This window comes from Mixophyes fleayi, chromosome 2 (assembly GCF_038048845.1).
Source record: "Mixophyes fleayi isolate aMixFle1 chromosome 2, aMixFle1.hap1, whole genome shotgun sequence".
Taxonomy (NCBI): Eukaryota; Metazoa; Chordata; class Amphibia; order Anura; family Limnodynastidae; genus Mixophyes; species Mixophyes fleayi.
Genome location: NC_134403.1, coordinates 69,217,920 through 69,362,098, shown reverse-complemented (window position 1 = coordinate 69,362,098; position 144,179 = coordinate 69,217,920). Strand labels below are relative to the sequence as shown.

Sequence of the window (144,179 nt, the reverse complement as noted above, 5' to 3'; positions counted from 1 at the left end):
ACACCTTCACAATTCCGCGCTCCTCCCATTCTCTCGTAGTAAGCCGCAAGCTGTCGCAAGTGTTAATTGCGTCCAAGATGCAGGCGGATTTGGGGCTTTCTGCACATGCGTGGTAGTGTTTTTTGCTTAGATGCGCATAAAACGGACTTTGCGTCCGACTCTAAATGAGGTCCAAAAACTCTGCACAGATAAGGGCCCTAGTCAGAAACAAACCCATGAACCCAGCTCTGTGAGGTAGCAATGCTAACCGCTGTGCCGTCAAACTGCCCGTCACGAAATGATCGCATGCATCTGTTCTCTTTTGCATTGCATATGCAATGTAGGACAGTTGTGGGATCGCTAAGATGGTTTTACATGTTAACATACAATTTTAAGATTGAGTCATTTGTAATTTAATTGCAATAAAATCAAAATTTGTGGGTGACAATTGAGTAAATATGATCGGGTGCATGGATCGATCGGGAATGGTTGAAATTTTTAGTGTGAATAGTGTGTTTTCTAATCATGCAACAAAAGTCTAACAATGTTAGAAAGCATTGACATGAAGTGAAGTTATCGTTCATTGATAAGTAGTCTTTAAAAAAAATATCTGCGATCAGAACATTTGTGCCATAATAGAAGATCTGAAAAATTAATGATATCTAAAGCCAAGTGTTCCTTGTAAAATGTAAAACTGTTGTGTTTATGTCCAATTACACACACCTCAAGAAGCTTTGACCTGATCCTTTTGGATGAAAAGTTTCCACTTAATCTGATTGGATTACTGACTGATTTGGGTGTCTACATGTCATTGTATTGAATCTATTGTCATATGTCAGTTCTTTAAAAATTCAATAAAGAATTATTAGATTGAATGATTGGATTGTAATTTGTGTGGCCATTTAAGGCTCTTTGGAAACTCCACAATCACATATTCTGAGCTAATATCACAACTGTACGCATTGTTTGTATTCTGCTACTTAAATATCTACAAATTGCTTGCACTCTGCTGTCAAATATATTAAATTATATCAGGGTGTGGGAACATTTTCCCAAATATTTCCATAATGTCATAACACATTCATTCATGTTTATATTATGTCTATCTGTGAACAGCAAGCAATAGCTGCTGCTCACTTCACATTTAACAAACTTACACTTGCATAAATAATTATAAACTATACCAGAGAATTTAGAACTGAAGGAGTAGCCCAGTGTCTTCATGTGACTAATGTGACTGTAGGGTTCTTTGTTCCTTCACTCATATAAGCCTATTGTCTTCTGATTGTAAGCTCTTTCGGGTAAAGGAAGTTGGTTTAATTAGAGACGAATGCAAATCACTGCTGTGCATTCTGTCAAACAGGAAAGAAAACTATTTCATTTAAGTGTGTGAGAAACTAGTTTGCTTTGGAGGCTATACTGCATTCCAAAAATATCAGCCAGACCTAGTTAAATTTACGTCTCTTAGTTCCTCCTGTCAGTATATTGATATGTTCACTGCATACCTGCCGAGGTTCTTAAGTCAGCATCCGGGAGCTGCATTGGGAAGGTGGGCGTTTCGGGGCCAGGGCTATGTAAATCACGCCATTTGAACTAGGAAGTGGGCAGATGCGGGAGGCTGCCATACTCTCCCAGAGACCTACCCGATATCCGGGAGTCTCCCGGACATTCCCTGAGAGTATGGCAAGTATGGTTCACTGGCAATGTTGCATGTCAAACCCTTACTGTTACCAGTGCTGGTGACCATTATGTCTGACTTCATTATAAAAGTATTGTCTATGCAGTCAAATGATTTTCAAAATTCATGTATATTCCAGTTGTAACACAAATTTGAACTCCTACGGCACTTCTCCTATACAGAAATATGTCCTCGGCCGTGTCCAGGAACCTATAAGGTGCCACCAAACCTCCAATAACACAATATACACAGAAAGGTTCTGACAATGGTACTGACTTAGTATAACAAGCGGTCGAAGTGCAACTTTAGAAATGGCGGTATGTAAATTTAGTAGTAGCGGTATGGAAAATGTGATGGGAATGTAAGTGAATGGAATGTGCTAGTTTTACAGCTGAAGCAGTAGGAGAAGTGGCGGTATGGCACACCACCGTCTACCAGCCCACTTGCACCACTGAGTATAACCAGAAAATGTCCCAGAAAAAGAAATTCTATTCATTTTAGGTGTAAGTGCAAATTGCATCCTGTATTTTCCGTAGGGATTCCGAGTTGCACCGGAATAGTGTGTAAATTGCATGCACTTAGTAAGACACACCTTTCTGTCTGCCTTATGAGGCTATTGTGCCTGATACACTTTTAGTGTATCAGTCACAGTGGCACGGTAAGGCAGATAGAGAAATAAATAATATTAAATTAAATAGCATAGCCCCCCTTTCCCCAACCTCCCAACAAACAGTTAAACCAACCCTAGGCCGATGCTATCAAAATGGGGGGAGGACAAAAAGTGTATGGTTCCCCCGAATTTGCTATTACCAGCACTAGGCTTTGCGGCCCCTTGGATCTTCTCTCAGAGGTGACACAACATAAGGAAGATATCACCGACTGTAATAGACCTTCTGTTGATGCCTTTGTTCTGATGTGTGTGCTCAACGTGACAGGAAGAGAGAACAGACAACAACCAGAAAGGTTCAGTCCACTACTTTTTATTTATCCAAATTAAAATATCTAGGAATACCACTTACAATATCAAAATTGCTCTGAACACATCTAAAAACATCATGTCACCTCCGTAAGATACAAATGAGCATTCGTACTAGATCCTTGGTTATTAGGTATCACACATCTACATAGGAAAGCTGTGTGTCCTTTGTTGTAAAAAGTGCCCAATTCTTCCAGTAGGCAGCCCATCAGTCCCTCAGTCCCTCAGTCCATCAGTCCCTCAGTCCATCAGTCCATCAGTCCCTCACAAGTTTGCTGGATCTGGATGAGTAGGAGATGAAGATTAATAACAGAAAGTGCACTGACCCCAGTCAAATACACATGAAAAATATTATCACATGTGAAAATAATATACTGTATGGATTGTTATATGCCATCACATTTAGGGCCTCAGTTACGAGCAAAGAAAAAAAAGTGCAAATTTGCTCCCGAGCAAATCAAGGGGTGCAGCATTGTTTTGCATGTAGTGAAAATACTGTCTACTTTTGTATGTTTCACACACATGCGGACAGCTTTACTTTTACACTGAAATCTAAAGTTGACCTAGGACATGCCTCCTCCCAATTATACATCTGACCGCACAATTTAAATTTGCCCCCTTGCAGTGTGGCATGGTTTTGGCTTTTCTGCTAACTCTAAACGAAGCCCTTGGGATGGTAATATGGCGGTCCTTAATAGCACTACTATTTTAATTTAAAAAAATAGTTAAAAGTAAACTAAACCAAAATAGATCCTCCATTAACATCTTATAGTATACAAAAGGTTTGGCTAAAATGTGAACCTCTAGCTGTTCTAGAACTACAAATCCAAGCTTGTCAGCCTGAACTTGTGGCTAGAAGGTCATAAGTTACCTACTTGTGGTTCAGATACATCTACAGTGTAGGGGTGGATCTAAAGTTTTATTTATCTCTATCTATCTATCTGTCTATCTACAGTCAGGTCCATAAATATTGGGACATAGACATAATTCTCATATTTTGGGCTCTATACACCACCACAATGGATTTGAAATGAAACAAACAAGATGTGCTTTAACTGCAAACTTTCAGTTTTAATTTGAGGGAATTTACATCCAAATCAGGTGAACAGTGTAGGAATTACAACGGTTTCTATATGTGTCTCCCACTTTTTAAGGGACCAAAAGTAATGGGACAAACTTAACAATCCTACATCAAACTTTCACTTTTTAATACTTTGTTGCAAATCCTTTGCAGTCAATTACAGCCTGAAGTCTGGAAGGCATAGACATCACCAGACGCTGGGTTTCATCCCTGGTGATGCTCTTCCAGGCCTCTACTGCAAATGTCTTCAGTTCCTGCTTGTTCTTGGGGCATTTTCCCTTAAGTTTTGTCTTCATCAAGTGAAATACATGCTCAATCGGATTCAGGTTAGGTGATTGACCTGGCCATTGCATAACATTCCACTTTTTAGCCTTAAAACCTCTTTGGTTGCCTTTGCATAATGCTTCGGGTCATTGTCCATCTGCACTGTGAAGCGACCATCCAATGAGTTCTGAAGAATTTTACTGAATATGAGCAGATAATATTGCCCAAAACACTTCAGAATTCATCCTGCTTCTCTTGTCAGCAGTCACATCATCAATAAATACAAGGGAACCAGTTCCATTGGCATCCATACATGCCCACACCATGACACTACCACCACCATGCTTCACTGATGAGGTGGTATGTTTTGGATCATGAGCACTTACTTTCCTTTTCCATACTCTTCTCTTCCCATCAATCTGGTACAAGTTGATCTTTGTCTCATCTGTCCATAGGATGTTGTTCCAGAACTGTATGGCTTTTTTAGATGTTGTTTGCCAAACTCTAATCTGGTCTTCCTGTTTTTGTGGCTCACCAATGGATTACATCTTGTGGTGAACCCTCTATATTCACTCTTCTGAAGTCTTCTCTTGATTGTTGACTTTAACACATATACACCTACCTCCTGGAGAGTGTTCTTGATTTGACCAACTGTTGTGAAGGGGTTTTTCTTCGCCAGGGAAAAAATTATTTCTGTCATCCACCACAATTGTTTTCCGTGGTCTTCCGGGTCTTTTGGTGTTGCTGAGCTCTCCGGTGCGTTCTTTCTTTTTAAAAATGTTCCAAACAGTTGATTTGGCCACACCTAATGTTTTTGCTATCTCTCTGATGGGTTTGTTTTGTTTTTTTCAGCCTAATGATGGCTTTATTCACTGATAGTGACAGCTCTTTGGATCTCATATTGAGAGTCGACAGCAACAGATTCCAAATGCAAATGTCACATCTGGAATCAACTGCAGACCTTTTACCTGCTTAATTGATGATGAAATAACAAGGGAATAGCCCACACATGTCCATGAGATAGCTTTTGAGTCGTTTGTCCCATTACTTTTGGTCCCTTAAAAAGTGGGAGGCACATATAGAAACCGTTGTAATTCCTACACCGTTCACCTGATTTGGATGTAAATTCCCTCAAATTAAAGCTGAAAGTCTGAAGTTAAAGCACATCTTGTTTGTTTCATTTCAAATCCATTGTGGTGGTGTATAGAGCCCAAAATATGAGAATTGTGTCGATGTCCCAATATTTATGGACTTGACTGTATCTATCTATCTATCTATCTATCTATCATTTTTTTCAATAATTGTTTTACCTGCATGCCTTAGTAAACCATACTTATTTGGGCCATACTTTGCCAACTTTACTTTTATTTTTATGGGTATATAATATCTTTTATAGCTTATATATAAGATACGGGTTATCTTAGTGTGTAAATTACAGGAAGGACATTTTTAAATTACCTTTTCATCCTTATTTCCAATACTGTGTGTTCAGGAAATCTATTGTATTATACTACACTGCCAGCTGAATATTATAATTCAGAATTAACAGACAGACGGTATGAGGACCTTGCTGGCGAGATATGAGTTTCATACATGAGAGTAAGTGCCACATATTGGTCCAGCCAGACTACAATGGGAATACGAGCTTAGTATGGCTATGTGATCCATTCAGAAGGCCTAAAGAATACTTAGCTACTTTATTCTTCTCCCTACTGGGGGAGGGGGGGCAACACATAATTCCCCCCTGTAATAGCATTGATGTACCATTGGGCGGGCCAATATTACACAACTTCCTGTAAATCGCATCATTGAGGCTACCATTCCGCCCACTTTACTGGGTAGTGATCAGGATACAGGAGGAGGGCCTGTTCTCTCATGTGCCTGGGAACACAAGTATGGCCTAAAAAGATGAGTTTTTTGGGAGCACTTAAAGGTTTGGAGGCAAAGGGAGAAGGGGGAAGCCTTGTTGTGCAAGGGAGGGCATTACACAGAATACAAAAGTCTGAAAAAAGTCCTGTAAAGAGTGTGAATGAGAGGGGCAAATTTTTGGCAGAGTGGAGCAGTCTAGCTGGGATGTTTTAATAAATAAAACCTTTATTTTGCATCCATAAATAATATAATTATTAAAAACATATGTTTGAAATAAACACATAACCCATCCTGAAAAATACACATGGGGGTAAATGTATGAAGCTCCGGGTTCTTCAACACCCGCGAGTTCGGCGTCTTCAGCGCTTAAATTTAAAGCGGCGCTGCCTTGTAAAGGGAAACTTCCCTTTACAAGGCAGCGCCACTTTAAATTTAAGCGCTGAAGACGCCGAACTCACGGGTGTTGAAGAACCCGGAGCTTCATACATTTACCCCCTGGTCTCAAATTCTAACAGATGTGGGTTTTGTGTGTTTAGAGAAACAAATTACTGTAAACTGCTAGAATCAAACTACAACAAAAAAATAACAAGTGGAAAGTACTATCCAAGATAAAAACATAGAGCTAGAACACAAAATTTGAGAGCAAAAAGGGAAATATATTCATCTTGTTTGTCCATTTCAAGTTTAATTTAATTTAGCCTCTTTTCATGTCTTTCTATCCATTACATTGATTTTTGACTGGCTTTTGCTGTTTGCCCACCTAAAATATCTGCTGAACTTCGCTATATATGCATAGTGCCTGATGTAGAGTCTGACGCAAATCCAACTGATCAGCGCCAAAAGCATTTTTAGCCAAGGATCCGTCTAAGGTTGCACTCTGACTGAGACTTATCTCCCCCCTGCACCTCTCTGCGCTTAGAGAGGAGGAATGGGGAAGGTAGTGGGCGAGCCTAGCAATGTAAAGACGTGTTCACGCACTTTACATGCTAAGCTGAGTTGGAAGCAGCCACCGATAGGTCTCTAGGAGACGTATCTATTGTGGGTGCTTTCTGCAGAAGTAAAAAAATAATTACATTTAAATAAAATGTGTGCAGATGGGGGCAACATTTTTTTTTTTACATTAATTATTCATTTATCTGCTTTACAGCATACTTGCCAACTTTTTCCCGTTGGCTTTAGGGAGATCCCGGGGGAGGTGGGCGAGCGGGGCTTGATGATCGCATCATTTTGGCCCCACTTCCTAAACGATTGTCACAATTTTGGCCAATTACAGAAGGGGGAGGGGCTAAGATGATGCAATATTTGCGTCATTAAGCCCCGTCACTTATCTATTGCAGGGGCGAGAACCGGGACGTTGCCCTGCTCTCCTGGGAGGTCTCCCAGAAATACGGGAGTCTCCCGGACATTCCGAGAGAGTAAGCAACTATGCGTTATAGAAATGAATCTCTAGAGACTGAAGTGTCTTTTACATTTCTGTCTCCATTACTGAAGTCATGTTGTCTTATCTGTCAGTCTTTGATTAAATCTTGGTCTCCATGAAAATGGCCACCTCCATAGGCATCAATACATGGACATAGGACACAATTTCTGAACTGTGTCATCATGACACAGATGGCGACGCCAACCACGTCTTGTACTGGCTGAGCATCAGGGAGAATGCCAGACTCTTCAGGGAGTGAGGGAGATCACCCCTATTTCAGGGAGTCTCCCTGACATTCAGGGAGAGTTGGCAAGTATGCTTTACAGGGCTGCTGTGACTGATACACTTAAGTGTACCATGCACACCGGCATATAAGGCAGATAAAGAGGTGTGTTTGTGCAATTTGCATAGTATTCTGAGTCGCGTGGATCTAAAGATTCGTGTTACTAGGAATCCTATGTAAATTATGGGATGTAATTTACACTTTCAGTGTAAATTGTGTCCCACTCTACATCAGGCCCTTAGTGTATTAGTCCAATCCAGATTTGTAGATACTGCAAGGTTTTCTTCCACTTGGTGTCACAGTGCTGTTAGATATCCTGCCTGCAACTGTTATGAGAGATGTGATTATAATTTATTTATATTGCATTAGACAGATTGCTGAATTATGTGTAACTGAGAAGAAACCACATTTCCCTATTGTCTCCCCTTGCTCTGTTTTTGTTCTAATCTTTTCTAATTGTCCTTGTATGTGCTGTGTATAACCCTCTGGGAGGTATTGCTACAATACAAAATGTTATTAACTAATAATAATAATAATAATAATAATAATAATAATACTAACAACAGATAGTGGCATATAGTGTAATATTTATCATTAGGTCCTGGGTCCCGGTGATAAGCAGGAATATTATTGGCTTGCACATGCTCAGTGGAGATGAAAGTCCGGATATGGACTTCAGATCAACTAGTAGAAAAAAAAAATACTTCAAAAATAGATACAGTTGGTTTAAAAATGAAATAATTTTAAACAGTGTCACAAAAATGCTTTATTCTAGGACTAAAATATTTTTATCATTACTTTTAGTCTTCTGTCGCTATCCAGTGATCCTGGTGGTACTAGATAAAATGGTATAGTGGTGGTATAGTGGCGGTATAGAGGAAGTATAGTGGTTGTATAGTGGCGGTATAGTGGTGGTATAGTGGCAGTATAGTGGTGGTATAGTGGCGGTATAGTGGTGGTATAGAGGAAGTATAGTGGTTGTATAGTGGCGGTATAGTGGTGGTATAGTGGCAGTATAGCGGTGGTATAGTGGCAGTATAGTGGCGGTATAGTGGTGGTATAGTGGCAGTATAGCGGTGGTATAGTGGCAGTATAGTGGCGGTATAGTGGTGGTATAGTGGCGGTATAGCGGTGGTATAGTGGCAGTATAGCGGTGGTATAGTGGTGGTATAGTGGCAGTATAGTGGCGGTATAGTGGTGGTATAGTGGCAGTATAGCGGTGGTATAGTGGCAGTATAGCGGTGGTATAGTGGCAGTATAGTGGTGGTATAGTGGTGGTATAGTGGAAGTACAGTGGCAGTATAGTGGCAGTATAGTGGCAGTATAGCGGTGGTATAGTGGCAGTATAGCGGTGGTATAGTGGCGGTATAGTGGCAGTATAGTGGCAGTATAGTGGCGGTATAGCGGTGGTATAGTGGCAGTATAGCGGTGGTATAGTGGCAGTATAGCGGTGGTATAGTGGCGGTATAGCGGTGGTATAGTGGTGGTATAGTGGCGGTATAGTGGCAGTATAGCGGTGGTATAGTGGCGGTATAGCGGTGGTATAGTGGCGGTATAGCGGTGGTATAGTGGCAGTATAGTGGCGGTATAGTGGCAGTATAGCGGTGGTATAGTGGTGGTATAGTGGAAGTACAGTGGCAGTATAGTGGCAGTATAGTGGTGGTATAGTGGAAGTATAGTGGTGGTATAGTGGCGATCATCATCAGTTATTTATATAGCGACACTAATTCTGCATATATATGTATAGGGTAAAATGCTTAATGACACACCTATATAACATAGCCTTGTCCAGTCATGCACTCTTTACAAAATATGTTTTGCTGCATTGTGCATAATCACAATGAAAACTGTTAACATGGTTATAATGAGGATCATGTAGCGTTGGACTTTGTATATGCAGTATATACTTTGGCTCCTAAGCCACAGATATATTAAGATATGTTTGAGTTGGGAAAGAGGCGTATCTGTGGCTAATTTGGGAGTAAAGAGCCTTTACTGTACTATGGCTACGCCTGGCCGCCTACTACCTTCCCCATTCCGCCTCCCTAAGCACAGAGACATAGAAGCTCTAAAAGTAGACTGAGATGTAAGACACCTCCGATCGTACATGACCCCCAATAGGTGCAGTTGTTGTAATTCTCTGGGAAGCGCCGGTGCAAGCCCTGGGTGCACCATAGCAACCCCCCCCCCAACACACACACACACACAATCAGAAGCAGCATCCCCCCCCACACACACACAATCAGAAGCAGCATCCCGCCCACACACACACACAATCAGAAGCAGCACCCCCCCCCCCCACACACACACACAATCAGAAGCAGCACCCCCCCCCACACACACACACACACACAATCAGAAGCAGCATCCCGCCCACACACACACACAATCAGAAGCAGCACCCCCCCCACACACACACACACAATCAGAAGCAGCACCCCCCCCCCACACACGCACACAATCAGAAGCAGCATCCCCCCCCACACACACACACAATCAGAAGCAGCATCCCGCCCACACACACACACACACACACAATCAGAAGCAGCACCCACACACACACACAATCAGAAGCAGCATCCCGCCCACACACACACACAATCAGAAGCAGCACCCCCCCCCCACACACACACACAATCAGAAGCAGCATCCCGCCCACACACACACACAATCAGAAGCAGCATCCCCCCCCCACACACACACACACAATCAGAAGCAGCATCCCCCCCACACACACACAATCAGAAGCAGCATCCCCCCCACACACACAATCAGAAGCAGCACCCACACACACACACAATCAGAAGCAGCATCCCCCCCACACACACAATCAGAAGCAGCACCCACACACACACACAATCAGAAGCAGCACCCCCCCCCCACACACACACACAATCAGAAGCAGCATCCCGCCCACACACACACACACACAATCAGAAGCAGCACCCACACACACACACAATCAGAAGCAGCATCCCGCTCCCCACACACACACAATCAGAAGCAGCATCCCGCCCACACACACACACAATCAGAAGCAGCACCCCCCCCCCACACACACACACACAATCAGAAGCAGCATCCCGCCCACACACACACAATCAGAAGCAGCATCCCCCCCACACACACAATCAGAAGCAGCACCCACACACACACACACAATCAGAAGCAGCACCCCCCCCCACACACTCACAATCAGAAGCAGCATCCCCCCCACACACACACACAATCAGAAGCAGCACCCACACACACTCACAATCAGAAGCAGCATCCCCCCCACACACACACACACAATCAGAAGCAGCACCCCCCTCTTCCCCCCCCAGTGTAGTCCAAGCGTAACACTGACACAATATAAAAAGGTGCTGCCTGCTGCTCCTTCATGGCAGCATCGGGCACTCTGTGTGGGGACACTGCAGGGGCATTAACAACACTGGATGAATGACTTTATGTGTTTTAGGTGCCCCTTTAACCATTGACACCCTAAGCAACCGCCTAAATTTGTCTAATTGTAGCTCTGGCCCTGTCTGTGGGGTATTTATTATGTAGTCCAGACCAACTTCCTGCATTATCAGCTGTATCGCTAACCCATGCAGCTTAGCTTTCACAAGCTGGCCCATAGGACAATACAAACACCTATCTATGAGGGCACTTTAATAGACTCCCTGTTTCTAGTCATTTTTATTATTAACCTTTATCTATGTAGCTCCAACATATTACACATTGCTTTACAGAGAGTGTTAAATTATTAATGATCAGTCCCTGCGCCAGTGGAGCTTACAGTCTAAAATGTCTTCTACACAAACACAGACTGGTCAATTTCAGCCAAAACCAATTACCTCACCAGTATATTATGGACTGTGGAAGACAACTGGAGAAAACCTATATGAGCATGGGAAGAACATACAAACTAGTGCCCTGTGCCGTGTCTATAGTATGACATACCTCTTTTAATGCACGTCTGCCCACATGCATGTAGTTTGCCAGTTTTGCGACACTCCCCAATAAATACAAGTGATCTAGGTCAATGCAAGGGGCAGGAATGTAATATAACCATTATAAATTCTTGTTATGAAGGAACTTGTCTTAGTGGCCACAGAGCAATGATATCTCAGTGATAGCTCTCTATCTATTGCTGAACTGATTTCAGAGCATGCTGGGGGGTTAATTTTACAATACAAAATAGACAGGTTGACTAATGCTTCTCGATGCCATTGTACCAACATGTCATAGATGTCAGATGTCACCAGAAGCACAAGTAATATGTCATATTCCATTGGTGTAGTAGATGTGGTGCACCGGGCCCCATGGAGATAATGGGGCTCGCTGCACGTGAAACTAGCGAGCTGTGGACCCCGGTTCCCTCCGCCCCTCCTCCCTGCACCAGGGCCTACAGCTCACTAGTTCCGCCTCTGTTCCAGAGTCCATACTTTAGTCACTACATAATATTACCTTGGACACACCTGACCATACCTGCCATAGTGGGTCCTATTTTGCTTGCTTTAAGAGTCCTTTTGCTTTCAACAATATTGTCTCAATGTACTCAGTCCAGATTTCACCCATGAAATGAAACCTGTAACTATTTCTCTGCAATTTAGTAAACTGTTAAAAAGCTTGCGTGTATGAAAACATAAATATTTTTTCTCTGATTTTGTCTCAAAATATTGCCTTATGTTGTCATAGCAGCTGTCCATCAAGCCTATTTAAGGCACATTTGGGTATGCTCACAAGCCAGCCCTTGCTAGATGTAAACCCCTATACCTGGGAGGTGAGTGCATCTGATTTTAACTGCATTTTAATAGTGTTTAAAGCATACAGGTCAGTGTAGGACCTGCATATAATGAGGTGCCCTTGACGCTGGGATGCAGACTTAAATGTTTTGATCAAAATATGAACGAATACCTCATGTTTTCATTTTGCTAGATACACACAGATATGCAGTGCTAGGAATAAGCGCTGACATCAACTGTCTTTGTTTTGTGTACATCATAATGTGCACATTCACAACCTGTCAAAGTTTTTAATGCAGAGCAAACTGCAAAATACAGTATTCAGTATTGTTAATAAACTAGAACGGGAAGTAATATTTGACCCTGATACAGTTTATGTTCCCCTGTGTCCTTTATGGATGTTTGAGGGACCAGTGTTTGAAAATCTTGAAATGTAAAGAGGGAAATGTAAAGTGTGGTATTTTAAGGGTTAAAAAAAATCATCACATAATCAATACTCTGATCTATATGGGCAGCAATTCACAAAGACTGTATTGTGTGTGCTAAAAAGAGGAAGGCAAGAGGTGGGCAGTGGGTGGGGTGGTTAAATGCACACTCAGCACTTTGCTCAGTTCAAACACATAAGAGGAACGGCCTGTGTCAGCTCTTTAAATGTTCCTCTACTTCCCACTCACACCCACTCTGAAATAAAACTGGTGACTCAAACACATTTATAGACAATTCACCTCAACACACAAAGGCAAATTCACTGTTTAATGTGTAACTCATTGGAGGTATATACAGAGAATGGAACACATATAACTTAACATCTGCTGTAATGGTCAAATCACTTGGTTGTCTTTATTCTCAGCATTAGATTAGATTTATCAATAAATATCTGTTCTACAGGTGTTACATTGTGTCATGTAAATGAGGTGCAGAGCTTAATATCTTCATCTAACTGATAAGTATTCACTACTGATCCATGATAATAAGTCAATTATTTCAAGAAAAGAGACAAATACGAAATACAAAAAACGGTGGTCTTACAGCTGCAAGTCATTTTCTCTCTGTATCTATCTGTACCAATCATTAATCATTATTACATTTTTGGCAAAAAAAAGTTCTGACTTTCCAGTCACCACATTTCCACAGCATAGCGGCTATCAGTACCTGTTTATATATGTCCCTACAATATTATTATTATTATTATTACCATTTATTTATACAATAGCTGCAATTAGCAAAAATGAAGAAAGCAGAATACACAAAATAGTGTTTAGGGCATACTTGTCAACTTTTTCTCGTTGGCTTCAGGGAGATCCCGGGGAGGTGGGTGTGTGGGGCGGGGCTTGACAAAGCGCATAATTTTGGCCCCGCCCCTGAATGATTGTCACTATTTTGGACAAAAACAGTAGGGGGCGGGGCCAAGATGATGATCATCATCATCACCATTTATTTATACAGCGCCACTGATTCCGCAGCGCTGTACAGAGAACTCACTCACATCAAGATGATGCAATATTTGCTTTATTAAGCCCCCCACCACTTATTTATTGTGGGGGTGAGAACCGGGAGGTCTCTTAGATATGCGGGAGTCTCCCAGACATTCCGGGGGAGTAGGAAACTATGCGTTAAAGAAAAGCAGCTAATGTATCTCTAGAGACTGAAGTGTCTTTTACATTTCTGTCTCCATTACTGAAGTCATGTTGTCTTACCTGTCATTCTTTGATTAAATCTTGGTCTCCATGAAAATGGCCACCTCCATAAGCATCAATACATAGACATAGGACACAATTTCTGAACTGTGTCATCATGCCACAGATGGCGAAGCCAACCACGTCTTCTACTGGCTCAGCATCAGGGAGAATGCCAGACTCTTCAGGGAGTGAGGGAGATCACCCCTATTTCAGGGAGTATCCCTGACATTCAGGGAGAGTTGGCAAGTATGGTTTAGGGCTGTAAGCTAGTGCCACATACAAAGATCAGTAGCCAGAATTTATTTTAAGAAGTCGTTAAGGAGAGCAAAGCATAAAAATGGAGTAACTTTGCACCTGGGCAAAACCATGTTACATTGGAGGGGGAGGTAAATTTAAAATGTGGTGGCAGATTTATAGTTGGGATAGGGCATGTCCTAGATCAACTGTAAATTTCAGTGTAAAAACAAAGCTATCAACTAATTGTGTGCTACATGAAAAAACAGCCAGTATTTAACCTATGTGCAAAATAATGAACTATTTACACCCCTTGCATTGTAACATGATTTGTCCCGGAGAACATTTACTCCTTTTTTTGCCTTGCTCTCCTTAATGACTCAGGCCCAATGTCTGTAAGTGCACACGGAAATACACATGTTCAGTTATATGTTATTTATTTTGTCTGTTTTGCATATACTATTGTATGTATTATCCGTGGGCTTATTTACGTCAAGCAAACAGTACAGCGCACCCATCGCTTTCATGGAGATTGTCAAGGAAAATAATTTATCCTTTTTATTTTCAAAAACTGCGACAACCGCCAGAGTTTTGTCTCATTATTCTGCTCAGGTGGAGAATGAGATGGCGCATCGCTCATAATTTACACCAACGCACAAATATATTTATATAAGTGTAATGTACACTATGACATATATAAGTGTGTCACTATAAAGCAGAACTTCTCAACATAATATGTATTTAAGGAATGAAACCACGATAACTATTTAATTTTTCACCATAATAATTCAGTAAGTCACACATACATTACTTCACCGTACCGTGCCTACAAACAGCACACTAAGGTCCTCATGTAGAATTGGACACAATTTATGCTTACAGCATTAAAAATTCACACGGTGCCTATCTAAATATATATAGATAATATATATAGATAATAATAATACGTAAATTACGTACACTTAAAACATATCCTACGTTACCAGTGTCTGAGTTCAGGCCGTGGGAATCCCCCAGGTTATATAGATGACTGTACTGCCTGCAGGGCCTGGTTTACGGCAGGAGCTCTTAGTGAGCCAGTACAGCGCCTATTATGAATTTTTTGTTTTGGCAAGCCCAGGATCCACAGATTTATTACAGATGAAGAGCAAGCCATGGCTGCCAGGATAGATCTAGGTCATAGTTGCCAACCTTTAATGATTGGCCTCCGGGAGTCTCGGTGTAGAGGTAGGCGGGAGGGGGCGGGTCTGCAAATCGTGACATGTTGGCCCCACCCCATGTGATATTAGCACGGGGCCGGCCAAAATGATGCGATTCCGAATGCGATTCCGAATCGCATCATGGAGGCTTCAAATTTGCCCACTTCACTAGCAAGTGGGCAGATGCGGCAGAATTGTCAGCTCTCCCGGGAGTCCGGGAGACCTACCCGGAATTCGGGAGTCTCCCAGGCATTCCGGGAGAGTTGGCAAGTATGATCTAGGTGAGCAATAAAAAGGCTGAGTGAGGGATGTGTAGGAGTGTCTTTATTTTTGCATTTTTCACTGGTGCACTACAAGTCCCTGCATGCCCTGTGTATCATGCTGGAACTTGTGGTTCTGCAAGTGCCAGCATGCACAAGCAGTCATGGGTATTCTGGCGCTTGTAGTACTAGTGCCACCATGCCCAAACAATGGCAGACTGAACATGCTGGGACCTGTGGTGCACGAGGGACAAAAAAATGTTTTAATCTATTTTTATACTATTACCCCACATCCACCACACAAGATGTGTGGGATGGGTCCTAGTGTTTTTCAGCATGGAGCTGGTTATAACTGGGGGGCTCCATCTCCCTAGGGAATTCAGCCCTGTACTGACCTAGGGCTGGTTTGGCATTATGGCAGGGGGACCTGCTATGGCGCCCCCAGTCCTGGCTGGCAAAGCCTAGTGCTGGTACTAGTGAATTTGGGGGAACCCCATGCTTTTTGCCTCCCCCATTTTACTAGAACTAGGGCTGGTTAAGCAGTTTGGGAAGGGGGGCATGCTGTTTCTTTGTTTCTATTGTTATTTGTTTATTTCATTTACTTTTACTACTGCAAGGTCTGTGCCTCTCCGTCGGCGCGTTTGTCCGAAATGCGGGAAGGTGGAAGGTATGGTGACCAGGTCACGTGGACACTAGAGGTAGGTAGGTGTCTCTGTTGGCTGCAGCAATGGAGGGGGAGGTAGGTGGTGTTAGGGACGCTGGGCAGCAGTAATTGTCTGGGGCTTATAAATTGCAGAAGTGCAGATATGTTTGTCCCTACCCACAACTGGTACTGCAATATATAAGCAGGACCCCGCCCCCCATTCATTAGATAGTATTTGGATGTGATAGGGAAATAAAAGTTGCGATTACCTCGGGAAAAACTATGACGTGTGTATGGCGACGTGTGAGAAGGGGGAAAAGAACTAAATTTCAGTTGCCCCCTCAGGGACAACTTGTCCCTTTCTGTAACTACAATGTAAGTACAACATATTCTTTTTCATTTAATAAGGAATACAAAATCTGAAGACAGTAAAAATGTGCGCGATAAAACATATCAGGTCTGATTCATTAAGGAACATAAAGCCATTTATGTGGCCTATTTTGTATTTCTGTGCATGCGCGAAACAGAGACATATGCCAAAGACGACAGTTCATGTTCGCGCATAACTGACACATCCGACAGCCTACAATTTGAATGGGGGAAAGGAGAGGGAGCCGGGCAGATGCACGTAGTCAATGTACAGTAGGGGTGTGCCGAGCACAAGCAGTGGCATCTGATTCAAGCTTTGGTCATCTCTAAGGTACATGTTTTTGAGTCGTATCACTTGCTCCAGCTAAAGGTTGGGTGTAAGGTTTGGTACAAACTACAGAAAATATCTCCCGATGTGATATCGTTAACGATTTTGCCAACGACTGAAAGTCCTGACCAGCATGCCGGTTCATATGTACTCACTATACATGTTTTACCTTCAGATCTGTGCTCTCATCTGTTATAAATATCTGCTGAAAAGTCCGTGACTCTGTAAACTCTATGGAGATCTGCCTGCACTGCTGGCCGTGAGTGCGCGCACACTTCAGAATCGCTTCATCGTTCATAATAATTTTTAGTCCCGTTATAAATGCATTGGCAAACCGAGGGGGTGTTTCCTAGTGCCTGGAAACCCCCCTCCAAGCCTGGAGCTCTGTATAATTAAGGTGGCTGGACCCCGCCCCCACTTCACACGGCTCTGCTTGAAAAGGGGAGAGCTGTGTGCACCTAGCAGTAGTGCATGCAGCATTCCTCATGTATATTATAGTGATAGGAAGAGCTGGAGAGCAGCCAAGCACTGTCTAATATTAAAGCCACGCCCCCATGCATACTGATCACGCCCACTGGTGGCGTGGTGTGGAAACCCCCACTCTACAAATCCTGCGTTTGCCCCTGCAATATTGGGCCTCACAGTCGTTTATCGTGTGAGTGTCATGATAATTGGGTGAAAAACCTGTAGAGTGTACCCAGCTTAAGCGCCAAGTGATGTGATGCATTTCCCCAGCTAGAACATGTGTTTGCAATCAGGAGCAACTGTAAAATGCATTTTATGCACAGTAGATATTAATAACATCCTGATAAATGTATTTTCTGTAAAAGAAAAATTATAAATAAAGATTTTTTTAAAATTATTTTTCATTAACAACTACATTATTAACAGGTGACAATAATTGAATATTTTTTCTTATCTTCAGTCTGATCGGATTTTATATTGAACATATGTATTGTACGTATCCTCCAGTGTGATGTTTCTGTCTTAATAAGCCCAGTGCTGTATATGCAGATCAAACCTAGACCCATATTCAACAACGGACGTTTCTTCAGAGCCGCTGGTAGCTGAATACGGATGTACGGAGTAAACCTGGTTTACATGCGTTTGTGAAAAAACATACATCACATTTTTGCCCATTATGTCTGCTAATATATAACTATTTGCATTAACTGGAGCTGCAGTACTTGCCCAACGAACATTATAATTTATGATGTATCATCCATAGACCTTAGTACAACAGTGCCACTTAATCATCAATTTATCATTAAAAACAATGTAATAACTTCTATACAAAGTACCTGTAAGATAATAATCTTCTCCTTTTTTGTTCAATATGAAGCCATTTACCACATATGGTTGTCATACGTAGTATGTTTTAGGGATTTATATGCAGAACACATATAGAGACTGATTCATTAAGGAAAGTAAAACAAATAAAGGAGTAACTTTGCACCTGGGCAAAACCATGTTGCACTGGAGAGGGAGGTAAATTTAAAATGTGGGGACAGATTTATAGTTGGGGTACGGCATGTCCTAGAGCAACTTAAAATGTCAGTGTAAAAATAAAGTTATCAAGTATGTGTGTGCTAGATGAAAAAACATCCAGTATTAACTTATATGCAGTATAATAAACTATTTACACTCCTTGCATTGTACCATGATTTTGTCCAGGAGAAGACTTACTCATTTTTTTGACTTACTGTCCTTAATGAATCAGGCCCATAGACTAAACAGTCATAACCAACTACATCACAAAAACAGCCTTAAATAATATTTGATGGGAAATATAACACTTGCGTACTCCATAAATTTATCAGTCTAGTCCCTTGTCATCTCTAAATCTTCTCTTCCACCCAAGTCCTACCACAGGGTAGGGGGACAGAGGATTAAGGGGGAAATTTCCCAGGCCTCAGACTGGCAAGGGGCCTCAGAATTTTCCAACGTATTATTTTTTGTGTTCTGACTTTTATTTTCAGATATATTTATTTGCTGATTTAGCAGTTTCCAAGTAATAAAAGTTCAAACCTTGAGACTAAACGTGTTAATTGAGAACGGCACTTGTCCTTGCGATGTGCCCGTGTGAGTGACCAGCAACTTTTCAAGGCAATAGGTTGTTTATAATTAGGAGACTGGACTGAGCTGTTTTATGTTGAACGTTTACTCGAGAAATTTCCGAATTGGTGCGTTAGGTAAGTTAATTCCAGCAATTTTTTTTATTACAATGCTCGTGCTTGTATAGATTCAACAGATATTGTTTTAATTAACACATTTAAAATTTTTCTTATGCGACCCTCTGAAAGGGCCTGCACCCACCCCATGTACAGTTGATACATGTTTTACAGCTATAAACCACTAGACACGAGAGACAAACATGACACAACTCCAATACAACCTACACTTGTGTTCTCTCAAGGTAAAGCACAATCAATAACAATCATAGCACCAACAGAACAGCAGGTGATATTCCATATGATTACTTGTCAGGATTATTTTAAACAAATGTGATGCATTTCCCCAAGCAATCGTTTCAAATTGTTCATAAATACATTTTGACATGAATGTTGTCATCTAAGGCTTTTCTTTCCTGAGAACCTCCACAGCCCCTTTTGCAGCTAAATTCAACCAGTGGATCACAAACTGCTAGAAAACTACAATTCCCAGCATGCACTGCCAGCAAGCAGAAAAGTGGCATGTTCTTGTGTCCGATGTTGATATAATAGATTCATTTCATACTAACCTACTTTTTGCTGTCTCCATCCGGGAGATCCCGGAGGAGGGGTGTGATGGGAGGGCGGAAAAGGGCAGGCGGATTGCATAATTTTGGCCCCGCCCCAAGTCAAAATTATAATTTTGTTGTGGGGGGTGGTTTGCCATGAATCGCGTTATTGAGGTCCGTCGGGGACAGGATGCGGGAGAATTGGCTGCTTTCCCGGGAGTCCGGGAGACATAACCAGGAGTCTCATGGACATTCTGGGATAGTAGGTAAGTATGGTTCATTTGTGCTTACAAAATGAGCTGCTCTTCCACATTCTTTGACACATGTGAGATTATAAACTCTATAGGGATCTTTTATAAACTCGAAATAAGATTGTAAAAGCCACTTCTTGTTTTTTGTGACATTATACACATATTTTTGTTTGTATGGACACACACAGGTTAGGGAAATAGCAGGGCATGGATTGTGTGGGGAGCCCCTTCTGCTGCGAGGAACAGGCTCCTGGAGAATGCAGTATAGCAGCTGGTATACATAAATGCAAACTGAGACTTTGTAATATGGGTGAAGATGTTCTAATCAATGTCAAAGGGTGGAGCGTGTGCAGTCCTGAAAGTCTTCCTGTGTTGGTGGCCATCGGCAGAGTCTCTGCAGTTGTACAAAAAAGATTTTTACAGTACCTTGGACGTGACTGTAGTTGGACCTTATACAGAGTACCCCATCTAGGCAGATGTCCTTAATATGTGCACATAAATAAAAAAAAAACTAGATATAGAGTTGTGTTACCTGAAATTAAGGTAGCCGTGATTTGCTCTTACTGTCATTACAAATGTAAGACATAAGTGAGGTCTCAATGAGCAGCATTTATGTGACAAAAGGTTGACAAACAAAGTTCAGTAAATGACACTGTTAAACTAGACATATCCTGCACCAAGTAGGTAGTTTTGGGCCTGAATTGGAGATAAGTGAAATCAGGGTTTTGTGTCTGTTTCACAGAAGTGGGATATTCCGAGGATACAATGTTCCAATCCTGCTTTTGCTTCCGCATTGGTACCGTATTTGTAAATTTTCACTTCACAGAATGTATAGTCTATGAACAGAGCTGGGGTGGTTGTGGTCCGTTCATTCCACTGTATAGTGTGGTTGGGTGTAGGACTGGAAACATTTATGCCCAAATGTGGAATGAGACGAGCTCGCCAATAGAACGGGAACACTGTATTCCCACTAACTCTCTTGCTTATGTAAAGTGTCAGTAAAAAATGTTGTTTGTAAGTATATTTATAAAATCATTAATAAAGAATAGTATCAAGGCTTGGCAACCCTGGTGTAGACAAACACCGAAAAGTAGACAAAGATTGTGTACCGACCTGGCAGACCAATAGGCAAGATAGGCGATCCACATTATTTCTGGTACGTAAATGGTCTTCTGTGAATTTGGAACGTACATGTTGATGTTACTAATGAGGAGGTAAAAATAAAAGTTATTAGTTCATATAAATTGCACATTGTCAACTTGTAAATATATACAATTTACTTTGGCTTCTCTGTTTGTTACTGATCACAGACTAGTAGGGTAGAAAGTACCTTCCAAACCACTGCTCATGTAGTAAGCTGGTCAGGTTTGGTGACGGTATATAAGTAGTACACTGCTATATAAGTAGGGAATCACAGCCATCTTTAATCCCTATGCCACCTGTCACATGAAGATTTCAAGTAATCTGAAACTATCCTTCTACAGCATTGCCAGAAGAGTTGCATTAATGTATATATTATAAAATGCAGAGATGAAAAGTACCACAGCAAACTCATTATCTGAGCAAACATTAAATGAACTTTATCGCCTGTGAGAATTGTTTTCTCTTGACATGAAAGTATTTCTCAAAACCTCCCTTCATCTCTCCCTTTCTAATTTCCTTGTTGTTTTTCCACTCATTGCCTTAGCGTTGTTCCCCCAAATTCTCCCATTTCCTTCCATAGCCTTTATTACATGACCACAGTATTTTAATCGAATCCTGATCACCAGCATGTGGGCATAGCAGATAAGTGTCTTACCACATGAAACGCAGGGACAGCAGTCATGCAGAGTGCTGGTGGTCCTTCTGCTATTCATAGCAAATCATTACCTTGTAGCCCCTGAGAACAGATCAGTCTTAATGATCGAGCCCAACAGAACATAGTGTATAAGGAGACATTCTTGTGCATTCAGGGTCCAGCTTGAAATATTCTGGCTAACATATGAGGTTAACTCGTCAACAAAGAAACTTCCCATACCTCGCTTTACAGGCATTACAAACCATCAATGAATAATAATGTAAAATACTTACAGCTGTTACTAAATTCAACAAGCATTTCCTCTATCCTTTGAACCTCCCCTGGGCAAGGACCAATCAGAAGAAGAGAAAATCATTTTGTCTAAAGAAGATAATGTCAATCATATTTAGTGTTTAGACACACAGCACTGGTGTAACAAACAAGGGAATTGTATTAAATCCAACACCAGGAATCCGATCATAGGTCAAGTGATACAAATTAAGGGCCAGGGAAAAGAAAGGGAAAAAAATAAACAAGGATAAAAACAAGAAGACAAGAAAGCTACTAAATGTTTGGATTAACTGACCTTCCTTATAAAGAGTTTCCCATATGTAAATTATATGAAACTTGCCCAGTGCTGGAAAAATGTATCATTTTATTAATGAATGTATAACTATATTTATTTTTACTATCTGTATGACACAATATTTATAGGCATATATTTATATAAGAATAAAAGTAAGATGTTGGTAACCCTAAGGTGATTTTTTTTCATGTTAGAGACACGGATAATATTTACAAATTTATAAGCAAAATACAAATCAGAAATTTCTGGTACTAAATAGATTTGAGATAATGGTTTGTTCCATGGGGGACAATTTTTTGGATGTATCAGAATTCCTTTGTGCAGTCTGAGAATGCTGCTAAGACCAGCAAGAGATGAATGACATATTGGCGGCATAACTGCCATTATTTTAAGAATAATGATAAACAAAACAAGAAACTAACCTTTGTCTACATGCCTAAATCATTTCCATCAGGATGTTATTTTATATATCTGTTTGTTGCACAGAATTATCAGGATGCTGTTATGTTACGATACGTTCAATGTCCACCTTCATTACTACTGTCTTCCACCTATTTACAAGTGTAGACCTGGACATAGGCACCTATCAAGAACAGTATCTGGGCTGCAGGTGGTCTAGTGCCGATGATGATGATGATCAGCGCAGATGCAAAATAAAAGGTTTAAGAAATAATTGTTATTAAAAACTATGCACACCCCCAAAAGTGCTTCCATCACCAGCACTCACAGCAATGCGGGGGGGAAGGGGGGAGCTGCAACCAGCACTCACAGCATTGCAGGGGGGGGGAGGATGCATCCAGCACACTAGACGATGACCAGGGGCAGGCTGGGAAGGTTGCCCCTGGCATCTGCCCCCCTGGACCAGTCCCATAGTGGGCTACCTTGGGCTGGGCTACCGGGCAAACTGCATTTTTGTCATTTAGAATGTTCCTAATAGGCGGCTGAGTTGAATCTTGCCCCCCGGGCAAAAAAATTGCCATCCCTTCCTTGGCTATGACAGTCTGGACTGGTGACAATGTGACAGGGGCAGCGGGTTCCCCTGCTATAATGTCTGCATATTAAAATTAATTAGGAGAATCAAAAAAATCACATATGGTCTTTGCTTTTCATATTAGTCTAAACCCTGAAACTGATCCTGAAACTGCTGCATCCCTTCTAATAAAATTGCAGATGAGGAAGATTGAGATTAACCAACCTAGTCCATGCACATAGGCAATGTACAGTAAGGGCGTGCCAAGGCTGAGTACACGCCCATCCGTCCCATTCAACCTCTGGGCATCTCTGAGGCACATGATTGTTGGCCACATCACTTGCACCAGTTGTAGGACAGTGTAAGTGCTTATTGATACTTGTGCAAGTAAGAGCAACTGTAAATATGCATACAGTAGGCATTAATAAAACCTGATATATGTATTTCATGTTAAAAAAAATAAAAATATTTTTGTTAATGATTATATTATGAGCAGGTGATAATCTATTTAATATATTTTTCTTTCTCTGTACATTCTGATGTGTATATATAAGCATTGTGTGTATCCTGCAGTGTGTTCTGTCTGTACTTGAACATAGCCATATCTGCCTACAATTAACGTCCAATTTAAAAAGCTCCAATTGCGCTCACTTTCCATTCCTTAGTAAATCAGGCCCTCTGTGTCTTTTAGTGCATAGAAAATAATAGGTTAGCACTACAACTACATTTATTTTTCTCTGGAAAATGTACAAGAGTAGGCTTGAAAAGAATAAAATGGTTGTATTTAGCAATGTCTCCAAGTACCACAGCATTTCAATCACTGTGTGCATGTAATCAATATACAGCAGGAATCATTGCTTCCTGTGAGAGCACACACCAGCTCTCATATACACTACAGGACAAATATTGTGAATCTTCCCTGTATCTGTGTCACTGAAAGCAAAGTACATTTTTGATGTATTTTGATGTATAGAGCACAATAATTCCATGTTTTGCTTGTGAAGGGGGTAAGACACATTAATCAATTATACCTGATGGCTTATTCTATATTATGTAATACACTTTCCAATTAATGGATTACAATACCTAACAGTTTTTCACACACTGAAAGTTACATTGTTAATTACATCCTCTGTGCTGGTTAGCACTTCTGCCTCACAGCGCTGGGGTCATGAGTTTAATTCCCGACCATGACCTTATCTGTGAGGAGTTTGTATGTTCTCCCCGTGTTTGCATGGGTTTCCTCCGGGTTCTCCGGTTTCCTCCCACACTCCAAAAACATACTGGTAGCTTAATTGGCTGCTATCAAAATTGACCTTAGTGTCTCTCTCTGTCTGTGTGTGTGTTAGGGAATTTAGACTGTAAGCTCCAAAGGGGCAGGGACTGATGTGAGTGAGTTCTCTGTACAACGCTGCGGAATCAGTGGCGCTATATAAATAAATGATGATGATGATCAAACTAACTCTGTACTGTGTACAATAGCTGAGACAATGTCATAAAGCATTGGATGGAAGGATGATTACCCCAAGGCAACATTGAGATTTTTTTTTACTAAAACAAAAATGGTGCTTGCTGAGTTTATATAAGATTTTGCAACTCTGGTTCAGAGGATAAGCAAAGCATGCTTCACGAAGCACTGTGCTAAACGTGCAAGTAAGATCAGCAGGAAGAGCTACTGAGCATTTATTAATGTAACAACACATTCCTCTCTAACTGCAATGGAGAAGAAACAGAATTAAAAAAAATAGCTAAAATATATGGGGAGAAATGTTCTGTAGGCAACCGTAGGTCTGTGCTATGAGGAATTTGTTCAATGGGATTGTATAATGTAGCTGGAAATTAGATCTACACACTTACAATTTGGGCTATTTAATATACTTGGCAATAGGCAGCATTGTGTAACATTGGTTAGCATTTCTACCTCACAGCACTGAGGCCATAAGTTTTCCACAAGAAGACCTACCTGGGTATGTGAGACATGTGGGTGTGAAAGGGTTATTGAAATGAAAACCACCTGGTCAGGTTAAAAATGACTAAAGTCCTGCAAAATTATATCTCACTCTCACTGTTAAACATAAAAGTCCAGCCACCACGAACATTTAGTTTAAGAGCTGACACTCTTAGGAAATCTTTAGTTTCTCCCTGACTGAACCCAAAAGAGACAATTCATCAGTAGAAGACTGATGCCAAAAAACTGACAATTTCTAAGATAATATAATCACTTTTAAAATATTGTGCTTTCTTGCCCAAACCCTTCTGTGACATCACAGCAATAGCTGGCATGGGTTCTACAAATATATTATTATTAACTCTCTTCTAGAACATAGCAGAGAAATAGCATTAATTCCACTAAACATGTTATGATTTTCCACACATATGTATATGAAACATGATTATGGTATATTAATTCCTTGGGGACATACAATCTCCATAGGTTCCTCATAGGTTTCTGTATATGTCTTTGACATGATTCCAGTGGTTACAAATTTATACAGAGGCCTTCTCAAAAGTGGATTAGTACATTTCCCATAAGGATTATACCAAGAACTTTGAGTGATCCAAATATAGTCCTTTCTAGCCAAAAGAGTTTAGCCAATCATTTAAGATCTGTGTCACTTGTAATCGGGGAATAAACAAAAAGGTTGACTGCCCATCTGTAACACCAGGCAGCTCTGGATAAACAATCAACACCAGGTGATATAGAGCAGAATTCTGAAGCATACATCAAAGTACATTAATTCCTGCTTCTATGATGGAACCATTGGCTGCCAAAATATAAAGGAATCAAAATATAATAGGAATCCGAGGCTCGCATGATTATAAAATTCTCTCTGTGCAGATTATGTTATATTCATTTTAAGATCACTTCCTTCATTATTTGAAGAAATATGCCAGTATGGAGAATTAAAAAAAAACTTAAAATAAACTCAGGTAAGTCCAAAGAATTATATTTAAACCTTCTACCCCAAAAGCAACAGCTCATCCAACAAAATTATAACTTTAGATGGCAGACCCACAAAATTAAATATTTAGGTGTTTTCCTCACTACAAATTATCACCAACTCTAAATGCAAATTTGCCAATCCTATTTGAATCCATAAACAAAATCTAACAGACTGGGATAAACTGATTGTAGCTGGATCACTTATAAATATCTTATTTGTGGCTGGATCACGTAGTACTGACTTATTGTAGATATTTATTTTAATTAGAAGTGCAGTGCACCTCTGTATATCATTGCAAATTTACTTATCTTTTTATATTGGTATGTGTGGAAATGTATTGACTTCTAAGACAATATGTCATGTTTGGGTTTTGCAATCTTTCTGGAGACATGTAATCTCATGTTAATTAGACGTTTCCTCGCTGAGTGACCAAAATGTCTGTGAAGCCCAAAAGCGAGGAGGAGATAATTATACTTGCTGGTAGACTCCCTATGCAAGTGATCACAGATTAATGTTAATTTTGCAAGTTAAATTGCGTTCAAAGCAAGATTAGAGAAATGTTATATCCTGATGGTAAGCATTCAATAGAAAACCTTGGATGTAGTGGTGCTGCTAGCAGTAATGTAAAAAGGTGGTTAACCCCTCCAGGCTGATTTATGGGCAGGCTGCATGAAGCACCTGGATTAGTTAGAAGGGCTGGAGGCTGGATTACCTCCTGCCAAGGTATCTGTGTAAATCTGTGTAAATCTGTATAAAAAGCACACTGTTTGACCATGGATTAGTATTATTCCATCTGTACTATCTGGATATCACTAGTACCTCAAACTAGTATGTAACTGTCCTTTTTAGGACTTCCTGAGCTAATACACATCACTGGTTACGGAACCTGCTTTGACGCCTACTTACCTGCTATAATTCCTGTGACTTTTTCTTGCTGCTCAACAAAGTCTCTGCTCTTCCACTCTAACCCATGCTAGACTATGGATAGATGTTGAGGCTGACCTAATGGGAATCTACTCAACATACTCTCTACTCTGGATCTCTCTCAAGGAGAGACCCCACTCCTGAAACTTCTACCTACAACCCACTTTACTTTGACCATATGGGATTACAATATTCGAGCATATCAATTGATACATTTATGCCACACTAGAATAATTTAGCTTTTCTTCCCCCACAAGAACATAGATCCTTTGAACCTTGGACTAGATATAATATCAGGTTTATGTCTAATATAGCCACCCTACATTTCTATAGAACTTCAAGATTGCTTGAATCTCCCTAGAGATCACTTCTCCCAGTTCCTACAATTCCGACACTTATATAACTCAACCCAACATTGAGAACAATGACACAACCAACTACTCTGGAATCATTTTGTCCTGCTAAATTTAACACTAAGAGCTTGATATCCACATTTTGCCTCCTCCTAACCACACATAGTCAATCTGAGAAGGATCCTCATATGGGATGAAGACATGGGGAGACCTTAGAGATAGAGGAATAGACCAAATTCAGAGAAAGAATTGGCAAGAATTCAATCTGCGTAAGAATGAAAGAAAATGCTTATAAGATCTTTTATCTGGTTCCCGCCTGCCTACTCTCGATCTACCCCAACTCTTCTAGAGACTGTTGGAGAGTTTGTGGAGCTAACGGTACCATGGCATGCATATGGCGTTGTTGCCCTAGGATAATGTGTTTTTGTCAGGATATCCACATGCTCCTTTGAACAATTACAGGTGTTATGTGTGTTACTTGCCCCTCTTACTTCGTTTTGCATTGCCGCCCTCTGTGGACTCCCTAATAGACAGCATTTCAAATTTAAACTGTGTAAACAGATATAGAGTTGGGAAGAGTCAAGGCATTCTAGCTCAACTCTAAAAAACACAGTACTAAGATAAATCTGCCCTGTATTTGTGTTCTGTGTATTTGTATTTGTGTTTGTGTATTTGTACATGCAAAAGCAGGCAGTAATTATCCTGTATGCAAAATAAAATTGCATTTGTACCCCTTGCATTGTAATATGATTTGTCCAGTGTTTTTCACCCTTTAGCTGGATTTTCTCCTCACTCTAAATCATCATCATCACCATTTATTTATATAGCGCCACTAATTCCGCAGCGCTGTACAAAGAACTCGCTCACATCAGTCCCTGCCCCATTAGGGCTAACAGTCTAAAGTCCCTAATACATACACAAACAGACAGACACACAGACTAGGGTCAATTTGTTAGCAGCCAATTAACCTATCAGTATGTTTTTGGAATGTGGGAGGAAACCGGAGCACCTGGGGGAAACCCACACAAACATGGGGAGAACATACAAACTGCTCACAGATAAGGCCATGGTTGGGAATTGAACTCATGACCCCAGTGCTGTAGGGCAGAAGTGCTAACCACTAAGCCACCGTACTGCCCAAATGATGTACTGTACCTTTAAGATCAAGCTCAGCTTTAACATTAGTTCTGAGGTTTTGTAGTTGTTTTTTTTTGGGTGAGCAAAATTTATTGCCCAAATCTTATGTCTGTAACTGACTTCCATACAAAAAAAATGTTTTCTGTACATACCAGCAAACAAGAAAAGCTGTGAGCCTGTGCATTTCAAATCCAAGGTATAAAGATAAAAATCCCATCTACACTGTATTTTTCCAAGAGCTACTCGCAATCTTTTACATTGAAATGTGTGTCTCCTGTGTGTGCTTAAGTTCCCATTCTTCTAAGCACGTGCAGCAGTGCGGGGTGATGAGAACACCTGTGCCTCCTTCATATACCAGTGCACAAAGGAGTGCGCAACACCGAACAAACAGCACGCAACACACAAAGGCTGCAAGATGCATATTTTCATCTCCCTAGGCAGCTGAGAAAACATGAGAAAGAAACACACGCACATATCAAATTCCAATACAATGGCAAGCTGCCTCCCCAGGTTAATGTTTGACCACATTATTTGAAAATTTTATAAGCAGAGAGATGCAGGAGGAACTGGTTTCCAATATTAACAGAGTGCAATGCAACCACCTCCCTTCTGTCTGTGCATAGAGTCATATGCACTGCAACAGCAAACATGATAGTATAGATCAAAGACAACATTTTGCTTTACAGCCGTTGTTCTCGAACTACGATTAGAATGTTGCGGAAAAATTTCAGAATGATGTCCTACCGAGAGCTTATTAATGATGTACATATGGACAGACAGATGGAACTGTACAATTATATTGTTTTTAATTGCTTTAGTCAAACACACCTAAAACAAACAGAACCACTATACAAAGACCGAGGGCTGGATTTCCAGATAGGTACACTTGACATGTGTCAGGTTGAACCTAGATTAGGGGACTGGTTTGATTTGTCTATGCCTGTTCTGTACACAAGATCAGATCATTTTGTACTTAGCTGGAGTCCATTTGCTGATCATCCTAGTCCTATCCATCTGACAGTTAATTCTAACAATTACATGAACAACTCTTCCCACAGGAGACTGCTATGGTGATTTGCTCAGAGAAGCATTTTGACCCTGTAAATCCCTATGCTTGATGCATGAAAGAGTTTGGCTATTTGTCAAGCTGAAAAAAATTCCTCCACAGCGTGATACCATATACAGTTGCTTAATCATATCTCCCAACATTTTTAATTCGAAAAATTAGAAACTAGTGTCCATCATCATCATCAACAACAGTTATTTAGCAAATTCCGTAGCTCTGTATAACTGGGGACAAACAGTAATAAACAATACTGGGTAAAACAGATGTAGAGGTAAGAGAGCCCTGCTCGCAAGCTTACAATCTATAGCTCAATGGGAGTCAGATACATGATGTTAAATCTACATATTGCATATTGGTGCTGCTAGATTGCAAAAGTAAAAAGTGATTCGTATGCTATATGATCTATGCACACAGCAATGTTGGTCAGGGGGTCAAAGAATTGTTGTCTTGTGTGAATTGTGTAAAGGATGGTATTAGGGTAACCTAGTGAGGTTAAGAGGGGGAGTTGAGGAATATTATAAGCTTGCCTGAAAAGGTGGGATTTCAGAGAACGCTTGAAAGTTTGTAGACCAGAGGGAAGGAATTCCACAGAGTGGGTGCAGCTCGAAAAAAAGTAATGTAACCAGGAATGGGAGAATGTAATGAGAGGATGAGACGCAGATCTTGTGCAGAATGGAGTTGTCGAGTTGGAAGATATTTTGAGACAAGTGAGGAGATGTATGTTGGTGTAGTTTTGTTGATGGCCTTATATGTTAGTAGAAGAATTTTATATTGGATTCAGTAAAATACAGGCAACCAATGTAGTGACTGACAGAGTGGCTCAGCTAAGGAATAACAATTTTCAAGTGAAATCAATCTGGCCGCTGCGTGCAAAATATATTATAGGGGTTTGAGCCTGTTTAGGGGAAGAATTGCAATAGTCAATGCGATAAGTGATGAATGTATGAATTAACGTTTTTGCAGTGTCTTGTGTAAGATATGTGCATATTTTGGAAATGTTTTTTAGATGTATATAACATGATTTAGATATAGAGTCGATGTGGGGAACAAAGGATAGTTCTGAGTCAAGGATCACACCTAGGCAGCGAGCTTGTGGGGTGGGATTTATGGTCATGTTGTCAACAGAAATAGAAATATCAGGTATGCTTCTGTTGGTGAGTGGGAATATTATTAACTCTGTTTTTGAAAGATTGAGTTTGAGTCGGCAAGAGGAAATCCAAGATGAAATGGCAGAAATACAGTCAGTAACGCGGGACATCACAGATGGCGAGAGATCAGGAGAGGACAGATAAATTTGGGTATCATCTGCAGAGAGATGATACTAAAATCCAATGGAGCTTATTAGTTTTCCAAGAGAAAGGTATAGATAGAGAACAGCAGAGGACCTAGTATAAATAAATAGAGATGATGATGATGATGATGATGATGATGAGCCTTGTGGGACTCCTACTGATAAAGGAAGTGGAGCAGAGGTAGATCCAGAGAAATTGACACTGAAAGAGCAATTAGATACATAGGATGAGAACCAGGATAGGACAGTGTCTGCAAGACCTAGGGATTGTAGCATTCGTATGAGAAGAGAGTGGTCAACAGTGCAAGCAGCAGAGAGATCCAGGAGAACTAGAATAGAGTAATGGCCTTTAGTTTTAGCAGTGATCAAATCATTGACAACCTTAGTCAATGCAGTCTCTGTGCAGTGTTGAGAGCGAAAGCCAGACTGAAAAGGATCCAATATGTTGTTTGCAGAAAGGAAGCGTGTGAGGCGAGTGTAGGCAAGTCTCTCTAGAAGCTTGGAGGGGCACGGGAGCTGAGAGAGGGGATGGTAATTTAAGAGAGAGTTTGGGTCAGAATTTTGCTTATTCAGAATAGGAGTAACCACTGCATGCTAATGATGGGAAGATACCAGTAGAGAGAGATAGATTACAGATTTTAGTTAGAGATGGACTGAGCACAGGAGACAGCGATCTACCTATTTGTATAGGATCAAGAAGACAGGAGGTAGAGTAGGAAGATAAGAAGAGTGTAGATACTTCATCTTCATTTGTGAGGAATTGAGTTGATTGCTTGTCAAGAAAGACAATACCATTTCTAGCCGGATCTTATCAATGTTGGAAAGCAAGATCCTGGGCACTGATAGTAGTCGGCCGGTTTGGGGTGGGAGGATTAGGAAGAGAAGTCCTTCCTCCGCCTAGGCCACAACTAGTCCTGTCAAGTCTATACTGTGATAATGGGACAGTTGTGGACAGTGGTGGAACTACCAAGGGTGGAGGGGTGCGGCCCCTTTGATACCCAGAGGTATAGGGGCACGAGACCTCTAAAACCTGGGCCATCACATCACCCCCTGTGGCTACAACTCTTCTCTGCAGAGAGCATACTGCTGACGGGTCCATGTGCAGGACGTCTATGCACTTCTCAAAAGAGAATTCTGTAGTGGGAGCCCAGCATGTTACAGCTGAATAGTGTTGGCCCCTGGTTGGGGGTATGCTCAGGCTAATATCAGATTTATAAAAAGAGTGTAACTAAATGCACACAGTTCTTGTGGACTCTTTTGTAAATAAATTCTGAAAATGCAGTGATGGTCAGCAAAAAAAAATATTAGTGTTTTGCTTGTACTATTGCCCTGATAAATACTAGCTTGATATTTTTTTCTAATATTTAATGGCGAGGTAAAAGAGCAGAATCCGATGCAACTCTGCCCCTAGAGGACATTTTAAAAATGGTTCAACTATGTGAAGCAAAATAGATTAGAAGAAAATATTTTTGCGACATGGGATGAATAATATTTCAGTACAGTATACATTGTGCCATTTTATTTTAAACATGCGTATGGTTTTAGATTGTTTTACATTCTATAACTGTGTATGTTTTATATTGTTAACATTTACTTATATAGCACTAGCTTAGTGCTTTGGGGAGAATGTGGACCCAGTGCTGCGAGGCAGCAATGCTAACAACTGTGCCACAAAGCTGCTTATTGCCAGCAATGTTTCATAGCCCATTTGTCATTGACATTGCACAGATCTCATTTCCAGCTACACTATACAGATTTCAACAGTGGTGAGACAGCAATACTAACCACCGTGCCACGTGGTGTGGACAAAAGGAAATGTAGTTAGGTATTAGGTGGTATATTTCTGCATATAATCTGCATCCTTTTAGAGATTATTTTTTTTCCAATGTAAGTCAAACATATAATCAGCATTTTGATATATCTCCAGGTTAGTTGCACTTTAATATATATGCTGAGAGTAGAGAAGGACCTGCCAAGTCCACTCCAATGCTTAAAGACTAACCCCCATATACCATGATGTTTACCGAATATCCCACTTCTTAATAGCAGAACCATGAGGATCCCATATCAGGGCCTCTTGCAGTTTGGGAGTACTCACCCCTCCCAGCACCACAACAGTTCTTGTCCTCCTATTGAAAACCAGTGAAAGTGAAGGAAGAAATACTACTGTGTTCTAACACATACAGGATATAAGAACCACTGGAACCTGTCCACGTGGCTCCTATGTGGCCCTGTGGTGCGGAAGTGCCCTGCAATATGTTTCCATCCGCCCTGGATGCCCCCACTCTGCTCTACTGAGCACGTGTGGGGGCTGACGCATGCACAGTGGAGCCCTATTTGAGCATTCAACTCCACAGTGGCAATGATGGGGGGGGGGGGGGGGGATCTGCGGTACAGTGTACATACACATCACTATCTCCCCCTCAAATGTTGTTATGATTGACTGACGCCCCTGAACACAGACGCTGCCTATGGAGAGTCATGGCACTGTCCAATCAGCACCAGTGGGCATGCTGAGTTTTAATGTAGTGTCCTATGTCTGCATAGTGTGACTCTAACAATAGGTGTAGATTGATCTGCCAAACAACCGTGTCCCTGAAAATTGTCTATGAGTGTTGGCAATATGGATGTGTAAAGCAGCTTCTATAGTCAGCTGCCGTCCCTGATCTGTGCTTATAGTATAAATAATATTTTATGCTGGGCCCCAATATAATTTTCTTTCGACAGGTGCCTGTTACTCACTATAATTATCTAAGTCACAATGTTTATTTCAGACTTTTCACCCAAAATAGAAGAGGATAGGTTCCTGAACTTGTTATAATTTTTACATCTCTAAATAGGGTAAATTTTATGTCCTGGGCAAACTTCAGGTCATATAGGTGCCCCAGGTTTTTATTTCCAAATGATCAGAAGGCTAATTTTAAGCCTGTTCGCCTTTACCTTTATATGATGATGATTCCAAGCCACCTACTATATCTGTAACTATATCCAGAATATGATTATAAATGACCTGCCCTGCTCCTGTACCTGCATTCTATGACTTACCTTCTATGATCGTGTCTACTGCTTGACCAGTCACCAGTTACTTACCAGCTGGTCTCAGTCATGGCACATCGTAAACCCTGAATCCTAATGAGTGTGACAACCTTATTGTCATTCCTGCATAATACTCATATATTTCAACCACACAGATGTTGGAAATTCAAATCCTGACTTAAAGTGTGCTTTGCATTTAGTACTCAAAAGCTATCATTAGGCCTTACCAGCCCCAATTCCTGTTTGGTGGTTCTGCGCATATCGATTCGCCCATCTAGACATTCATCAGTGTGTTTGGGTTTGTGGAGTTTGTGTTAGGAGGGGACAGGCTGGGCAAGTGTTTAGTTAGATCAACTTTTATGAATACTAGATTTCACCTGGAAAGGCTGGACGGGTACAAGGTGGGAATATTTATTAAGTGCCCGGCAATTATATGTTCAGGGTAGGGTCACTATCCAGGGGTGGTCAGGAGATGAAAAATAATATGTTCGCTTTCTGGAAGCTCTGTGTTGTTGAGCCTAACCAGTCAATCTTACCAACCAGATTGCAGTTACCAGCTGAGTTCCAATGGAGCCCTGCAGGCAGGGGCGGACCCACACATTTGTCCTACCCGGGGCGATTTTAGGGGGGAACGCTTTAGGCCCCGCCCCCTTTCTGTGTTCTAAGGCTGCCAGCGGCTGCACAGTATGTGCAGGTCCGTTCAGCAGTGAAAGTGTGCTGTCCCGCTGCTCTGATTGTGTTTAAAACAGCCGGGCAGCACACTGTCACTGCTGAACGGACCTGCACAGTGTGCAGCTGTCGGCAGCAAGCCCCTGGTAGGGGGGGCAATCGCCCCGATCGCCCCCCCCCCCCCCCCCCCCCCCTGGATCCGCCACTGCCTGCAGGATGGATTTCTCAGAAATATCCACTATTTAGCAGAGCACATGTCTGTGGTCTGGTAACAGTGAGCCTATAAATAATAAATACCAGCCAATCAGAAAAATTTACATCCACCAGGGATCCCATGGCACTTAACGTTCAGATTATTGCTGATGAATGGTGTACAGATTGATGTTTGAACTTGAGAGAACACTTAATAATCCAGACATTATATAACTATATGCCATAACCTTTACAGAAGGAAGTAAATTAATATACAAATAGCTTTATGGGTACATATTTCATAAGGAAAGTCTACTTATTGTATTATTTTGTCATTATTTGCCACCTGAAAGAAATAGGAACATGATTATATTTAGAAATCAGGTTGCAAAGCTTTAGCGAATGAAGCATAATGTCTGTGTATTAAAAGCTATGTCCACCTTTGCACATGCCATTCATAAATAGTCCACTGTGGCCCATACAACAGTCATGTTCTGATAATATGAAGGGACTGATTTAACTCGGAACGTAACTTGCACATAAATTGCGATTTAAAAAAGAACACAGAACTTGTGTGTTATTCCGACCATATTCAAATCCAACTGTATCTCAGGATATGTTTCCATTTGAATCTGGGTTCAAGCAAGTTCTTCCTAAACCATTAAACCGTACTAGCCGTAAGTAGACACGCAGAATAGACTGCAATATACAAACATGCTTATGTACAATAAAAGTTCACATCAGAACACATAAAAAAAAATCTAACATCAACTCAAACAACAACTTTTAACTCAATACTCATCTATAGAAATATATATTTGATTTTTTTTACATTATTTACATAAATAAAAGATGATTTAAATACATACCGTACATACAATGCATTTTTATAGCCTATCTTAGTTGCATACAGTTGTTCTATGATAGCTACCTTCCCGCATATGTGTACTTTTTAATTCAAAGACTGTGCCGTGATAGTCATCACTATCAGTCGGCAATTACACCTGGACTGTAGTGGGTGCAAATGATACGGGTGAATCGAAGCATGCGTTCAAGAAACCAGAATCAGCTGCATCTGCGTGGGAACGCCATTACTGTATATGGCCGACCTTCCCTCCCCCGTTCCGCCTCTCAAGTGGTAGGGAGTAGTAAGTGTCATTTGTCTTCGGACATAAATGATATGAAATCGTGTTCATTGGTATAAGGTCTGCTTCTGGGCATGTGCAAAGCTATTTCACGCAAGATACGCTATGCTAATGGATGTACATGAACACGAATCAGGTCCTAAATGTACAATATACTGATATAAAAGTAGTATGAAAAATAAAAACATATCAGCATGATGTATTTTGCACAGGACACTTGTATCTCAGTAGATCTACATGTAATATTTATTGCTCTGTATATATATTATACATGGGTATTATACACAGACCTTAACAGAACACTGGGAGGCTCATTAACGAATATCCAAAAGTACAAAACCAAAGTGCAAATGCTATCTTGGGCATATAAGTCTTGCTCTAAATGACTGGTCGCTAAGACTTACTGCACATTTGTGTTTTGTTAGTAACCTCCAATAACATTGAAATTATTCCCTTATTTATAAGAGATAAATTAATGTCCACAAATATTGTCATTAGTGAGTGTGTTGTGCATTAAATATCCATTTTGATGAATATTACTGTTAGAAAAGAGGTGCACACAATCACATCTATTCATTTCCGAATTCCCATTTACTGTTTAAATATAAAAAAAATAATTTTTTTTTTTACTTTTTTGTTCCTTAAAAGTAAAGTTGTAAATTACACAGTGATGAATAAAACTAGAATTGTAAGAAGTAGTGATTAATTGGGAGGCTGTATTGATTAGTTAGGACTATTTGTAATGGCAATTTTAATCAATGTAAGTATCAATCATGGACTGTGAGTATATTGTCGTCATACAGATACTAATGAGAATGTGTTTATCTCAGCAGACACATGTTAGGCTGGATAATGTATGACAAAGACTAGGTTAGTGCAAAAAGTCTTATTTGTCAGCAGGGTTAGGGTTTAAATTTAGGGTCCCATTGCAAAAAATTAAGCGGGGCCCCTAGGCCCTCAGGGGGTGTAGGGCAGGAACGGACCTGCCTGTCAACTAAACACAGTGTAGGCAGCCGTTTTATAGGCTGAAACAATATTTATTTATTTATTTATAATATATCGTTATGGTAATGTAGCTTTACCAATTCACTTAGACCTGAAGACGTCACTGTGTGACAGGGTTGGATATTAGTTGCACCTATACATATTCTTCACATATAATGAGCCAAGTGCTGAAGGAGAACTCTCAATTCCAACATTCAAGGTAAGTACAAAGTCTTCACACACCAGACTTCAGGTGCGAATAAACATTTTATACAGATCTGTGGGTAAAGAGATTATTTGTGCCCAGTGATCTCACTACTCCCAGAGAAATTATAGTTGATGACTGTAATTTATCTACAGACTGTAAAGTATCTACAGATAGCAAATCTAGCATTTGTAATCTTACATTTGCATCAAAGTGCAACCCTAGGGCAGCACAGTGGCTAAGTGGTTAGCACTTCTGCCTCACAGCACTGGGGTCATGAGTTCAATTCCTGACCATGGCCTTATCTGTGTGGAGTTTGTATGTTCTCCCCGTGTTTGCGTGGGTTTCCTCCAGGTGCTCCGGTTTCCTCCCACACTCCAAAAACATACAAGTAGGTTAATTGGCTGCTATCAAAATTGACCCTAGTCTCTCCCTCTCTGTCTGTCTATCGCCCTCTCTGTCTGTGTGAGTGTGTGTCTATATTAGGGAATTTAGACTGTAAGCTCCAATGGGGCGGGGACTGATGTGAATGAGTTCTCTGTACAGTGCTGCAGAATTAGTGGTGCTATATAAATTATTATTATTATTATTATTAATTTTTATTTATAGGGCGCCACAAAGTATCCGTAGCGCCGTACAAGGACAAACAATGGCACAGTACAAGGTGAAACAGCACAGTACAAGTAACAGTAAGCACTATAACTCTGGGAGCTCAGGCACAGCATGAAAGAGAATATATATATATAAATAAATGATGATGATGATGATGATCTACAGATTATTCTGGTTTGGCTTGTTAGCAGTTTTTTACTGTAACAGCGCCACTAGGGACCTGGTCTCTTGTCGAAACCATCCTTATTAAGGGCATAACTGGACATTTTTGACCCCATGGCAATTTTTTGGACTGCCCAATGGTAAAAACTCACATATACACATAGGACTTTGATCGGGAAGGCGGGTGTCCCTCCTCTGTAGGCTCCTTAACAGCTGCTCCTTAACAGCTCCTTAACTACCTATGGTAGTTACACCCTTGATACGTCTGATGGTCCATTACCATGTGTACAATCAAATACAGTACTGCTGATTTTTCTATAGAAGAATAATAGATCTCTGCCTATAATCCACAGGAAAAATCTTCAATTCTGAAGGAAAAGCTGTGTGAAAAACACATTGTTTGTTTTATTGATGAGTTTGTACTACATTGTCCGTGCATCACAAATGAGATTTTTAAAAATAGATTAATGGAGCAAATGATTGGCTGTCTTTCAGTTGCATGCTATGTATAGAACAGTTTATTTTGAAATCCATAGGGGGCAATAGAGAGCACAGATTTCTATGACTGCCATTGAAATGGAAAAAGTCAGATAAGTTAGGACTACGTGTTGGAAGAAGCAATCCGTTGGGCCAATTATGGAATTTCATTTTGAACACGATCAAAAAATATAAAAGGTAAATAAACCTACAAAAAACTAAATATATAAATAAGAAGGTGGACTGAATTAAACTAAAACTGGACAAGAATACACAGAGTTGGAAGAAGCAGCTCTTCCCCCAAAAAAGTGGAGTAGGGTGACTTTGGCTGGACCCTGGTGCTTTCTGTGCTCTGTATATAGCAACCACAGTTATCCAAGGTTTATCTGTTCTTGTGAATAGCATGCAATATAGATGTCACCCTAGCACTGGTGATCTCTGAGGGCAAATGGCATTGACACTGCCACTGATAGGTGCAGGCAGAAAGAGCAGATTAACATCAGGTTCTTGTGACTGCTATATGTAGGGCATAGAATGCGTCAATGTTTTCTCACATTTCTGCCAATGCGGGCAGCACACGCGGCCCAGCAAAGTCATTGATAGGTCTGAATATAGGATAAAATTACATTAAGGCAAAAGGGGGGTTACAATGAGCTGGAATAACCCCAACCTCCTTTGTTAAGGGAAAATAACATGGGGTCTGATTCATTAAGGATCTTAAATGAAGAGGTATCTTATTTCAGTCTCCTGGACAAAACCATGTTACAATGCAAGGGGTGCAAATGAGTGTTCTGTTTTGCCCATAAGTTAAATACTGACTGTTTTTTCATGTAACACACACATATCAACTTTATATTTCAGTGTACAAATAAGCTATCAAGTATTTGTGTGTTACATGAAAAAACAGTCAATATTTAACTTATGGGCAAAACAGAACACTCATTTGCACCCCTTGCATTGTAACATGGATTTGTCCAGGAGACTGAAATAAGATACCTCTTCATTTAAGATCCTTAATTTATCAGGCCCATGATTACTAACTATACACTATCAAGTAACATTTGACTCCTTTCTAGTTGGAAATAAAAATACAATGTAAAGCATTCCTCCCAATATTCAGTTTTTGCCTATTGTTTTGTATTTTTTTAAACTTTTAAATAAAACAATTGCTGGCTTCATACAAACCAATTTAAACATTGGCTTGAAAGGAGGGGTGTAGCTAAAACTAGTAGTTCAAGTAACCTAGATAGAAATGTCTGCAGTAATTTACCCAATATTTCAAAGTAACCTGAACTTCCAGAGACTTCATTTGCCTGTGCACATATATGACACCCAATCCTAGGTAGATTAGCCTCACCCAGGTGGGAGATTTCTTTTCACAGTAACCTTGGCTTAGCCTGTGCTCAGATGGTGCCAAACACACCCTTTACTGGGAGAGAGTACAGGGAGGAAATGAAACTCTACAAGTTCTAGAATACTGGCTTCATGCTGGATACAGTGTGCAGAATGTGAGCCTTCCATCATCTGTTCACGCAGGGATACAGTAATAAATCCATCCGAAATCCTAAGGGCAAATACACTCTAGGCTATAGAAAAGGTTCCTATGATACTCATGTCTCACTAACATGAAAAAAAATCATTACCTTATTGCCAAGTTTACATCCGAGGCAACAAACGATATATTTTGAAAAATGTTAATTTTTTTGTAGCTTTTTCCTTAGTGGGAGCTTTACTAAAGTGTGTTTTTTCCAACAGCAGTTTTTGCACGGTTTGTAAACCACATGATTTACTGAATGCAAAACCCCACATCAAACCAAATGTTTTCAAAACGCCAGTTCTGAACCCGCCTTCCCAATTTGCATGCTGTTGAGTTTTTAGCTTTCAAACCACCAGTTACTAAATCCTGTGGGTTGGAACTTAAAACCGCATGCCATGTATGGCGTTTTGCAAAATGCAAAATTAAAAAATTCCCCCATAAGACTTTGAACATTACAGGCTATTGAAGTTAAGTACATTGTTACATATATTGGTTGATTTTCCTCTACCTCCTCTTTGAGGATTTTCACCCTGAAGTTCGCAAGGGAAAGGGCTACACACAAAACATCAGGAAGTAAATTTATCAAGTCGCGGGTTTGAAAAAGTGGAGATGTTGCCTATAGCAACCAATCAGATTCTAGTTATTTATTTTGTACATTCTACAAAATGACAGCTAGCATCTGGTTGGTTGCTTTAGGCAACATTTCCACTTTTTCAAACCCGTAGCTTGATAAATTTGCCCCCAGGAATCAGTACAGTGGATTAGTGGTTAGCACTTCTGCCTCACAGCACTGGTCATGAGTTCGATTCCCGGCGATGGTCTTATCTGTGTGGAGTTTGTTTGTTCTCCCCGTGTTTGCGTTGGTTTCCTCCGGGTGCTCCGGTTTCCTTCCACACTCCAAAAACATACTAGTAGGTTAATTGGTTGCTATTAAAAATTGCCCTTAGTCTCTCTGTCTGTGTGTGTGTGTATGTTAGGGGATCTAGATTGTAAGCTCCATTGGGGCAGGAACTGATATGAATGAGTTCTCTGTACAGCGCTGTGGAATTAGTGGCGCTATATAAATAAATAGATGATGATGATCAGTTAAAGGGTAAGTGTCTCCCACGTGAAGTGGAAGCAGCCATTTTATTGGCTGAACCAATATTCGTGAGACTGTTTTTTGTTTTTATTTGGCTGTCGAGCTTACACAACTAAAAGCCTTTTGTTTATCGGTTTGCTTTGATATTTTCAGAGAAAAAAAATCCATTCACTGCAGGTGCCATGCGTGTGCCTCATAGGACAGCAATGCCTGATAACGAGCCATTCACATTGACAGGATAGATTGTAAGCTCTCAGGAACAAGGATATCTTTTATCCTGTCTTGTTGGCATTCCCTTCTTCTCAAGATATGCCTTCTTTTATTTGATTCTTGCATATTCTGTATTATATTTTATGCTTGTCCAATCTTTTTGTTATTTAAGTAGTTCACTATTTCCTTACTGTTCAACTAAATACTAGCCGGCCCTATTGACTGCGAGAGTGGTATACTCGCTTGCCCTAAGGGCCCAGTGTGAGCCCAAATTACAAAGTGATCCTATCACTCTGGTCAAGTGGCAGGATCTCTATGTATGTGGCCAGGTTATGGCATTGTAACCATCTGCAGAGCTATCTTAGCTGGAGCAATAATCTGTTACAGGATCAAAAACAAGAAGGTAGTAAGTTCCATCAGCTGTTTTGCATAAGAACATTCTTAGTGGCTATGCTTCAATGTTCTAAATAGATCATTCAATTTCCCTTATTCACTGAAACTGGATGTTTTGGGCTGTGACTGTTCTTGTCCAATAACATTTTTCTTGCACAGGACTGGGTTTTGTGACTCGGTGATATATGACATAACTCATGTAATGTCACAGGTTTGTAAGACCTGCTGGCGTGCATTAGGTTACAGTAAGATACTTCAGCAGTATTTCTTATTAAAGGGTTTCGACAGCTTTATATCTTTAATTATGCAAACATCTTCTCCCAATACTGAAGGAGCTAGGCAACTTCCCGCCATGTTAATAATAATATAATATATAGAACGGGTCTGTGCCTTTGGAACTGATGCTGCTGCCCTCACTCACTGAGTTTTATATCATCGGTAATTAGAAATCCAACGTGGAAGGGAATATATATCTTGTGTTGTACTGTGCTCTGAAACACATCTCAAAGGTCTCAGCCAAGAAAGGTAAGTTGGCTTGACAGGCCATGTGTAATATTATAAAAGTGTTATGCTGGGAAATAGTCACATTACAAATGATTATTCATTGCCTTGGTTTATGGCACACTTGGCAGGTCTCACGTTAACATTCTCACTGCTGGAAGAAATGGAATAAGCTTCTTTGCTCTATGTTTAATATAGATTGCTCCATAGGAAGTGCCACATTGTTAAAACACCTGGGAGCGCCCATGATGAACTTTGCCTTTGAATAGAACCGTTAGTAAATACTAGGGATTGCTTCAGCACTGAGAATCATTATCAGATAGATACAAAGATTTGGAAGGAAGACACACATCCATGAAATTCATACCTTCCTGAATTGTAAGGGCTTGTTCACATATCACAATTAAAGCGTACTGCAGAGACACCGTGTTATAGGGGGCGCAGACATTGGTACCATTGCTCCCAATGTCTGCTCTGCTTCCATTGTTCTCTGCATAAATAGCACTATTGAATATTTGCCATCCTCCTTCCTTCACTGCAGTGATCCAAGGCCCCATCTTCCACCGCATCACATTTGTATCAAATAAAGAAATATACTCTAATACAATTAAGTGAATGGACTGTATCGGCTTCCACATTCCAACCGAAGATATGTATTCAGTAAGAAAGAAAATGAACACAACATATTGAATTGCAAACAACCAATCTAATAGGTAGTCTAGTGCACCAAATATTTGGGCCTTTGTGACCTTACCACAAATCCGGGCTTGCCTAACGGCCTGGAGTGGGTGGTGTACACAACCCAAGCTGGTGCAGTGGAGGCCTGGCAAAAAAAGGCTCAACTATTCCACTGATTACCATTAATTCCACTGAGATCCATGCCGTTACCCACTTATGGATTTTGTAAAGGAAAGTAAATCTTTCTTGTGACAACAATGCTTGGGAACAAATAATACTTAACGTTTATTATGGATAAAGTAGAAAATGGCTAATGATAGTACTGTATCTATATAATGGAGGGCTGCCTAAATAATAGAGATGTTCACTGACCCCTGTGTTTTGGTTTTGGTTTTCAATCTGGATTAACTTCATGTTTTGGTTTTGGCAAAACTGCCCTCGTGTATTTTGGCTTTGGGTTTGGTTTTGGATCTCTACTTTTTTCTAAAATCCCTATTTGTTTGATAAATCACATAATTTGGCTCTTTTTTTATCCCTACATTATTATTAACCTCAATAACATTAATTTCCAGTCATTTCCAGTCAATTTTTGTCAAGTGACAAGAACACTGTTACCCCTGTTTCTGTGTGAGCAATGGCACTGAACAATGGCACTGGAGACTGGAGAGTGACAAGAACACTGCTACCCCTGTTTCTGTGTGAGAAATGGCACTGAGCAATGGCACTGGAGACTGGAGAGTGACAAGAACACTGCTACCCCTGTTTCTGTGTGAGCAATGGCACTGAAGTCTGGAGAGTGACAAGAACACTGCTACCCCTGTTTCTGTGTGAGCAATGGCACTGAACAATGGCACTGGAGACTGGAGAGTGACAAGAACACTGCTACCCCTGTTTCTGTGTGAGCAATGGCACTGAAGTCTGGAGAGTGACAAGAACACTGCTACCCCTGTTTCTGTGTGAGCAATGGCACTGAACAATGGCACTGAAGTCTGGAGAATGACAAGAACACTGCTACCCCATCCTGTTTCTGTGTGAGCAATGTCACTGGAGACTGGAGAGTGACAGGAACACTGCTACCCCTGTTTCTGTGTGAGCAATGGCACTGAACAATGTCACTGGAGAATGGAGAGTGATAAGAACACTGCTACCCCTGTTTCTGTGTGACCAATGGCGCTGGATCTCCTGGGGAGAGAGGTACTTATGGAATCCAAAACCCGTGAGATATGAAAACGCAACAATGACGCTTTGCTTTGTTTCAGATCCGAGGTCGCGCAAAAGTAACAAGCCGGCTCGTGAGCCTATTCGGATCCCCTAAGTTCGGGTGGGTTCAGTTTTCAGAAAAACCGAGCCTGAGCATCTCTACTAAATAACAGTCAGTAATTTACATTTTTGGTTGTAATCTTTGGGCATGCTATCTAGCTAATCTGAATATTGTGCATAACATATCCAACACTCAAAGTATGAACTTTGTTTAACATACACTAGTGTTAGCCTCTACAGATGTTTTAGAATATCAACAGAAATATTAATTCATAGTTACCATTCAGATAACACTTATAGTAGTTATGACTGATCTTTCTCTTACAAAATGGAAAATAGATTTGTCCGGAGGAGATATCTGCTCTTAGTCTCAATGGTTTAGGATATGTAACTATCAACCGCTCAAATTATTGTGCCACCTAAAGATATGTGCAATGTCCACTCTCAGATTTATTAAAATAAAGGCTGGTATTAATAAGTAAGGCAGCATACACAAGCGCTTCTTCAGTCTTAGGTGGCATTCAACTGCTTCATTAATTAATCTTTGTCGTCATGTAAAATAGGGTTAATTCTCCATTATCTCCATGAATAATTACTGGTAAAATAAATCTAAAATACTCCAAGGTAAGCAAATATCTATGAAAGTATTGACAAAGTGTTTTAGTGGTTGCGACAGTGGGAGCTTATTGAGCACGTATTTGTTTATCTGTATTTTCTTACATAAATATCCATAGCACAGCAGATCCAGCATTAAGCAGACAACTGGGCTCCAATGACCAGCATAACATGCAGTGTGTATACTGTCAGACACACAGACACCTATTGTTCAACATACAACCCTTACAACATTATATACACCATCCCACCTGGTAATGAGAGGGATGAGTAAATACATGGTACAGACTTGCAGATAAGGCTTAAATACACTATACAATATGCAATATACACAGTTTAGCCTCATCATGTCAAGAATGTAGAGTATATTACCATAAGGCCAGCAGTATACAGTACAACACCCTCATGCAAACAGTATACAGCACAGCCGCATCATACAGTTAGTATAGAAGGGTCAGCACAAGCCCTGGGTGTGCTCTAGACAGCACCCCCTCCTCAGGCACTGTACCCCCAACCTCGCTGCAGGCCGGAGGTGGGGGCGGCATCTGGGAGTGTTGTACTTGGCTGTAACATCATAGCCAAGTACCACACTGCCAATGTAATACTGTCACGTAGGAACCGCAGCCGACAGCATCAAATGTGGAGAAGTTACTGGATGCTTTTGCTTCAGGTCAGGGGCTAGCTCTGGGGTGCATTAAAAACACTGGATAAGTAACATTATGTTCCTCATTCAGTGTTGCAGGTGCCCCCTAACCATTGACAACCTAGGCAAATGCCAAGGTTCACCTAATGGTAGCGCCACCCTGAATATATTGGCAGCCCCATCATTCCAGTAGTTTATGTTGCAGCTCCATTATGTAGTATAAATAACAAGCACATGATCCCAGTATTATACAGTTCATCCTCTTTAAGCTATAGTATACAGTATACAGTACATCCTCTTTATGCCATAGTATACAGTACATCCTCGTCATGCTATAGTATACAGTATACAGTACATCCTCATCAGGCTATAGTATACAGTATACAGTACATCCTCTTTATGCCATAGTATACAGTACATCCTCGTCATGCTATAGTATACAGTATACAGTACATCCTCGTCATGCTACAGTATACAGTACATCCTCATCATGCTATAGTATACAGTATACAGTGCATCCTCATCAGGCTATAGTATACAGTATACAGTACATCCTCATCAGGCTATAGTATACAGTATACAGTACATCCTCATCATGCTATAGTATACAGTATACAGTACATCCTCATCAGGCTATAGTATACAGTATACAGTACATCCTCTACAGACTATACAGCATATAGCATAGCCCTTATCATCATGATCGTATCCCTCTATAGTATACAGTATACAGTACATCCTCATCAGGCTATAGTATACAGTATACAGCACATCCTCATCAGGCTATAGTATACAGTATACAGTACATCCTCATCTGGCTATATTATACAGTGTACAGCACATCCTCTACAGACTATAGAATACAGCATATAGCATAGCCCTTATCATCATGATCGTATCCCTCCGGAGGAAATCAGAAACAATAGTTGCTGCAAATACCGGTAAGCAGTTTACCTAAACATGTGACAAAATGAACACAGTGGCTGAATTAGTAAGAGCCATTTCTTTGGAATGAATCTTCACCGATAATAGAGTCCATGAGTGGAGAGTTGAGACCAACTACCTATTCCTACAGTCTGATCATATTTTGGGACTCGTGACTCGGATATAGCTATTAATATATGGTGGGGACCAATGTTCTCCTAAAGAGGATTAACCAAAGAGTTCCATATAGGACTGATAAATTATTAATTTCAATTGCATGTTCATGCAGTAGAAAATTCCTGTCGTCTGGATTATATAACAATGAAACTGTATAACATTCCTATAGTTGACTATATACAATTAATGCTGCTGGATCCTCTATAAGACCTGTGATTGGGTATTTTTAATGCTGCTATGTATACGTCAATTGGTTGGATTTTTAACTTTTATCTATAATACATATGTGTGTCTTTATCTTCTTGTAAGTAACCAATTTCTTTTTGAGTTTAAACTCTGATTTGATGAATGTTATTTATTTTAATAAATGTATACTGTATATATATTCGCAATATATATATTTGGCTACCCATGAGGTGGGACAATACTTATTATTATTATTATTATTATTATTATTATTATTATTATTATTATTGTTGTTGTTGTTGTTGTTGTTGTTATTGTTATTATTATTATTATTGTTATTATTATTGTTGTTGTTGTTATTGTTGTTATTATTAATAATAATAAATAATAATAATAATGTATTATCTATTCCACAGCGCTTTTGGTTTATATAGTCTGCCACTGCCATTATCGCTATTGTCTTACCTCCTTTCCATATCCAGGCTGATCCCATTGCCTTTATTCGACCACTTTTCGCCATACTCTTTGTTTTTTTTCCCCATATTCTCACCTCACATCTGCCCTCTCAATGTCACTATCTCAGTCATACGCCTATTTTTACAACCTCTAGTTTATATTTTGCCTTTGTTATGCTTCTCTTGTCCTTCCCTTTATAACCCTACCTTCATCTTCCTATACCTCTTGTCCCATTCCCTTACCTCCCCCTCTTCACGCCTGTTCCTTCCCTCTGTCATTCCTCTCCCGCTGTCTGCCACCTAATATTCTCTCCCTGCTCTCCCTCCACTGCCTCCTCACTCATCCCTCCAAACACTTGTTCCTGCTCTGTGCCCTCCCTCTGTTGTCTCCCTTTCTGTCCTTCTCTCTGCCACCCTCTGCTATTACCTGTCCCTTCCACTTTCTCCCTTTGCAATCCCCCACCTCTCTCTGCCCCCCTCAACACTGCCTTGACCTCTGCCCGATCTAGGCCTTTGAACCATCTGCACTGTTTAGGTACCTTCACCACCTAGGTCCAGACACCATTCTTGAATCTACACTACATGGCCCAGACTCCATATTGGCCTCCGTATCATCTCAGTCTTGCCACCATCCAGGCTTCTATACCACCTAGGTCCAAACACCATCACAGCCTCTGCATCTTCTAGATTCCAGCACCATATTAGCCTCTGTTCTATCCAGGCCCCTGCACCATCGTGGACACTATCATAGCCTCAGTATCTTGCAGACCTCTGCACCATAATGAACTCCACTATGCCTATTGTACCATGTGCTCCTTTTGTCCTTGTTACCCCTGCCTTTAGAATGTAAGCTCTCACTGGCAGGGACCTCTATCCTATATCTCATGCCTGTACCCAAAGTCTCATGTCTGCCCCCTCTCTGTCCTCTTGGCTGTTTGTCTTTTGCTGAAATGTTTATGTATGCCATGCAATTTGCCTTGTTAATAGCACCATGCATTTATGACCTTACCTGAGTGGAGATTGTATATTCTCCCTGTGTTTGAGTGGGTTTCCTCCGGGTGCTCCGGTTTCCTCTCACACTCCAAAAACATACTGGTAGGTTAGTTGGCTGCTATCAAATATTGACCCTGGTCTATCCCTGTCTGTCTGTGTCTTTGTGTGTGTGTGTCTATATTAGGGAATTTAGACTGTAAGCTCCAATGGGGCAGGGACTGATGTGAGTGAGTTCTCTGTACAGCGCTGCGGAATTAGTGGCGCTATATAAATAAATGATGATGATGATGATATTATTCTACTTATCTGTACCCATTTTTCTTATCTGTATGTACATATGCAATCTTATAATATTGTTTTATATTCTAACCCCTATAAACCGTGCTGCAGAAGCCTTGTGGTGTCTTATAAATAATTATAATAATCCTAATACCCTGATAGTGATGAAGAACCCCGATGCCTCTATTACCACCTACCACCACATGTATGGGTTACTGAGATGAATCCCATAGTCATCCAATGTGACATTGTCCATGATGGACTGACTTATGCAAAGCCCACTAGTGGATTTAGTTGCAAGCACCCAATGCCTTTTTTTTAGCATACATATTTTTAAGGTTACCTTCCTTTTTTGGTTTAATTTTCAGTTCAAGCCACGATAAATAACTGGGGCATAACACCATTTTAAACACTGCCTCCCTCAAGAGAGTTGTGCTTAACGGGGGCCTAACTCCAGTTAGTAATTTCCATGCCACTATAATATTCATGTCAAAGTATCTATATCTTTAAACAACAAAAACTGTGTATCTGTATTTAATTTTCTAACGCAGGGAAGGATATCCTGTGGCACTTCAGCCTGTTGCTTAGTTACATCTCTTGTATATTTAATAATTTATTGACAGCAAGAAAGCAATGCATATTTATTTACTGTGCATTTAAATGTAATCTTACTACCACCAGTAGAGGGGAATCAACAAAACAAATTTGATCATTCAGATATGAAATGTTTACATAGGACACAATGATTACATTGTTTAGCAATGACCAAGTAAGTGCAATTTATTACTTCTGCGTGACAAAATAAAAATAAAAAGAATAAGGCTTTTTTCCATCTGCCAGTGATGTGATGCACGTTGGATGGTGCACGTTATCTCAAGCAGACCCAGGCCCAGTGCTCCCATTAGGCAAGGTTAGGCACTTGCCTAGGGCGCTGGGCTCTGGAGGGCGCCACAGAACTGGAAATTAATTTTAAAACTGTGCGGTGACCGCTGACCATACCTGTCACGGCCGCCGCACAGCATTCAGATGCATGGGGAGGGGGGGAAGAGGCTATTGCTCACCACCGCCGCCTCTCTGCTCCGTCTCCTCCCCTCCACTCACTAGTGTCAGTGAGTGGAGGGGAGGAGACGGAGCAGAGAGGCGGCGGTGGTGAGACAAAGTATGAAAAGACGGGGTGAGGGGGGAGGAGGGAGGAGGGCGCCGATTTTTGCGGGGGGGGGGGGGGAGAGGGCGCCGATTTTGCCTGGGGCGCCATGGACCCTAGCACTGGCCCTGAGCAGACCTCAGCATAGTGATCCATTGACCACTATGAGGAATACATTGTCACTCATTGCACATTTATTAAAAACCGTACCGACGAAGCTGGTACAAATTGTAGGACAGACAGAGCATTATTAGTATTGTTTAGCTAGAAGGCACCGCAAAGGGTCTGTGGCCCCCTACAATAATAATCAATAGATCAATATTTTAAAGGTTCACTAAGCTGCATTTAGTGTCTGGTGAAGTCAGCATAGGGCACTGCATCAGAGGCAGGTATAACACTGCTTGTGCGCTCAAACGCATCGCTAAGCTACGTAATGTTCAGTCCCATCACTTGCACCAGCTACAGATCAGCTGCCGAGTACTAGTGATGATGGCTGTGTATGGAACCTAGAACATGTGTATGCAGTCAGGAGCAACGGTAAACTGTATTTTATGCACAGTAGATATTAATAGCATCCTAATGTTTTTTATGCACAGTAGACATTAATAACATCCTAATGTGTTTTATAGGGGAAAAAACATTTTTTCTATTTTTAATGTTTTGTCATTAATGACTATGGGACTGATTTATTAAGGAAAGTTGCTCAAAAAATTGAGTAAGTTTTCTTACTTAACTTTTCTGGACAAAACCATGTTGCAATGTAAGGGGTGCAAATTAGTTTATTATTTTGCACATAAGATAAATACTGACTGTTTTCTCATGTAGCACACAGATATTTTATAGCTTATTTGTACACTGATATGTAAAGTTGATCTAGGACATGCCCTAGCCCAACTATAACTCTGACATCACATTTTAAATTTAGCTCCCCCTCCAATGCAGCATGGTTTTGACTTACTTGCTTACTTTTACTTAACTTTTCTTAATGAATCAGGCCCTATATTATTAACAGGTAACATTAATTGAGTAGTTATTTTCCTTCTCTGCGTTCTTTTGCAACATGACATCCACTTATTTATTGGACATATCCTGCAGTATTTTGTCTGTTAGAGCAGAGTGACCTAGACCCGTATTCATCAGACTTAGGGGCCTATTTATCAAAGCTTTTCCTCCTGTTAAATCCTTGAAAACAACAGTTTTCGGGGAATAACCGCTAAATTGCTATTTATGATTGTATCATCCATGCAGATATCTCAGATATCTGCTGCTTTGCATCTCTTATCGTTTTTCTGAGCACTCCCCATAACAGTGTATGGAGAATGCTCAGTAACGCTATTTACAATGAACGAAATTAACTTTTCAAACATGTTAATGTACGTCAGCTCAAGCTGGCGTACATTAACATAATTGAAGATCATGTGATCCCTTCCTGTCACATGACCCACCATCTTGCTGTCCAGATCTCTATGCACATGTCCAATCATTTCGGTTGGCACATGCGTACAGGGATTCAAAGCATGCCGGAAACCACATTGCAGAGGATCGCAGAGGACTGAAAGTGAAGAGCACGTGAAAAGTAAGTATAAGACTTCATAGGAACAGCCGTTTTTCAGAACGGCTGTTCCTGTGTTGATTTTTTTTTTAAAATACATTTTATTAGTAACAGCTTATCTTGAACAGCATTACAGAATATAAAACTCTTGTACAATATTCACATAGTTTTTACAAAACAAGTTCAGCTTCATATAAACATGGTACCATGAAGATGTTATTTTGTTTTAAATTATACAAATAAAGGGGAAAATAGAAAGAAGAGGGGGGTAGGGGGGAGGGACAGGGCAAAAAGGGCCTGTGTTGATTTTTTAATAAATATGAGCTATCTTTCAATCGTTATCTATTTCAAAAATGCGGCGCCCCTAAAAAAATCTTAATATATAAAGTTTGGAGCAGAGAAGAGAAAGGGGGGACATGATAGAAACTTTCAAATATATCAAGGGTTTTAACATGGTACAGGAGGGAAACATTCTTCAAAGGAAGAAAAATATTAAAGCACGAGGACATGCACTGAAACTGGAGGGAAGTAGGTTCAGAGGAAATTTGATGGAAAACAACTTAACAGAAAGGGTAGTGGATAAGTGGAATAGCCTCCAATCAGAGGTGGTAGAGGCTAATACAGAAGAGCAATTAAACATTCTTGGGACAGACATAAGGATATCCTTACAAAGATTAAACGATCAACTAGGGTTTGAGGTTACCATAGATTAAAAATTGGGCACACTAGATGGGCCAAGCCGTTCTTATCTGCCGTCAAATTCTGTGTTTCTAACAGACCTATCTTCAGATCCGCTCCTTGTTGAATCTGTATGTGTGTGCCTCTTTTAAAAAACCTACAATACGTTTGTTTTGTGTTTCTTGATGAATCAGGCCCATTATGTCGGACTGTACAATTATATGCTTCATAATTAGGTTAGGCTTGTGTATCTACTACAGATAGGTCTCCAAACTCTCAACATAATATAAAGGATGAAAGAAATATCATACAAGGTTTTCCTGCAGTCGTGAACCAACGTACAAATGACTTCATGCTTAAATGCTTGGTAAATGACGGCTATTCATCAAACCTTGGCTCATTTATTAGATTAAAGCATGTTAAAAAGGCATACACATACATAAATTAAACAGACAAATTAGACTGGACTTAAAATGCCAATGTCAAGGAGTTTGGGTCTTTATTTTATCTTAGGATAGTTCTACAAAATTTACATATGGCGTCAATTTGTTCCAGTCAATCTATTCATTGTCTTTGAGCTTCCACAATACAATTTTCTTTAAAAAATATCACAAAAGAAAAGCAACTGATCATTGGAAGTATTTCTGTTTAAAAGTATATGGATTTTTCTGTTGTGCAGAAAAGTATTACATTTTTCATTTTTTCTAACATTAACTCACAGTTATGTCAATAGATCTATTCAAAGTCTTAAAACATTAATACAGCACTGCTTGCTACATCTAACGTCATAACATATTACAATAACAATGACTCCTATTAAAACATTATTATTTTTTTACTTCTGTACCAGTTCATATTCATTGGCTGCTTACAAGGTTTGATTTTTGTTAGTTATTATTTTTGAAGTGTTATGGATTGTTTTCTTTTATGTATTTTATTGTCATTTTTTATATAATGAAAACTACATAGCCTCCAATTTGCCTGAAATCCAGTATTTACAACAACAATCTAGATTAGATATACTGAAACCTCTACTGATTTGTGTTGCTGAAATATTTGGACAGATCAGCAAACATTTCAGTTTTAGCCATTTGTATGACAACCATTTTTGTATCAGAATTCAAACTGACATCACCTCTGTTCCAAGCTATACACAAGTAATCCAAAGTGTTTGTAGTTTGGGGGACTAGAGCAAAATAAATTGAATTTGTTTATTTATTGCTCTATATGCATTTTCCATTTCCTCATTATTTTAGCATATCTGGGAGATCCTGATGATAGTGGAGATCAACATCTGATAGATACTCATCGGAATAATTGGTCTTTTTGGGTCTATACAGAGAATTACCATTACCATTGCAGCTGCAATTTTTGAATGTGTAGTTGTTGTTATTGGCAGAAACCTTTTATCATGGCACTTGTGCTGCTATATGTAATAGGTGTCAGTGGCGTTGGTGGTAGATGTCAAACCAATTTTTTTTTTTTTCAGAACTAGTTGTAACAGATGATATATACATATGAACAATTGCTCACAGTTGATACCGACTGTTCAGACAGGCAGCATGACAAGCTTATGCAGTTAATGTACTTAACACTATTATAGTACATTCATATATGCAGATGGTAATAAGTTTGTATTCTGAGAAATGTCAGAGAACAGTTTGCTCATATATATTTGTGTGCCACTGGTCACTTCTATATCTATATATAAGTAAGAGAACACAAAAAGGATGCAGCTCTAGTTATGACCTCTTTACAGTTCAACTGTCACTGGAAGAACCTGCTGAGAGCTGAAGTTCCTATCTGTGAATGCCTAGTAGAGTAATGTGGATGGCAGGAAGCTGCACACTTCCTGTCTCCATTAGATCACAGGGGACACCACTACCAAGATGGGAGACAGAGCATAGCGCTCCATATTAATTGTTGCCACATACAAGAAGGCCTCAGTTTTTTCTCTGTGACTCTTGTGCTTAGGCAGAAGGTTATCTTCTCCTTACAACTTCAAATGGACTGTATAAATTCGTGTTGACATATTTTTGATTTCTGTCATTCAAAACTGGTTGAGGATTGACACTGATTTTAGCACTCTGATTGAGTAGAAATCTTTCTTCTCTGTGTCTAAATTTCCAGGTCCTTTGAGTTTAAAGATATCTGTTGAAAATAATACTTTGTAATTTATTTTTCCTTCCTTGTGAGCTATGATCAGATCTTCTACATACAGAAAAAGGTACAGCCCTTTTCTATCTTTACAATGTACTGATGGTACCACTCTCTCTCCTTCTTCCATAATTAGATTACTTCATTGGATTTCAATGTCCCATTGCTCATTTTCCTGTTATTGAATGAGCTTCTTATTCAGGCTCAACTGCTTAAGAAATTGACACAGATTCTACATCGTTCCCCTTTATCTATACCTTTGCTTGAGATTTTCACCTCGTATACGTTTCTTTTGGAACATGTACATAGGACTTGCTTTCAAATATTCTAATATGCTGCAGTTTCTTTGTGTTCCACTATAAAGTTTCCTCTGTAGTCTTACTGGTAAATGAGTTTGGAAATACAGTCTATTATGATTGCTTCAAGTCCAATATGCCATTGGCATATTTGCATTGAAGAGCATACTTGTCGGCTTTCACATAAAGTATAGTTCTTTCTCTCTGTTACACCACTATAATTAGTGTTGTATGGTAATGCGGTCTGAAACACTATGCTGTTCTTTTGTGCATAGTATGTTTGGCATCCTGCCATGCTTGTTGCTTACTTTAGCAATACTGTTCCAGTTTCTGCCGATATTTCATACTTGTCGTGAAGCAGGCATACCATTGTGTATCTTGATTAATCATTTATGAGACAATGCTTTTTCCTTCCCGAGGTCCCGGTGCTTATTGGTCCACACATGTCCATGTGTATCAGGTCAAAATGCTGTTCTTTTGGTAAAGGTTTCCTTGTCTTTTTAATTTCAAGCAACTTGTGCATTTCGTCATATGGCTGCACAGATAAATAATGACACTGTTTGTGAGCAGCTTTTTCTCTAGCTCTCTTATTACTTCCGGGTTTATGTGTCCTACGTTGATGCCACATATGGATGCATTTCAGATGCTCCTCCTGCTTGGCACTTCAACTGGTAAAATTCATCAGAGATTGCTCCTTCTGTAAGATTGTGACTCCGTTTTTGGTTGGTGCAGCAGTCATCCCTAAATGCTACAACATCGCTTTGCTTTGTGAGTTTTTCCACTGACAACAGGTTGCTTTCAATCAGGGGCAGACTGGGTTGGGGGGCAGGGGGGCATCTGTCCCCGGGCCAGTCCCATAGTAGGCTACCTTGGGCTGGGTCACTGGGCCACCGGTAATTTTCCCTTTAAAATAGGCTGCTTAGTCAAGTCTTGTCCCACGGACTGTAATTTTCCAGCCAGCCCTCCCCTGTTTCAACACTAGTTACATCTAAACATTACTTACTGGTATCTTTCTGGTAAGTATAGGGGGGCAGGGGGTTTGAAGGTGACCTTTCCCTATTCCATCTGAGGTTCATATACTGTCTATTTCATGCCTGGCCAACCTGTGGAACTACAAGTCCCAGCGTACCCTGCCAGGTATCAGCTGGATATCTACTGGCAAAGCATGCTGGTGCTTGTAGTTTCACAACACTTAGAGAGCCACAGGTTGGCCAGGCCTGGTCTATTAGCTATGTAAATTATTTCCATCTTACTTTTGTCAGTCATGTGACTCTTGGCTCCAGTCAATGTACCGCACTTGCTTTGATTATACATCCACACTGGTGTTAAAGGCTCAATACCCAAACTGTTGTTATCCTCTTTTTTTTATCATTTTTGGCCCTCCGTCAATAACTTTGCTTCATCAGCTGATTCATTCAACCTTTTCAAACTCTGCAGTCAACCTTTATGCAATCAATCTTTAGGTTGTTCTGTTATTGCTATCCTGAGATGGCAATAACAGAACAGGAATTGAGGCAGTACAAGTACTGTTGTAATACTTGTTAATGGCATGACAAAACCCTGGATAGAGAAAGCCTGTGAATCTTACCGCCAGCAGTAAATCTTTACACCCTTTGATAAATGTGCATTTTAGTGCAATCACCTTCAATCCCTGACCGGCATTGTCTCAAAAACCCATTGTGAATCCCAACGTATATATCTAGGTTAAGGCAGAGCTGAAACAGGCTTCACTGGGGCCCATGGAAAAATTTGGGTAGTGACCCAATGATGCCACTCTAGCCATCCGTGCACCCATTCTATTCTCGAAAGAGCAGAGAGGAGTCCTCTTCTAAGCATATGTGGTTCAGTGCATGCATATATGTCAACTCAGAAGATTCCTCTTTTGAGAGCAGAGTGGAGGTTTTGGGGAAAAAGGGGCCTCGCAGAGGTGAGCAACCTGGTATTTATGGTTCCTCGCTCAACTCCGGGACGTATTGCAACAGCACACCCAACACATCTGTAGAATCTGCTTGTTTTTTTTAGATAACAGATTGTACACAGCGATAATTGTGGTTCCAACACACAAAGAGATTTAATTGCCAAATATAACAAAGTATAACTGATACATTACGCTGCGTACTGGATCCAGTAACAGTCATCAATCCTGAAGCCTTTAAAGAGATTGATACTGTATCAAGTGGCCTATTTTATAGTTTTGAGTTGTAAAAAAAACAGTGATGATGTCAAAATGTACACAAAGAGAACACTAAGATCGCTCTTCATTGGTTCAAGGTTCAGGATAGTTCAGTACAATGCAGGTCATAGGTTCAAACGATGCTTCTCCAAAGGTGGAGCAACTCACTCCAACAGCTGTGTACGTGCTTTGCCTCAGGAAACTGCCGAAAATCCAGTTTAAATGAAACTATTAACATATGCTGTATGGAGTATTATTGAGTTTCAATCTCATACGAATCATAACTTGTGATCGCAATATGCGATCGCCTCTCCATGAATACCGGATTTCTGTTGGTGAAATGTGGATTAATATAAGACCAAACACAATACATTTTTGTCCGGAACCCTAAATAATTTTAATGTAGGTTTACCATATTGCAATAAATCTCTAAATGTGTAGCATTATTATTATTGCAGTACTGTGTTAGCCAGAATAATATTTGTGATGTTAAATACTTTTGGGTCAAAAAATCTCTAAGAGCTTTATATTAATAATAGAATAATGTCAGTTGAAAAGTTTATTTAAGGTGAAATATTTACAAGTGTAAGTGTATTTACTGTGTTTTCCTATGTGATTCCGTAATTAACCTTTGTATGCCGTTTCATACTAATCGCAATCATACAGGAAACTATAACAACCGATATTTATTAATTTAAACGACTTCATCCAATTATTTTATTTTGACATACCCTATAGTATTTACTGATTTTTTGGGAAACAAAATAGGTTAACTTCAAGCTCAGTACCTTGCATGGTGACAGAAGAAAGTTGGAACATACTGGGGAAGGTAAGGCAGTCTGTGGCATTACTTGCTATGTGGAAAGGCACACATTTGCATTTAAAAACGAATTTGCACTAGCAATGATCTAGCAGAAATCGGGGCTCATAATATAATTTGAGAAGTGTATTTGTAGAGGAACTTTTCTTAATTAAATAGAAAAAATAAAAAAGTTTTAAGCAAGCAATAGCACAACATGTAATAAACGCAAACTATTTAAGTAATAAATGAGTTTTAATCGAGCAGTATGTTAGGACAACAGTGGAACAGATTAATCTAATGAAAGGAGTGTTTCTAAAGCAGTAGGAGGTTGGACTTTGATGTGACGTTTACACCTCTTTATATCATTCCACCTTACCACAAACAAGCACACTTCCAGATTGCCACATCTCCTAAGAGTGAGCCAACTATGTGCACCAGCTTAAAACAAAGGTACTTTGTGGGGCACATCCAGTGCATTGGAAATAGGGTGCTCCGAGTGTAAGCTCAAATGAGATCCTAAGTGATAAAAGTCTAATAGCTTATTTTTTGGCCAAATTACTATTAGCAATAAATCAACAGAAGTTGTTACAAAAGTGTAAAAGTGGTATATATGTATGCAAGTCTACATTTAAAATGGTAAGTGCCAATTTGTAGGTTACTAAAATAATGATGTATATGAATATAAGGCCGTGAAATCACACAATGCCTTAAAAAACTTGGGGGGTCCTACCAGGAGAGGGCTGGCAAATTTTAGCCCGGGGGTCAACTCGGTTCAGCAGTCTATTAAGGGGGAAGAAATATAGGTAGCCCAGTGACTTAGCTCAAGGTAGCCCTCTATTGGACCGGCCCAGGGGCAGATGCCTCTTTGTCCCCCAGCCTTGGCAGCCCGTGTATACTACCACATAAAGATGACATCCCAGCCCAATTCATTTCACATTTTTTATTTTTCTCTTAAGCACTGCTTAGCTTAGCTTCATTTATGTTACGACAGATGTATTATTTTGCAGAGTGTTTATAGCAATTTCACATTTCAGAAATGCTTTGAAAGTGTTTTCATTCACTTAGGATTTTATAAAATGATCCTGCTCACCAACACCTGTTACTTTTTTTGTTTTAGAAAACACTAGGTACATGAAAGAAAATGCCTCTAGCACTCTATTAAGCGGAATCACTGCCTATCTGGACGAATCCTTAAGTTCACCGTCAGAGTTAGGGGATATCCAGACTGTGTTGATTGCATGTGTCACTTCTGTGTGCTTCAAAATGTGTAATACATCAGAAATGTCCCTCCCACAAAAGTGCACCTGGAAGCTGCAAAAGAAAGTATAGAATAAGTCCTGATTACCAGCACCTCCTGATTACCCATAAATTCAACTTTTTTTGGGAGCAAAAAATATGTGTCCCCCCCCTACATATGTACTTTCTCCTACTAATTAGATGTCATTTAAATAATTTCATCCGTCAAAACTGAACATTGTTTTTGCCTGTGGGTGCATTAATAGGCCTTGTCCACACTCACCAAGGAGCCTCCCCTATATGCTCAAGTGCTGGAGAGACATGGAGGGGGCTGGTGGTAGTCAGTTTCCTGACATACTTTACACCGACACAACTTACCCCTACAGCGTGGTAACGAACGTGCCATTCCCGACATGTTTATCTCCCCGACTGTTGATAAAGCTGACTTAGAAGAAATTCCATAGAATGAGTGGCCAGCGCACAGGAATGATGTCAGGTGTAAAAACAACACTATTGTTGGCGCTGTTAAAAGGGGGCAATGCCAGTACGAGCCGGCTGGACCGTGCTCTGTACATCATTCCTGTGCGCCGGCCACTCAATCTGTGGAATTTCTTCTGTCCGCTTTTTCAACAGTCGGGGAGATAAACATGTCGGGAATGGCACTTCGTCATCACGTTGTAGGGATAAGTAGTGTCGGTCTCATCAACATCGTTATTTAGTACCCAACCCAAGGGGGCAATGGGAGAAATGTGGATGGGGAAATGGGAGATATTTGGAGGGGGAAATGGTGATTTATGGAGGGGCAATGGAAGATTTATTGGGTATAATGGGAGAGATATGGAGGGCAACAGATATGTAAGGGGCAATGGGAGATATATGGAGGACAATAGATATGTAAGGGGCAATGGGAGATATATGGAGGGGGCAATGGGAGAGATATGGAGGACAGTAGATATGGAGGAGGTAATGGGAGAGATATGGAGGAGGCAATGGGAGAGATATGGAGGACAGTAGATATGGAGGAGGCAATGGGAGAGATATGGAGGACAGTAGATATGGAGGAGGCAATGGGAGAGATATGGAGGACAGTAGATATGGAGGAGGCAATGGGAGAGATATGGAGGACAGTAGATATGGAGGAGGCAATGGGAGAGATATGGAGGACAGTAGATATGGAGGAGGCAATGGGAGAGATATGGAGGACAGTAGATATGGAGGAGGCAATGGGAGAGATATGGAGGACAGTAGATATGGAGGAGGCAATGGGAGATATATAGATGGGTCAATAACACAGTTTTTTTGTCTCTTTTTGTCAATGATGACCTTAATTTTAGATAATAGGGCTCCCCTGTCTTAAGTGTCCTGGGCCCCCCAAAACCTTAATCCAGCCCTGTCAAAGGGGTATGATTAACTTTTGAATGTATATAATTAGTATATTGCTCTTGCAGAGCCCAGTTCCACCTCACACACTCCAAGGAACTGCAAGGATTTATGTGCAACTCAAAATACTGGTGCAAGTTGTGTACATGTGCAGTGTTTTGCTTGATGTGCAATATATATAGATAGAAGTAGAGCGCACTAATTATGGCTGCTGCAGATGTGGACTAAATATCACCTATTAAATCAGAACATATACAAAATAAACATAGTGTCCATATCCAATAGCGCCACAATATAAAACAGAGTCTATATTTAGAAAAAGGCCATTAAAGGCATAGTTCTCATAATTCATAAACGATGTTGTATCCACACGATATATTCGATTTTAATATTTCCATTAGATGTATTCCATATTCATATGGTGTGGGAGAGAAAAGGGAAAAAGAGACAAAAAAGTCTCATAGTGCATTATCTTTTTTAAAAAATATATTTATTTCAATTCTTATAAAACATAAAAGAATATTGTTTGCAACACTTAATAATGCAAGTACTTGATATTTTCTTAAAAATGAGTGTCCTTGAAATGATAAAAAGTGGCTGCTCAACAGAGGTGACTGAAGATCTAAGCTGATGGAAAAAGGGTCTTAGAGTCCAGATCGTTCTCCTTACGGAGTCTCCTTCAATGGTGCCGCAGAAACTTTAAACACATTCAGGATCCACATCAAATCAGACCTACGCGTTTCGACCCTCCGGGGGTCTTTGTCAAGGCATAATTGAACATTGGAAACGGACACTCTTTTTAGTGTCATATTCAGCGCCGTTCCAATGAGAATCACAATCATATAAACAAATAGAAATAAAACAGCGAAATTCTATTACTTATATATGTTCTATCTATTTCAATATATAACTATCTTATACATAGTATTTCAATGAAATAAAAAGTAGGTAATATGAAAAATACGATCCGTGGATCTATGTTGCGGTCACAAGGGTTTTTTTAGCCAATCAGAAAAGAGATGAATCGTCTAACGGTATTCAGCCAATGAAAAAGAGGGCTAAGCGTTGTCTAGGTAACAACACGGACTTACGTATTTCACATACTTCTATATGTCCTAATGGAAGAATTCTATATAACATCTGGCCTTTTTAGAGAAGCGGTGGCTCGAGTGCCATATGCATTCTCAAAAGATCACAAGTCCAAAACATCATTCTCAAGGCTTCAGGCAGCGGAAGTGTGCATGTTGATTTTTCTTATAGTCACATATAAACAATATCTCTAAAACATATAAATGTGATCTCGAGAATTTAGGTATGTTATTCTATAATATCAACACCATACTTTAGATCTTATTGTTATATTAGCAGCATCATAGGACTTGTTGTTTTACGATCCGATCACATGATATTTTAAAACCAATAGGATGGTTCCAAAGTTTCTGCTACAATAAAAGTTTCATTCATAAAAGCCACGATTGTTACCGGGATGGGAGTTTCCCATTCCTTAATACAAATATAGTTCTCCACATATTAAAAAATGGGTAAGTAGAATATAAGGATAGAATCTTGATCTGTTGATATTCATTTGTAACAATTTCATTCATAGAATACAGTAGTGTCATATCATGAATGAAATAAAATTTTATCGATGGAGAAGAGAGTGGGTGATCTACAGGACAAAAAGAAAGGTTCATTCTTAATTGATCAACCCTTTTGATTTTTACTGGTATATAATTAACATAAATAAATGTAAAAATAATCATAAAAACCAATGGAGTTCAAAATCCGCAGTTAAGCCAGTAGGAGCTAAGGTGTTGAGTTTGTGAATCCAAAACATTTCTTTTTTGGCTAATTGCGGAAGATTATTTTTATTCTTCCAATTTGGTTCTACTGTAGAAATACCCATGAAATCTGTGATACCGTTTCCCAAACAATTATGCACATCTTTACAGTGTTTCGAAAGCGGATGAGTCAGCAAGCCTTTTTTAATATTGCAGAGATGTTCTGACATTCGAGTTTTCCAAGGACGGGTAGTCCGTCCTATATAGTATTTGTCGCAAATGCATCTCAAGAAGTATATAACATTTTTACTGTTACAGGTGATAAATTGGTTTATCTTATATTTAACTCCATGGATTTCAAATCTGTATATTTGTTTTTCTTTTCTTTTGAAAATGTATTCTTGCACATCTTGCAGGTACCACATCTATAGAATCCCTTCGATAGATTTCCTCTTTTAGGGTTGGGGAGGGATCCTTTGACGAGTTTTTCTTTTAAATTTTTTGCCTTTCTATAGATGAATGTGGGCAATTCTGGTAGTAAAGGGCCCAAAACGGTATCCTTTTTTAAAAGTCCCCAATGTTTTTTTGAGTATTTTTTCCATCTCTTTATGTTTGTTGTTAAATCTGGTGATGAAGGACCATTGGAATTTTTCGTTATTTATTTTAGATTTCTTCTTTTCCATTAAGTTGTTTCTATTTATTCCGGATATCTTGGTTTTTGCCGAGTTAATATCATTTATAGAGTATCCCTTCTCTAAGAAGTCCGTTGATAGTTTCTCCACTTCTTTCGTATATTCCAAATCCTCTGTGCAGTTTCTCCTTGCACGTACAAATTGACCGTATGGTATACTCTGTAACCATCTTTGATGATGATTGCTTGAATAGGGTATAAGTGAGTTGGAATCCGTTGGTTTCATAAATAATTTGGTATGAATTTTTTTATCTTTAATATATAGTGTCAAATCTAGAAAGTTGACATTGACTGTACTAATTTCAAAAGTGAGATTAATATTCAACAAATTATCATTTAGGGATCTACAGAATACATCCAATTCCTCCTTACTACCCCGCCAGATGAACAGGATATCATCAATAAATCTCATCCAGGATACCAGGTCCGCCCCAAGGTGCTCATGAAGCCCAAAAATCTCCTCTTCCCAATAGGCCATGAACAAATTTGCATAACTTGGAGCGAACCTGGTGCCCATTGCTGTTCTTGTATTCTGTAGATAGAATTTGGAGTTATAGTAGAAATAGTTGTTCTCCAAGATGAATAGCATCCCTTCCTCTAAAAAAATGTTTAAATTAATTGGAATATTATTTTTCGTAAGAAAGTGGTTTACAGCCTCTAATCCATTCTTATGATTAATGATAGTATAAAGGGATTTCACATCCGCAGTACACAAAAAGAACCCCTCCTCATAGTTCAGTAAAGATAATTTTTGTAGAACATCTGACGTGTCTTTAATAAAAGACTTTGTCATCGGTATGAGTGGTTGCAAATAATAATCAATGACTGCTGAGAGGTTTGAAGTAATAGATTCAACACCAGAGACAATGGGTCTCCCCGGTGGATTATGTGTATCTTTGTGTATCTTGGGTAAGATATAGAGGAAAGGAGTGGATGGATTCTCAATGTTGATAAAAGAGAATGTTTCCTCATTAATAACTTCTAGATCTTTATATTTATTGAGTAGTATAATTAGTGCTCATGATGCTTAATTAGTGCTTAGCGCTTATGATGATGCAAATGCACTTCCATCCAACACCAAATCACCCCAATAGTGAGAATAGTAAGGACAGACTATGTTCCTCTACAGTGACCACATGAATTGGGCCTAATTCTCAAGAAAACTTTAAAGGATTATTTATTCTGTGCAATAGCTCAGATTGCGACATTGTCACAGGAAATATACAGGAAATACCAGCCACTCATTCTTGAGTGCAGAAAAGGTCAACTATTGAGTCATCTTCCCTAAGTACAGGTCAGCCAGGACACAAGTACACACAAATTAATTTATCATTATGCTGTGAATCTGGTGATTCGTATACAGTTTAAAGGGAGAAACTCCATCTATGTGACAACATATATCCCATTGTAGCCAATACAGTCCCAATTTTTTTCCTGGAAAATCTTCAACTTTGAAAGTTTAGTTTTTCAAAATTCATTATAGATTTTTCTCACTTAAAGTTACAAGTGAGAAGAGATTCCAAAAGTGATTTACTCCATATTGTATTTGGTGACCTAGGGCCTGACGTAGATTTAAACGTATGCCCATTTCAGTAATGTAAATTGCGTAACTTCTTTTGCGAATGCTCACACTGTCTACCTTCACCTAAAGAGGCATGATGGGGGAGAGAATGGGCACAGGAATTGTAAGCCGATGTAGACCTAAACGTAGATGAAGATGCACCTCTGCCACCTTAATATCTCCACCTGTAGCTAACCACTTCTGATTGACTGATTGCAATGTCACCTCTGCTAGGTGCTTTATTCATTAATCGCGCATAAATTATAGGATTTTGTGTGTGTGTTTAAAAATAATGTATGCTACTGTCATTTGCACACTGGAAGCAAGATTCTATCTTCTATATGAAGCCTAATATATACATATATATATATATACAAGTTAACCCATGCATGATACTCATGCATTCTAGTCAAATCAAGCTACTTAAGGTGTTAAAAAGGTTCTTGTCATGCATTTGGGCCATAGCCCAGGCCTCAACCACCAACCACTCCCCACTGTCACCCCCGGCAACCACCAACCACTCCCAACTGTCACTTTTCCTTCAAGAAATATATATATATTTTTTTAAAATCTTTATAAACACTTTTAACAATTAACAAATTAAATTAACAAATTAAAAACATCTTAGTATACCAAATTTCAGCCCTTTCTGAATTTTTTTCCCCACACACACTAAGAATTTAGTAGGTCAGTGTATAACTCCGCCCAGCAGGTGGCGCTGCAGCTTGGTTTTATTTTTTACACACACACACACACACACACAGACAGACAGACTAACACACGCCACTAGACATTTATATATTAGATAAAGATATATATATATATATATATATATATATATATATATATATATATATATAATCTGAAAAACCCCTGTGTTAAGCTCTGTGTAAAGTCTTAAAATGATAGGTGCTTTTGTCGATGATAGTTTGGTCACTAGAGGCATAGTTTATTTGGAATTTCTGCATGTTATTTAATGACTGTGAGCAAGACGCTTGTTAATAAATCTGATAAGCAGGAAGCTGCGGTTCCCTGTGCTCATTGCTTTTTGCCCATATGTTTACTAAATATCTGCAGAAGAAATATTCTACTTTTTATAAATATTTCCCTTCTAGTTTAACCTATCCTAAAACTGAGAACTCTTATTTTAAAACTATATGTAAGGAGTATCTATTCATTTATGAGAAAATGTATATATGTATATGTGAGCCTGATTCACATTGGACGTCTGCTCATGTAGCGTATGTGGCGTGAAACAGCTCTGCGAATGCCCAGAAATGGACCTTACGCCAATGAACGCAACTGCATGTCAAAAACGCAAATGACACTTACAGATGGTAATGTACACTAAGAGAGCTCTGACACAGATGCGGACAATTCAAGTCCTGGGTTTCTCGTATGATTGGTTTTAGTCGTATCATTTGCATCAGCTACAGGACAGGTGTAAGTGCCGACTGATAGTGATGACTGACATTGCATAGTCTCTGTTTTAAATAATACACTTATGCGTGCCACTAGCTTTTACAGAACATGTGCATGCAATTAAGATAAACTATCAAAACAAATTGTATGTACAGTACACATTAAAACGCAACTTTATGGGGCATATTCAATTAGGTTTCCGGTGAGCAGTTACGCTCATTACTGCGGAATCTGCGCAGTATTGTCTGTAATACGGTACCGCAATAACTCAGATTTTCCTACACAAACCTATGGGGTACACACAAAAATCCACATTATTGCGGTACCGTGGACTGACTTCGCGGCCCGTTCCCACGGACCGGAAACCTAATTGAAAGTAACAAAGTTTTTCTTTTTTTTCGCATACGGTACGTATCGAATAGCCAGAGCGTACTTACTCTCAGATTAAAATAGAAACATATCTTGAGATACACTTGGATCTGAATACATTAGGAACTACGCTCAAGTTCCATGCTCTTCTTTAAAACACAACTTACATGCTTAAAGCTGGCCCTGTGTGTGCATAATTTCATTGTTATAGTTGCAGCTTAAACAAGTATAAGACAAATGTCTTACCTTTATCTCTGATAACAGGGCAGGGATTTGGTTGATCTAAATTAGTAATAGTCATTTACCAACCTCTGCCTATGGGGAAATGCAGCATGTTTACTTTTGCACAACTTGGAGAAAGAAACTATGTGAGTGCCCACTAACCAAGGAATACCTCTATAACTCTTCACTCTCCCTTTGAATCTTATTTAAATATCTTTTCTGAAACAGCAAAATAATTTTTTTGCATTTAAATGAGCAAAATCAGAAAGAATAAAATTAAATGTAATGTACAGTTTTTCCTCATCTATAACGTATAAAAGAAAATATTCTCCTCATACCATATTTAATTGCACAATTTTGCCTTAAATGGTCCTGTTTTGTGTTTTGGATTCGGATTTGCTTGAGGTTTTGGGTTCGGATTTGTTTCGCAAAAAACCTGACGAAAGGTTTTGGTTCGGATCTAAGGTTTTGGATTCAGATTTATTTTGAAAAAAACATAAAAAGTGTTAAAATCAAGTTTTTTGGTTTATTTTCACTCCTACGCTATTATTAACCTCAATAACATTCAATAACAATCATTTCCACTAATTCCCAGTCTATTCTGCAGAATCCGTGAACTTTGTAATATTGCAGTACCACTGGACTTATACTGCTGAATCAGTGAACTTTGTAATATTGCAGTACCAATGGACTTATACTGCATGATTGTTTTTGGATATTTTTTTTTAATTTCTTTTTTTTATAATTATTATTTTTTTTATAACTTTTTTTAAAAATTTTTAGAACTTGGGAATAATGGGGAAATAACAAGGCCCTTAGAAGGACAGAGCACAGGACACAGCACCACTGGACTGAACAGGACACAGCACAGGACCCAGCAGCACCACTGAACTCAGAAGGACAGAGCACAGGACACAGCACCACTGGACTGAGCAGAACACAGCACAGCACAGCACAGAACTGAACAGCACAGCACAGCACAGCACGAGATATAGCAGGACAGAGGACCACCTAACACAACCTCCCTCTACCCTGATCAATGCCCGAGTGAAGATGGCGGCGGCTAGCGGGGAATTTATAGAATACGAGTATTGCGAGATCCGACAGCGGGATTATGACTCAGAGCCTCGGTTTCAGTTTTGCAATTGGCGGGAATACCCGGATCTGTCTCGGATCCGGCTCGGATCGGCAACGTTCGGGTGGGCTCGGATTTCAGATATCCGAGCCAGCTCATCTCTAGTTCCAAGCACATTACATCCTGGGCTGTGCTGCTTTTGGCTTACAATACATACATTTATCTGTTAGCAAAGCATTCTGGGACAAATGGTCTATTTTACGCGTACTACACTCCCATACTATCTTGTAACCATTTAGAAACATAGAATTTTACAAACTGTAAATGCCACACTTTTGACCATTCCTGTAGTCTAAAAATAATAATAATAAATCATTTTGATTACTTCCTTTGGAGTGTCTACCCTGTTGCATATCTTTGTGTCATCTTCAAAAAGTAGGCTAGATACATTCTCTTCTAGAGTGTATCTTGCAACTACTTTGTACCTTGCAACTACCTGTACTGCTGCTTCTCCCATCTTCAGGATGCCAGCAGGGCCGGATTAACCATAGGGCTAACTGGGCAACAGCCAAGGGGCCTATGGCATCCAGGGGGCCCTTGAAACCCTGCTGCTCAGCAGCAGTATTGATCGGTCAGGGGCGGGGGCGCCCCCAGGCCGATCAGTGCTGCTGAGCACTTTCACTGCAGTACTTCCCCGGCGCGCTGTATTCTCCTTACTGAGGAGATCTCGTGAGTCTCACTCTCACGAGATCTCCTCAGTAAAGAGTGTACAGCGCGCCGGGGAAGGAGGAGAAGGAGGAAAGTGCCGGGGGGGAGGGCGGCTCGGATCACGGTGGGGGGGCCCTCATGGGGGAATGGAGGCCCCCTTAGCCCAGGGGCCTCCATTCCCTTAATCCGGCCCTGGATGCCAGGCATATGTAGTCCTCTGTCTATTGTTGGTGTCTCATGAAGATGGAAGATGCTGCAGTACTATTAAGCACTAGATACACTCTATTACAGAAAGCATCTAGCAAGCAATTGCAGATCGTATAGCGGTTATATTTGGAAAGCAGACTATTTCGGTCTATTTTGCAAATACAAACCTGTTGTTTTGAGAGCTTAAATTATGAACAAACTTTTGAGCTACATTCGAACGCATCGGTTGTTTGCTTTACCCATTACAATAAAAATATCATTAAACTTTTATTTTAGTTTTTATTAACTAGACATTGGAATATGACAAACTCATCTCCCAAGGAATGGTGGGTTTGGATAAACAATTGTCATAATTCGTATAGACCACCTGCTTTTAGGGGTCAATCCCCGCTATACAATGAGCACATTTTGTTAAGTTATTATTTTTATTTATTTTCCCATTTTTCTTCTAAAATACTGCTTGTCTCACCCAGATTTACTTTAGTTTAACTCATGAAAGTAAGTATTATACAAATATCTAAACTTCATGTTTTAATTCCTGTTTATTCTATATTAACTTACATCCGGATTTACACATCCTTTTTGGCGGCATATTTTTCCGGTCCAATGTTGAATTTGTGGTATCCAGGAAAATCAGACAAGTCTTCACCTATATGCAAACTGCACCCTTTCCAGCTCATTTAAATATCTTTTTTGTCCCTATCTGTATTCACACCATGCACCTACTTTGTAATAACAAAGAACCACCCAGGAACACCCATCAGAAGGGTCGGGATTTGAACATTCTCTAATTTAGATCATTTGGATGCTTACAGTCCTTAAATGCTGTTTCATGGCGTTATTATGGCATTTTCAGATCCGATGAACTGCAGTTTGCTACATTAATGACCTCCAATATGTGTGCTTCTATTAAGCTACTTAGGAAATAGTGCAGAAATATAGCTTTAAATGGGTTGAACACACCCTGGCTAAACAGCCTTTCTGGCAATTGGCCATAACTGAAGCCACAAGATTCCTGGTAAATGTGTGCAGCACATGATTGGATGTGAGCGCCAAGAGATTGACTCACATCCAATCATGTGACACCCTACTGGCCATGAATGCCTGCTCCTTTAGTCAATACCAGCCTATGATCTTTCTTAAATAATGCGATCATCCATTACTAGTACAACCACCGTTAATAGTACAACCACTTTAGCGTAATGTAAAACCGTTATTCTTTCTAGGCTCAAGAACTGTTACCTATAAGCCCTATAACACTGTTCACAGATATAACATAATAAAACGTTACCTGCACCTTTGCCTATATAGAACCTTCTAGTTAAAAAGAATTTTGTAAAATGTAAATGGAAAAACGGAACACATTCCAATAATAAAAATGAATGAAAACGTGTTCATATACCAGTATAGTGCCAGGCATTCCTGGTGTGGTTTGAAAGCATATTAAGTTCTGGAAGCCCAACTGTAACTGCATGCTAAGCATACATGATCCATCATCTATGTGTATTAGTCACGTCAATGGTATTGCAGCAAGCACATAAACTAATGAAGTTCGGCTATCTTTGCATTTGTACCTCATGGTTGATTGACTTATTAACTGAATTATACAAAGATTTTCTAGGATCTCTGACTTCATTGACGATAATTAATGCAATAGAGATTTGGCAGCTCTGCCTTAGGGTGTGCAAATTCTTTATGATGGCATTGAGACAGCAGCCAACCGAGATGTACAGCTTGATCTTTTCATACAATGTTTGATAGGGATGCTGCTGCTTGTATCGTCTTTACCCCTTGGCGACCTGGGGCCCGGGGTCATCTGCAGTGTGATGAGGAATTTTTATCATTCTGGAGGGGGGAGGCCGTACCAGACAAGAGAATTGAATATGAGAATTTAATAAGTTAATGTTTAACAGAATTTGAATGATCGCAATATCAAACTACTAAATGTTTATTCTGAAAATATTGTGGAATTACATATTACAATTCTATTAGTGAAACTTTTGATGGATGTGTTTATTGTTAAGGAATTATTTATATGGAGATGTGCAGACAAAATATTTTACTGAATGTGTTACTATTTCTGTTCTGCTCCAATATTTACATGATGTTACTTCTCATTGTACAGCTTACATTTAATGTGAACCAACGCCACCATCTATTAGGTGCATAAAGCATACTTGCCGACTCTCCCGGAATTCCCGGGAGGCTCACGAATTTCGGGGAGTCCTCCGGGAATCCCGAAAGAGTAGGCAAAGCTCCCGCATTTGCCAAAATTCACGGCAGTGAATAGAGGGGGGGCTCAATTACGTCATTAAGCTCCACCCCTCCATTCAATGGCGTGACTCTCTGCCTTTTATAGTGGGGTCGGGGCTATGGTGACGCGATAATGTCACCACACAAATCTTAAAAGTTGGCATGTATGGCATAAAGTGTGATATTGATTGTGTGGTCTATAAAAATCACAATTTACTGAGCACAGGGGGACAGAGATTGCAGGTGTCCGGAAACCCTTTCTTCCAGACCAGAACTAAATGAAGAAAGCTGAAACGCTGCCATCTTTACTTGCCTACTCTCACGGAATTCCGGGAGGCTTTGGAATGTCAGGAAGAGTATACCACCCTTCCGGATCCCGCCCAGTATTCTTACAGGGTTAGCAGATTGTGATAATGCAACTCACTGCAAAATATGGCAGCATAACCCCCCTCCCCTGGACAAGGACTATAATAGTAGCATTACGCAGCAGGTGGTGGGGCCGTGATAATGTGAATTGCCCCCTGCTCTTGCCCCTTAGACCTGTAAAAATTAGGCGAGTATGTTTTAAGCTCCATAACCTGCACTGCTTTTTTGTGTGCAGATTATTATAATTTGCAGACTTTTGCAGAAAAGGACATATATGATTTATATAATATAATGTAAATGTAGTATGTACTCTGTGTGTAATATGCATAGACATATTACAGAAGTGTGTAATGACAACAGGAGACTACACTTTAAGGAGTGAAACTAGAACCAATTACTCAGTGAGAAGTAAAATAACAGAAGGAACAACAGGAAACAGAACCTCCCACAATGCACTGGATGACAGGTGTCACTTCCTTCTAGCCCCAGCAGCTCAGATATTTACAAATATCATATGTAGTTTTTTAAGAAAAGCAAATATAGATCCTCCCCATCACCCCTGGTGAAAAGCCTGTGCTTGTACCTGTTTTGCTTTTTGTACAGATCCAAATGAGGTAGCATACTAACAATCTCCAATTTAATTTCTTTTTTTTTCATGGAGTACTAATACTAATAAAAATAGATTTATTACAGCAAGATGAAATATTGTTTCTCTCTGGCCACTATTTAACAACATAAGTGGAAAAATATATTAATTTTACTACTACAAACTCTTATATTCAGCCAGGGCCGGATTAACCCGAGGTCTAACTGGGCTACAGCCCAGGGGCCTCGGGCATCCGTGGGGCCCTTTCTTGAAAGTATTTGTTTTTTTTTATGTTGAGCTGTAGCGAGCCGCCGGCCACGCTACAGCCTGTACCGCGGTCGGCAACTCAGAGTCCTGAATGATGGTGACGTCACGTCACTCACCTCCATTGACAGGCTGCAGGCAATGGTCCGTCCGCGGCGTGCACCTATCTCCTTACTAAGGAGATCTCGTGAGAGTGAGATCACTCTCACGAGATCTCCTCAGGAAGGAGATAGGTGCACGCCGCGGAACGGACACTACAGGCAGCAGGGACAGGGTGTGAGCTGACAGAAGAGAAGACCAGCGATGAAGACCGAGGTAAGCTCGCTCTTGGGGGCTGGCTGGCTCAGACAACTGTACATTGTATTTTTGGGTAACAAGATGAGGTACAGGGCTCAAAAGTATGTGCCTAAAGCTGAAATTTATTCTATTATGTGTACATAAATGCAAATAAACATGTTCTGGCCAGAACAAAGACATATAAACAATAAAATGTGCACAATGCAGAGCACGGTATGAGATAATTGCACTGGGCAATACAGTAAACAGTATACTGAATAAGCAAAGAAATGTCCAAATGTAAAAAGGGCAAACTGATCAGGAGTATGAAAAACGACTAAACAGTCTATGAAAAAATGATATAAAATAGATTAAAAAAAAAAAAAATGGAAAAGAAAAAATGAAAAACAAAAAAAAAAAAAAAGAGTCCAAACACACATGAGTTGGGGCCAAAACCCATAAAATTAAAAGTAAGTAGCTGTTCAATGCACGATACTACCGAAAGTTTGCCCTTTTTACATTTGGACATTTCTTTGCTTATTCAGTATATCCAGCTTTAGGCACATACTTTTGCGCCCTGAACCTCATCTTGTTACCCATCTTTATTTGGGAGGGTGGGGATTTCCCTCCGTATACCACGGGTTCTATTTTGTGGCTGCATCCTCACATATAAGGAAGTGCGGCCCCTTCCCACTACCATTTTCTTATTGTATTTTTGGTGCAGAGAATTACAAGGGGGGGGCTGGCTGGCACGCATATTGTGCTTTTGGGGGAGATTATTGCAGGGCGGGGTTTGGGGGCTGGCTGGCAAAGTGTGTACTTTTGAGGGAGACATTTGCAGGGGGGGGGGTTTGGGGGCTGGCTGGCACAGTGTGCACTTTTGGGGGAGATATTTGCAGGGCGGGGTTTGGGGGCTGGCTGGCAAAGTGTGCATTTTGAGAATACTGATTTAGTATATTAAAAGGAACACAGCTCAAACTACTTATGCCCAATCCGATATTACTAGGGAGCCCCCAATAATATCGGATTAGGCATAAGTCGCTTGAAAAATGGGGGCCTCACAGTACCCCTAGCCCAGGGGCCTACAGTGTCTTAATCCGGCCCTGTATTCAGCACACAGCACATCTAGCTTTGTAATTCTGATGAAGCAGTTATTGGTGTGAAATCTATATATGATTAGGTTTTACTATGCAGGAGATGATCCAGTAGTAAACAGGTGCCTGAATATACTACAGGCATCAACAGGTTCTCCTGAGCTAAAGCCACTGCTCAAGTCATAAAAGACCTTTATTATCCAAACTTTAAAAACTTGTGTGACAAGAATAACAATACCTGCCTGATACACATGCATACAGGGCACTGATCATGTGGTTATAATAATTAGGTAAGCATATTACATAGTTGCCTACCCTCCCGGAGTCTCGGCAGAGCAGTGCAACCTCCAAGATCCTGTCAACTTACATAAGTGGCGAAGGTGGGGCTTAGAATGCAAATCACATGTCATCATGGCCCTGCCCCCTGCTCTTATAGGCCAAAAATGGTTTTGCCCATTTAGGGGGTGGGGCCAAATGATACCATTCACATAACTCCACCCACACTTGCCCCTTGGACCTCCCGGAAGACAAATTGCCAAAGTTGCCAAGTATGGCATATTACCAAGAGATGAGTAATCATTTCGAATAGTATCGCCTTTTGTGATTTCTAACAATCCAGATGACTAGCATGCATGCAATTACATATTAGAAGATAATTAGGTATGCAAAAGATAGGAAAGGACTATCATTTCAAATATATGTACAAGAAAAATGCAATTTACTCAAATGGCCATGTACAACGCAATTATAACTCTCATATACAAGGGAAAAATAATTATATCAATGCTAAAAGAGGTGGTGAAATACAAATACAAATGACCATGTCTATTTACAAAGAACATGCATATGTATTGATAGCTATACCCAGTGGAGGGACTGCCGTGGGTGCAGGAGGTGCAGTCGCTACAGGGCCTCGGAAGTGAAGGGTGCCCACCCCCATACACCAGGGGCCCCCATATAACCCACAGAGGCTAGAACGTTACCCATCTAACAAAGACTTGCTGGAGAACCCGGATTAAATCTTGGTGTCAGGTCCTTGTTACCTTGGACAAGTCACAATCTTCCTCGCTTACCAAAAACTGGATTGCAAACTTGATTGTGCTGGGAAACTGTGCCTGGAAAGCTCTGTGTATATAAAATCATATGCACTATATCAAACTTGTACATGATAAAGAAACTGCTTTGCTCATCTCTATTTGCATCATCTCTCAACCTGTTCTAATCTAAATCATTCTCCTTCCCTCTGCCATTGTAATCTCTTTCTTATCTTCCTCTCACGTGATGAATACAATAAAAATATCTTATTCCCTCTGTTTAACTCATCTTACGACCCACTTATTATATGAGACTTGCAATGCATAAAATGTATTTTAAAAAATTGTACATTTTATTCTCCAGTGTTTTCTCCTCTCAATGCAAAAATATTGAAACCTTTAGATTTGTTTTCTTCTATGCAGTATATGATTTTCAGTCCAAATCTACATATAACATGTTTAAAGCACTCTCACTCCTGCACCTTATCATATTTTTAGTCCCTTGGACCATGTTAGCTCCTCCTGTTATATCATATCCAAAATAGGCAATACATACTCATTGCCACTAGGTCATGCCCCCTATATCATACATACACTCATTGCCACTAGGTCATGCCCCCTATATCATACATACACTCATTGCCACTAGGTCATGCCCCCTATATCATACATACACTCATTGCCACTAGGTCATGCTCCCTATATCATACATACACACATTGCCACTAGGTCATGCCCCTATATTATACAAACACACATAGCCACTAGGTCATGCCCCCTATATTATACATACACACATTGCCACTAGGTCATGCCCCCTATATTATACAAACACACATAGCCACTAGGTCATGCCCCCTATATTATACATACACATATTTCCACTAGGTCATGCCCCCTATATTATACAAACACACATTGACACTAGGTCATGCCCCCTATGTCATACATACACACATTGCCAATAGGCCATGGCCCGTATACCATACACACATTGCCACTGGTCATGTCCCCTATATTATATATACATTGCCACTAGACCATGGCCCCTATTCCATACATACACACATTGCCACTAGGTGATACCCCCTATACCACACACACATTGTCATTAGGTCATGCCTCCTATACCATACACACAGGTTGCCACTAGGTCATGCCCCTATACCATACACACAGACATTACCACTGGCTCGTGCCCCTAAATTTAAGAGAAAATTGTTACATTATTATTACCATTTATTTATATAGAGCCACTAATTCCGCAGCGCTGTACAGAGAACTCACTCACATTGGTCCCTGCCACATTGGGGCTTACAGTCTAAATTCCTTAACAGACACACACAAAGACAGGCAGACAGAGACAGACAGACAGACACACAGATTAGGGTCAATTTGTTAGCAGCCAATTAACCTACCAGTATGTTTTTGGAGTGTGGGAGGAAACCGGAGCACCCGGAGGAAACTCATGCAAAAACAGGGAGAACATACAAACTCTTCACAGATAAGGCCATGGTCAGGAATTGAACTTATGACCCCAGTGCTGTTAGCCTACATGGGCCTCATGTAGGCTGGATGTATTTTGTGCCCTAAACATATGCCTAAAATTTCTGTAACATAAATCCGTGTTTCTGTGTGTACGTTGAGTGGCATATATCTCAAGATACATCCAACTTAAAACAAAGTAGTATTTCTGCGTCACGCATATATATGTATACAGTGGTGGAACTACCATTGGTGCAGCAGGTGCGGTGCACCGGGACCCACGGAGATAATGGGGCCTCCCTGATTCCCTGCACTGGGGCCCATGAAGATAATGGGGCCTCCATGATTCCATGCACCAGGACCTATGGAGATAACGGAGCCTCCCTGATTACTTGCACCGGGACTCCTGGAGATCATGGGGCCTCCCTGATTCCCTGCACCAAGGCCCATAGATATAATGGGCCTCCCTGATTCCCTGCACCAGGACCCATGGAGATAATGGGGCCTCCCTGATTCCCTGCATCGGGGCCACAGCTCGCTAGTTCCACCTCTGTATGTATATACTTACATCCAACAATAGTATAGCGATGCAACACGAAAGCGCTATTAATAGATGTAAAAGCAGCATTTCACATATATGAAACCCCACACCCTTTATCAATCCATAGATAATATTTCCTGAAGTAGTCCAAACGAAAACAATAAATAAAAAATCAGAACAGACAGCTGGGACTAATGGTAAATTAAGTACTATCAGTGGGAGGGGGCAATAGGCAAACGGCCAATCAGAAGCTGCTAGATCATGGTGCTGGTGACATCATCACATATCTTTACACCAGTGTCTGCAAAATATTCCTCTGGACACATCCTCTTAAGGATGTGTCCAAGTCTCATTAGGTCGCAATGCTAAGGGAGCGTGCTACACTTGCATGTACATGCCCTGACTATACTCAACTTATAAAAAGTTGAGAGTGATCTCACCCAGCAGAGCCTGCGAACCGCAGGGACAGTATAGAAAGACAGCGGAGGGGATGTTTGAGATTTCTCCTTCCCTGAGGTTCGTGCAATTGGAGGTGCCAGCTCTCCACTGAGATATTGTACCCGCTGTATACCATCTATTTTGGGGTAATGGGCCATCTACATCAGGATGTGCAGATGAATATGTCTATGGATGTTTTATATTATTCATTGTGTTTATGTTTTTACATATTGTGACTTTTAGCATAATGAAAAAATAATTGTTTTAAGAGGTAATGCACTAATAGTGCTTTCTTTACCTATACATCTATGGACACGTTCTGATCAACCTGTTCAGTTAAGGAGAACGGAGTTAAGAATATCAGAGAAGATAATTCATTAAATGTCTGGCATTGGAGAAGCTTTTTGTAAGTGCATACCTATAGGGGGACACGTGTGAAGAAATCACTTGTGGAGGTTTGGGATTGCATGTTAACGACACAAGGAATCTGGATTTAAGAAGCGCATTTATACCAGTCTGCACTATTGTTTCTCCTTTTTCTGTTTTAGTTACATATCATTTTGAGAGAGGGAGAATGTGAACAAAACAGCAGCAGAGACTGACCACTCGAAACTACCCAATACGCTGTGAGGAAGGAAGCACACACTAAAGACACTCTTGATATAAGGACATATTTCTGAACATGTGGTCCATCATATATACTGTATTGTCATATATCAGTCATTAGTGCAGTTCCTATATCCATATTATTTTTCTATATAGTAGTTTTTACTCTTGTGTGGATCAGAGTTTGATCATAGGTGGCTGCTGAAGGACTTAGTTTTGTACGGGTATACCACTTTACATTTTCTTGTATATACCCAACTTATGCTTGTCCACCCATGTTGCTTCTTGCCAGGAGTAAGGGACAAAAGTCTAGAACACATTGAAACCAATATACAGATGCATTTTGGTATGAATGTACAATACAGAAATACATCTATTTCGCCACAATTGCAATACCTCCTACTCTGAATGTGGCCCTACCTAAAATTTCAGTTTCTGAAACGGTGCAATTCAGCTGCACGTCTTAAGTTAGGTGCAACTTCAAATCTAGTAGGTAGATATGTCCTGCGCTACAATGCAGTTGTCATCTTCATGGACTTGGAAACGTGCAGCAGACCTATAGGACATACAAAGACGAGGCGTATCTTATAGACACATGTAAATCAAAATCTGATGTATCTATATAAGCGTAGTTGATTTACGTCTCCACACCCTTACATTACTGAGTGTCCCTGGTCAGTCTCTCCAAGGCCACGTGTAGAAGAAACACTCAAATCAAAATACTGTCATAAATTTTACCCTGGTCACATTTTTATGTGGTGCAAATGGACATACATTCAGCTCCAGATCAGGCTCTAAGTGAGGATACTGAATAAAAATGATCTCCCTCATTCATCATATTCAATTGAAGTCATTTTAAGTCTTATTATTGTTGTACACAGTAGAAACTTCTGTTTTAATCACTGTTTACAGTATATTGAGGAAATAAGAAGGGATTAAAGAGGACCTATTACATAATTGACATAGAAAAAATAAATTAATAAGAAATATTCCCAATAAAGAACAATACATTGTATACACTGGCTTGGTATTATCAAACAAGTTTATTTCACTAAAAAAAAAATATAAAATATATCACGTGTAAATAACACTTTATACAATTTTATTATCTATAACAAATATCCATGCTCTTTACCTAAGAATATCTCAGATAAAAAAATGTATAGATCATATATGTGTATAATGCCTCTTTAGAAAACCACACCCCAAAATAAAAAAAAACATTCAGTAATATAAATTCAAAATATACTAAGGCCGCTTGAATGCGGTAGTGACATCAGCACACTCCAATGAAATAGATCATAGTAGATAGAGGATTTGCCACAATCATAAATATCCACCAGTGAACAAATCAAATTCTTGAATATACCAGATTTTAAACCATTATAATATCACCTTATAACCACTCAATATACCACATCAATACCTCAATATACCAGCCATTCACTACTTAATCTTAGAGATGAGCGGGCTCGGATTCCGCTAACCCGAGCCCACCCGAACAGTGCGGATCCGAACGGGATCCGAGCACTGTTCGGATATTTCCGGCGGGCAAAAAAATGAAAACGAGGCTCTGTCGTCCAAGTCTCGCGTCGAATCTCGCAAGGGGTGGGAGGGAGGGCCCAGAACAATTCCATCTTGTACCTCTTTTTTTGGCATTATGTACTCAAGCTACCTCGGTGCAACCTTTTGGCCTAAAAACAATATTGTGAGGTGTTCAGAATAGACTGGAAATTAGTGGAAATGATTGTTATTGAATGTTATTGAGGTTAATAATAGCGTAGGAGTGAAAAACAAAAACACAAAACTGTTTTTTAGCACTTTTTATGTTTTTTCAAAATAAATCCGAATCCAAAACCTTAAATACGAACCAAAACCTTTCGTCAGGTGTTTTGCGAAACAAATCCGAACCCAAAACCTCAAGCAAATCCGAATCCAAAACACAAAACACGAGACACCAAAAGTGGCCGGTGCACATCCCTACTTAATCTACAACCCTTTGACACCTCATAGATATGAATTTAACTATATATATATATATATATATATATATATATATATATATATATATTATCAGCCTATGTCTTTGAGCCTTTGACCAAATACCAGTCTTGGATCCCTCATGTACCAGTCTTTACCCACCTACTGTATGAGCACTTTCCTTCCTAAATATACTAGCCTTTGACCTTGAATGTACCAGTCCATGACCTCAAATATATTAGTCTTTGAATCTTCACTACAACAGTGTTTGACACTCCACTCAAGTACCAGTCTTCATATACCTGCCATTGTGTCACAAATTGTGCTGCTTGCAATTATTTGCTGGCTCAGTCTGAAAGTGACTGGTCTTCACAAGGGACGTACCTGATGAGGCACCCACAGATTGCAGCCGCCAGGCTCACCCCTCTTGGCAGCTGCTGACATCTGGCGGTTCTGAACACTGAGGCTGACAATCAGAAGCAGTTTAAGAGGAGATATCATGGAAAAAAATTGTAAATTCCTAATTAACATTCAGCAATAGTTTACAAACAGTAATCGCTATATAGCTTTCAGACCAGTGGTTTGAAGCATATATAAATACCTTTTAGTGTCCATTTGGAGTCTGGATTTGGATACATAGTAAACAAGAAATACTGCTTGTGGCTGTTTAAACACACATTCTTCAAGTTTGGTGTATGACGTGTTATTGTGTATGCATTGGAGAATGATTTAACGTGAGAGCGATTTGTAGTCAAGACAGTAAATCAGAATGTCATCTCGACAATCAACTGGTGCAATAAGATGTTTGAAAATGTAATTAATAAAAAAGCTGAAAGACTGCTAGGGAATCGCATAGCCCAAGTGGTATGAGAGGTTATTTACTGTGACTGTCGCAAGTGTTCAAAGTGGTCTTCCACTCATCTCCTTCCTTGGTACAAGTAAGATTATATGCACCTTGCAAGTTGAGTTTTGAAAACACTGTGACTCCTTGGATGTGATCAGAGTGTTCTGAAATCAGGGATATTTTTCAGATGAATGCTTTTTCCAAATTCTCTTTGATGTACTCAAACATTGCTTTAGTTCCTGTTACAGACAGAAGGTACTGACAATCTCTAGGTGGTGTTGAGCCTGGAAACAAATTGCTGGCACAGTTAAATGGTCAGAGATGGTTCTGCTTTGCACTTGCATAAACCATCAGCAAATGAGGAGTATACAGGAGAAAGAGAAAATTGCAGATCAGATGTAGCCAAGAGGTGAAAAGGTATTACTCCATCAAGACAAATATCAAAACACAAAGATACCCAGGAAAGAATTGACACCACTCCAATCGATGACATGGAGATGTTGTTGGAGCCAAGGTACTCTGAGAAGAACCAGATTCTGGGGATTCTGGAATGATATAAATGGAATTTGTTCTTTATGCATGACCCCAATATTGTAAGTTGGGTTAGACAAATTGAGCCTCCTGAAATGGTGCTTCCAACAATAGCAATGGTATACAGAAGATTATCTCAGGAAACAATAGGAATTTGGTACTTTTTAATCAGCAATTGTAAAAAGTTTTGGAACACATGGTCACTACAGAACTTGAAATCTGAAGTAGCAATGGTGTTGTTTTTCTAGCAGGAAAGAAGGAACAGTTCTCTAGGATGGTATCTCCAAACCACCTAGGCTTTTTGTTCTTCGAGCTTCAGAAAGCACTTGCTGACAAAATGCAGATGGTGGTTATGTCCACAGTACATAAACATACCTAGAGACTTCCCTCAGATATATTCCTCTTCAGAGAGAAAAGTATAATTTACCTGCATAGGCTCTTCTGTGGATGAAGCAGCAGTTTCTGTAATTTAAGACTCAAGAAAATCACACTGTATCTTCTAAGTATTCTCCTTGAAGGCATTCCCTGAAATGTATATCTATCTTGTTGCAGAGAAACACGGGAAATCAGAAGTCACATTCTGCTAATTCATCCTTGATTTTGTCTGAGAGTTCCTGCCAGAATATGGCCACATAGACTTTGCTGTTCCAACTGAGCTCTGTGGCCAAGGTCTGGAACTTCGTCATAGAATCCTGATGAAGACGTAGCAATCCCTCTGAAGTAGAGAAGGTTAATCAAAGACCTTCTAGAAATCAGCAATGGAGGCCGGAGCATTGTTTAGGATGCAGCATTCTTTGCCCCAATCATGAGTCCCAGGCTATAGGTTCTCCAGGAAGAACAAACAATTATATATACTACCTTGACTCATTGAGAGGTGACCTTTCCCTGCATCCTGGAGAGTAGTTCAGTGCAATCTATAGCAGGAACTGAATTAACACTTTATACTGTGTTGCTAGAAGGAGGTAATGACTTCAATAGGCATTACAGCACAACAGCAGGGCACAGTAGAAGAAAGTGTAAGCATGGACACATCGATAGTCTGTAACTTGAAGCAGTAGAGGGGAAGTGGTGAAAGACACCGCCAAGAGAAGCATGTTACACATTTACTCCTCAATATCTAACCTATGACCCCTTTGTGATAGGATGAGCTTAATTTGCCACCCCACTCTACCATGTTTTAGGGAATTTTCTCTTTGGTATCGTGAGTAGATCCACATTCCCCAATATGGAAATGGGAAGAAATAACCTTTTTTTATCGGCACAGCATGTCTGGTGTATATTATTGTAAATGCGAAAGTGTATTAATTTGTAAGGTAGTATGCCAACAGCATGGTTGTTTAAAGCATATCTTCATTAGCATCTGGTCTGATGCCAGGTAGGGGTATGGTGTTAGCTTGACCACCACATTCCTTGATTTAAATACACACCATGGGTTCCTGTGTATCTTTGTAAGGAGATAATAGGGAAATGTCCAAATGCTGAAGCATAGCTGTTGCTGGATGACATAGAAATAATTTATTGTAGAAATGTATTTCAAATAATGACGGAGGCGCTAATTTATATCATTGCAAATGTACTGATTTTTAATACTGTGTTATATTTCTGTAGTTGAAATGTACTAATTTCTGAGGAAATAGGCATATGTGTAGAGGAAATGTGTGCTTTCTGAAGTGTCTGAAGGCAGGTAATCTCATATTAATTAGACCTTTTCATCTCAGTGACCAACACATCTTTTTAGCCTGAAATCACAGGAGGGGGTATTTAGACTTGCTCTTATGCTTCCTATCTCTGTGAGACTCAGGATTCAGGTAATTCAGGAAATCACAGATTGATGTGAATTTTGTAAGTTAAATTGCGTTAAATGCAAGATTAGAGAATATTATATTCTGATAGTAAACATTCAATGTACACTCTCAGATGTTACGGTGTCAGCTAAGACAGGGGCTGGGTGACCTCCTGCCAGGCTAGGGCTGCTAAACTGTGTAGAAAGAGTTATGTTTTTCCATTTAATGTATCATTCCATCTGTAACTTCTGGATGATCACCATTATAAGATCATTGCTTGAAGATTCTGCCTGAGACTATTGCCTGCTGTATCCTGCGACCAACAGATAAGAGCTTGCACTCTGTGTCAATGCTCTGCCTGCTACCCAGTAGTCCTGTCCCTTAGTAAATGGTCTGGAAGTACCAGCCAGCCCACACCAAAGAGTGGCTATACCAGCTACCCCAGAAGTTAGCGGTTCTGGGCGCCTGGATCCAGGCCCATTCTACTTTATTCCACTCCCCACTTCTCTTCCTTCCCCTTTCTGGCTCACAAGCATTCTTTATTCATTTTTATCTCTGCCTGGTCTACCCGTACTCAGCCAGGTTGTCAATTCAGTTATACTTTGTTTTGTCTTTGTACTTCCATGTATGCCTTGTTCTGTTTTCTCCTATGCACTATGTAGTGTGCTGCGTACCCTTTGATGCACCATATAAATAAAATATAATAATAATATCATTTATGTAAGAGAGTTATCTGCCTTCATGGTTGACCAGGGGAAAAAATAAGTTAGGTATCAGCATAAACTCCTTGACCATAGGCCTAGTCAAATCTTGTCCTGATTGGTTTGGCTTAATGCAGTCTACTTCCTGCCTAGATAAGTCACCTTGCTCAAACACCCTATAGGAGAGGTGCCATATTTCAATTTTTATTAGAATTTATAGCAGATGTGGAGACTGGTTTTGGCTCTGTATGAAGAACACATGTTGCTTCATTGTGTGTGTACCTTCTTGTACTTGTGGAGGAGTCATCAACCACATACTCATGGCCTTAACTTAAAATTTTAGTGCCTGGAGCAAGAAGGAAAGCTACCGCAAAATGAACCTAAAATATTCATAAACTGCAAAGTTGCACCCTGGTCGTCCCTCTCACACAGCCCTAAGTAAGGTGCCCGTGAAGGAGCTTAGTGGTGGCAGGGACCACTCTCCATCAACTAGGGAGCAGTTGGCACTTGCAGTCAGTGAATGTCTAGTGGGCGAGTAAAACCAGTTGGTGTGGACGTTAATGGCAGGTTACTGCAAGTAAAGGGAACCCCAAGACAAATTGGTAAGACTACAGATAAACTGACAAGAAAAGACAGGGTGGGAGAGTAAGGCCATCATGTCACAGTCAGCAACAAGTCATCACTGCCTACTATTACTGGTGCCACTTGACCAAACCAGTCACTTGCTAATTGAAAGTGTCAATTGTACACTATCATGGTGTCCCCAGTTGTAGTAGAGAACTAGTTGCCATCACCTTGCTCCTTCATATGCACTTGGAACCACTTGTGCTTCTTTTTTAGCTCGTGCTACACCACTTTTCCAGTTGTTCTGACTGAATCTTTCTTGACTGGTTACTATGGATCAGTACTGCTGGGTAGTTGGCAGAGCACCAAGGATACCCCCAACTTAACAAAGGTCAGTTGGGGGATGGATTAAAATGTGCACTTTCATGTATAGGCTGAAGGAACAAGCAGGATCTTAAGAGTAATGCTGTTTACCAGCTCATTTAGCTCTCATAAGAGTTGTTCCTTTAGATACATACAGATACACCACAAGAATGTAGCACTTATACCATTTACATGGGCTACTATACTTTTTTTCTATACACACAGGTCTAAGGTGGGTAAGACCAACCCCTAGTGCCTTTAACCAATCCATGAAGACCACCTTATCTTTACACAATGGCCACCATGGACACTTTGCATTGGATAATGTCTGTGCAGCGGCATTTGTTAATCTGGGCTGTAGAATCTAATTTGTAGATCTCCTATCCAGGCTTACTCCCAGTGCTTTGACCCTAGTGGACAGTGCCATCCAAGAGCTGAATGTGGCTTCAGGAAGTTTGGAGGCAGATCCCAAGGACACAGTTCTTAATGACCTGCAGCCAGAGTTCACTGAGCTCTGCTGCAATGATTTTCTATTTGGTACTCACAGGAGGCAACACTCTTGAAGACACTTGGAGGACATCAAACACATCCACGCTCCAGTCCTTTAACTTAGGATCAGAGGCACACCACTGTGTCCTCTGGAATCTCACTAGATCATTCAGTGAGTATTATATGTATTACACATACGTATTTTTACACATGCAATTATTTTTATTCACAAAGGTACTTAGTGCGCCTGCTATACAGTTATAAAGTTTCCTACAGAATGTGCGGGGAGGGGAAGGGAAACCAAGTCACACCCTCACACACCAGTCTCCACATACAAGGCTCTTTCACATCCTCATCCCATTAATCAAACCTCATATTTGCCTACTCTTCCGGAATGTCCGGGAGGCAATTCTCCCTGATCCTGGCTGGCTATGTAAACTAAACAGAGGGGACGGGACCTAGTGATGTCATGGATGCATCATCGTGGCCCCGCCCCCTGTTTTTATTGGTTCAGTGTAGTGATGTCCTTTTGGCGGCGGGGCTAATGACACAATTCTTTGAGCCCCGCCCCACACACCCACCTGCACCCCGGACCTCCAGGGAATCATCTTGCCCATGTTTACAAGTATGTCATACCTTTACATAGGCCTCAGGTCCATGGGAGCCTGGTGCTCAGTTGGTGCATTAGACAAGGCATTTCATATCCTGTATCTTCCCAGAAAGCTTTAAGATTATATAATTACCACCACACAACCCTCTCTAGAAATAACGCATGTTTGATTGCTTAACCTAATGCACTGACAGTACTTCTACAGATCTGAGTTCCAAGTAATGATGCAGAGACTTGGAAAGACAGAAGGGTGCAGGAAACCATCAGCCCTCCCACCCCACACCAAAAACTTAATTTGTAAAGATTTTTTTTTAAATGTCAGGCAGTGATTCTTCCCCCCCCCCCCCCCCCCCACAGAAGTTTGTTAGGCCTCATAATGTTGTTTGGCCCCAGCAACTCGCAGTTGTCAGCATCAGCCAGTGAATCGTTAGATAATACTAATTTCCATATCATTGCCATAAAGCTATAGCTGCAGTGGAAACTTGGTAAAATATGTGTGTTTATATCTGGGTACAAATTAAATGAAGCCAGAGTGAAAGATCTTCTAAGCTTAGAACCTATAGTACAATAGGGTTAATATATCAAACCTCTTCAAGATATATTCTAAATTCATGAATTGCCTAAAACATATACAATGTTATATACACACCTCTGTATTTCTGCTGTATCATTGGTCACTATTTTTGTATACCCATCTGAAGTATACATTATTTTATTGAACTAATAAAATACTGCCAAATGGACACAATTTCTCCTTTTTTATTACACTATTATGGGTATCATTATAAAATACTGAGTAGAGGCACTTTCGCCCAATCCAATAAATTTCCATATGTCTAGTAAATGTCCAGCAATTAGGAAAAGTGTGATAAATAAAATGCTATAATGGGGCAGATCCGGTATCACCTACAGCTTTGCATTAAACTCATTATACAAATAATTTGCATATTATAATAAGGTCCCTTTCTTCCCACAGCAGCGATAAATACAGGAAAATGTCCACATTTTAACACAATTAATCACTGGGGCCATGTAAGGGCTATTCATTGTGCTGCATGTGGTTGGATTTGCACAGCTTGATAAATATACTTTGTAGGTTCTGCCCATCTTCTGTCCCACCCCCGTTACCACTGAGGGGTTTACACTGGACCGGTCAGGTGTTGGTTTGATACCACAAGGTGATATTAACGCTAAGAAATTAGAAATAGTACATTTAGGTGTCCCAAATATGGGGAACATAGGAGGTACATAGACAAAAAGGCAACTGGCCCAACCAATTTGTCCTTTCCTACTCTGTAGCACTAACTATTACAGCGTAACAGAGTGTACTGAAGTGTATTACATGATAAAGTGACTTATCTAATATATGACATGCATCAGAATGAGAGTTAATGAAATGGTTTAGAGAAGGAATAGCAGAATTATATGCCAAGATAATAGCGCTTTCTGTAATGAGGAGCCCAGGGGCTGAGATAAAGGCTATGGACAATGCACCTATAATGCAATGATTCACTTGATTAATGTCTGCTCAGACTAGAGCTGGGGGAATCTCACTGCCATATAAAGTCAAGCCTGTAATATTCATGAGAAAAGCGTTGCTGTTTAATGGGGTTTATTTAAGCATCTGTGTAATTCTGGGAAATGATTTTAAACATGAAGCCTGAAAACACAAGTTTGGATCATAAAATTATCAATAAGCAAAGATTTCGCTTTCTTTGCATCAGTATTTGATCACTGAGTCCTGCTTACTTAACAAATAAATCGATAAAAGTACCTCTGCTTTTAAAAAACAAAATTGTGACACAAAAAAACATATTAACCGTAATAACTTTAATAGTGTGATAATCTACTGGACATTATACTGCATTTCTTAACACTTTCTTTTATCTCGTTTTAGCATTTAATAGTCACAAATGCCGGAATTGTACAGAGGAACAATAAATACAGTCATATTAAAATAACATAATACATAAAATACAATTGCTATTGTAAGAATATTCCCTTAAGTGACTGGTAATATAAATATTGCTCTAGAGGCTCCCTCAGCAATAAATGGTAGCAAATATATTGACATAATAGCTGAACAAGGTTAGCCTTTGCTAAATGGGTAAATCACCTTTCTGAGAGAAGGTCGTACTGTGTTGTATATGCTGAGAGCAAAGAAGAAGTCTATTTCATTATAATGTAATGCTATACTACGAGCACGTTGTGTTAAAAATGAGAAAATTAAGCTGCACTCAAATGTAAAACAGGCAAAAACAGTCACATAAATTAGACTAAAATAGACTACTTTTCTTTTCCGACGTGAACCTTTCTGACACAATACGGAACAGCTGTGAAATTTACAGTGCACAAAAATTATATTTATTTGCTTTCCAAAATTTATGGCATTATTTAATGCATATACTTCAAGTGATTACATAATTGTTACAGTGTTATAAATGGTTCTGCTCCCATAGAGTACATACCCACTGGCAGCGGCGAAACTACAGGAGGTGAGGGGGGAAGGGGGGGCCCAACTACTGATTAAGAGAAGGCAGCAGTTTTATGGTGTATTGTGCATTATGAGTTGCCCATAAGTTGAGATACTTGCAACTCAAAATACAGAGGAAGTCTGCTGCCCCGCTCTGAGCACATCTTGATGCAGCCAGAGTAATGATACAACAGTCATCAAGATCGGGCCCCAAATCATGATACTTTTCATACTTCTTTCAATAAATAAATGTAATCACTTTGATCAATAAATTAATGGAAATGTACATCCTTTTGTGTGTTACTTGATTTATTGGGTTCTTATTATTCATTTTTATGACTTCGATGAAGATCTGAACGTATTTCAGGTCACATACATGCAGAAATTCAGAAAGCTCTAAAGGGTTTACAAACTTTCTAGCGCCATGACTTTGTGTCTGTGTATGTGTATAAATGGTGGATGAATGGAATGTAAAGTGTAGATGAATGGAATTTGACAGTTTTACCATCATAGCAGTAGGAAAAGCGACATTATAGCATTCCACCGTACACACACCCACTGTATACCAGCCCACTTCGACCGCTGTATATACTTCTCCCTCCCCCCCTCTCTCTCTCTCTCTCTCTCTCTGTATATATATATATATATATATATATATATATATATATATATATATACATCATATCATCAAAATCATAATCAAATTTTATTTATATAGCCCCAGCAAATTCAACTATACTGGGTGATACAGACAAAGAGGTGAGAAGGCCCTGTTTGCAAGTTGTGGGACAATGGAAGTTTTATACATGACATTAAGTCTACATATCGCATTTCAGTCAAGCCAGGGTGCAAAGATAAAAAGTGATTAGTATGCTATATGATCCAGTCGCACAGCAATGTTGGTCAGGGGGTCAGAGGGTTTCTGTCTTGTGTGAATTGTGTAAAGGGTGGTAATAGGGTAACCTAGTTAGGTAAAGAGGGTGGTTGAGGAATATTATAAGCTTGCCCGAAGAGGTGGTCTTTTGAGAGAACGCTTGAAGGTTTTTAGACCAGAGAAAAGTCTTATTATGCAAGGGGAGGAATTCCATAGAGTGGGAGCAGTTCAAACAAAAGTCCTGTAACCGGGAATGAGAGCATATAATGAGCGTGGATGAGAAACACAGACCTTGTGCAGAACGGAGTTGTCAAGTTGGGAGAGATTTTGAGAGAAGTGAGGAGATGTATATTGGTGCAGTTTTGTTGATGGTCTTGCAGATTAGTAGAAGTATTTTATATCAGATTCAGTGAAAAACAGACAACCATTGTAGAGATTGAGAGAGTGGTTCAGCAGAGGAAGAATGAATTACAAGGAAAATTAATAAAGACGTTGCATGCAAAATAGTTTGTAGGGGTGGGAGTCTGTTTCCAGGAAGACCCAGTAAGGTGGGAATTGCAATAGTCAATGCAGGAGATGATGAGTGCATGAATTAGAGTTTTTGCAGTGTCTTGTGTAAGATATGTCATGGTTGCCTACTCTCCTGGAATGTCCAGGAGACTCCCAAATTCCCTGTTCCCGGCCATTTGATAAGTTAAACGGAGGGGCGGGCTTGTGATGTCATGGCCACACCCCCTGCTGTAATAGGCCAGAACAAGTTATGTCAACTTAGGAGATGGGGCCAAATGACACAATTCGATGAGTCTGCCCCCACACACCCACCTCACTTCTAATCTCCAAGAGGCAATCTTGCCAAAGTTAGCAAGTATGAGATATGTGCATATTCTGGAAATGTTTTTTAAATGTATGCAAAATGATTTAAAGATAGAATTAATGTTGGGAACAAAGGATAGTTCTGAGTCCTGGATCACACCTAGGTAGCAAGCTTGTGGAGTGGGATTTATACTCATGTTGTCAACAGAAATAGAAATGTCAGGTAAATAACTTGTTGGTGGGTGGGAATATTGTTAGCAAGATCTTGGGTACTGATAGTAGGAGGTTAGGGGTGGCAGAGTTGAGAAGATTTAAATGTGCTAAAAAGGTATTTTGTGTTTGATGCCTAAGCAAAGATCAGAGATTCGAGATATGTTTGTTCTACACTGTCCATAGCATTACGATATGAGTGGTAGATATATCAGTATATGTGAGCAAATCAGTAGAGCTATTGGATTTACGCCAATGATTTTTGCTTTAAGAGACATTTTTTGAAGATTCCATGTTACTTTAGTGGGCCACGGTTGACAATGAAGTCGACATGGAATATGAAGAGTCGCTTGAGCCACTTGATCAAGGGCTGTTGCTATGATTTGGTGAAACTGAAGTACTGCCTATCTGGGGAGGAGAATGTAGAAATTGGGGAGAAAAGGTGTTGGAGAGAGGTGAAAAACTATTGAAGGTTAACAGAGTTAAGATTTTTCGGTTATGAGGAGGCTTGGTAGAGTTTTACAGCAGATAGGTTAAAGTACTGTGGGTAAGTGTGTAGCTGATAAGATGATGATCTAAGAGGGGGAAAGGAGTGTTAAGGAAATCAGAAACTGAGCATAGTCTAGAAGTCTAGAGAAAACAAGATCAAGGTAGTGGTTTTCCTGGTGACTAGAGGATTCAACCGAGAGAGGAGGCTGTTGAAATCACCCATGATAATAGTGGGTATGTCGGAAGATAAGAAGTAAGGGAGTCATGTAAAGAAATATACAAGAAATTGTTGGTATGGTCCAGAGGGATGATAGATAAAGAATCGATTAATACTCCAAATAGCATGTTTTCAAAATATTTGAATGTGAGTGACGGGAGTAGTCCAACCCCACCTCCTTGTCTCCCTCCAGGTCTGGGGCTGTGGGTGAAATGGAGACCACCATGTGAAAGGGCTGCAGGTGAGGCAGTGTCTGATTGTGTAGGCCAAGTTTCTGTTATTGCCAGAAGGTTGAGGTTATTTGAGAAGAAGAGGTTGTGTATGGAGGTAAGTTTGTTACAAACAGGATGTACATTCCAAAGGACACATTCAAAGGACTTTGAAAGAGAGGGGGGACAGGTGATGTGTTTGAGGTTTTCTGAATGTCAGTAGTGTTCAGATATATGTGTATGGGAGAGGTGAGGGGGACCTAGATTAGGTAATATATCACCAACTAATAGAAGCAGAGAGAGCGAAAGATAGGAAAGATTATTGTAAAATGTGTCACCTTTTAATTTCTGGCGACAGGATGAGGCTGTTCCAGTTAGTGAATAAAAATAGGATAAAAGTTCATGAGTGTTAAATAGAGGTGAGTGGAGTAATGAAGGGGCAATGTGGACAGAAGTGTGTGTTGCAGGAAGAGTGAAGGATGATATAGTCCTATAGATAATTCCATGAAAGGAGACTATGAAAGGCAATTTGTTAAACATTTGGATTTCAGAGTAAAAGCAAGAAAGATGCAAGAAAGGGAAATAAAAAGAATTACCTAGTTACTATATCCAATGTAGTTAGAAAAGAAGTGCAGAGTCAGGTTGAAAAGTGAAGAAGGGCATAAACACTTGACCTTGCCAGGGCAATATACCTCGGTACATCTCCATGTCTTACAATACTATAGCGATTGAATTACTAACCCCCCCCCCCCCCCCCCTCAAAAAAAAGGCTAATTCTTCCCCAGGATGCAGCATGGGGTCTACATAACATAATATGAAACCAGGCAAAATTCTCTCGAAAAAATGGGAAGGTGGATACCAGGTATAAAATAGATTAAATCCTGTGGTGGAACTTCAAGTACCTGCAAACCCTGAAAGCCATTGACCGCCTGGGCGTGCTGACACCTGTTGAACTATAACCATCAGCATTAGTGGTGGATTAGGATGATCTGGAGGGAACAAGCACGTCTCAACTATATGTGAAACAGATGTGTGGCATGAAGTTGACCTTCAAGTGGCTTTCTGCATGCATCTCTCTACTGGTCCTGAGTCACATTATGCAACCTGATCACCCCTTGCCACTTATGCCCCCCCTCCTCAACCACCAGAACTTTCCCCTTGCCAATCCCATCCTCCCCTGGTCACATATACCCTGACATTCTCCTACCCCTCATCACATATGCCCCCCCCCCCAACCACCAGAACTTTCCCTTGCCATACCCATCCTCCCCTGGTCACATATACCCTGACATTCTCCTACCCCTCATCACATATGCCCCCCCCCCAACCACCAGAACTTTCCCTTGCCATACCCATCCTCCCCTGTTACATATACCCTGACTTTCTCCTACTCCTCAACCCATATGACTCCCACCTCCCTCCCATTGTCACATATCATGCTGTGATCATCAGTAGCACACGTCTTTACACCAGCCCTTAAGGATCCACAAGTAGTATATCTAAAAGATGTATACTGATGTATCTGATTTTTGTAGCCCGCAGTTGGAATTAACGTCATCATCATCATCATCATTTATTTATATAGCGCCACTAATTCCGTCCAACCTTAAATCAGGCCCAATGTGTAAAAATAGAATTTATTTGTCACACAGAATTACCTTAAACCTGCACCTTGTTGTAGGTGTCTGAAATTAGTGTTGTCTATGACATTTTACACTATTTTCTCCATGTAGGAGCAATTACACCACAAGTAGGCAGAATGTGAAATGCATGTGGACATAAACCAATGTATTTAAAAAGTAGATTCAAATCTTGGCACTTTACATATACCCCTTTCACACATAGGTATGGACCTGAGAATAACCCAGGTTGTGTGTCGGTGAGAATGCGGTGACCCCAGGTCCATGACCCTATAGGGGTGCAATACAGGTTGCAACCGTGTTCATTATCCTGTGTCTGACCTAGGATTTTGGTGAGAAAGGGGTAATAGAGGTTTCCCTGCCTAGGTGTTATAAATATATAAGGAGAAAAATTCACTTAGGTTTCTATCTGCATTTCTTCTGGATGCTCTAACCACCAACCAAGGTCCAGAACACATACCGGCAGCTTAACGGGTTTCTGACTAAATCTGCTCTAGTGCGGGTGTGTGCTTGTGGTACGGAAACTAGATAGAGCAGCGACTTAAATGAAACAATAAATATTTCCCTAGAGTACAGAACTGTATTATATATTGGAACCAGTAGTCAAAGTGGAAATTTAGAAGTGGTGGTATGAAAATGTAATGGGAATTTAGGTGAATGGAATTTAATAGATTTACAATGAAGGGAGCAAAAGAAGTGGCAGTATGGCGTACTACTGTATACACTCCCACTTTGACCACAGACGGTAACTATATAAAAACAGGATAGTAATGGAAAGTTTAAAGGATAATAGTGGTACGTCAAATGTGATAGATGTGGTTAGCTGTGATACTTTAACTTGTCATATGCTGTGGAGTTCTACCTTCAAACCATTTCCATGCCCAATTTGAAATGAAAATAAGTATGCCCTGACCATAATAATAGGTGGAATTGTACAATTTAAATTATGTTCTTCATAAACTACCCTCATCATCTTTACATGTAAAAGTATGTACAATAATGTCACAAATTGTCAGACAGATTTTGTCGTTTTGTGGATCCTGTAGTCCATGATTCTGTGTCCAAAGAACAGATGAGGTAGAAGGAAAAGATCAAACCATGAATTTGATCATAAACATGTATTCAGTGCTAGAATAACAATATGAGTTTGTGAGTCGGGGTATCCACAGTGTCCTTTCTGGTTCTGAAAAAAGCAAGGAGTCATTCATTGGATCCTATAGCACAGCATTGGCCACAAGAGTGACATTACAGCAATGAGCATCTCTCTTGGCATAATGCAAGTGTAGTTTTCCTTATGTGTCTGCAGGTAATTTCATCTTCCATTGCGTCAGGTAGAAAAAAAATTGCACTGTAAGCCCTTTAAGGCCAAGCTCATTCCTCCTGTATCCAGAACAGCCCAGACTTTCTAAGTCTATAAATAAAATAGGCATGAAATAGCATTAACATCCATGAAGTTTGAGGGAAGAGGCATATGTTACACTTATCTGCGCTGTGTATGTAAATGATAAATAGGGCGACTGTGGGTATGTAAGTCTGTGGGCTTAGTGGAACATCAGACAATGCAGTGCACATTTGGCTCCTTAAGTCAGGCGTGCATGCAATTCATTACAACAAACCCTTGCTTTCCATATGTAACAAGTCTTCACTAAATTCTCTCCAGACGGAAGAGGGAAATGTTTCGGAGATGGTGAAAAATGATTTCAAGATTTTTTTTTTTTATCTTTCTCCAGATGTTTAAGTAGCTCCCTGGAAAGATAGAAGAAGCAGCCGTATGATTTTAACCCATTCATTGTTACAACGGGCACTATTTCAATGCAGTAGAAGAATGAATTGATCTCAGCTTGTAGATGAGTATGACAAGCACAGGATGTGTTTCCCAGAACACTTCACATGCCGGCAGTAGGGCTATGCTTTGCAGTGATGCATTCCTTCTAGCAGTAAGTAAGACAAGAGCTGGTGGGTGAGATGATACTTAAGCTGTCTTCAGACTTGTTATGGGTGAATACTTGGCAACATTTGAAAATAATTACAAGGGCTATTTCACTGTTGGACAGGTCAATCTGTAAGCAATATCTGTGAAATAGCTTATACCAGTGATGGGCAAACATACACTTCAGGGGCCGCAAGAGCAGCCATCTAATCTTTAAAAGGGCTGTATCGTCGTCGTCATCATCATCAACAACATTTATTTCTATAGCGCCATTTATTATCCTTTATTGATGATGCACCAACATATATATGGCAGCGCTGTCCATTGATGGTACCATGTCTTAATACATAGAATAACATGAAGCAGAGAGAAAAAAGTATTCCAAATGAACTTACAATCTAAGAGGAGTGGGGAACAATTGATGCGCGAGGTAGCGGAATAACAATTGTAACTGTTGGTGGGGAAAGTATGTGAAGAATCAGCATTAACAGCCTCCACTATTAAAGCAGCCATTGGTGACTGGGATTTTGTGCAGCTGCCGTTGGTGTGTTGGAAGGAGGAAAGATGGTGGAAGAAGGAGACATGAAATGGAAACTTATAGCAGGACTTGCTGCCACCAGGGAGGTGTCAGAGATCTCTACGGAGGAGTTATGTGTGGTCTGCTTATCAGAGCACCAAAGATGCACGAATTGGGATTCTGGTGATTGAACTCTGGGAACACCACCCATCGAATGCCCAAAGCTGTATTCTGAGCACAGGTGGTATGCTAGATCACTGGTACATTGGCTGCTCATAGTCAATTGTACCACAGTTTCCTGGACTGTGATAACAATAAACTCATAAACCATGGTATGGATTGACTGGGCCATCAAATATTTAACCACAGCTGATATTTCCCAGGTGACAGCAGGCGGGTACGCTGCCATGAGACCTTAAAATTATGTATGGTGAGATTGGTACAGCTAGTTAGTCAGGATCATCTGTCACCAAATGCTCAGGCTCAGTGGGTTCAGCGGCCAAACAGAGAAGACAGTGGCAATGACAGTTGAGCTCAATGACCTGAAATGATGGTAGGAACCAGGGGCTGGCTGGGCTGGGGGGCATCTGCTGCCTGGGCCAAACCCATATAGGGCTACCTTGTGCTGCGTCATTGGGCCACCTGCATTGTTAAAATGTTCCTAATACGCTGCCGAGACGAGTCTTGCCCCCCAGGCTAAAATTTGACAAACCTCCCATGGTTTGACCCCCAAGTTTTTTAAGTCTGGGCTGCAGGTTATGTGTGATTTCACAGGCCTCATATACATATATATCATTATCATCATCATCACCATTTATTTATATAGCGCCACTGATTCCGCAGCGCTGTACAGAGAACTCGCGCACATCGGTCCCTGCCCCATTGGAGCTTACAGTCTAAATTCCCTAACACAGACAGACAGAGAGACAAGGGTCAATTTTGATAGCAGCCAATTAACTAGTATGTTTTTGGAGTGTGGGAGGAAACCGGAGCACCCGGAATAAAACCCACTAAAACACGGTGAGAACATACAAACTCCACACAGATAAGGCCATGGTCGGGAATTGAACTCATGACCCCAGCGCTGTGAGGCAGAAGTGATAACCACTTAGCCACCGGTTATGTGAGATTTCACGGGCCTCATATACATATATATCATTATTTTAGTAACCTATAAATAGGCACTTACCACTTTAAAAAGAAGACTTGCATACATACATACATACATACATATATAGTGCCTTTTACGTTCATTTACATACCAATAAATAAAAATGATACCTTTCATGATATCACTTTGCACATGGGCCACATACACAGAACGTTTCAGTTTCAAGTCTGACCCTTTTTGCTGAAGCTGTCAATATGTTATGTTTAACTCTGTATTTGTTGTGACGTTTTTTCATAAGCTTCTCCATAATAGTTTTCTTTTTCAGCCTTCTTCATATAAACTAATACGACATAATGGCACACTCTTTTTCAATCATATTTTTCATCATTTCGTAATATTGTTCCTTAACGAAAAATCCGTTTGACATTATAACCTTATAAATAGTCAATCATAGTTAAAAGAAATGAAAATGGAATTGCTGATTTCAAGTAATGCAGAGCCACGATATTCTACAGAAATGACACAAATACAAATATAAATGCATTGATGGTGTTTATAAAACCAAAAATAATTTAAAAACTTACATAACATACATTTTCATTATCTGACTTTGGCAAAAAAAATGAATAAAGAAAATAAGTTTATGAAAATATAAATAATACCAAGTGATAAATTCTGCAATTTTTTTCCAAGAAAACCACTTGACATATGTACATTAACTAAATCCACAAGTGAATACGTTGTTGACTTTGCTCTACAAAATTTCCGATAGATAAGAGGCTGGGAAAAATAAATATTTATACTCTGTGACCACAATACTTTACGGGTTATTGGATGATATCATCCTCAGGTACAGTGGAACAGTACTATAGATTAACAGAACTTGTACTGCATATAGTGTGGGTAGGAGATCTCAGCTAGAGACTCAGAGAGATGGTGTTGCGTGTGTGTTTCTTCCTTTCTCCTCACTTTTATCTATATAACTTCTAAAACGAATCAGAAAGTAAGGAGGAAGAGACACGAGACGTAAAATAAAGTTTATTTCAAAGAAGATTTTGTTGCTCATTCTCATTCTAGAAAATGCTGAAAAATGAGCAGATATTAAATTCAGAAACTAAAATATATCCAGATCATCTACTGCTATTTTGTACAAAGATCGCTGCATTGTTTAAATTGCAACCAAATTTAAAAATACAATAGTGAAGGCATTACAGCCTATACAGCATTAATTGTCTCTCCATATCGCTCTCTCCTCCTCTCTCTATAACGCTCACTCTGGGGACTATTTATGAAGCCCTAAACCATGCAGAAATTTTCCACAAGGTTAAGGCATTTTTAAGTAAAATGTTAATTTCTCCTGCATTAGGCAAATTACTGTATTAAATTGCAATCCCCATAATATTCAGGCTTAGCTTTTCAGAGCTTTACCCCAAACGCCATCCAAAGATGGCAATATCCATTTATTCCTATGGGGAGACCACTGCAGGAGAGGGATATTCGGTTCCCTCTCAGGCAGCGTTGCTGCTCTCCCCTGCGCTGTTTACCGCAAATGGCAAGAGCGCACGCGTGAACCTAGGTCGCATATGCGTAGTAAAGGCTCCGGGTCAGACCCCAGAACCTTCATTAAAAAAGTCATCATCAGGACAGCCACCTATCGGATGTGGTGTCACAACACGACTATTTTATTAAATTGCCACTAAATGTCATCTGTCATTGTTGCAATGACAGATGATAATTATCAGGGATAACACTCGTTAATTAATTACTAGGACCCTCTCTAACTCTAAATAGCAGATATATGAAAGATTTACTATTGCAACTTTTTGCAGTGATAGAAAATCTTCCTTGCTGCTATTTACAATACATTTCACCAGGGCAGCAGACTGGTACTCATCTCCCCAGCAATAATGATTGGCAGCAATAAGGCTAAACTTACCGCTTAACCAGGCCTGTGTGGGAGACTATGGGCATGCATGAACCAGCTAGGAGGACCGGGTGGTTATTGGAAATAGGCTGCCCATGGTAAATACGTTGCCCATGGTTAATCGGCTTTCCCATGTTATGCAAGTAGAAACATCACCAGAGGTCCCCCGGTGAAGACTATCACCGATCTGTGTTTTTCTCAAGTTGATAAATAGACCTCTATGTCTCTATCTATAAGCAAAATCTTTATAAATTTACACAATTGTAATGTTTCATTTCACCACATAGACTTATGACAATTCAATACATAAAAAGTACTTGAGATAAGTTTATATAACTTGTTCATATATATAAAAAAACTATTCCAGAAAACATTGTGCAGCCAGAGGAACTTGTCTAGACACAGATCCACACAATGAACACAAGCCCCCAAAATTATTTATAGACAATTACACATTACAGTAATAACTTGAATTGTATTATTAATAGTAGTTGTAATAGTATTTATATATATATATATATATATATATATATATATATATATATATATTACACCACCATTCTCCATGGTGCTTTACAATTGGGAACAAACAGAGTAATACAATAAGAACAGGTATCAACAGACTGACAAAGAGGTCACAATTACATAGTCACAATGCTAGTGCAGTGTTCAGTTTACTACAGTAGCTGGTATACTACAAGGTGCTCATATGGAAGAGAGATGGAATGCTCCAAAATGACTTTTAGGAGAAAAGCATTGTTTTCTGGTTAGATAGGAGCTGTCCCCCAACAAACTGTTTACATCACCCACAGGTCTTTATCTCCAAATATATCTCCCAACATTCTATATCTTGGGTGGACTGTCTCTATTCTCTGACCAGAGAATGGTCATGGCTTTATGATCATGTAGATATAGGTGTGTGGGTCTTGCTGTGATTTGGGAGCAATGGATCAAGGATTGTGCACATCAGGGAGCTATTTCGGTGGATCGTGTGAGGGTTTATTTTATCCCAATCGTGCTGCCTCTGGTATTGTGCTCTGTGTATAAGCCCGTCTCATGATGAGGCACAGATATTGGCTGAAGACACTCCACTAACCAGAACCAGTTCCCCTTATGTAATTTAAAGGAGTTTAAAAAAAATGAAAGACAAATTCTCTTTCCTATACAAGACATTGGATACATTAGAGACATCATAATAAATAAACAAGTATGGTTTTATAAAATATTTGTCTAGTATGTTATTTGTTATTTCAATACAGTCACCACAAGAAGAAAACTACATCTCACAATAGGGACCTATAGGTGCAGTATAAACAAAGAAATCCTTCTTTTTACAAACCTAGATTATAGGCAGTTTACCTGTAAGAGTCTTCTGTGTATGTGCTTTTCCGGTCCTGCTTTAGAAAGGGTTAAAACTTTACAAAGATTAAGATTAATGACAACATTATGGACATTATAGTGTAACATACATATGCATTGGTCATTCTTTGTAATGCCAGATTAGAAGAAAGGCTGTATGTATGTACGTGCACATGTATATATACATTTTATCACTTATTAAAAAATCCATTATACATATATAATGTACAGAGTGACATTAATATATATGGATCCATTTCATACCTCTAATCTGCTGCATAATAGAACCTCCCTGAACGTTCCTTATTCAACCAGCAAACTCAATAATAGATTCTACCGATCTGTTTACAAACAGCTAGATACAATACAGTCCAATTTGTGCCATCAGGTTAATGTAACTGCAAACTGTAAGAGTTAGGAAACTAGTTATTCAGATTTAAATTAATTATGCCAAAAGATCAGTTACATTTATTTTATGTTTACTTGTTGTTTAAAGGAAGGGTAATCTTACTATATGTCTAAGAGATACTTTGTTAAAAAAAATAATAATCAAGGGATGTATTATAACAAAATAATACATAGTGCTATTTGGTCATTATTTTTTATCACACATGGGAAAATTGATTTTATTAACTCTTATACTGTCTTTAGAATTCTGACTTGGCTGATACTGGTGTCATATACACCAACAACTGCCTAATCAGTATAGTAAAGCTAAGTAAGCTGGGTGGGTCGAGTTCAGGAGTTTATCGCTAAAGATGTCCATAGCAATGGCGGACCCGGGGGGGGGAAAGATCGGTGTGATCGTCCCCCCCAAGCAGGGGCTTGCTGCCGGCGGCTGCACACTATGTGCAGGCCCGTTCGCCAGAGATAGGGAAAGTGTGCTGCCCGGCTGCTTTAATTGTGTTTTAAAAACAATCAGAGTGGCTGGGCAGCCTTAGCTGTCAAAAAGGGGGTGGGGACTAAATAGCCCCCCCTAAATTGTCCCCGGTAAAATTATTTTCTAGATCCACCCCTGGGCCATAGAAACTGATTTTGACAGCCATTTAGAGCATTTCGACCTAACTGGCAGCAAATTGCTAAGTGGGCGGGGCCAAAAAGACCAACAATCTCGACCAACACCTGGTGGCATATTTATCAAGAGGCGCTTATGAAAAGCTGCCGATTCTTAACGGTTTGTCATCATTTTTTTTAAATGGCCATTTTATTACAGACTTTCCATTGTCCTTTTTAAAAATGACGGCAAACTGCGGAGAATCTGCAGTTTTTCATAACCGCCGCTTGATAAATATTCTCCTAATCTGGTTAGACAATGACTGTGCCTGACTGTGTATGTGGTCGCCATCCAGCCATGTTGTTGGTGCCCTGTTAGGTCTCTCTATGTACAGCAGCTCTGCAGTCAGGCCAAGCATCAATGTATTCTTACCTTAAGTCTTATTAATATATTTTCCATTTGTCATATTGGAAAATGACCAAATTATAAAATGTATTATTTGGCTACATTAAATCTATTATTAGATTTACAAACTCATGAAAGATACAGAATTATATTATTTGCATGGATATGTGTACACTGTGGGCCAGTGTTCCATTCAAGTCTATGGTGTTTAACATTTACAGAAAACTTAAGTAAAAAAAATCCAAATAGAATATAATTACCCACTAAGAATGAACATACAAGATTGATTAGAAAAAGGTGAAATAACTGTAAAATAAAAAAAAAACTTGTAACAATGACATTTTCCTTTTGCCCCAGACTGATTGAAGGAAAAATCTGATTGGTTTTGATGCATTTTTTCAATTTGCTTTCCCATCTTTTCTCCTATTTGCACCATTCCAAGCTCTGAACATTGTTATTTCATGAGCCTTAGATCTATAATTAGCTATTTATAATAATATAATGTAACCATGTAACAAATGTTGCCTAAGGTAATTAAATTAATGAAGATTTTATTGATAGATGACATTCCTAGTTAAATGTTATCTTGCACTAATTGTAAATGTTGGGACTATGCATAAATAACACACACAACAGTGACATTTACAATCAGTATTCATGGGACTGTGCATAGGGATTTGTGCATTAACCTCATCAGTCCCTTTCTCATGTTTCCCAGCAGACAACAAGCAAGTACAGTCACGTCTCACCTTTACCTATATTGTTATATGACGGGTATGAATTGCCGCCTGATTGTAGGAGGAGGCAGTATGTTAATAACCATACCTTCAGCCAACCATGCCATAACTCAAATAAGACATATACCGCATTTTCGGTTAAAAATCTTCCACAGCTATTCATTTAAATACAGTTACAAATATACATTTTACACCTATTTATGTTTATCTTTTACTTTTTATATTGCTTAATGCTTCCTTCCTAATCATACACGATGATTTGGTCTTGTATGTGTTTATTAGTTTTGCTTTTATAGGAATAATCATTATTTTCTGTATAGCCTATGTTGATATACAGTCATACGTATAATATAGGTTTTGATGCCTGGTAAGCAGAAGGTTGTGCACAGGGAACAGAGAGTGATGGTTATGTATCAATATTTACTAATACTGTTCAAAGGTTCATGCCTGCTCTAAAGCCATAACAACCAATCAGCAATTAGTTTGTAACTGTGTAGTGAAAGTTAGACAATAAAAGTAAATTAAAGGCAATGCAATTTACAGATATAGAGCATCATGCCAATGCTCTTTCCCTACAGTGCACAGTAACATGGAGTAAGTCTGTACGCAGACTTAGACGTACCTACGTGGAGAGAGGAGAAGCAGGGGAGGGAAAGGGAGGGCTGCCATAGCCGTGAACAGTAAGAGCGCTCCCTGCACTATATGTACTAGGCAGAGGAGGAAGCAGCCACAGATACACCTCTTATTAGGCGTATATGTTGCTGCTTCTTCTCCTGGTGCAAGATACATGCTGATGATGATGATCATGTGCACGAGTCTTGCACTGCTACAGAAAAAATTTGCCCCCCCCCCCCCCCCACAAAAAAAAACAACAAACCAGCTCTAGCACTGCCAGCATAGGCTGATATCAGCAAAATCGGGGGGCAAAAAGTGACGGGTCCACTGAAAATACAGAAAACCTGAGGCACCAGATCCCTGCCATAATGTTCCCCTTGCATTAGGGGTATTCCCACAGCCCTGCGACGTGGGGGGGGGGGGGTAAATAAGCAATATTATAGTGAAGTCAATCATTCTTTCATGGTGCACTACTGATCCCAGGATGCTCTTGTCGCCTTAAAGTGTATGGATATGCTAGTGCTTGTAGTACTACAAGTACCAGGTACCAGGATGCTCTGGCATCCAGGGCCCACTGGGACTTCTACGCCACCTTTTTTCCTAAACGGACACCGTAGGGAAAAAAACATTAATTCTAAATCAATATACCCCACCCGCACATCCCTCTTTAACACCACTACTTGCTCACCTAGTGCCATGTTGGCACCCTGGCATCCGCTGGATCTCTGGCAGCCATTCCAATGGGTACAGAAAATAACAGTTAAGAGTCACGCCACAAATGACTCATAACTAGCATTGCGATTGAATATATAAGATGAGGTCAAAGCATGATCGCAATGCCGGTAACATATCGTTTGGGCAGGATAGCAGTATGCAGAAAAGTCACTAAATAAATTATATTGCTATATTTAGAATATCTACATTAATTACAAGGGAAATTGAGTCAGAATTATAAGATGAATCCATCCATGTTTAAGTAACTGTAGACAATTCACATATACATAGTTTCGAACAGTCCCCAGGGACAGTCCCATATTTTAAAGATTTGCCCGAGGAAATGTCCCTATTTTTCAATATTGACCAACTGTAAAATAAAATTCCTATTTTCTGCACTCTAATTGTAATTCTTGTCATTTGTTGTTATTCTATAGGTCCTATAAGTAATATGTAATGTAGGGGAGTATTTAAAGTGCATTATAATCAAGTTCTGCAGACATAACATGATGGAAATTGTAGATCTGAAAGATCCACTGAGACAGTATTGCGTGTGACGTGCATAGATAGATCCACATACCAGCAATGTGTCCCTGGAAATCATTTTAAAGTGTTGGCATTTATGCAAATATAGTAAGGGTGTGCACCGGCCACTTTTGGTGTTTTGGGTTTTGGGTTTTGGGTTTTGGGTTCTGATTAGCTTGAGGTTTTGGGTTCTGATTTGTTTTGCCAAAACACCCCACAAAAGGTTTTGGTTCTGATTTTGGGTTTTGGGTTCTGATTTTTTTTAAAAAAAAGCATAAAAAGTGCTAAAATCCATATTTTGGTTATTTTTCACTCCTACACTTTTATTAACCTCAATAACATTAATTTCCACTAATTTCCAGTCTATTCTGAACACCTCACACCTCACAATATTGTTTTTAGTCCAAAAGGTTGCACCGAGGTAGCTGGATGTCTAAGCTAAGCGACACAAGTGGGCGGCACAAACACGTGGCCCATCGTAGGTGGCTGTGTAGGCTTGAATGGGCTTTTGCTGCTCCTCCATCCTCTGCAGCATATAGAGGGTGGGGTTCAAGCGCGTCACTGCCTATTGTTTTAGTTGATGGCAGGACAGGTTCATGCTTTTTTGATGTAGCAAGAACAGTGAACGTAGTTTAATATCTGATACTAATATTTCTGCACTGCAGGAACAGTGAACGTATTTTAATATCTGATACTAATATTTCTGCACTGCAGGAACAGTGAACGTACTTTAATATCTGATACTAATATTTCTGCACTGCAGGAACAGTGAACGTAGTAATATAGATTGCAGTACCTATTTTTTGGGACTGCAGAAACAGTGAACGTAGTAATATAGATTGCAGTACCTATTTTTTGGGACTGCAGAAACAGTGAACGTAGTAATATAGATTGCAGTACCTATTTTTTGGGACTGCAGAAACAGTGAACGTTGTAATATAGATTGCAGTTCCTATTTTTTGGAAATGCAGAAACAGTGAACGTAGTAATATAGATTGCAGTTCCTATTTTTTGGACTGCAGAAACAGTGAACATAGTAATATAGATTGCAGTTCCTATTTTTTGGACTGCTTAAACAGTGAACGTAGTAATATAGATTGCAGATCTTATTTTTTTGGGACTGCAGAAACAGTGAACGTAGTAATATAGATTGCAGTTCCTATTTTTGGGAAATGCAGAAAAAGTGAACGTAGTAATATAGATTGCAGTTCCTATTTTTTGGACTGCTTAAACAGTGAACGTAGTAATATAGATTGCAGTTCCTATTTTTGGGAAATGCAGAAAAAGTGAACGTAGTAATATAGATTGCAGTTCCTATTTTTTGGAACTGCAGGAATATATTGCTCTAGAATATTTTTTAGACTTTTTTAATTATTTTTTTATATTTTTTTTAAAAAAAAATTTTTATAATTTTTTTTTTTTTTTACATTTTTAGAAGATTTTATTATAATTATAAAATTACTATGGACTTAGCCCAAAAAAACTCAGGAGAAAAGCACTACTGGACTCAGCAGGACAGACACTGGCCAAAGCACAACTGGAATCAGCAGGACAGAGCACTGGACAAAGTACTACTGGACTCAGCAGGACAGAGCACTGGACAAAGGACCACTTGACTATAGTAAATTAGTATAACAGAGCACAGGATATCAACCTCCCTCGACAGTGATCGCAGGGAGAATGAACATGGCGGCCGTGAGCGGGGCATTTATGACATCCAAGTCTCGCGAGATCTGACGTGAGACTTGGATGTCATAGCCTCGTTTTGGATTCGTTTGGCGGCGGGAAGTACCCGAACAGTGCCCGGATCCCGTCAGATCCGCACTGTTCGGGTGGGCTCGGATTTCGGTAATCCGCTGATCCTTAAAATATAGCATGAAACACACATGATTCCCTGCCGAACCTCAAGCCCAGATCACAGATTGCAATGAAACAGATTCAGTTCTGTTTTGTGTTTCAAGGAAAAATCTGTAATAAGCAGCACAACTTGCTTTATATGTTCAGCTTAATCCTATGCTACATAGTGGAATCGACGGTCGCTGCACAAAATGGTAATAAAAGGGCTCAAGAAGAACTAGTACTAAGCCAGTTGCCCAGAAAAGAAGCATATGTGCCCATGCAGGTGTGCATGATTCTGCAACTTACGCCAGTTTGTGGCTGGACAGAGCAGAACGAGGGCTTTTTAATGTCGATGTAAAGAGTGTTTGTGCAATTACAAAACAGATGCAGACTCATATGCCTAAGAAAGCTGTATTATTTCCAGGTGGACAGGGGCAGGTGCAAATAGCCGATGATGATAATGACGGTCCGCAGCGTTAGCAATACACTTGTGATTAGTTTTTGCTCCACTTACTCTGATTTGCGATTTCTTCATTGCTAGAGTATATATTATTTATTTGTTGCAAAAAAATAAATGGTTAAAAACATTTTTGCAACTGGTATATAAGTGTGATATTTATATAGCGTCAGCAAATTCCCGTAGCGCTTTACAATTGGGAACAAACATTAATAAAACAATACTGGGTAATACAGACAGACAGAGAGATAAGAGAACCCTGCTCGCAAGCTAACAATCTATGGGACAATGGGAGTTTGAAACACAAGGGCATGTGCTACATCATATTGCACACTGGACCAGCTAGAATGCAACGGTAAAAGTACTGAGTGGGCTGTGTGTGTACCAATGTTGGTCAGAGGGTTGTTGTCTTGTGTTAGCTGTGTAGAGTTGGTAATAGGTGAGATTAAGATGGTGGTTGAGGAATATCATAAGCTTGTCGGAAGAGGTGGGTTTTCAGAGAACGCTTGAATCTTACTGTCCGAGGGAGGGAATTCCACAAAGTGGGTGCAGCCCAAAAAAAGTCCTGCAACCGAGAATGGGAGAATGTGATGCACGGTGGCTAAGTGGTTAGCACTTCTGCCTCACAGCGCTGGAGTCATGAGTTCAATTCCTGACCATGGCCTTATCTGTGTGGAGTTTGTATGTTCTCCCTGTGTTTGCGTGGGTTTCCTCCGGGTGCTCCGGTTTCCTCCCACACTCCAAAAACATACTGGTAGGTTAATTGGCTGCTATCAAAATTTACCCTAGTTTCTCTTTCCCTGTGTGTGTGTGTGTTAGAAAATTTAGACTGTAAGCTCCAATGGGGCAGGGACTGATGTGAATGAGTTCTCTGTACAGCTCTGCAGAATCAGTAGCGCTATATAAATAGATGATGATGATGATGATGATGTGAGAGTATGCCTGGTGTAAAATGGGGCATATACTACCGCTACCGACTGACACATATCATAGGATAGGTGACACTTTTGAGGCCATAATTGAGGAATTTTTAATGAACGTAGATCACACCTGGGATTCGCAATGCAATTGCGGCTAAATCTACAACATGCCCAAAGAGTGTAGTGCACCAATGACAGCACCTCATGTAAAGACAAACATGGACTACTTTCTCGGTTTATGCCTATGGGAGTGTTTAGTTCTCTGATGGTAACACTAGGGGGTAAATGTATCAAAGTCCGTTTTTTTCATCTCGCGGGAGATCGGAGTCTTTGCAGCTAAAATTTAAAGGGGCGATGGCTTGTAAAGGCAAATTTGCCTTTACAAGCCATCGCCCCTTTAAATTGTAGCTGTAAAGACGCCGATCTCCCGTGAGATGAAAAAACCGGACTTTGATACATTTACCCCTAGGTCTGCATTGTTGCTATGGTACAACATAGGTCTACTTACTAGTGACTGAGAAACAGATTTAGTACATTTGCTGTTCTTGCTACAAAAACCATTGCAGTCCTAATAAGATTGGAGCTGCAGTTCTGTAAGCAGGTAAAGCTTAGAAGCACTACTGCGGAATATAATATATAAATATGAAGTTTGTTTTCACAAAATATATATCTGAAATTAAAGTCATTTAGTGCATGCTTTTCTCAGCAGTAATTAATGTAACACTGCTTGCTGTGTTTCTAGGTCGTATAGTCAATGATCTGTGCCAGGAAAAAGACTGTAGATTAAGAATGGGCAACCTGGGCCCTCAAGCTTCCAAGTACTGACTTGGCATGCTGGGACATGTAGTCCCACAACAGGTAGAAAGCCACATGCTGTCTAAGTCTGTTAGAGAAGATGTAGGTATTTCATATGAACTGTGCTGTATACTGTGAGCAGAGTGGGTCTGGTCACAGACGGCACTTAAGTAAATAGGATGAGCTGCACTATCACTATGGTTACCAAATCCTACATCTATTGCATGAGTCTGATTTAATTTTCTTCCAACGAATGTAAATAAAATCCAGATTTCGAGAACTAACCACAGAATAGACACTAAAGCACATGGCTCCAGATGTTTTTGCAAATGTCAGTCCTGTTTTCTAGTGCACAGTTTTGTTCTATGATATATCTGCACAAAGAGAGACCACCCCCATTGTGAATAGATGGAGACACCACCCTTGCAGGGAGAGCAATGCCACTACCACATATGGTCAGAGAGACTCATAGCTTTGCAGGGCCCTAGACTCTCCATATAGTTACAACTATGTGCATTTATCCTGACTAGATGTTCCAAAGCCACCACTTATCTGTGGTAATCTGCTGCAGCACAGGAAGGGGTATCTAATTGTAAGGGGATGAAGATAAGAAATTAATAAATTTAACATATATTTTTCCTTTAATGAATGAAGTCAAGACACTTATCATTACACCTGTCACACCATTGTGGGGTTTACGCTCAGAACTTCCTCTTTGGGTCCTTGCTGAGCATTGGTAATCTCAAGTCAGACCTCCCTCTTGATTGGATCATGACCGTGGAAAATCAGTTGTGAGTTTGTGTGAGCCTCTACCTCCTCAATGACCTGTTTAAATCCATATTTACCAAATTAGTAGAGACCACTCATTTGGTGGTCGTCTTGCCAGATTAAATAGCATAGGATAATGGTAATGAGTCTGTCACAGAGACCTACACTGCATCCTCCATTTTGTTGCTGACAGAAACTCCTATTGGCGGGAGGCATGTATGCCCCGCGTGCAGTGGGGGGCATGTATTCCCCGTGTGCAGCGGGGGGCATGTATGCCCCGTGTGCAGCGGGGGGCAGTGAAACTTTCTTTTCACAGTCTGTCCCTGCTGCAGCGACTTACTAACTACCCCATCAGCTGGTGCAGATAGCACGCCTACCGATAAACATAATTTTAACCAGAATTTATTAACAGACCCTCAAGTTCCTTTATCTTGCTTTATAACATAATGCATTATGTACTATGTATTTAGAACAATGGGATCTGCCGTTTTGCACAAGTAACACAATTATGATGTGTTCTCAGGTTACTTTACGCTATACCTCACAGCTCTCATAGGGTCTGAGTCATTAAGGATCGTATCTGCTGATTTTGTGCGTATCATTTGAAAAAATCACTCAGCGCGGGCTCAGAACCGGATGATACGCAGCAGAATACAACCACGTCCAAGTCACCCTCGAGCGCAAATGACACCATACAGGCTATGATTTAGGGGTGTGAATTTGGACTGGGCAGATTCACGTAGGTAATATACAGTAAGGGCATCCCCATGCAGCCACATCCAAGTCAGACTCAGGCGCAAACAGAAGTGCGCTGATTCTCTGCCGTATATCTTGCTCCAACTGGGAGTCTAGTTTAAGTTCCGAATACTAGTGCTCAGGGCTTAGTATATAGACTATAACGTGTTTACAATCAGGAGCAACTGTAAAAAAAAATAATTTATGGACAATAGGGGTTAAGGACAGCCCAATAAATGTTTTTCCAAGGGGAAAAAAAGAATATAAAAAAACAAAACTTTTTTTAACATTTCCATTTATAATCACAAATTACCATATTATTGATAGGCAACATTCATAGCTTAATACTTTTTATTCTGTGCGTTCTTTCGAGCTTTTACATTCCACATAGGTATTGTACGTATCCTGCAGTGTCTGTGGTCTAGTAGAGCTGAGCGAACCTACACCCTTAGTCATCACCACAAACTTTAGATACGTTACTTGTTGACTTTGGGAATACGTAGAGGATTATGTGAGGTTTAGCACGATGAGATAAGTGGGCCTGAGTCATTAAGGAGAGAAAAGCAAAAATAAGGAGTAAATTTGATCCTGGACAAAACCATGTTACAATACAAGAGGTGCAAATTAGTTTATTATTTTGTACATTTGGAAAATACTGTCTGTTTTTCCATCTAGCAAGCAAATACTTGATAGTTTTATTTTTACACTTAAATTTAAAAATGATCTAGGACATCCCTTATACCAACTATAAATATGTCCCCACATTTTAAATTGACCTCCCACTCCAATGCAACATGGTTTTGCCAAGGTGTAAAGTTATTCCTTTTTATGCTTTGCTCTCCTTAATGACTTCAGCCCATGTTACGCTATATAAATATTATAAAGAAATTGGGCCCGAGTGATTAAGGAGAGCAAAGCAAAAAAAAAAAATGGAGTATCTTTGCACCTTGGCAAAACCATGTTGCATTGGAGGGGGAGGTAAATTTAAAATGTGGGGACAGATTTATACTTAGGGTACGGCATGTCCTAGATCAACTTTAAATTTCAGTGTAAAAATAAAGTTAGCAAGTATTTGTGTGCTACCTGCAAAAGCAACCACTACATTGAGTTGTTATAATGTCACACTGGTCGCATATTATGTTTACTACTTGTCTATATACGTGTTGACTCTTAGGGCTAGATTTACTACGCTGCGGGTTTGAAAAAGTGGGGAGGTTGCCTATGGCAACCAATCAGATTCTAGCTGTCATTTTCTAGACGGTACTAAATAAAGGAAAGCTAGAATCTGATTGGTTGCTATAGGCAACATCCCCACTTTTTCAAACCCGCAGCTTAGTAAATCTAGCCCTTAATGCTGATTATATTTCTAGATGACCTTGCAAAAATAAAACCTTAAAAGAAAGAAAGAAAAGAAGAAACAGCCAGTATTTAACTTATATACCAAATAATAACCTAATTTGCACCCTTGCATTGTAGATGGTTTTTCCAGGAGAAAACTTACTTCTTTTTTTGCTTTGATCTCCTTAATGACTCAGGCCTATTGTGTTTATTTTTTGTACTTTTTGTAGAAATACATGGTGTACAAGGCACTGTGTAATAGAGAAATAAAAAGTGAATGGATACTTCTTACTGGTTCTCCTTAAGATTCCTCATCATGTCTGCTCCCAGTCGGCAAAGGCTGACATTCCAAAGCTGATTTACGTTAGTGTTAAACACACATTTACCACGTTAGCCTCTATAAACAGATTGCTGTTAAATATAGTTTTCTTTACAATGATATTTTTCAAGTTCTTTACGCCAGAACCCTGGTTCCCAATGTGTTTCTGATATTGTGCACTTGTTGCTATCTCCTGTGTACAGGCCTATTATAATACTTGCTTTGTAAGGGTGCCTGTGCGTACCTTTTGTGGAGCTAAATGAAAAATAAATGTCAAGTAAATGGACACAGTCAAAACAAAGTTATACAAATAATGGTTTCCTATTGTAACAGGTGTCAAGTGTCAATATCTGTCTGTCAAGTTGTATAAACAAAGATGAGTGCTGATCATTACTCAGATAAATGCGTATTTATAGCACCCTGTGCCAGGAACAAAGTCACAGATAATTCCTCACATGTGATCGAATTCACAAATGGGAGGCGAAGCGATATAATTGTTAGACCTGAAAACAATCTTAACAATATTATATTCTCCGCTGCCTAAAACATTGGCCATCCTGGTTGTCCAAGTATTATAACTATTATTGACATGAACATTGTTTTATTGTCCATTAAAATATTTGTTAATACGATTGTGAAAAAAAATTCTGAAGTATTGTAATTGAAAGCTACACAAAATATATCTGAGAATCGAGTTACAAGATATCTAAGATAGTCTTTGTGGGCCTGATGTAGAGTCATAAACGCAGACGTACAAAAATACCCAGAAAGTATGGGGGTATGCAGAGCTGTACGTATCTAAAGAATCGCACAATTTAGCATATTCTGTAAAATGTTGTAGCGAGGCTTAACGTATATCATGCGGTAGGGAAATATGTATTTTAACACAGGGGCCCTGTGTTTGTAAATCATAAAAAGTACATTTATGCGTCCTATAATATGTATATTCAACTGGGGTCCCCCTTACCAGTGTGGGAAACACTAGAAAGCCTCAATACCATTGTGGAATAGTTAATAAAATATCATTCTAATACATGTATGGCATAACCCTATATCATACTTGCCAACATGGGCAAGATGATTCCAGGGAGGTCCGGGGTGCAGGTGGGTGTGTGGGGGCGGGACTCGAAGAATTGTGTCATTAGCTCCGTCCCAAAACGGACATCACGACTTTGGGCTAATAAAAACAGGGGGTTGGGCCACGTTGACACGTCCATGATGTCACTAGGCCCCGCCCCCTCCGCTTAGTTTACACGGCCAGCCAGGATCAGGGAGAATTGCCTGCCCTCCCAGGAGTCCGGTAATACTCCCACAAATTCGGGAGTCTCCCGGACATTCCGGGAGAGTAGGCAACTATGACCTATATATATAATGTAGCATTTTAAAATTACATTGTTTTGTGTAGAGAGCTTTCCTACTCTGTAAACTTGTATTTGTAAATATGGCTAAGCTCCATATATCGGCTGTATATTGGGTGTATATAAATAAGTCTAGCAAATGGGAGTGGTAGGTAGAGAAGGGCTAAGTCCAGGTTTGAAGAGTTCAAACTGTGTACTTTATAATTGAGATTTGGAGGTAGAATTACCAAAACGTCTAAAAAGTGTATGTGTTTCCCATAACCACCAATTTGATGCTAGTTATCATTCTCTAGAACATACTAGGTAAGAGATAGCCACAGTCTGACTAGTTGTTATGGGAACACCTCCACTTTTCTTTTTTACAAGGTTTAGTAAATCTACCCCCATAGAGTCTTATCGCTGAGATAGTTTTAAGTACAGTTCTAACAACAGGGGCCCTGAGATTTCTGATGGTAATCCTGTATGAAAAATGGAACCCCGAGATATTGGATGGCGGGATTAGATGAAAGCTCACATAACATAAGTGATATTACAAGGCACCATTTCCTAAATGTTGATCTTTGATAAGGGGTAAATCTTGAATTGGTGCCCCCTGTGTTTTTTGCTGGCAGCCTAAATATAGATAGCTTGGGACCCAATATATAAGGCTGGAGGACTCAAGCAGCTATAGAAACAGTCTGCATCAGAGGAGATGTGTAATACATCCAGTGTAATAAAACACTGCACACCTCCTTTTATGCAGTCCGAGTGATTATCAAGTGTTCCAGCTCTCTGTATCCAGGATTCCAGCATAAAAGTACAGAACACATCATAACACTTTTATAAACACATTCTTTTAGATAAAGTAGACTAAACTAAAACCCATTGCTGAATTTGAAGTTTTTATTGAAGTAAAATCACACCTTATTTACAAATAATGTTTGTTTCATTAAAGGATCTCATCAGCCCTTTGATAATTTAGTACATGGGGTTGAAGCCTCACTAAGCTTGTCTGTCAGTGCATGGGTTGATTTTGGTGCACATTGTGGTAGCTGGTTCATACCTCTCCTAAATATTTCATCGAAATGTGCATAAAATAATCTGAACTTTTTAATTTCCCAAGTCCTGACCGGCCTTTTGTTTGTTGCAGGAATTTCATCATTGCTAAACCTTCCTGAGTCTGGAGGCTGCAGCGGGGTTTGTCACTGAGGTAAATAGCACAAAAAGATATCAATATATCAAGTGGCTATTGAGTTTTGTTAGGGTGAACATGAAGATATATTGACCGATCAGTCCAGGAAGAGCAAAGGAACAGTAAATATTGACTGAGGCAAATCCCTGGTTAATATTCCTCCCCCAGTTTCCACACTCCATCCATCTTGATAATCAGGAAGGTCACAGTTAACCCTCCTGTACCTTTGTGTCTTACCTCCAACCTACAATATCCCAGCACTGAAGATTTGCTTCTTAAACAGCCGCTTAGCAGACAGTCCCTAACAATACAATAAGATCATGTGCTGGATAGATATTTCTGAGTGTGTGTGTGAGTTGATATTCTGTTAGGACGCTCCACAATATATTGGATTTATAGTACAGGCTAAGTGTGAGAAGATGATGGGAATTAAAATCATTTTATTATATGATTCTTCATTAACAGAGCATAAAACAGACAGTGGTATAGTTTCATTACAGTGGAGAGTATTTATTTAAAGAAAAACGATTCAAATATCAGATGTAAATACTCAGTAAAACATCTTGCATTGCATTTACTAAAACCAAAGGATGGTGAATATCTGCTCTAGTATAAAAATACAAAACATTCAAAGTATATACAAAAAATATAAAGTATATATAAAAACAGTAAAAATACAAAGCAAAGAGTCCAAAAGTGTAGTCCTTGAATAGAATACGTGGAGATGGCTCTTCCTTGTGACTCCGTTGTTAACATATGAAAAAAAGAAGAAGCAAAAACAACATAGTGCAACTTGTATATCACTAAATGTATTATCTTCCACAATGTTATTTAATTTAAACGTGAATACGTGAACACTGTATGCTAATAAGTCTTTTATGAATAAGGGCTTTTAAATTCTATGACACTCTTTCCTGCAGAAAAGCTCAAGGTCCATCAAATTGTGAGATCTCCTATATACAATTCGCTTTAGGTCATTCCACAGGTGTTCAATGGGATTGAGGTCTGGACTCTGAATGGGTCATCCCAAGGCTTTGATCTTCCTTTTCTGAAGCCATTTCTTGGTTGACCTGACAGTGTGTTTTGTGTCATTATCATGTTGGAAGGTGAAATTCCTCTTCATATTCAGCTTCTGGCCAACAGGTTTCGTGCCAAAATATATTGATATTTGGGGCTATTCATTATGCCCTCTATCTGAACTAGAGCCCCTGTCCCAGTTGAAGAGAAGCAGTCCCAAAGCTTGATGCTGGCACCGCCATGCTCACAGTAGGCATGGTGCTATTTGGCTGATAAGCTGTGTTGTCTTTGTGCCAACACATCATTTAGAATGAAGGCCAAAAATGTCAATCTTGGTCTCATGAGACCGTAAGACATTTATCCACAAGGTTTGGGGCGATTGAATATATTGTTTTGCAAAATTTAGGTGGACTAGGATATTCTTTTTTCTATCTAGCCACCCTACCCCATAGCCCAGACATGTAAATAATGCGGGAATTGTATCATGCTGGGAATGGCCAGTTCTTGCAGCTACTTTAATATTAACAAAGGTCTCTTGGTAGCCTCACAGTTTTCTCCTTCTCCAGTCATCAGCTTTTGTAGGACCTTTTATGATTTAAACAAATGATTTCACCAGGGATACAAGCTGATGTGCTTTAGTATAATGTCAGATCTACTGACTGCATGCACAGCAACGAAAATGAGTAGGCTCCAGGATCATTGATCCATACTTTAGCACACCTATGCTGCTTACATACTACCTCTACTCTGTTTTTTCATGTCTACCCACTCTCCGTCCTCTTCTCTGTCCTTGTTTTGTCATGTGTTTTGTTATGTTATCCATGCATTTGCTGTTCTGTTTATCTGTACCCATTGCTATTTTCTGTATATACTTATGTAATCTTGTTTGTATGTTCTCTAACCCACTATTCACGGCACTGTGGAAGCCTTGTTGGCCTTATAAATAAAATATAGTAATAACTAACATGCATTAAAATCTGATGCTCTTGATGCAACGTTGTTCTGTGTATCTGGCCGACATGGTAAATCCGTACTACATACAACATGCACCTTAGCTCAGCTGTGGAGCACCCTGACACCCACAATATCCCTTGCTAAATAACATATGCTAACACTTTAGTTTTGCACCTCAATTGTCTGCCTAGCGTGTAAAAAGATGCACATCTATTTTCCACTCTTTGGAGACTCCTCTTCAAACTAATAATGTACTTAGGATCGAGGACGGAATAATCTGAAAAGGCTCATTGTGTAAAGCGTAAATTCATCATCATCAGCTATTTATATAGCGCCATTAATTTCGCAGCACTCTACAGAGAACTCACTCACATCAGTCCCTGCCCCACTGGAGTTTACAGTCTAAATTCCCTAACACACACACACACACACACACACACACAAATACAAACAGAGAGACTATGGTCAATTTGATAGCAGACAATTAACCTACCAGTATGTTTATGGAGTGATGGAGGAAACCCACGCAAACATGGGGAGCACATGCAAACTCCACACAGATTAGGTCAGGAATCAAACTCATGACCCCAGTGCTGTGAGGCAGAAGTGCTAACCACTGAGCAACCATGCTGCCTATTAAAGTCCAACCTCCAACCACTTTAGAACCAACCGTTCTATTATATATATTTTCCATTTTTTCCATTTGTTTCCTAACATTTAATACTTACGCTAATTATTAGAGCAAAGGGAAAGCGCCTCTCTTCTGTGCAACTCCAAGGCGCAAAATGCATCTCATTTAAGTATAGAAAGAGGCCCATTCTCCTCCAGTGTAAAAATCAAGTCCTTTTGCAGAGCAACCGCACCTCTTAAAATGTGTCCTCTCTACCCCGCTATCTAATGTCTATAATTTTGCACCACAAACCCAAAATCTTGCTTTTTTGCACTACTTCGCAAACCGAGCCACAACAGTGCGCCTACTCTGTACTTTGCAAAGAACGCCCTCACTCCGTCCAACTACTCCAATTAACTAGTGCATATTTATGCGCCTCCGCAAACACAACCCTCTTGCTACAAACACACATGTGGACGTCTACACGCACCTGCACTAATGGAGACATACTGCACCACCAAGTAGGAACTTGTTCAGCGCCTCAGTAAGTTTGTACTTGTAAATTAGACAAACCATAGGCAAACTTGCACATTAGATTATATAAGTATAGCACAGTTTGGTATTAATTATGCGTTAGTGTGGGACTAAAATAAACATAAACATGTTCTACTGTAATACATATATGTTCTACTATAATGTATAATAATACACCACTAACTTGTCTTTGGAATAGTAGCTGGACACAGGAAAAAAAGTCACTTGTTCCATTGGTTTCTTTTTCCACAACAGAATTGATCTTGTATATGCATATGATAAGGGTGACCACAGCGTTTTGCTATCTTACCTTGTGGTGGAGAATTGGTTGATCAGGCATTGCATCGCTATATGCCTAATATCACTATACCCTATATCTTGCTGTAATACTTCTCGGTTGCAGAGACTAAAGCTCAGCACAGATGAGCCGATCCTGCCACTCGACGGAAGACTGCGGCAACAGGATCACTATCCCAATGCAGTGACTGACCATCATTACCATTTATTTATATAGCGCCACTAATTCCGCAGTATTACTGCCACAATCATGGCATGGAGGGGGGGGGGGACAAAATTATGGGATTCACCAAAAATTGCAGCATCGAGGCCCCCATCATGTCCTCCTTACTAGGAAGTGGGCAGGATGCAGAAGGATGGCCTGCTCTCCTAGGAGTCCAGGAGACATATCCAAAATTCTTGTCTAAAACAAAGTCATCAAGGAAAAGATTGTAACGCTCTGGAATTGAATTTCTCACCACGTTTCTGTATTTATTATGGCTGAGACAGCAAATGATAGGAACATCTCACACTGGCCAAGTAACAGAACATAACATCAGAGTAGAAGATGTCCCTAACATCCTTATGTTATGAATGAGCTCTGACTAACTCGTAAGGAACACATTATGGATTATGCGTTCCATGATATTTGTAGCTGTGCATGCTACAGCTGGGATTCTGGTCCCACATTCCAAGAGCCTGTAAACAAGTATGTAGTCAGGAAAAGCCATGAAAAGGAAGAGGATGTGTTTGGTGATGGATCTCTCCTTATTGCGACAGCAGCACATGGTGTCAAGAAAGAGCATACCATCTACATGACTAGATTGGGAATGTATGAACTTAAATATATTCAATAAGTCATCCGTTTAACCTTGCACAGTGTTGTAGCATCTTCATTTGCATTAGATACCAATATTTTAGAGTGTTTTCCACATGGCCCTTATCCAAATGGTAGATGAATGCTTCTTTACTCGTACTTTAAAGTATGTTTGCCAAACTAGTTCGCAATTTTAAAGTTATGACTTTCTTTACACACCTAGAATATATACACACATAGGCGGTGATTTGTAGTTGAACGTAAAAGTTGCCCTTTAATGTGTGCACAAATACATGTCTGCACACTTACATTTATCAACTCAACCACTGCATCTGAATCTATACTCGGTATGGGACGTTTTCATAATAAGATTCAAAATAAGACTAGACTAGATTATTTACTAAAACTTCTAAAAAAAGGAAAAGTGGAAGCATTGGCCATAGCAACCAATCAGGTTCTAGCTATAATTTATCTAATACATACTAGAGAATGACAGCTATGATCTGATTGGTTGCTATGGGCAACATCTCCACTTTTTCTCTTTAGAAGGTTCTGATTAGATTTAAATCTACCCCTTAGTCTCAAAAAGGTGTACTTTACCTTACTGCACTGCACGTCAACTCCTTCGATTCACTTGTTAAAGTGCATGGTGCCGCAAGTGTTCGATTTATGTAGCTCAAAATATTGGTGCAAGTTGTGTATGATGGACAAATTTACTACTCGCATCAAACTCTGATTTATACTCATAAGTCTTTATATTGTCAGTTGTGAGACTTAGTTATCCTTCTTAATATGTAATTATTATTACTTTTTATGTATTATTATTATTATTATTATTATTATTATTATTATTATTATTATTATTTATGTTTTGTACTTTAATACTACACATATGCATGTAACTTATGATGTAATCCCACATGGACGTTTAACAGGAACCCCTATCTCACCCTCCTCTCCACATACACACGCCCCACATCCATCGATTGATTTTCTCTAGTTCCATACAGCATCAACAGAAATCCAAACGCATAAAAAACACTGTAGTGCTGTATGAAATATAGTTCAGTATGTCACATACAATTCTTTTACCTTTATGCATCATAGCGACCATGTTACTTAGCCTTTCTCACACAACAGTAGGTTACTATAAATACATCAGTTACTATTTACCTTACTTCTGATTTTTACAACATAGAAATTACATGAGTCTCTTCCGTGTTTGTTCGTCATGGTTCCTCAGATGCAAATATTGAATGTTCTTGCTGTGATCTCTATGAAGTTGGTGCCTCCACATACAGAGCATCTAGAATTTGCACATAGTAACCTTATATGCGGCTGTGCTTCCTCCAGCACTGCACCATTGGAAGCAGCAAACCTTATTATCTGCCATCATTTAACGACTACAGTGTTCTTCCTTATATTTCAAAGCAAAATCTGTCAAAATGATCTTATTCTGTAATATTTACGAATATTAACCATGATAACCAATTGTTCTATTATACATATTTCACATACCATAAATCGTTTGTTTTAAATCAGGCCGGCCACCACCCCTGACTTGCCTGATATGTCTTCTTGAACCAAGGTGGGTCAGTCAGAGGTCAGCTAGTTCGCCTGTGTGATTAACTCATTTATGCTCAGATATCTATTCTTCCTCTGTGGCATTAATGACACCAACTAGGAGGCTACAACAGCAGTCGATGGATACAAAATGAATTAGGTGGTGACTTTTGCTGTGTGATCCCATGAATCCATGGACCCCATTTCCCCAAGAATCAGAGATTTCAGTAAAGCTACATATTTATTCTCACCCTGAGGGCTGCAAGTAGGTCGTTTGTCTTACAGGCGCTATGCAGAACAGCATTCTAATTTAGTGATTGTTATTCTCTCACCTATCACTACAGTGGTACTGATCAGTTCACTCTTACTAGCCAATACTATATATATATATAATATTGGCTAGTAAGATTGAACTGTTCAGTAACACTGTAAATATACATATATATATATATATATATATATATATATATATATATATATTCTCTCTATTTTAGAACCCACAATAGTAAATAGCTAAACTATGGGGTACATGTATCAAACTGCGAATTTCCAGCGGGTGTGAAAAATGGAGATGTTGCCTCTAGCAACCAATCACATTCTAGGTACCATTTAATTAGTACATTCTACAAAATTACAGCTATAATCTGATTGGTTGCTATATTTATATTTGCTATATTTGCTTTATTTATTTATTTTGACAGCTTACTCAAACACGTTAGTAAAATAAAATAATTGCAATACTTTGCTACCTCATAAAAAACTCTTATTTGCTACTTTGCATTCATTGCCAATGGGAACTACACTTGCATGGATCAGTATTATTTGATTACTAGCTGAAGTACCCGGCGTTGCCCGGGTTGAAATCTTCATTTTATTAAGTTATCAATGAGTTGGATATAATTATCAAGCTTTTTTACATAATTGGCAGCTTAGCAACTCTTCCTACACACCTGTGAGGTGGCTGCCCAGCGTCGTTTTTGTTTTTGTCCAAATCCATCCAGTGTAAGGCCCAGAATAGGCTCCCCGGTCAAAGTTCTGCCCAGCATACACCAATGGGAGGTCTGACTGGGACCCTAACCCCCTAAAACCTGGCAAGGATCCAACTGGACCACCTCGTATTAGTATCATCCCAATCGGTGCAGGGGTGTCCGAATGCATAACCAGACATACAAACAGACCAATGATTTTTTTTATAAAAGATAATACCAAATTGGTTTCTGTGAGAGGGTAAAGTTTAGGCAGCTCTGTATGCTGGCTTCATACTTTGCAATTAAATTGGATTTTATCATTGTATCACTGTACAATGAGTGGTCAATTTAGTGTAATTCTCCAAACTGATCAAACGCTCAAGAAAAGAACACTACAAAATAGAGTTTTTCCGTCCATATACAGAGTAGTGTGTATCTTGAGTTGTGTCCATCTTCGTATCAGCAGCACATGCTCCTGGTTCTTGACAAGTCATCATTGTCGGCGAGAAATTGCAACTCACCTATCGCAGGTGCAAAACATCCACCCCCTAAGAGGAGTATATGTGTGTTTCTGCAGGTCTGCTTGAGTTGCACGCCTTTACTGTACTCGCCAACGTTAGAATGCCCCTTCCCACCCCCGACCTGTCTCTTTGGCCGCAGGCCAGCATAAGTGCCATAAACATCTGTATAGGAGCATATGCATCTACATTCTGGGCATGCGCAGAGCTATATCAAACAAGAGACACTATGTAAAGAGGCATATGTCCACTGTGTATTAGCAGAGGGATGTACACTAATGCTGTGTGAGCAACATTAGTGTACATCCCACCGCCAACACCACTACAACTGCATTATACTCTCAATTAAAATTTAAAGGTGTCCCCAGACATGCAGGACTCATCCAACCACACAGCTTGTCCAATTTGGCCACTCAAGTGGACAAAGAGGAGACTGCTCCTGTCGCTTGGTGCTCAGGCAAAGGGGTAGGATCAGACTGTGTGTGTTCACCTCAGCTGTTTCCATATTTGGCTGTACAGCCATGTGAGTGAGCACACATACAGCTAACAGCATATATTGCCCAATCCCCTCTGCTTTCTAAATGACATTTACTTTACAGCAATGCAGTTGTATAATAACAACCACATGATTTTCAGTGTTAGGAATAAGCCAGTTACTTACATGTTTCATATTTTATATAAAATAGGGGATTATGCTGAAACATTAAGTGTCATGTGGATCCCTCCCTGAAGGATAAACCAGTGGAGGACACATGTCCAAGAGCTGTTTGGTTTATTTTTTTAAGTAAAACCAAGCAAGAATGTTTCCATGTTCCGTGGTACTTGAGCCACGGAGAAGCCTTTACATTTTGAGGCAACGGCTGATATATCACGCTGACTATTTTCTATTTGACATCTACCAAGCAGGAAATAAGACAACTCTCTCTTATGTTAATAAAGCAGATAATTTAAGTTATTTTTGCAGAATGACACACGACCATATGTTTTACAGATCAATTTACAGATCACTTATGAAGTGAAAATATTTTTATTATGTGGCCCTATTTGAAACAGGGACCTGGAGATATAGCTCATTTAATCACCATATTAATCTAAACTACTGTACAATATAGTACAATGAGGAAATGATTGAGGGGTAACAATTATGTTAAATAATCATCTACGGTAAATTTGCAGTGGCTTTGTCATCTCGAACATGAAGGCTATTTCGTCTGGAATAATTATTTGTATTCTATCCCTTTAGTGAGTAAGAGGTAGATTCAAATAGCACCCAGGTGGCGCAGTAGCATTGCGTGCTCAGTTTCCCTGTTTTGGTTTCCCTGTTTTGGTAACGAACTTTGCTCATAGGGGCGCAAGCAAAAATTAGCGAAGTTTTCATTCCCGTAATTGCCGCTAATGTGCACAGAAACACAGCGCAAGACTTCTAGGGAACCTTGCGGCTAATTGATTTGGCGCCTAAGTGATCTGAGAAAGTGAATAAAATATACATCTGAATATTTAGGTAGAATAAAACCTTCCCAAACAATGTATTGGTAAGCTTTCTACACAGTGGCATAGTGGTTAGCACTTCTGCCTCACAGCACTGGGGTCATGAGTTCAATTCCCGACCATGGCCTTATCTGTGTGGAGTTTGTATGTTCTCCCCTTGTGTGCGTGGGTTTCCTCCGGGTGCTCCGGTTTCCTTCCACACTCCAAAAACATACTGGTAGGCTGCTGTCAAATTGACCCTAGTCTCTCACTCTCTCTCAGTCTGTGTGTGTATGTTAGCGAATTTAGACTGTAAGCTCCAATGGGACAGGGACTGATGTAAGTGTACAGCGCTGCGGAATTAGTGGTGCTATAAAATAGCTGATGATCATGATTATCCGGATAATGATGACATTAGTCAATCACATTTACATGGTGTGTCTTGTCGTTCTGTAAATGAAATGTCCTTGCATATTAAACTAACTTTTATTGCCTCTCAAATCTTGCTGCTTTAGACAACTGTATCATTTGCCTCATGATAGGCGAAACGCTGAAAAGACCCAAAAATCAAACTTCAAAACATTTTATTTTTCACATGACAATAGTATTTATGGTTAATCTTCAATTCTACTGAAAATGTTTAGATATTTCTGACTTCCAATAACACATTTAAATTATAATGATACCTCAATCAATGTTCTATTATTTCTATGTAAATGATTTATGCTGATGAGTGAAAGGTTTGTGACATAATCTTAGCCTTGTTAATCTGTGTCCTTCTAATGAATTCTTCGCTGGTTCAGTAATATTCCAGATACTCTGGAATTACACTGAGCTATGAGATATCTGGTATTGCATTCAACACTTTGGCCCATTTAGTAACACCCTCAAACATAGCCCGCACCGTCCCCAGCTGAGACTCTCCGTAATGTAATACCCATCATATTTCATCCTTCAGATCTGATGAGTTCAGAACACTGGTCTGACCTTCTCTCTGACTTGTCGCTATCCTGTGACTCTCCAAAAGGCTCACATATATAGCACTTATTTCAGCTATTGCTGAGCTGGTGCCAGTGCCCGCTTGTTTTAACTGGAGATCAATTAAACTGTTACACAGATGAGGGAGCACAAGCAAAAAATGTTGTTCATGGTCTATACACAGTGGAGACAGCCTTTTTGTGAGCTGGACCAATATTCAGTTGCTCTTCATTGCCCATAATTGGTCACATGACTGCGGACCGCCCTTTTGTGAGCAGAATGTGGAGGAAATTAATGCTAAGCAAAGAAATGCCATATTTTAATTGTAGGTCAAGTGATAAACATACCTGCCCCACAGACCCAATTGACAGCAACCAAAAAGGAATGGCCTGTCAAAAATAAAGGTGTGACCTCTCAGACATTGGTCATGCATTAAAAGGCCACCTGTTGCCTACACACAGTGGGTTACCCAATATTAATGAAAATGTATTATATAAAGAAGATGAATCAGTACTGAAATAATAATACTTTTACTACAAAGATGTAGTAATCTCTTACATCAAGAAACAATAATCCGCATATAAAAAAATTAACCATCAATGTTGTAACCAGACGCTCAATGGCACCGGGAAGGTCTCTTGTGGACCGCCATGAGATTACAACTCAGCTAGATGCGTTTCAGATGTCACGTCCTCTCTCAGTAGCATGAAACCAGACATTGTTTGCATTCTTTTTATATCATTTTTTATTTTCAACACACTTCACAGTTTGAAAAATAGGCATATAGCACATAAAATAAGTCTATGCTTTTACATTGTAATAATAAGTATAATATCATAACAGAAGCAAGTCATTGTGTACACAATACTTAGTCGGATCCAAATGGCTGACAGATACGGGTATGAATACAAACAGACTAATAGCTAAAATAACTAAAATTAACTAAATATAGAGTAGTTGAGTCATATTTGCACTATAAGTTAAAAACATTTAAGAATATTTTACTGTAAAATTATCTTTACTATTTAATAAAAACCATATCTATAAATTATAGCAAACTTATTTATAACATTTGTACCATTACAATGTATACAAAAACATATTTCAACAAGTGTACAAAATAATTCATAACATTTTAGTTATTTTATTTTATAAAAGGAACCAAATCAAATATTTTATTGAAACTGTGGGATATCTGACGATCATCTTGTGAAAACAGAACTTCCCTCTTTTCAATAACTCTATTTTACGATCTCTTCACCTTATATCAGATTTTATAACCTCTATAACTATGCATCTTAACGAGGACAAGTTACATTTATGGACCTCATCAAAAGGCGTAAGTAGAAAGGTGAACTCCCACCTTGATCATGACGTGCCTCAGTGATGTCACTGATATCTACTGAATATAGAGGGGTCTATTTAACAAGTGTTGAGAAGTCAATCCCCATAGACCTCTGTATTTTTCAATGGGATCCAGATGAAGCCTCTCTGGCTTTGTTGGATCCCGCCAGGGTAAAAGCGCCATGCGCATGAGCATAGCACTTTCTCCATTTACCAGTGGCGTCAGGCTGTCAATGAACAGAAAAATGTCTTCGCAGCAGGAAGGAGGGGGTTAATACCTGGACTTTCTTTGCAGCAGGAAGAAGGGGGGTTAATACCTGGACTGTCTTCGCAGCAGGAAGGAGGGGGTTAATACCAGGACTCCCAGAGCACCCCTGCATGATAAATTGCAGAGGTGGTTCATAATGCATTGATTGTCAGTAATTGTTATTAATAAATAGACCCCATAGTCTCTGTTCCCATTAATATTGGTTGAGGTTACAGAGGCTCTTTCCACTTCACATCTATCACCTCACAGGTGGTTCTAACCATTCTGTTGCTTGAGGTGACAAGTGATATTGCCCCCTTCCCATGCCTTACATAACTACTCAAAATGTTTGTATATGAGTAGTGTACACTCTAAAATACAAATATTGTCTCTTCAATATTATTTTATAAATCTACAAGATACAATTGGGCAGCACAGTGACCTAGTGGTTAGTACTTTTGCCTCACAGCACTGAGGTCATGAGTTCAATTCCCAACCATGGTCTTATCTGTGTGGAGTTTGTATGTTCTCCCTGTGTTTGCGTGGGTTTCCTCTGGGTGCTCCGGTTTCCTCCCACACTCCAAAAACATACAGGTAGGTTAATTGGCTGCTATCAAAATTGACCCTAGTCTCTCCCTCTCTGTCTGTGTGTGTGTGTGTGTGTGTGTGTGTGTGTGTGTGTGTGTTAGGGAATTTAGACTGTAAGCTCCAATGGGGCAGGTACTGATGTGAATGGGTTCTCTGTACAGCGCTGCGGAATTAGTGGCGCTATATAAATAAATGATGATGATGATCATGATACAAACCACATAACATGTCTGAGTCATTAAGGAAAGTAAGGGAAAAAAAGGAGTAAATGTCCTCCGGGACAAACCATATTACAATGCAAAGGGTGCAAATTGGTTTATTATTTTGCACATAAGTTAAATACTGGCTGTTTTTCCATCTAGCACACAAATACTTGATAGCTTTATTTTTATGATGAAATATAAAGGTGATCTAGGACATGCTGTATCTGTCCCCACATTTTAAATTGACCTCCCCCTTACAATGCAACATGGTTTTGCCCAGGTGCAAAGTTACTCCTTTTTTATGCTTTGCTCTCCTTAATGACTCCAACATGAGCTCCCTACATTTAACTTCCCCTCACAACTTTCCGCATGGTACATCTTCCTCAGGTTGTCTCATTCTACAAACCCCCCCCCCCCCCCCCCGTATCACCTACACACCGCGGAGGAAGAGTTTTGGATGTTCACCAGGATTCAGCTTATCCGGAACTAGTGACAGAGTGACAGAACTGCGGCACATAAGCCGTGACTGATGCAACTATTTGTAAGAGTGGAATAAAAGTCCCTCTCGTCACTGAGTACAGATCAGCCAGTGCACATGAGAACATTGATAGTGCTCCCTGTAGATACACAAAGTCACCAGTTTTCATGGTAGTTACATTAGGTAGTTACATTAGGGGGTAAATGTATTAATGTCCGGATTCTTCAACTCCGGCGTGTTCAGCGTCTTCGGTGATTAAATTTAAAGCGGCGCTGCATTGTAAAGGGAAGTTGCCCTTTGTAATGCAGCGCCGCTTTAAATTTAATCGCCGTAGACGCTGAACACGCCGGAGTTGAAGAATCCGGACATTAATACATTTACCCCTAGGTCTGCTTTTGATTAATGTTTTTCTCAACCTCCCAAAGAACAGTGGAAATAACAACATATTTCTATATCTCACTTATTTTCAGCAGAATGAGGCTATTATTATTATTATTATTATTATTATTATTATTATTAAGAATAATAATAATAATAATAATAAAAATAATAATAATAATATTGTATTTTATTTATAAGGAGCCACAAGTCTTCCTCAGGGCCGTACATAGGGGGTTAGAACATACAACAAAATTAAATAAGTACCTTCAGATAAGAATAATGGGTATCAGTTTAAGAACAAAGACTAATACATGAACCCATATACATGAGCTGTCAGTTCTATGTGTCGATCCCCCTATTCCTCTTTGCACTCATTCATCATTATTGAAGCCTGCCAGCAGAGGTCTCCACTAATGGTAACTACTAAAGTCTAGTAAATAAGGGGGACAAAGTATTAGTGTGAGACAAGGAGGGTTATCTAAAATCTCTTCCAATTGCAAAAGAGTAAAACCATTTTAAAAAGATGATTTTTGATATATTGCTTTATGATTATGTAAAAGGGTTAAACATTTAGATGGTGGTATGGTCTTTTCAAAAGAAAACTGTAAAGGAACTTTATATGAAATACTGCTAATATCATTCACAAATATGGATGTAAAAGTTCCAGAGACTTGTCAGCTGAAAATATTTAAAATACATTTAAACCTCCCATCTTAAATAGCCTGAATTTACACTTTCCCAGGATTTTACATTTTTTTTCATGACCCTCTCACTCCATAATGTATTTCTATTTGCCTACTGTGGTTACTTATATAGAAAATGGTGCTGAGCAATCCTATGGCAACCATTCATTCTACAGAGGTGAACATGTTAGGGTGTAATTGAAACACATAACACAAAAAGAAGCAAAAATCTGACAGCACTCAACCACTAATACATAAAAACATATTATGTTTTATTGTACCTATAAAGTAATAGCAAAAACATGTTTCTTTAAATATAGAGACATTTTATATCGCATTTGTGTTTTTACCTTTTAATGGATAGGTGCAATAAAATGTAATGTGTTAACATAGGTTGAGTTGACTTCACAAGCTAAAATCTTAATATCCTGTTATTGGTTGGCTACTTCCAGATCAATGTTTGTTTCTCCTTTTAGAAATGTCAAAGACTCCTTTTTCCTCTCTTGACAGCTCCAGAAGTATGAAAATTAGGCAGTCCTCAACTGCCACACCCTACACTGGCCACAGCCCTCGCAACATTTTTAGAATCCCATTCAAGAGAAAGGAGGGGTGTTCTAATAGTGTATTTGACGGTTCAAGTAAGCTCCAAAGAAAATCAGGAAATAGGGCCTGATTCATTAAGGATCTTAACTTGAGAAACTTCTTATTTCAGCCTCCTGGACAAAACCATGTTACAATGCAAGGGGTGCAAACTAGTTTTCAGTTTTGCACATAAGTTAAATACTGACTGTTTTTTCATGAATCCCACAAATACTTGATAGCTTATTTGTACACTGAAATTTAAAGTTGATATTTGTGTGCTACATGAAAAAACAGTCAGTATTTAACTTATGTGCAAAACAGAACACTAATTTTCACCCCTTGCATTGTAACATGGTTTTGTCCAGGAGACTGAAAGATCATCATCAGCTATTTATATAGCGCCACTAATTCTGCAGCGCTGTACAGAGAACTCACATCAGTCACCCATTCGTTAATTTTCTGCTATATCATGTCTACCCTGAGTTAATTCCCCCATATCACTAAAATGATTTTGCCCAGTTTATGTGCCCCCCTAAATTGACCACTCTGTATTGATCCCTCATGAATTGATTCTACTTCTGTTACACAAACCATGACCCTGAGTTTTCTTTTATCACCAGCCCCCTAGGACAGTCAATAGTCTAATACAAAGTACTCAGCTAGTAGCTGTTCTACAAAAATGTTTCCCACTCTCGGTACCTGCAGAGGGTGATTTCCAGCACAGGCAGAGGGTGTATGTCTGGTGAGTGGATGTGGACCACAAATGTCACTACTGCAAAGTTGTTCATGTCCTGAGATGAAACTTTTCTCATGTGTCACTTGTCAAACTAAGACCCGTCCTGTATGGGAGACAGACTGGCAGAAATCGGAATGCAGTAGCTTCATTCTGATTGGTTTTCACACAGTGTAAGTTCTTGTATGTCTCCAAGTCCCAGGAGTCCAGTATACTGAGGGGCAAATATTTGGGAGTCATGTTTAGAGCACCCCATACAGCAAGGTGCTGGCCACTTTGGGTCCAACTAGGCTACCTGTAATTTTCAAATAAAGTCTTATTTTTTAATAAGTTGTTAGGGTTATCATTAGTGTTATTACCTAGGGTTTTTTGGAAATGTAAAACTCTCCATCCATGCTATGTCTCCAAAGATACCCAACCAGAGAGTGGTGCATAGTGGCTGAGACAGACCTTTGGATCATGTGGAGTTTTGTTTGATCATGTGTTACATGAAGATTGATTTACACTATTTTGCCTCCTGTGTACACCCACCCAAACCCATCTGATCCAAACGCCAGAGGCTCCTTCCTTAGCAGTAGTTTGAAGGTACATTATAAAGCAGACTTATCAGTTGATTCTGGAGGTACAGAAGTTGCATGGTTAGAGCAATGCCTCACATTGGAGAACAATAATGTATATCATCGCTGTAGGGAGATATGTTTCACTACACATTGAAGTGAGACTTCAGTCCGTCACCTCTCAGGTGTTTATGGTCCCCTCCTCTCCCTGATGGGGGGATGTAGGTGCTTTAATCCTCAGCGCCATGGGGTTTATTTTCTGTTGGGTTCTAGCTCAATCTCTGAGGTTCTTTTAGGCGATCAGGAAACAGCAAAACAGGGGGAACTGTTGTGTAATTGTGTAATAACTCCAGCGAATATAATAGTGTATATGTAACAGTCAATACAATAATGGACACCACACCTTCTGTTTGATGAAATAAATAAACGAGGTAGCTTTATTTACATGTCCAACAATTTACACTACAGCACAGGTCTTAGTAATACTGGATGCATTACAACACTGGGCAAAAAAGATAACACATATTTGGTTAACAGCAATCTAACATGAAGTAAACAGACCTAACTCAAATAACCTAAAAGATGAAGGGATGTAAGATATCAGGATTATATAGACCATTTTCCCAGCACGTTCTCCTATATACAGATACAGCGGTACATCAAACAATTAAATTTAATTGTGAATACAGTTTACTGCATCATCAAAGAATATATTATGATTAATTTACATTCTTAACGTATACAGTAGGCATTTACAATTATATTGTGCATGGTATAATGAGTAGTGATAATCATATAAAAGTATTTTATGTTTTTTTGTTTTTATGTTTTTTGTGATTTTGGAATTTTATATATATTTTACATCTATTTAATAATATCTTTTTTATCAAGCCTGCCATCTAATATATGATTCTTTGCAATCAGTGTAATTTCCCTTGGCGTACCCTATTTTGTATTGTTATCATATCAAATTTAGACTGTAAGCCCCAATGAGGCAGGGACTGATGTGAGTGAGTTCTTAGTACAGCGCTGTGGAATTAGTGGCACTATATACATGGTAATAATAATAATACAATGACAACACGATTTGCCTAATCTCGGCCATGCTTTGATGATGCTATTCGATGCGAAACGCGTCACCATGGCGGGATCCAGAAGGATGACCTACTCTGCCGGTATACTAGGCAAGTATGAGTAGTTGTTATATTTAAAACTGTAAATGGAATTGGTAAACATGTACAAGTATGTTTTCATCTATATAGATCTAGTGGTAAGCATTTATTATTATAAGGAGGTAATGAAAAACATTTACAGATATAACATGGTTGTGATATACATTAAGAAGTAAATGAGAGGACTGGTTAACTTTTACACATTGATGAAGGCAGTGTCACACATTCAGGGACACACTTAATCAGATGCAATAAGTGAAACTTTTAGCTCACATGAAAATACATTTTCACTCCCAAAATTCCATTGTCAAGCCCAAATTTTCACCAAATAGAAAAACTCCACATCACGAAAGTGCAGCTTTGGCAGTCAGGAATGTTGGACACAAACTAAAGGTTTTTCCTGCAACTTTGGGTAGTGCTGGCTTATTAGTTGTTTTTCGCTAAATTGTTGAGAAACTGCTGGAAACGCAGTGGAGCGCTGTGTTCTAGCACTGACTGGCAGCCATGGACTGGAAGGGCACGCTGGGGCTTCTAGAATCCTAAGTGCCGCCATGCCCTTAGAGTTAATAGCTGCCACTGCTTACTGGAACATATAGTTCCACAATTGCAAAAAAACAAACACAGACACATTTTCCCATTCACTAATTTAATACATCAAAACATATTCTCTTTTTATTTTTAATGTAATGCAATAGAAAATTGCTTTTACTTAGCCAATAGCTAATCCCAAGCAGCCTATAAAGGGATAGTCTGAGGCACGGGTATAAGGGGGTAGTTTCTAGTTATACATATTTATAGGTATAAAAGGGTAGATGCTGATACTAATATACAGGTATAAGGGGGTTATCTATTTACAGTTATAAGAGGGTAGTTTGCAATATATATATATATATATATATATAGAGAGAGAGAGAGAGAGAGAGAGAGAGAGAGAGAGAGAGAGAGAGAGATTTATATGTTTACAGGTATAAGGGGGGGGGTGAGTTTCTGATACATATGTACAGGCATAAAGGTGTACCTTGTTTTACATATTTACAAGTATAAGGGCACACTAGGATGTCACACTCTCCCCTCCCTTGACCGATGCACCCCCAACAAACCCTCTAATTCTTGCCTATCAGGCAGGAGGGGGTACAGAACCCTCTGCTTCTGGGACTGTGGCGCTTGGCTGTGACATCATAGCTAAGCGCCATGCACCCAACATAACACGTGACATGGTGAGCAGCAGCCAGCAGCCTCACATGTAAGAAGCTGCCATGTGGGGAGTGCTGCAGGGGCATTAACAACACTAGATGAGTGACATTCTACTCATTCAGTGTTTTAGATGCCCCCTAACCATTGGCTCAATGGGAAACTTTGTAGATTTGCCTCATGTCCCTGTATAAGACGGTAATTTGTTCAGCCTGACACTGATAGGTTAAACCTACCCATTTGCCTGTGTTTGGTTAAGCTGGACCCAAATGGACTGCAAACAGACAGAATGCCCAAATCTAAACGTATGTTGCCATCTTACCAATGTTTAACCACTGGAGCTGTATGTAAAAAAAAAAACAAGCTGAAGGACAGTTATGATAATTCCCATCATTTTTGAGCCTCAGCAACTGCAATGAATGGAGTTTAAGGAGAACTCAATGTGACCTTCCTTAGACTCCTCTGAGTACTGCAGCAAGCCCTACTATAATAGCCCTGTCGTAAAACTGTCTCTGGGAAGGTGAAGGGTCTAAGCCAGCAATCCAGACAATCAAAGCTGGGTTTTTGTTCTTCCTCCCTCTCTTTCTGTGATTTTATCAGGCTTTGGTCTGGTTTACTCCTTTTTCTGTGGAAGATCAGAAGATACAATTTGATAAACCAGACACACACCAAGAACCAGGAGATAGAGTAAGGATAAAGCAGAAAACAGAAGAGAACAAAGATACAGTGCATAGTCACAAACCTCCATGGTATAAACAGTGATCTGGTGGCAAGAGGTAGTCTGACCCCAAACATCTGTGGTGAAAGCAATAAAACAGTTGGATAGACCATTTTCTTGGAATCTAAAAGCTTTGAAAGACATCCCACAAATACACAGATAACCAACATTCTGCTGACTTCTCTCCCCTCTCCTCCAGTTGTGTTTATTTTGTTGTTGTTTTGCTGTTTCTTTTAAACACTACAAATGTTTCTACATATGATTGACACTGAAACATAATAGTACAAGGACATATCTTACTCTTTTTATCCAGGGCTAAAAAATAACAAACTTAGGGGTATATTTACTAATCTGCGGGTTTGAAAGAGTGGAGATGTTACCTATGGCAACCAATCAGTTTCAAGCTTTCATTCATTTAGTGCAGTCTACAAAATGACAGCTAGAATTTGATTGGTTGCTAGAGGCAACATCTTCACTTTTTCAAACCCGCAGTTTAGTAAATATGCCCCTTAATTTTGTATATTCCGGTGGCCTGACCAGATCCCTTTCTTGTCCTGGTATTATACATCTCTACTGTTTTAGGTTAGTTGTTTGCTATATGTTTAGTGAGAGATGACAGATCTGCTGAAATGGTTCGCTCTCTGTGGCTCTACAGCAGTTATGGAAATAGGAGCTGGAAGAACATGCTGGGACTTGTAGTTTCACAACAAGCTGCCCGTATACTGGAAAAGCAGGTGACAGCTCTGCTCTCATGTTTAACATTCGAGATGTAAACACATCTAATTCTTTCTGGCTTCTTGTATGTAATCTTACATTGCATGAGTGCTATTTTGTATGTATTGTGTGTAATGATTTAAAACTGAATTAGAGTTACATGTAAATGATACCCAGGTGCAGAATTTGTAGCTAAACCATCCATGTTGTGCTTTATTTTTGCAAGCAGGAGAAATACAGAATATTCTTTCTTGGTGTCGCACATACTGGCCACCTTTTTTTTCACATTGCAAATTAGAATTTTTTAGAGTTAGGCTACCCCCCCCCATCCCCCCACATGCACACACACACACATCACCCCCACACACACATCAGCCCATACACACACAGACACACATCACTCCCCCCACACACACAAACACACATCACTCCCCCATACACATCACATCCCCCCACACACACATCACCCCCCTCCATACACACACATCACCCCCCCCCATACACACACAACAACCCTTCGCCACACACACACACGCACATCACCCCTCCACACACACATACATCAATGCCACCCACCCCCCACACACACACACATATGCACACATCACCACACACACACACACACATGCATCACCCCCCCACACACACACACACACACATACGCACACATCACCCCCCACACACACACACACATACATCCCCACCCCCCCCACACACACACACACATATATGCACACATCACCCCACACACACACATGCATCACCCCACACACACAAACACACACATACGCACACATCACCCCACACACATACATCACCCCCCCCCACACACACACACACATATATGCACACATCACCCCACACACACATGCATCACCCCACACACACACACGCATCACCCCCACACACACACATACATCACCCCCCCCCCCCCCCCCCCCGCACACACACACAACACCCCCTTTCCCCAGCAACACAAAAAGGTTTGGGCTGCTCGGCATATTGTGGGCTCATTGGCTGATTTTGCCCCTAGCCCTAACTCAGTCCTACACGTATGTGTGTTTCTGTGTACTAGCTATAGGTTTTGCTAGGTGTTGTGTTTAATCAATGTTCCTTTTATTATTATAGATACCACACATGATATCAGTTTCAGATTAGAGTAACACCAGGGATTTGTAACAATCAACATCTATCAGTATTTTCCACAGATGTTAGTCTGCTGTATGTAAATATTAATTACCACCCAGAGCACAAGGCTATCGTTCTGTTACTCCACTTATACCAGCATCCTCTAATACAGGGTTTCTCTTTTCTCTTGGATCACGTACCCCCTTATGATAGTAAATGTTTGACAAATGCACACTAGATGTGTACTATCGCTCCACGTACACCATAATGTTTATAGATAAATAACAAGGAAACCTTTATGTCTTCGAATGTTTAGAAAATACTAATTCTAATTTGTTATGGATATATTTTATTAAATGTAAGCTATTGAATAATTATTCTTAGTTTAATTTAACAGGTAGAAGTACCCCTTGAATCTGTCTGGGGTACCCTTGGGGGTAACACAGGTTGAGAAACCCTTCTCTTATACCTGCTGCTTCTAAACAATAGCTGAGACTGGAGTGTCTGCTAGGGCGAGGCTAGAAGACCCCACTGAATAACACTATTGTCCCAGGACGGGGTCATGACCGGGAAAATGCAAAACTAACCTACTGCCAAACATCGCCAATTTACTTTAAACATTCATTAGCCTGGTTTTACCAAGCAAAGCATTGAGTAACAGAGTTCCCTTTCACCTTACTATATTCGATCATATATCATATACCATGCAGTATCTATACACTGATTTATAACTAATAACTTTATGTCAAAATGTGTGAACAGTCAATTAGTACATAATGTTTTAAACAGAGGGATAGATATCAATAAATATAAATACATGACGCTCTCCCTCTCTTGAGATATATATATATATACACTCTGAAACATATATACACGCACATACATAAACACATATAATTGCACAAGGCTCTATGCAGAATCACATGCATAATATTCAAATTCATAATATCCTAAGCTATATCATAATTATATTAAAATTATAGAAACCATTGAATGTTGCCACATATCATACTTAGTACTTGTCCATCAAGAATACTATTTTATTCTACCGAGATTGCTCTTGCAGGGCTTTCGCTGTTACAGAATGTGATATGTAGAACATACAGTATAGCTCTTCTTGTGACTGTCCAGTTATGTAATAAGTGTAATTTCTGTTGTAAATGCCAATGTGTTCTTCCATAACAACTACTGCATTACTTTCACTTCTCCTTCTCATAAAGGCTTGGGGACCTCAGACACAGAATAAAGAATATTTCAATCTCATTTCACTCCTATAAAATATTTACAGATAATCGCACACTATAGAGCAGGGTGCAAAGCTTTATGATTATGAATTTTAGGTTGCACTCAAATAACATAATATTTGCTTGCTTTCTTACATACTGTAAAGTGTTATGGACGTCAATTAGAAATACACTCCTTTAAAGTTTAGAGCACAATTATATAACACCACAAATGCATGTTTTAGTCATTTATTTTTAACTGATTAAGGCAACACTTGTAACATGATAGCACTGAGGCTAATGTCAGAAGGCTAGTTGCTGAGTTATGGGGCAAATCTAAAACAGGAGTAAATTTTCTCCTGGACAAACCATGTTGCAATGCAAGGGGTGCAAATTAATGTATTTATTTATTGCATGCAGGGAATATACTGGCTGCTTTTGCTTATAACATACAAATACTGGGCAGCTTTATTTTTACACTGAAATTTAGAGTTGCTATTTCTCTATATAATCTGTACACAGATTTTACATCCCCCCCCCCCTCAGTGCAACATGGTTTTGCCAAAGTGCAAATTTGCTTGTTTTGGTATTTTTTACTTTAATCCTAACCCAGGTCCCCAGTGTCTAAACTATGTGTAGAAGTAAATTTGCAGATGGTAAGGACTGAACACAAAAATAGATTTGAATGTGGTTACTAAGTTATTACAACAACATATGTTTTTCTTCTATGTAACATTTATTTGGCTGAATGTGGGGAGAAGAGAATCTCAAGCCAGGGTGATCTTAATGATCAGCTATAAAACACTGGGATTCCTAGGTATGCATCAAGTTCTGATATTCTACAACAAGGATTCCTGGCATTTCTTTTTCTCTGTTCCTCCACTTAAGCCCAAAAATGTTTGGCTTGGTGATTTGCCATAAACGATAAATCATAAGGACATATTAGGAAGTGCATAAAACTATATTTTGAGATAATGACATACGGGATCACAATAAATACAACGGTCATCTTGGTCCGGCTGGCAGTTATAGTTAAAGAATCATAATTCAAACACTTAACGCAGGGTGGCTGTTTGTCTTTTAATTATATGAAACTGCAAAGTTTAACATTAAACTGCAGGTATAGAGAAACACGGTCGGTAGTTCAACCCCAGAGGCTGTAAATATAAAAGCTATTGCCAGACATGAACAGCTTCTCATAAAAGTGTGCAGAATGTGTCTAGTTTTTTTTCTCAAAAGATACATAAAAATCAAGGCAGAATTCTCAGAAGATTGTATTTGCAAACATGTCCCTGTCTGCACTTCTCAAGGCATATGAATGATATACATTTCACGTTGAAATATGGAGGCATCGCTTTGATTTTCACAAATTTAATGCAGTCCCATATACAAATGATGGACTAATGGGATGGGGCACTTACAGCTCAACTTTGTTTAAAGTAAAACACTTCAGATTTAGAGTTGCTCTTAAGAGCCCAGTCACTTTTTACGTTCTGGCTAAAGCAATATTTCACAAGAGTCACTTTATATAACTTATATTTGACATATACCGATACCTTTTATTTTATAGTACGAACTGCGTCTAGATTTACTGATGTCTATTCAACTGCAGCTGTTTATCTATACCACGCTCTAACTTTAGGCTCTATCATTAACACATATGTGTGTTATTTTTTTAAGCCAAGAGTGGAGATCTAGATCTGAAAGCAAGCAGAGAGATTAAAAGGGAGAAACTGGTTTATTTTATTTTAAAAAAAATTTGGGGGGAGGGATAAGCCAACCTTCATTACAAGCATGTTTCTATGTCTTCTGGACAGTGTTAGTAATGTAGATGTTTTACTCCATGTAGAATAACATAGAAGATCCACGTTGTGAGACCTGCATAGGTCAGCGAGGTTTAGAGGTCAGGCTGCAAGCCTAAAATAAAGTTAATGGGATAGAAAATGTGTCCTTTGCATGAACTCTGGTTTGCTGCAGTTTACCCCCGAACTTCAATAAAATACCTTTTCACACTCACAACATGAAGGCATCAGGAGGCTGAAAAAGAAGCTACAGTTGAGACTGGGATGGAAGGCAGTCATTTTTTTTTTTTGCTGTTGCATTCTTTTCTGTAACCCCATGTTTAATGCATTCATAACACAATTGCAAAGTAAGAATCGTACAAGCGTCATTGCCATGACTGTGGGGTTGGAGTTGAAACACAGATAAAATCCCAGAACAGACATTGAAGGACAAAAAAAAATGGAATTTTCAATATATTTTAGCTCATCTCGATCTTTCAAACACAATCAATATTTAAAAGGAATGATAAGCTTTTTACCTACTTCTGATGTTATTTTATTTCTTAATTCAATATATGCAGCCTATAGTGGAGACTTGATTAATGTACCCGCTGCTTTCTGGGCAGACAAACGAAGCACAAAAGTCCCCATCTTATTCAAGCCTCTCTCCCTGCGACATTCAATTTTAATTCATCAAATTTTGAAGCATTTTACAAAAGAGACAGTGAGAGAGGGAGAAAGAGGGGGACCCAGAGAGGGTGAACTTACATCCCGAGACACACATGGAAAATGTCCCTAAATACAGAGTTAAAACAAACCAATGCATTTGAATCTACAATGTGCTGCAGACTTGTCACAAAATTGCCTTTATTTATAAATTAACAATCGATATTTATCTTATGATACATTCTGTCTTTAACTTTTCCTATTGCTATTGCTTCTTATGCTAGATATTTAAGAAGAACACATTACTTGTACTTCTGTTTGCAATGGATAGATTATTGTGCCCAGAGTTCATGTTTTGCAGAACATAAATAATGTTCCCTGAGCATTGGTGTCTATTTATGAGTCCGTGCATTATATTATTCTTAGTAACAATAAAGAAAGCACATTTCAAAGCGTCTCCCGAATCACTGCCAAGTAGAGCACATTTTTGTTTGTTGACAATAATGCAGATTTAAGGCAAGTCGGGATCAGCAGGGTTGGTGTATGTTTTGTTCATACACAGTGATAAGTATACTAGTAGTACTTCTTGCAGGGATTGGAGCCTGCTGTGTGTCATGTTGCCTGGGCCTACCTGATACTTTACATTCTTCTGCTACAATAGATAGGACACAACACGCAAAATATCTGAAAGAAACCTTTAGGCCCTGCACGGAGACAAGGAGATCACAGTGGGGTCATTGCTATTTACATTGAAGTGATGCCTTAACCAGCTTTGCCAAATACAGTATTTAAAAGCCCAAGTCCCACATTCAAAAACAGGATAGCAATTGCAGGTTTATAAAAAAAATACCCTATGCTTTTTCTTATATATCAGTCCCAAAATAATAAAACTCTACGTGGGCTATAGAGAATTACAGCACTGTGTTATTTCTGGAAATACATGAAAAATATAAATATACACTTTGTCAAAATCCCCGCTACCCCTGAAGTATAGGAACAACACAACACAGAGGCTTTATGACCATACATTAAAGTAGTATTTCACAGGCCACTATTACATGTCATACTGGTCTATTTTGGTGATAATGTGATGGGTACATTATAGAAGATACAATTGTACAGTTCTTATTGCAGTAAGCCTCTGTGTTTGCAACAAAATGTTACAATTCTGAGCACTGGAACCCAGGAATAACATGTAAAAATGAACAATTAGACAGCTAGGTTAAACTAAAACACATTCACTGTTTTATTGAACAAACAGACGGTCACATTACACTAAGACTGTTCATAGCATTTTTTTTTTACAATGTAATCTCAACCCAAATAAAAACAAAACAGAACACAGTATCCACAACAAAAGGGATCTATCTAGCGACTTAAAAAAAACAAAAGTTTCCTTTGATATCTTCACATTATGGCATTTAATTTAAATCACAGATTCTTATTTTATGTGCTGCTACTTATTTTACCTTCTTCAATAAGCTTATCACATAATAATAACAATAATATTATTTTCTGATACAAAACGATTTTCCACCTGCATATTTTTTGTTCTACCATCATTAACACTTATTATTTTAAATATTTGAAGGGTAGAATTGCAACCCTGTAATTATTATTTTTTTTTTTTATTTTAGGAAAATCATTTAAAACAGAACTTTTGCTCTCCCTTAAAAATAAATTAAGACAAAACTGTCAATAAACAAATAAACAAACAAACAAACATAAAACAGCACTTTACATAAAGCCTGGTCCCATGCACTGTGACATGCATTTAAAGCCTTTTCGATGATCAAAAAGACCTCTCAGATTTCCAACGCACACGAAAAAAAAACTACGAGAACCAAAATATATATATTATTATTATTATTAATATTATTATTATTAGATTCTATAAATACTCAGTCATTTGTTGTGTTTTGGGGTGTATTTATAACCTTGTAATATCCTCTCGCTGATCCTGAGTTGAGCTTTGCGTTAGATCCTCGTTGGGAGCAGAATTGGAAGCAATTATGCTATTTGATGCGTTGGAAGATGCGGTGGATCTGACTTTTGTGTTAGGTAACCTGTGGTCTTTTTTCCATTTCATTCGCCTGTTTTGAAACCAGATCTTGATCTGCCTTTCCGAGAGACACAAGGAATGGGCTATCTCAATGCGCCTTCGTCTGGTCAGATATCTGTTATAATGAAATTCTTTCTCCAGTTCCAAGACTTGCTGTCTTGTATAGGCAGTTCTGGATCTCTTGGGCTCACCCCCAGTGTAATTAGGATTCACTGAGAAAGAAAGGAGAGAATCAGGAGCATAGCCATGGAGAAGAGAGAAAGGAGACAGTGGGAAGAAAATAAGGAGAGAAGAAGGAAAGGGAGGCAGGCAGATTAACAGGGACAGAAAGCTATTAGAAAGCCAGAAGAAAGACGATCTGCTAAAAAATCTCTTCTAAAAACAGAAGGAACCAGTTCTTTCTGTTTTATTATAAAGGGGGTTCCCCTTAGCTCCAAAGAGACTGAATTATTTATGCACCCCTTACAAAGCTATAGGAGTTTTTCCCTCTCTCTCTCTTTCTCTTCTCAAACACACACACACACTCCACATACAGAGCAGAATGAAGCACATGGCTGGAGCAGCCCAGACAGGCTTGGCTATAAAATTTATGGTGGGTGTAATTACCCATTCGTAGTCGTAAATCCAGTTCAATTGTGCTAACCCAAAGACTCTTTGAGCTTTAAAGGAAAAAAAAAAAGGAAAAGAGCGAGGTTAAGGGAGAAGAAAAGTTTCCTACCAGTACTGACGTGTATTTTCTTCATCCAGGGGTACACTATGGGTTGTTTGGTGGCTGTGCTGGTAGGATGCTCAGAATTTGGCTGGTTGCAAGCTGGGGGTGCTGGGGAAGGAGTGGTGGAGGTAGTAGTGTTGGTGGAAAGAGATGGTGTTGGAAGCTCACAGATCTGGGGTTTGCCTACAAGGTGGTTGTTGCTTTGTGGTTGTCCATGAACCCTTGTGTGTGTGGAAGGGTTGCCTGGACCCTGGATGCTGGCACAGCTGTACTGTCGCTCTGTGTAGGTTGTTCTTGGAGGGAATAGTTCCTGGTGATGAGGCTGAAATCCAGTGTCTCTGGACCGGCTATAATATTCCGGACTGTGATCTGGTATATAGTTATTTTGCGAATATTCCTCGCATGGAGGAAATTTCGGATCGATGTAGTTAGAGTCCATCAAATACGAACTCATGATCATTAATTTCTGGAGTGGAAAATAATTTTTCTCGCTTTGTCGTTTTTCTGCTCCATAAAGCCCTCCTACTAGCTGGCGACCCCGTAAAGTTACTTTCACCATGTGACTTCACTAGCCAATCACAACCCGCATGCTAGTCCCCGGATAAAGAACCAACAGCTTATTTAAAATGTAATTTTCCCTTTTCATGTTTGTTGTGATGTTTTGATTTCTCTTCTAGAGCTGCATCCACTACACTGTACAAGCTTTATACTCTGGTGAATGTTTATCTGGCCACGACAAAGGGATGTGTAGGCAATTGTGAAAAAAGGAAGATATAGAACTGATTGTGCACGTTAAATGGATACTAGAGGTGGGTGGAGAATTTGCAACCCTCCCTCTTCAAGAAATGCATACACACCGAAACATGCACACATAGAATAATGCAATATTATGAGATTGGGGAATCCTGCTTCCTCTTCTAAAATGTTCCATATTCTCTTAGCCTCTTACCTGCCCGCCATCCATTGTGTGTTCTCCATGTCACTGCTTTCCCTCTGGAGATTCCGATCCACATTCAGGGCACTCTGCAATGACAAGACGGAGAGTCACAATCTGATCAGGAGTAACAAAATGAATGGCATTCAAGCTCCCTCTATACTATATACTCTTGACTACAGCCCTGCATATATATTACAATGTGTACATAATTTTATCTACACTCTTAACAGCTACAACCGGACTGGTGGATATAGAATTACTTATCTGTGCATTGCTGATAGCTGTTCCCATATCTGTCGCACTGAACAGTCACTGAAACAAAAAAGTAGTGGTTAATTCCAAAGCTCACACCATCCAGGAGAACACATTGCAAAACTACAAGAAAATGACATTGTATCAATATCGATGCCTTGATTGTGTTTCCCTTGAAGTTTAGATTGTCTGGTGGGTGTATATTGGGATAGATGCTGTAATTGTGACCACACAACTTCTTAGTGTATTCTCGTCTATATCCCACTCCTGGCAACATATAATACTTTAACCAGGATGGATTTGTCACTCAATACCCAGTGTAATAACAAGGCTGCATAGGACGAAGGACCTGGTCTGCCAATGTAATTTCCAACTACAAGGGGGGCCCCATCGTAGTTTCTCCTTAAGTAGACAAAAATGACTGGAGAGGGACTCTTGTTATATCTGCTTAAAGCATCTATTTTACACATCCTACTTCAGCAGATAATGTAGTGCTTAAAAAACCCTGGGAATTTATGTAAACATTTCCAAGCAAACAGCTATTACAATTAAGTATTTTATCAAGAGCTTAGATTAGGCATTAAAAATGGGAGTGTAGATATCTGATTGCTCCCCTGTTCAGCTTGATAACAATTATAGCATAGAATCATAGCTTGTAGGGCAATGCAATATTTTACTTGATAACAATAAAAGTGACACATAAAGTTAGCTGTTTATGTTTTATTTATTAGACTAAATGTGCCAGCGGTGTTGCAGGCTTTAGGTTCGTTCTAACAGCTTTTATAGGGCAGTAAATGGCAATAAATCAGAGAGGAGGATTGTATTGGCTGGGACTTGCTCTTTTGCGGTGGCTGCTCAGTCTTTATAGGAAATGTAATAATGTGTTATTTTATGATTATTTAATCTACACCTTTAATCCACTCCTCCCACCCTCCCTTCGCTCTCTCCAACAACCCAAAAGAGAAAGAGGGGAAACTAAAGTCAACATTGTTCCTGTGTGTTATAGTAACCACTTGAAACGACCTCTGAATGAAGTGGCACATTAAACGCCAGGGATTTCACGACAATTTATTCAAAGTCAGTGAAAGGAAAAAAAAATAAAATACTTAACAGAGGTTTGTAGCATCACCCATATACCCCCCTAGAGACGAATCTGTGACTGCAGTCTTCACACAAATTCGATTCTACAGGGTGCATATAAGCGCCTTCTTGCTATCTGGTAAAGGGGGGTGTAAAAATGTCTGTAAATTTAAATTCCTATTATAAAGCCACAATCGTTATAACTTCATCCAGATGCCAGCCTGTGTGCTGCTATTATGCCGGTTTATTTTCTAAGTACCCACTGACTTGGGCTTGCAGAAATAGGGCTAAGTTACATTGTGCAGTGTGGATGGATTTGAATCCATTTTCTGCTATACTGTGGGTGAGATTTGTTATCTGAGCTCTGACTATCTCAGATTTTATTATGTTGTTTCAATATAGGAGATCTTGGCTCTATATTACTGTGTTCCTTCATTCATAATAAAACGTGTCCACATCTTCACGTTTGCACAAGCTGTTGTGTACCACTAGGAGAGACGTGTGCTGTATTCTATTCCACTTCTCATCGCCATCCCTACTTATGTACATAATATTATTCACCAACTGAACCTCATGCAAGAAATGCAGCTGTTACGTTTGTATTAAAAGATGAATGGAATCTTCTCAAAAATCGAACTTCCTTTTCCTGCTAATATATAGATGTATATTGTCTAAGTTGGCTTTAAAATGCATCTGTTGTACGTTCGCTTTAAATAAATGCAGTCATTAGTTACATTTTAAACATGCACTGGCTGCATTATGCAATTGTAAACCATTCAGAATTAAAAACCAGCTATATATATATGTGCTCGAGCAGGATATTATAATCTGTTTACTTACACACAAATATATATGTTTATGCAGGCTCCCAGCTCAATCACATAGCTTTCATGTTCTAAGAAATATGCCCTGCTCCTATCAAGCTATTTCTCTTTCTGCCATCAGCTTTCATTAACTACTGAGCAAGCATGGCTGTGAATAAGGTGCAGATCTGGGATCCACATCTTAATGCAGAAAGCAGCGTTAAAACCACACTGCTGAGCTTTGTATGAAAAGAAAGGAAATCAGGGCATGTGTGACGCTCAGAATGTATCTGGGTACAGATCTGCAAATAGCACAGAATATGAGTTTACTAACACAAGAAGATGTGAGGGAGACTATTTGTAAACAGATTGTACTGGGTGGAAAATTTTCGAAGTTAGATTCCTCTATCAGCAAATGATCTGCCCTGGGTTTCTGCTTTTTGTACTGCATAAAGAGGGTGGAAAATTCTCTGGCTGTGGAGTTGGTGAAACACTCTCAGCACAAAGCGTCTTTTTTGACAGTTCTGAAGAAAAATAACTGTCTATTGTCCCTAAGGGTTCATTGAAGGTGCTATTACCATACTGACCGTTTTGCTAACCTACACCTCTCGCAATTAGCAATATGTGCATGCTAAAAAAAATGAACTAGATTCTAGTGTTTCTGCTTGGTATAACAACATATTGCTATCAGCTTCCTCGATGATAGCAAAACCAAGATTCTTTATATGTCTCCTATTTATTCTGAGCTTGATATACAACTCAGATACAAATATATTTGCTATGAAGGACCAAAAGCTCCGGACAACTGAAATATATGTATAGGGTGTGTTACTAGATAACGATGTTTAGCATAATTATAATCTGTAAATTATTTGTTTACATGATTTTTGCTTTTAATTTACTTTCACCATGATTCCTTATAAAATAACGTAATAAAAATGGTAGGTTGCTACGCACAGCTCTTTCCATTTTTCATTTCAGTTGTTTTATTTTCCCCCTCTTTCTGAAGAAAGAAAAAAAATGCAATTATTTATCCCCTCCTGCGTTTTACAGAGGAAAAAAAAGGAAATAAAAATTAAAAATGCATTTTGTGTTTGTAGGGAGAATGCAAAGATTATTCCACTCCCATAGTGGAATTCAATTTTCTTTAAATCTCGTTTAAAGTGGGCTTTTTTTTTTCTCAAAGTGCACGCATTTTAATACTGGTTAGACAGCGTGACCTGAATTTCACCTCTGTTGCTTGACTTCCACCAATAGGTCACTGCCACAGAATATTGATGGTACAACTCAGTTGAAATCTGTCTCCGCACAAATGGCCTTTAGATCTTATAGCTAGTTCAATAACTAGTTATAATGTAGAAGGGAAAAATGGGAGCCAGAGGCAAAGTAATTTGATGTTTCATTTTTATGCTGAAAAAAAAGTTGTTATATTTTTTTTCTTGTTTTCCTCTTTAACTCCCTTAAAACAAAACAGAGCAAAAGCATCTGCAGTTAGTATGAAATTTAAATTTATATTGCAAATATATGTGCTTTTGTTCTGGGTGTACACAATGGACGTATAGTTCATGAACTCTGCAAGGCTTCATTCTCTGTTACTGAGCCTAGCTGCCCACTCGCTGTGACACCCCACTTCTCACAGGATGCCACTCAGATATAGATTATATGACACACCGAAGGTGCGTATGTCAGAGGTAAACGAGGACAGATTTTAATTTGACAAAAAAAAACATACTTAATATAGACTGACAAAAATAGAAAAATGTAGACAACACTTTGGGCTTTCATGAAATAGAGAAAAATACTGCAAGGAAATCTTGCCAATGACATTTTATAAATAGAAATACAATATATATATATATATATATATATATATATATATATATATACTTAATAAATTTTTACGTAAGCTATATAAGGTTATTCTAATTCACAGTACATGATACATAGGTGACTGATCTAGGGGCTACAAACAAACGACTGCATTTGTGTAATATTACTTGTACTACAAATCCTCTCGAACCATTGTCTTCTAGAGCTATATCACTGAGCAAGTACAGAGGCAGCTTGAACTGAGGAATATTTAAAAGTGGAAACAGTG

At 39.5% G+C, this 144,179-nt stretch overlaps 1 protein-coding gene across 1 annotated transcript; it reads right to left on the bottom strand.

The window, feature by feature from the left end:
• Positions 1–137,457: 137,457 nt before the first annotated feature.
• HOXC4 (homeobox C4) lies at positions 137,458–139,937 on the bottom strand. Its single transcript, XM_075199223.1, has 2 exons — positions 139,016–139,937; positions 137,458–138,509 (listed from the first exon to the last, which is right to left on the bottom strand). The coding sequence occupies exons 1-2, from the start codon at positions 139,566–139,568 to the stop codon at positions 138,166–138,168; spliced, it is 897 nt and encodes a 298-aa protein (XP_075055324.1). The 5' UTR covers positions 139,569–139,937; the 3' UTR covers positions 137,458–138,165.
• Between the last annotated feature and the right edge of the window lie 4,242 nt (positions 139,938–144,179).

Coding starts and splice junctions, on each gene's coding strand:
- HOXC4 (XM_075199223.1), bottom strand. CDS start 139,568: ATGGTGAAAGTAACTTTACGGGGTCGCCAGCTAGTAGGAGGGCTTTAT. Junction 138,510..139,015: donor GAAAATACACGTCAGTACTG/GTAGGAAACTTT, acceptor TTTCTTTCTCAG/TGAATCCTAATTACACTGGG.